At 43.5% G+C, this 121,896-nt stretch overlaps 1 long non-coding RNA gene across 10 annotated transcripts; it reads right to left on the reverse strand.

Annotated features, from left to right (window-relative positions):
* Positions 1-53,685: 53,685 nt before the first annotated feature.
* Positions 53,686-119,580, reverse strand: LOC146343815 (uncharacterized). 10 transcript variants are annotated; one of them, XR_014792034.1, is made up of 4 exons: positions 117,510-119,580; positions 65,327-67,019; positions 58,596-58,744; positions 53,686-57,466 (listed from the first exon to the last, which is right to left on the reverse strand). It is a non-coding gene; the product is annotated as an uncharacterized LOC146343815 (long non-coding RNA). The 10 variants fall into 10 exon arrangements; XR_014792035.1 differs by lacking the exons at positions 53,686-57,466; positions 58,596-58,744; positions 65,327-67,019 and adding exons at positions 78,579-87,383; positions 100,100-100,194 and having other exon boundaries at positions 117,510-117,585; positions 119,546-119,580; XR_014792033.1 differs by lacking the exons at positions 53,686-57,466; positions 58,596-58,744; positions 65,327-67,019 and adding exons at positions 78,579-87,383; positions 100,100-100,194 and having other exon boundaries at positions 117,510-117,663; positions 119,546-119,580.
* Between the last annotated feature and the right edge of the window lie 2,316 nt (positions 119,581-121,896).

Below are 121,896 nucleotides of genomic sequence, written 5' to 3' on the forward strand. Positions count from 1 at the left end.
GGAAGTAATCCTTCACACAGCACATAGTTAAGTTATGGAATTCTTTGCCACAAGATGTTGTGACAGTCACCAACTTGGCCAGCTTTCAAAGGGGGTTAGATAAATTCATGGAACCTACAAGTCATACTACTGTAATAATACTACTGTAATAATAATATTAACAGCGTTCCGTGCACCTCGGTGTTCAGTCATGCCGGCCACATGACCACGGAAGCGTCTTCGGACAGCGCTGGCTCTTCGGCTTAGAAACGGGGATGAGCACCGCACCCTAGAGTCGGACACGACTGGTTGGGGACACCTTTTTAATAATAATATAGTAGTAATACTACTGATATTACCTCCAGAATCAGAGGAAATTGCCTGGTTCACACATAACACTAATCCATGGTTTGGGTTGTTGAATTCTTGCCAATGTTTCAAGGAAGCATAATGTAGTAGTAATGGGGTACTTCAGTTTCCCTGATATCTATTGGGAGACAAATTCCACAGAACAAGCCCCCTCCAAGAAATTTGTGACTTGTGTTGCTGATAACGTTCTCCTACAGAAAATGGAGGAAGGAACTAGAGGATCACCTCTCCTTGACTTGATCCTAACCAACAGAGATGGCTTAGTGGATAAAGTAGCAGTTACAGGAACTCTGGGGGAAAGTGCCCATATTATACTTGAGTTCTTGGTTCTAAAGGAAGCAAAAGCTGAGTGTAGCCAAACGCGTACCCCAGATTTTAGGAAAGCAAATTTTAATGAACTCAGAACAATGACAAGTAAGGTCCCATGGCAAGCAACTCTAATGAGAAAAGGAGTCCAAGATGGATGGGAGTTTTTAAAAAAGGAAATTCTGAAGGTACAACTACAAACAATTCCAACAAAGAAAAAAGGCAGAAGACAACAGAAGAAGCCAATGTGGCTTCACAAAAAGCTTAGGGATGACCTGAAAACAAAAAAGGACACATATAGGAAGTCAGTGGAAGGAAGGCCAAGCTACAAAGGAAGAGTACAGGCAGGCAGCATGGATGGCATCAGGAAGGCTAAAGCTGAGAACAAGCTGAGGTTAGTGAAGGATGCTAAAAGCAACAAAAGGGCTTTCTTCAGAGACATGCATAGTAAAAGACAGAGGAAAGAAATGGTGGTTCAACTATTAAATAAGGATGGCAAAATGATAACAGATGACAAAGAAAATGCAGAAGTGCTCAATTCCTACTTCAGCTCAGTCTTACCCAAAAGAGGGTCTATGATCCCCCTGGCAAAGGCGAAGTACAGGCCGAAGGGGCAGGATTGCAGCTTGAGATTGAAAGGCATATATGGTCAAGGAACACCTAATTACTTTGAATGAGTTCAAATCTCCAGGGCCAGATGAACTACATCCTAGAGTAATAAAGGAACTGGCAGAAGAACTCTCAGAACCACTGTCTATTATTTTTGAGAAATCATGGAGGACAGATGAAGTGCCAGATGACTGGACGAGGGCTAATGTTGTCCCTATCTTCAAAAAGAGCAAAAAGGAAGAACCTGGGAACTACAGACCAGTCAGTCTAACATCAATCCCTGGGAAAATTCTGGAGCAGATTAGAAAGCAATCAGTCTGTAAGCACCTTGACAACAATGCAGTGATTACTTGAAGCCAACATGGATTTGTCAAGAACAAATCCTGCCAGATGAATCTGATCTCATTTTTTGATCAGGTAACCTCCTTTGTGGCCTCTGGGAATGCTGTGGACATAATATATCTCAACTTCAGCAAAGCTTTTGACAAAGTGCCCCATGATATCCTGATTAGCAAAGTATCCAAAAGTGGACTAGATGAAACAACTGCCAAGTGGATCCACAGTTGGCTACAGAATTGGACTCAAAGAGTGCTTATCAAGGGGATCTTCTCAAACTGGGGAGAGGTAATGAGCAGGATACCGCAGGGCTCAGTCATGGGCGCAATGCTCTTTACTTTTTTATAAATAACTTCGATGAGGAGGTGCAGGGAATGCTGATCAAATTTGCAGATGACACAAAATTGGGCGAAATAGCTAATACCCTGGAAGACAGAAACAAAATTCAAAGTGATCTTGATAGGCTGGAGCGCTGGGCAGAAAACAACAGAATGACATTTAACAGGGATAAATGCCAAGTTTTGCACCTAGGAAGAAGAAACCAAATGCACAGTTACAAGATGGGGGATACGTGGATCAACAATACTACAAGCAAGAAGGATCTTGGAATTGTGGTAGATCACAAGCTGAATATGAGCCAACAATGTGATGTGGCTGCAAAAAAAGGCAAATGCTATTTGGGGCTGGATTAATAGAAGTATAGCTTCCAAATCCCTGGAAGTACTAGTTCCCCTCTACTCAGCACTGGTTAGGCCTCATCTGGAGTACTGTGTCCAGTTCTGGGCACCACACTTTAAGAAGGATGCAGACAAACTGGAGAGGGTTCAGAGGAGGGCAATGAAGATAATCAGGGGACTGGAAACAAAGCCCTATGAGGAGAGACTGAAAGAAGTGGGCATGTTTAGCCTTGAGAAGAGAAGAGTGAGGGGAGATAGGATAGCGCTCTACAAATACTTGAAAGGTTGTCACAGAGAGGAAGGCCAGGATCTCCTCTCAGTCATCCCAGAGTGCAGGACACGGAATAATGGGCTCCAGTTACAGGAAGCCAGATTCCGGCTGAACATCAGGAAAAGCTTCCTGACTGTTAGAGCAATATGACAATGGAATCTATTACCTAGGGAGGTGGTGGGCTCTCCCACACTGAAGGCATTCAAGACAAGGCTGGACAGCCATCTGTCAGGGATGCTTTGACTTGGATTCCTGCATTGAGCAGGGGGTTGGACTCAGTGGTCTTATAGGCCCCTTCCAACACTACTATTCTATGATTGTCGTAATGTGTGAACACAGCCATGCTAACAAATCAGAAAGAGCACCCATGGTATGTTGTTGAGTTGTGAAATCTGGGTTGTTTAAACCATGGGTTGTCATTATGTGTGAACCCAGAACTGTGGTTTTTTTCGCCAGACTACAGAGGCAGTGGGCAACAACAGTAAAAAAACAACACACAAACACACAGTTGCTCTAACATGCCTGAACTACAGTGCCACAAAAGCATTTGGGATACATTGATAAGAGTGGGTAAAGAAAGAGGGAAACAAACAGCCCAGGGATTGAAAAAACAAACCACAGTTTTTTCAATCATCTACCATTATTTAACCTATGGGTATGGCAATAAAGCATGGGTTGGTGTTTAACCATATTGTTACTGTGCAAACTATGCCTTTGAATGTGAGTTGTTGGGGAACATGAGCAGGAGCAGAACTCTTGTCCTGCTTATGGGTTTCCTATAGGCATCTGGTTGGCCACTATATGAACAAACTACTGGGCAACAGATTTGGTCTGATCCAGCATGGTGGTTCTTATGTTCTTTTCTGGGCCTCTAAGTTGGTGAACATAACAAATATTAAAACAGCTTACAATAAACAAGCATTAGAAAAAAGGGGGGGGGGAACGCTATCTGCACTGTTACTTTTAGGTCTGGTCTCTTCTGTCTCATATTGACTCCCTAAAATGGGGCACAACTAGATCCACAGAATGTCTTGTCATCGTGACTGTCAGACCATAAAACCACACACACACATACACCATCCTGTCTTTGTTATGATCTGCCATGCAATGTAAACGAATGGTAGTGTGTTTACCGAATCCAGTAAATGTCAAAAATAGTATAATTCAATGTGCAGAAGGATAAAGGCATCAGGGAAATTCTGATGCCTTTAAACAGAAAAAAACCCAATTTGTGTGGTATGGGGAGATAAAATGAACAACAAAAGGAATAGGTTCCAATTCCCAGAGGGGTGGCCATTGTTGCGGCCAAAATAACAAAGAGTCTTGTGGCACCTTAAAAACTAACAACATCATTATTGTATAAGCATTCATGGACTACAGCCCACTTCACCAGATGCATGGAGTATTATCCTGAGTTACAAGTACACACAACTATAAAGCAGAGGTCAGAGGGAAATTAAATGCAAAAAATATTGATAATGGTAATTATCTTGTTAATAGTGGCTATTCACAAAATCTTTGCATTGGGGAGCTAGTAATTAACACATGTAACTTGATTACAAAAATACATCTCTGTTCAAGCCACAGGAGATAGAGTTGTCCCTCTTGATGAACTGTAGTTCAGCTGTTTCACTGATTTGTTACCAATCTCTCCTAAACACCCATAGGAAATCTTCATGATTGTTTCATAGTAATCCATAGACATACAGGTGTGATTCCAGCGTGAATGTCTCCTGCACCAGCTACACTGCAGCGAATGGAACTTGAGCAACAGAGCTAATGGCAATGCTATTTAAAACAAGGGGGAGAGAGAGGTCTCTTGAGTTCCAAGAAAACATGACAAATGTTTGTGCTGTGAAGGGGTTAAAATACTAAGCTAAAGCACATTATACGTCTTATCTATGCCAAAGGCTAAAGGAGCGTGCATCCTCTTTCTTTAACCCTCATTACATTCACTGATAGTTTCTCCCCCTCCCCGCCACCACCCCACTTGCTTGTGTGCCCTCCTCACCCCCACCGCCTTAGTCAGAAAGGACAAAGTAAATAAAGGTCAAGTAAGATGTCACCCTAAGCAATTACTAAGAGGAGAACTTGGACATGACCCTGAGATAAGAAACAGTGACCTGTCACATTGGCAAGGGGAAGAGCTGCCTTTTTATCCAATACGAACTACAGCTGCTGATCAAAATGTGGCTCTCATTTATTTGCATTTTAATCTTTCCCACCCTTCTCACCAGGTTTGCTTTCTCGTCTTCTTTTCTAGATAGGCCATAAATAGATAGTTCAGATGGGAGTGGGCACGGAATATGCTCTGAAGGTAATAGCCCGAAGACTTTACAGCTCTTACGCAAAGACTAAAAGTCTCACTTTTTCGTTACAGTGATCTATGTTGTGACAGTAATATAAATTGCAATGGAATAAGATGTATTTTTTAAAAAAGGTGGGTACATTTAATGCAGGGGTGAGGAACATTTCCTCCCTCAGACTGCATTCCCTCAGAAGTCATCTGCTGAGCGCTGTCGGCAGCTGTGGGGAGGGCCACGGCCAAATGTGGGCAGGCCCACCCCTTCTTCTCTCTTTTTCTACCATCCCCTTCTTTCTCTCTGTTTCTGCCATCCCTTCTTTCTCTCTCTTTCTGCCACCCCCTTCTCTCACTCCCTATACCTCCCCACCCTGCAGGCTGCCAGGGGAGGGACAGAACTCTCTTGCCAGAGGTCTAAACTGATTATTTGCAGAAGGGCTTGGAAATTAGGCCGAGGAGCACATGCAGCCCTAGGACTGCAGGTTACCTACCCCTGACTCAATGCATCGTACAGAGCTACCTTAAACTGTGTCCAAATATGGCATAAGCATTGATGGACTACAGCCCACTTCACCAGACGCATGGAGTATTATCCTGAGTTACAGGTACACACAATGATAAACCAGAGGTCAGAGGGAATACTGATAATGGTAATTATCTTGTTAATAGTGGCTATTCACAAAATCTTTGCAGCAAGGAACTAGTAATTAACACATGTAACGTGATAAAATAAATACATCTCTGTTCAAGCCACAGGAGATAGAGTTGTCCCTCTTGATGAATTGTAGTTCAGCTGTTTCACTAACTTGTTACCAATCACTCCTAAACACCCATTTCGACAATTTCACGAGGCAACTTGAGAAAATGTTGACTCATTTGTTGTTGTTGGCCACTGTTGGCCACTATGTTGGCACTGGGCCCAGGACTGTTGGCCACTGGCCTATAACTGTTAACATCCTCTGGGTCCAGGTTAGGCTTTTTCAGGAGTGGTCTAATTACCGCCTCTTTTAAAGCGGCAGGCACCACTCCCTCTCTCAAGGAGGAATTTACAACCTCCTGGACCCAGCCGGACAACCCCTCCTTGATTGATTTAATAAGCCATGAAGGGCAAGGGTCAAGCACACAAGTGGTCGATCGGACTTGGCCAAGCACCTTGTCCGCGTCCTCAGGCCTCAGTAACTGAAACTCATCCAATAAAACTGGACCAGACGGTGCTCTGAACGCCTCTACCAATGGAACTGCATTAATGGTGGTGTCCAATTCATGACAAATCTGAGCGACTTTATCCTCAAAGTGCCGTGCAAACTCATCACAGCGTGCTACCAAGGGTTCCACCGTCTCTCTCCCTGGCCCAGAATGTAACAGGTCGCGAACCACTCAGAAAAGCTCCGCTGGACGACACTGAGAAGATGCAATGCTGGTGGAAAAGAACTGTCTCTTTGCCACCCTCACCGCCACAGAGTAGGCTCGATAGTGGGCTCTTACCTGTGTTCGGTCAGACTCAGCACGAGTTTTCCTCCACCTGCGTTCTAGCCGTCTCCCCTCTTGCTTCATTGCCCTCAACTCAGGTGTATACCAAGGAGCTGGCCGGGCTCTGCTCAGAGGGAGAGGGCACTTGGGCGCGATCGTGTCAACCGCCCGAGTCATCTCTGCATTCCACAGAGCGACCTGCGCTTCAACAGGAGCACCAGCCATACCAGCAGGAAAATCCCCCATAGCCCTCTGGAATCCATCAGAATCCATTAATCTCTGGGGGCAGACCATTTTAATAGGTCCCCCACCCTTGCAGAGGGGAAAGGCCGCCAGGAGTCTAAACCTCAGCAGGAAGTGATCTGACCATGACAAAGGGACAGATGTTAATTCCTCCACTTTCAGATCACCATCCTCCTGCCCAGTCGAGAAAACCAGATCAAGCGTGTGTCTTTTTATATGCATTGGGCCGATGACATGTTGGGACAGCCCCATGGTTGTCATGGCGGCCATGAAGTCCTGAGCCGCCCCGGATACAGCGGCCTTGGCATGGAAGTTGAGATCCCCCAGGACCATCATCCTGGGGGTCCTCAACACCAAGTCCGAGACCACCTCCGTCAGCTCAGGCAGGGAGTCTGGTGGGCAGCAGGGTGGGCGGTACACCAACAGAATCCCTAATCTGTCCCGGGTACCCAACACAAGGTACAAACACTCAAGATCTGCACTCGAATAAGCAGGAAGCCTGGAGAGGGAGATTGAATTCCTATAGACCACGGCAACCCCCCCTCCCCGACCCTCAAGTCAGTGTTGGTGCTGCACCGAGTACCCAGGAGGGAACAGCTGGGAGAGAGTGACCCCTCCCAGTTCCCCCACCCAGGTCTCAGTAATACATGCCAGGTCAGCCCCCTCATCCACAATCAGATCATGGATGAGGGAGATTTTATTTTGGGCTGACCTGGCATTCAGCAGCAGCACCACCAGACCCGAGGGCAGACTGGTAAGGCTGCCAGGAACCATCAGGTTGGGGGAAGAACCAGAAGAGGGGACAGCTGTAAGGTGTCTAGCCCCTCTTCTCCTCAGCTGGCCTGTTAATCCCCCAACGCCATACCTCCCCCTGCTCGTGACCACAGTTATGGTGGCACCTCCCCCACCCCCTGAGTTGCCCAATAGTCCTCCCAGGCACATATTAAAATGTTAGGATATAAAATGCACAACAGTTTAAAAGAATATAAAAGATAAAAGAGATAAAAGAGAACAGCAGCTAAGAAGGAGCAGATAAAGTCCATGTTTGCCCCTTTCCCCTTGTCTTTAAAGCTGCTGCCCCCTGCTGCTGCTATTTGCTGCTGGTATTGTGGCTGCTGGTGTCTCTGGAGAGGCAGGTGGGTAGGTCTTCAGATCCTACGCAACTCCAAGTGCAACGCTAAGTGCTCCTTCCTGAGCAGCCTCTGGCAGCCCCGCCTTAAGTACCTGTGGGCGGGGGCAGAAGCAGGCTCAGGATCCACCCGGTGCAGAAGTATAGGAAGGAACGAGAGGATCGGCCATCCCCGACCTGACCCCAACCAACAGAGATGACGCAGTGGACCAAGCAGCAACCACAGGAACCCTGCCGCCCAAGGAGGTCGCAGTCTGCTGCTGAGCGCGCGAACACCTGGAAGGGCGATGGCAGGGGCTCCTTTTCACCCACAGGCTCTCCGAATAGTTCTGGATGCAAACAGGCCTCGCCGATGCTGGCCGTGGCCGCCCCTCCCTTCGCCGCGGGCGGGTCTCGCTGCCTGCCCTCGGATCCGCGCCCTCGGATCCAAGAAATGGTGGTTCAGCTATTAAATAAGGATGGCAAAACGATAACAGATGACAAAGAAAAGGCAGAGGTGCTCAATTCCTACTTTGGCTTAGTCTTCTCCAAAAAGGGGGTCTATGACCCCCCTGGCAAAGGCGAAGTACAGGCTGAAGGGGCAGGATTGCAGCTTGAGATCGACAGGCATATGGTCAAGGAACACCTAATTACTTTGAATGAGTTCAAATCTCCAGGGCCAGATGAACTGCATCCTAGAGTAATAAAGGAACTGGCAGAAGAACTCTCAGAACCGCTGTCTATTCTCTTTGAGAAATCATGGAGGACGGGAGAAGTGCCAGATGACTGGAGGAGGGCTAACATTGTCCCTATCTTCAAAAAGGGTAAAAAGGAGGAACCTGGGAACTACAGACCAGTCAGTCTGACATCAATCCCTGGGAAAATTCTGGAGCAGATCATAACGCAATCCATCTGGAAGCACCTTGACAACAATGCCGTGATTACTCGAAGCCAACATGGATTTGTCAAAAACAAGTCCTGCCAGATGAATCTGATCTCATTTTTTGATCAAGTAACCTCCCTTGTAGACCGTGGGAATGCTGTAGACATCATATACCTCAACTTCAGCAAAGCTTTCAACAAAGTGCCCCATGATATCCTGATGAGCAAACTAGCTCAAAGTGGGCTAGATGAAACAACGATCATGTGGATCCACAGTTGGCTACAGAATCGGACTCAAAGAGTGCTTATCAATGGGACCTTCTCAAACTGGGGAGAGGTAACGAGTGGGGTACCGCAGGGCTCAGTCCTGGGCCCAGTGCTCTTCAACATTTTTATGAATGACCTGGAGGAGGAGGTGCAGGGAATGCTGATCAGATTTGCAGATGACACAAAATTGGGCGGGATAGCTAATACTTTGGAAGACAGAAACAAAATTCAAAGTGATCTGGATAGGCTGGAGAGCTGGGCAGAAAACAACAGAATGACATTTAATAGGGATAAATGCCAAGTTCTGCACCTAGGAAAAAGAAACCAAATGCACAGTTACAAGATGGGGGATACGTGGCTCAACAACACTACAAGCGAGAAGGATCTTGGAATTGTTATAGACCACAAGCTGAATATGAGCCAACAATGTGATGTGGCTGCAAAAAAGGCAAATGCTCTTCTGGGCTGCATTAATAGAAGCATAGCTTCCAAATCCCGGGAAGTACTAGTTTCCCTCTACTCAGCACTGGTAAGGCCTCATCTGGAGTACTGTGTCCAGTTCTGGGCCCCACACTTTAAGAAGGATGTAGACAAGCTGGAGAGGGTTCAGAGGAGGGCAACGAAGATGATCAGGGGACTGGAAACAAAGCCCTATGAAGATAGACTGAAAGAACTGGGCATGTTTAGCCTTGAGAAGAGAAGACTGAGGGGAGATATGATAGCACTCTTCAAGTACTTGAAAGGTGGTCACAGAGAAGAAGGCCAGGATCTCTTCTTGATCATCCCAGAGTGCAGGACACGGAATAATGGGCTCAAGTTACAGGAAGCCAGATTCCAGCTGAACATCAGGAAAAACTTCCTGACTGTAAGAGCAATACAACAATGGAACCAATTACCTAGGGAGGTGGTGGGCTCTCCCACACTGGAGGCCTTCAAGACGAGGCTGGACAGCCATTTGTCAGGGATGCTCTGACTTGGATTCCTGCATTGAGCAGGGGGTTGGACTCGATGGCCTTGTAGGCCCCTTCCAACCCTACTATTCTATGATTCTATGTCAGGTGTATATCTGTTCCAGATATGTTTTCCACAAAACTGCAGAATTCAAGTTGAAACTTAACAAAATCCTGTAGCGTCCATTTGTTTTCCATTTCATCTCACCTCCAAGCGGGATCCCCAACTTGATGCCCTCCAAATGTTTTTGGTCAACATCCCCAACCATTGGCCATACTGGCTGGGGATGATAGGAGTTGTAGTCATCTGGGGTCATTGTGAATCAAGGTGTGGAAACCAGACAGGCTAATTGGGATACATCAAGGACCAGCCAGCAAACTATGGGAGATGGTAGCCCTGATGGTGTGGGAATGCCGCTAGTTCTTACAGATTTGGGCCTGATCCAACAAGGAAATTATTTTGTTCATATAGTAAACAAAATACACACAGAGCTGGAAAAATGTAATGTTGAATATTCAGAATGGATTACTCCATTTGGTTTCCTAACCACCAGCAGTACTATAAATGAGGATGATTAGATCTACCTGCCTTGGCATGACAGGTAGGTATAGCTCAGGTAAAGAAAGCATGCTCACTAAAAAGCCAATTGTCTGAAAATCAGATGTGGCCAGGGAGTAGTCCTCTGATAAGCTTAATTGTTTGTCTACCCAATATGAATCACCCACTGTTTGTGATTATGCGGTCAGTTTTCACTCATCTGCTCCATTCATGATCATTTTATTGTGTTAGGTCTGAGCAAGCTGGTGGAAAACAGAAGCGTGATAATTAAAATAACAGTCTTGTGAGAAACATATAACTTCAGTGAAGGCCTGAGAATAAAGTGTTAATGGGAAAAACAAATCACTGAATTGCCAGACGGTTTAGCCTATTCTTCTTCTACAAACGCTGAGGATGAATAAGGCCTGGCTCACAGATTACCTTGTTTCGGTGTATACCCAAGAACCGAAATGTTTTATATGTACACCTAAAAATGACATCTGTGATGACAGCCTTGTGCTTGCAAACAGATGTACCACAAATAGAATTCATACGGGTGGAAAAGGCTTCTAAAGAGCAAATCAGTCATCATGTCTTTTGACATAGCTGTGAAGCTCCATATTCATAAAAGCATGGCCAGGAGCCAAAGGGATGTGTGTGGGATGTTCAGGGGGCATCGGGGCGGGGGGGGGGGACACGACACACACACGATGAGAGGAGGTTCTTCAGATCCAAAGCCTGCATTGGTTCCTTGCAGAAGGAGACAGGACCAGAAACTCTATATAGAAAGCAGGACTGCTGCGGAAGTCAGGAATATGGGAGGAAATGAAATCAAGCGTGGAGATTGGCCTGAACTATCTCTGCAAGCATGTGCTCACATGGAGAAAAGGGGAGGGCCAAAAGAGCAGAGATCAAATCCAGAAGTGAAGGGCCACTCAGCAAAGCTACCCAGAGCATGGGATGGATTGAAACTTTTGAGGGGGCAGGCCAGGTGGAGAAACTAGTGGAACAAAAAACAGCTGAGGACAGACCATGCTCACTAGCAAAAGAAAAACAATAAACTCAGGGGATGGAATGGAGTATGCTGGAGGAGGCTGGCTGAAACTCTGAACAGGGGCAACCCACACTGCAACAGTTTGTTCCAGTACCACTCGTATTATATGTCATGATAGTTGGTGGCAGTGCTTAAAACACCCCGTCAGCGATAAGACTTAAAATGCTAGGCACTACAGGTATACAGTGCCTGGGTTCACACATAATAGCATCCATAACTCTAATCCATTGGTTGGGTTGTTGAATTCTGGGTTGTTGTGTTGTTCAAACCCAGCCACACAAACAAACCATGGCTTGTTTACCACAAACAACCCAGAAATAGAATCTGGGTTGTTTAAACCCTGGGTTGGTGTTACATGTGAACCCAGAACTTTGGGTTGTTCATGGGTTATTTTGCCAGGCTACAGAGGCAGCAAGCAAGAGCAGGCAAAAAGCCCAGACACTCTACATGCCTGCACTACAGTGCCGCAAAGGCATTTGGGATAGAGGGAGGGAGCAGGGAGCAGAGAAACAAACAATCCAGGGATTGAGAAAACAAATTGTGTGGGGGGGTTTTGGATTGTCTGCTAGACAAACCCTGGGTAGGGCAACAAACCCTGGGTTTGTTAAATTAACCATGGGTCAGCATTACGTGTGCATTCCCTCCCAACGCAATATACATCTAGGTGCAGTTCACTCCAGAACTCTAGTTGGGCGTTACTATAATATGGCTTCCCTATTTGAATACTACAGAGGTCTGGGGGGAACCCCATTTTTAGAATGACCTCACTAGTTGTGTATTCACTTGGTCTGGATCTCTTTGCGTGCTGTGCACATGGAGTTCCTGCACATACAAACATTCCTTGCATTTCAATGAAAAGGACAGCACAACATACCTATACAGAGGGTATGGAGCTGCTGCATTAAAATGAGCAGGGGAGCGTCATGCAATAATTACAGCACCTGCACCTGTAACAAACAGCTGAACAATAACGTACAAATGTTCCGTATAATTTCTCATCAATAACTCAGTGGGATACTTCTTTCTTATTCCAATTTTACAGATGGGAGGACTGGCTGATAGTGCCTGCTTGGAATCTCTAGTTGGAACTTGGATTCTCCAGTTTTAAGGCCTACACCTGTCTATAAGATCATACTTACTCTCACATTATTTCCAGTGCAAAAGTTGCAACGGTGGGTGAGGAGACAAAAATATCCAGGAAAACTGTCTGCCTTCCACTCTATTGCAAATTATTTGATCTGTTTGCAGCCATTGTTTCTCCAACCTCCTGCTGCTTTGTGGGGTAGGTGGAGGGAAAAGGAGCACATCCTCCTCACCCAGACAATGTGTCCAATGCTTGTTTCCTTGCCTAGCTGCACTGCCCAGTGTCACTGTCTGCTAGTGCTGCATGGCAGGACTTTGTCCCACCATGCAGCTTTAGTAGTTACATATGACGAATTGGGTCAGAATGTGGATAAGGATGTGCATTCAGATATGCATCTAAACATGCATCCCACTAACACAGTGCAACATGGATGGACAATGCCTCCATTCATAACTGCATCCAGTTGTGTGTCTCTATACAGGCGTCATCCATCTATACCGCATTACTTTCAATTGGACGTGCACATGGATAAGTATATGAATGTGCAACACTATCCACATTCTGCCCCCTGAGTCAATTAAGCACACCTACATCAGGATGCAGGCACATCAGCCTGTTTCCTTGGCAATGGGGAACACAGTGGCATTCCCTTTCCCTCCAGCACTGCCCTTGCAAATGGTATCATACCCTGCCACAGAGAGTTGTGAAAAATTGCCAAAAGACAGGGAGGGCCATTTCATGGGAATAAAAAAGAAAAATGTTCACAAACATGCACACAATTTTGGCTTGGCACTGCTGTCATACGCTCTGATGTCTCTCCAAATGGGTAGTATCAACACATAATTCATTGTTTCTTGTATCCTTCCTGAGAGTAAGAAATCATGCGCATTGGGGAAAAAAGACCCCCTAGAGTGTCATCACATCCTAACTTGTCTGTTAAGATTACACTGAGCTTTATCCTCTTCCTACATCTCTCCACACTTGTGTGGTGCTGCACCCTAACCAGCATTATTCTTCATAGGTTGAATCTGAAAAGCCACAGTGTTTTTAAGAGATCACTCATGATGTATTCCAGTGTAAGTCTAAGAGCTGAATAGAAGATCAGTGGATTCATTGTTCCCTTTCCTTTCTTCACAGATTGTACCAACCACTATTGTACGAAGTTGTTGTTTTTTCATTTAAGCATAGTTAAGCTTTTATCTCTAAGTCTGCAGACTGTGGGATGAGTTGGCCAGTTTTATTTTGGGCTGAGCTTCACCTTCATGGGAAGTACAGACATGCATTGCTCAACCTGTCCTGAAATTTCACAGGTAATATGTATCACTACCACAAAGTCAGCCCTAGGTTCATTATTGCAAATAGAGGTAAAAAAAAACCTCTAGACACCTGCTGAACTATCCTTGCTGATGATGGACACTCTAAAAATATGTCCTAGCAGGAGGTCAACTAGGATGGAGAGGAGTCTGGAACCAAGTCTCATAATGAACAGCTGAAAGAGCTGGGTATGTTTAACCTGGAGAAGAGAAGATTAGGGGGAGACACGGTAGTGGTCTTCAATTCTCTGAACGGTTGTCATGCAAAAGATACAGCAGACTTGTTCTCTCTTGCTCCAGAAGACTAGAACCACTGGATGGAAATCTAAAGGAAGTAGATTCCAGCTAAGCACTGGGAGAAACTTCCTAATGGTAAAAGCTGTTTGATGGTGGAACAGACTGCCTTGGGACGTGGTGGACTCTCCTTCACTGGAGGCATTTAAGCTGGGGCTGGACAGCCATCTGTTAGGGATGCTGTAACTGCATCCCATATTGCAGATCCTGCATTGAGCTGGGAGTTGTACTAGATGACCTCCAAGTCCCTTCCAATATAATTCTGATATTCTCCATTAGGACTGTGCGGGCAAGCTCAGACCATAGTACATCATTCCATGAAGGAGCATACCAACCATCTCCACCAGCACAGTTATATGGAAGAGATAAAGGCTGATCCAGACTGTCTACACCAGCTTTCCCCAATGTGGTGCCCTCCAGATGTTTTTGGACTTCAACTCCCATCAACCCCACCCAGCATGGCAAAAGGTCAGTAATGCTGGGAGTCGTAGTCCAAAACATCTCGAGGGCACCAGGTTGGGGAAGGCTGGTCTACACCACAGACTGATACAGTCACTGCTTTAGTACGTCTTTTAGTTGCTCAATTCATGTGAAGGGCCACCATGAAATGGCAGCCCTATATACTACTTCCTTCATTTGGCTATATCCACAGGCCAACTCAGTTTATTCTGTGTTGAAAGATTTACTAATGTTGGATGAATCCATATAGACTCACATATACTTGATTACTGGCATGTATACTATATATTGCCAGTGCCTCTGTGGTCTGTTTCTACAAACTTATTTCATATGTGCTGATAAAATTATCCTAGCATATGGAATTACAAACACTGACTACCTCCAGTACACAATTATAAAAATCTGTGTGTGCTGGGATCCTGCTTCACACATGCATGTACAACAGTTGGTTTCTCTAAACTTGATTACTGTACTCATGGCAGCTGAATGTGTGAACTAATTCCACTTAAAAGCATTGCATTTTGAATGATATGGAAGTTGTATCTGAGGTATTATATTTCTCATGGCCTATCGCACATCCTTGTCATCACTTGATGGTACAGTCATCAAGGGATGAATATCCATATGTAAATTAGCCTTCTGACTTTGATATACCCAGTTGATGCTATGTTAGTTTCAAAGCATGTGAGATGCAGAAAAAGAAAGGGAGCAAATGTTAGGCCAATATAACTCAATGGCTAAAACATCGATGAACAATGTACCTCATGCACATCTATGAACAGGGGGCTTTCGAACAAGACAGGAACCAAGTATGCCAGAATTTCTTCATTATGGTCTTCCAGAAGCTAGTGAAGAACTTCCCTTTTAGGAAGCCACTCAAGTTTGTAATCTGCTGTTTTTAATCTGTCTCCGTTTTTTGAATATTTTAAATAGTTTGCTGCTGTATTTTTATCCTGCTGTTTTAGTGGTTTTGTTTTAAATTGTAAAGGATATTTTAAATTGTTAATTTATTGGATAGGGGGTGTTGCTAGCTACGTTAAGCCCTACGGAGGAAAGGCAGGACATAAATGTTTAAAATAATAAATAGTTAAGTGCCCCCAAATTTATTTATATTTATTTATTTATTTATTTATTTATTTATTTATTTCAATAGCATTTCCTGGGGGATAGAATTAATATAGCAATTATGTCCCACCACACACTCAACATTCCAAATGTAGGGTATAATGTTCCAACTATACGTCAATAAAGACAGCAACATGATTATATCTGATTGGATGTAAAATGTGAAATAAACATTGACCCTCTTCCTTGTCAGTGGAAACATGATCTGATTCTCTGTGTATCTTACTAACTTTATTTAATCAAAGGATTAGAAATGTTAATCTACTCAGAGGAGCAGCCCACCCTTACGACTAAGGACAAAGGAATGCAGAACACGCAGCATACCCAAAATGGTCACAGTCCTGAAACCCTGACATGGATTAAATATTTAATTCCTATAAGTTTCGACAGGACCACTCATGAAAAGTGGTTTCAGGCTTTCAGCCAATATTGGTGTAAGTGGGTGCCCTCAATAATTGTACTATGTATAGGATTAGATCAGGGATGGAGAACCTCTTTCAGCCCAAGGGCTGAATCCAATTATGGAGAAGCTCTCAGGAGCTGTGTTCTAGGGGTGGCCAAAGGCAATGGAGGTGGGGCAAAAATACCAAAATCACCAGCATATTTAAGCTGAAAGCTCTGACTGCCAGCAGCTAAGCCTTCAGAGAGGCATTTCAACCTTTTAGACTTGGAAAAAGCATACAACATTTGGAAAACCACCAAATGATTGACAGTTTAAGAGAAAGGAGGCATGGAAAGGGAGTGGTGGCCACCTGGGGAACACTGGAGGGTGGGCTGGGAACCCAAGATGACTAGATTTGGCCTCCGAGCCTGAGAGTCCCCACCTCTGGATTAGATGTTACCTTCTGACCCAATTGAAGACCACAAGACATAGTGATGGCCACCAATTTGGATAACTTTAAAAGGGAGCTGGACAAATTCCTGTAGAAAAAGGCTATCAATGGCTACTAGGCTTGAGGGCTATGTGCTACCTCCAGTACCAGAGGCAATGAGCCTATGTACACCAGTTGCTGGGGAACATGGGTGAGAAGGTGCTGTTGCACTCATGCCCTGCTTATGTGTTCCTGGTCGACAGCTGGTGGCCACTGTGTGAACCGAGTGCTGGACTAGATGGACTCTTGATCTGATCCAGCATGGCTCTTATGTTCTTATGAAGACATCTGATTTATATTCTAAGCAGCTTTCCCCAACCAGGTAACTTCCAGATGTTTTGGACCCCAACTTCCATCAGCCCCAGGCAGGATGGCCAATAGTTGAGAATGCTGGGAGTTGTTGTCCAAAGCAACTGGAGGGCACCAGATTGGGGTAGGCTGTTCTAAAGTGTACCCAGTGAAATACTCTCTATCAGTTTACCTGTATGAGAACATGTGTGTTTTTCTTTTCTTTTCCTCATGAGACTGTCAGCATCTCTACACCAGCCAAACATTCCACATTTAAAATGGGGCTTTCTGCTTCCGTTTTAAAAGCAGGTACATGACAGACTCCCTTTATACAAGCTCCCTCCCCCCCTTATCTGAGTCTTCCATATGTTTCATTATTCAGCCGTGCTGTGGTCTAGCTCCTCTTATTGTGGGGTTTCCTCTGTTCACAAGGGAAATCAAGCGCTGTAATTTGATAGCTCATTATCTCTGATCTTAAAAAAAACACATGGAATAAAGGTCATGTAGTGCGAGAGACACCGTGGAGGTTGACATCATCTAAAGGCCCCGCTAACTTCCGTGAGTAACCAATCTCAAAAGCAGGACAAAAGCTCCTTGTGAAGAAGCCCAGTATTAGAAAAGCAAAACCAGATGTAGCAAACTAAAAGAATCACTGAGTGTCAAATGTCAGTGGAAATTTCATGTTGAAACAAGTGTTTTTGTAGTCACTGTGTTATTAACAACTGTGTCGCTCACTGACCCAACACTTCTGTGAAGTCTCATCTTTAACATATAAGAAATAATATTCAAGTATTTAGTAGTAGTAGTAGTAGTAGTAGCAGCAGCACAAAGAGTTTAAGGCCAAAGATCCTCTTCTATGGCAGCAGCAGCAGCCCTGTTTACCTCCAGTGCTTCACTAGCGTTGGCCATTTTCATGTCCCCATATTATGGAAGGGAAGAGGTTAGCATTGTTGGTGAAAACTAGCCTCAGTGATGGAGGACGTTTTTGGGGGGACCAGGGTGTAAGATGGTCTGGAACTATTGATTGATTCATTTCATTCATTGAAACATTTCTAAACCGCCCTTTATCCATCTGATTCTAGGATGGTGTACAACAGATATAAACATAATTTAAACTAAACACAAATACAATTCTTCATAACAATTGCGGACTGAGGCATTAAAATACTATATAAACAATAAACGGACTGAGTCAACATAATGCTTTAAAAAGCCAGGGCAAATAGACACATCTTAACTTGCAGCCCCCAGGAAAGCTACGACTTACTTCTGAGTAGATGTAAGATTGTGCTGCAAGTCTCCCTCGGCACACTTACTTGGGAGTAAGCCTCATTGAACTTAATGAGGTGTTGAATCAACAGAAGATGTTGATTCTGAGCTTGGTGGGCTGGGGGTCAATCTGTCTCCCTTCATTGCAGGGAGGCATTTTACCCTCTTCTCCCTCAGATCGAGAAATGTCCTCAAACATTTTCACAGCAGACACGTGGTTTGAATCAAGGAAAGTCCTTCCTTGGTATGTTCATAGCACTATCCAAGCATTTCACACTGCTGATACCCTGCATTTTAAAAAATATATATATTCCAGTTTATCTCCAATCTTTTTGAAAGTGGGATAAACAGGAAAAGGCGCAGGAGACATCCTGGAGGTTGACAACATTGTGTAAAGGACCCGCAAACTTCTGTGAGTGGCCAATCAGAAGCGTGCAATAAATTGCTCGTGTAGCGACACCCAAAGTCACTGGTTTTAATATTTCATTCTCCTGCTGGTTTTTAAGGTTTTAAGGAGGATAATTGATGTGGCATTTTTAAATGCTTGCTTTTATTAATCGTTCTTATGCTAGTGTTTTTGTATTTTATTATTACTATTGTCAGCCACCTTGAACTGTCAGGAAAGGCTAGATATGAACTGGTTAAATACAATAAAGTGCTGAATTCAAATATGTCAGGGTTAAACTACATGCTATGTTAGCATGCAGCTCCCTTACTATTTTTGTTTTGCTCAAAAGTAAGTGTGTGTGTGTGTGGGGGGGGTGCAGCATGCAGGAAGAGGAGGTTTAATCCTTCCCTCCTCAGCTCTCACCCCACCCAACTTGCCCCCAGCAGTAACCAGTAGTTAAAAAGCATCCACTGCAGTGGATAGAGGGTGACAGAACTGTTGCTAGGCAAAAGATCCCACGCTTTCCATTGGCATCAGTGGAAGATGTTTTTTCTCAGCTCAATTACAGGGAAGGGAGGGTTAACCCTTTCCTCCCAAGTGCAATCCTCCTGGAAATGCCCCCCACCCCACCCTGCGCATGATAGCTAAGATTAAGGAAAAACCTCCCATTGCTACCAATGGGAATATTTTTTTCCTAAGCTTAATTGCCTTGCAGAGGGGAAGTTTGGGGGGAGGCATTGCAGCATGTAAGGGGGAGTTAACCTTTCTCTCCCCAGTTGCAATCCCCTTTGAAAATTGCCCCCAATGCGGCAATTACACTGAGAAAAAAACTTGCAGTGGCACCAATGGCTACTTAAGGCTCTGGGAAATAAATCTGGGACACCATTGGCCCAGGCCTAGCAACATCCCTGGGGAGGGAAGAATTAAAACTCCTCTTCTCTCATGATGAGGTCCCAATTCAAATCAAGCCCCCCACACTTACTTTTGAGTAAAATAAAAAGAGAAAGGGGGAAGCACTATATATTTAGCATACCATGCAATTTGACCTTCAGATACCCATAAACAAGATCTGTAGAACATTCGTGCACCAGAGAATATTTGACATCAACATTCATTTCATGTTTGAAGATTCATTTCAAATTCATTTCATCAACATTCGCAGAGAAAATATTTGAAGAGAATTTGCAAATGGTGTGGTACATAATATGGTTTATTCCTTTGTCACTAGTTTATTCACTTTTTGCCTAATTTATGCTCTCCCTGGAAAATGTGTTTCATTAGCATTAACATTTTTGAAATTTGGGGGAACTTTGTAAAACTTTCATAATTAGTTAAGTCTCATAATTAGAGGTGGAGTTTATGATCTTTGATGTTATTTATTCAGTGCTCTTTAAAACCTAAATTAAAAAAAAAAAAGCTGACAGCTTGTTTATAACCAGAAATACTGCCAAGATTAATTCTTACTCTACCAGACCTGGAACTTGATTAAAATGTCTTAATTAAAACTGACCTATAAGGCAGAAAATTCTGTGTGCGTGGGTGGGGGGGTGAGAGAGAGAGAGAGAGAGAGAGAGAGCAAACTTTGATTTATTGAGAACTATAACCATTCAGTACACTGTAAAAGACAGTGATGGTTTATAGTTTGATGAGGTAATCCATCCAAAATAAATAGTATGCCGAATATCTTCAGGCAATACTCATGTGGTCTCTGCCCAAGGAAGAAAGGCTGAAGCCATATTGTAACCATTTAACTAAGCTCAGCTTTTTATCTCTAGAAGAACTGCCAAAAAGTCTTAGTAGTCTTTTGAAAAAGAATGTATTCTGTGATAGAATAGGGAGAGAAATACACACACATATGTACATACACACCCAGCCATATGTACAGAAAAAGAGGGTGTGATTACCCAAGCCTTTATTGGACAGTGATCATGACAAAAAACACATACAGAAAAGGGCAACCAAAATGATCAAGGGCCTGGACCAACCCACCTATGAGGAATGGTTACATCGTTGGGGGCTTTTTTAGCTTAGGGAAGAAAGACAACAAAAGGAGGACATGATAGGGGCATATAAAATTATGCATGGTGTAGAGAATAATACTAGAACCCAATGGGGTCATCTAATGAGGTTGAGTGGTGAGATATTCAGGACAGATAAATGGAAGTACTTCTTCACACAGCACATAGTTAACCTATGGAATTCACTACCTGATGGGTGCCAACTTAGAGGACTTTGCAGATTAGACAAATTCATGGAGGAGAAGGCAGTCAACAGCCCTCACATCTACACCAAAAAAAACAACTACTCTACAAGCCTGAAAGCTGCCATCTTAAATAGTCCCACTGAGATGTATGGAATTATTCCAACAGTAAATGGTTAGCCAGCAAAGGTTTTTAAATAAGACATTACAGTATTAGCAGTTCTTTAAAGTCTTTTTGAGTGGCAGTGTACTGTGCAAGCTGCCATTATATAAGTTCTGAAAGTGAGATGTGGAGCCTGTTTATTGAAAATTGCTTAAGGACAGATTAGATTTGTTTTCCTCCTAATTGTCATGATATTAATGTTAAGATGCTTTACGTTTGATCAAAGCAGTAGCACTGACAAAACTTCAATTATTCTACACTAAGACAAGATTGATAATGGTGTGGTTTCCTTGCATGAATATTAAACGGCAAGATGTCAGTTGTCAACACTTTAGAATAAATACAAACACACAGCATTTACAGAGCATTGCTTCCTGAGTGATTCACATCTGTTCTGTCTTCAGCCCTTACTTACAACAACCCTGTAAAACAGGCAAGCATAATTATTCAAATATTGCACATGGTGGGTAGAGAGGTAATGTCTTGCTTAAGGCTACTCACTGAATTTGTGACAGAGGGCCACACTAAATGTGATGCTGTTTACATTGTTAGCCCTGGCATGCTTGTTTTTTGTTTTTTTAAAACATAAATAGCCAGCATGGGATGGGGGGGGGGGATTGAGTAAGATTGGGACCTTTTTGCAGGGGGAGGTTTTTGGGGTTGTTGTTTTTTTTAACTTTGCCCTCCTTGCAGTCCAGCACAGAGCTGTGCACAAATGGCCTCTCAAAATTCTCCAGCCTATTCGTGGGCAGAGAAATTGGGGGGACAATTTCACCTAATTTCTCCTAGGGGAGGAGAAATTCTCCAGCAGTTTCTCACAAATAGGGCTCACTACTGGCAGGGGTTGTAGCACAACTACTTTCTTTTTTCCTAAGGGTTTTGGGTTTATAGCACTGCTTCTGTAGGTGGCAACAGCATCAACTGTGCTGATGCTTCCACTTTTTTGGGAAAAAAGTGGAAGCCATTTTGTGTGAGCACCCACAACACTCTCTCAAAATTCCAAATGTGCCCACCAACCCAAAAAAGTTAGGGACCCGTGGTTTACAGTGATTCTTCCTACTCTAGCTTTTTCAAGCAAGTGAAAACTGTTCCTTTTCCTCCTTCATATTTCCTTTCCCTTTTGTTTCATGATTTATTAGACTGTGAGGCTGTAGGCACAAATCTATTTACTTTTTCTCATGTTCACCCTTAGTGCAGTATAAACACTTTTATAAATGTTAAAAGATATGATGGTGATATAAAAGTTCTGATACATTTTTAGTATACAGCTCGGTTCGACTAATTTAGAAAATATTTCAATACTTAAGAGAGCTGCAACCTCCATATATGTGGAACCATTCAGAAGATTTCAACAAGGCAAAGTTCCCCCAAAAGCCAATTTGCGTATATAAAAAATAATTTTGTGAATAGTCCTGAGTCAAGGCATATTCTATACAGCCATTTTTTCACCATGTAAATTTGACTGACACACTGGAGAAAGGTACCACATATATGACCAAACTATGTGTTACATTAAACACATAATTTGGCTGTGTGTGTGTTTAAAATAACAGCCATGAAGGGACAGGATCAGAACTGTGGCACACAGAGAGGGTGTTAAGCCATTCCCATGCCAAATTTCCAGTCCTGATTGGGCCCCCTGTAGCTGCTATTTAACACACACACCCCACCACCACCAATTACAAGTTTAATGGAACTGGTAGTTTGACCCTAAACTGTCAGATTACATATACATTCAGGAGCAGTTTCCATACTTCTTGAAGCTAAAAGACACATTGCTGCTGAGCTCATCCATGTACTCATCCAGCTCATCCAACTTCATCGATGTTAAGTTATAGAAAATGTACTCTAATGGCAGTCTTTTCATCCTCATCAAAATGTTTTAATCCCCATTCATTGATTATTTGAGGGTCAGTTTGCACAGTCAATTTTATCTCCATGCAGTGTTCACCAGATATCCCAAGGGAGTCAGACACAACTATATGAAGGATGGTTTTTTGTCTAAACTACAAGAATACAACTGCTACTTCTTTTTGGCAATTCTGTTATCATTGCAGAACACAATTTTTTAGATACCACAGTCACTGGAATAGCAAGCAAGGAACACCGGCTCTATCCATGGAAAACCCAGTTCCAATGACAAATTCCTCATATGAATAGGTCCTCAAGGAGCATTGCAAGGTAGAGACAAAACTGACCTTGTGAGCTTACCTTTACTTTAGGAGACTGTGCATTCCATAGCAATACTGTTCAACTTTGCTTCTCCTTGAAAATATAATTGATGTAACTATGATATGCAATTTGTATTGCTTCCTTCTATCAAATGTGGTGCAGTTCTGTATACAGATTCACTTGTCATTATAAGAATTCCTTCGAATTCCTTGCCAACAGCCCCATCTTCAGGCCTCACTAAATAAATGCTAGTTTTATTTTTAAGTGGCTAAAAGCTTGGATTGGGAATGGTTTTGGCGGGATTGTTTTTTCTCAGATCTGCAGGCTCCTAAAAAATATTGGTGGGATCGGAAATCTAAAGAATCAAGTTTAAACTAAACTAAAAGTATATATGCATTAGATGATGGGAGCACAGATGGGGGACTGACACTCCACACATTTGAACTTTAATTTAGACTATAGATTTGTGTCCCCCTTCATGGATCACTGCCTTGTTGTGGCGAAGGGGCTTGCGTAACTCAGTGAAGCCATAAGCTATGCCGTGCAGGGCCACCCAAGACAGACAGGTCATGGCAGAGAGTTCTGACAAAATGTGGTCCACTGGAGAAGGAAATGGCAACCCACTCCAGTATTCTTGCCAAGAAAACCCCATGGAACGTATCACAAGGCTAAAAGAGATGATGCCGGAAGATGAGCCCCTCAGGTCGGAAGGTGTCCAATATGCTACTGGGGAAGAGCAGAGGGTATTTCCAAGTAGCGCCAGAAAGAGTGAAGCGGCTGGGCCAAAGCCGAAAGGACACTCAGCTGTGGATGTGTCTGGTAGTGAAAAGAAAGTCCGATGCTGTAAAGAACATTGTTTAGGAACCTGGAATGTAAGATCAATGAATCAAGGTAAGCTGGAGGTGGTCAAACATGAGATGGCAAGATTGAACATCGACATCTTGGGAATCAGCGAACTAAAATGGACAAGCATGTGTGAATTTAATTCAGGTGACCATTATATCTACTACTGTGGGCAAGAATCCCTTAGAAGAAATGGAGTAGCACTCATAGTCAACAAAAGGGTGGGAAAAGCAGTACTGGTGTACAATCTCAAAAACGACAGAATGATCTCAGTACGAATCCAAGGCAAACCATTCAACATCACAGTAATTCAAGTCTATGCCCCAACCACTGAGGCCGAAGAAGCTGAGGTTGATCGGTTCTATGAAGACCTACAACACCTTCTAGAACTAACACCAAAAAAAGATGTCCTTTTCATCATAGGGGATTGGAATGCTAAAGTAGGAAGTCAAGAAATCACTGGGATAACAGGCAAGCATGGCCTTGGTGTACAAAATGAAGCAGGACAAAGGCTAACAGAGTTTTGTCAAGAGAACACACTGATCATAGCAAACACTCTTTTCCAACAGCACAAGAGTCGACTCTACACATGGACATCACCAGATGGTCAATATCGAAATCAGATTGATTATGTCCTTTGCAGCCAAAGATGGAGAAGCTCTATACAGTCAGTAAAAACAAGACCTGGAGCTGACTGTGGCTCAGATCATGAGCTGCTTCTTGCAAAATTTTGGCTTAAATTGAAGAACGTAGGGAAAACCACTAAAACATTCAGGCATGACCTAAATCATATCCCTTATGAATATACAGTAGAGGTGAGGAATAGATTTAAGGGATTAGACCTGATAGACAGAGTGCCTGACGAACTATGGACGGAGGTCCGTAACGTTGTTCAGGAGGCAGCAACGAAATCCATCCCAAAGAAAAAGAAATGCAAGAAAGCCAAGTGGCTGTCTGATGAGACTTTACAAGTAGCTGAGGAAAGAAGGGAAGTGAAAAGCAAGGGAGAAAGGGTAAGATATACACAACTGAATGCAGAGTTCCAGAAAATAGCAAGGAGAGACCAGAAGGCCTTCTTAAATGAACAATGCAAAGAAATCGAAGAAAACAATAGAATGGGAAAGACTAGAGGTCTTTTCAAGAAAATCGGAGATCTCAAGGGAACATTTTGTGCAAAGACGGGCATGATAAAGGACAAAGAAGGCAGGGACCTAACAGAAGCAGATGAGATTAAGAAGAGGTGGAAAGAATATACAGAAGAACTATACAGGAAAGATCTGAATGTCCCTGATAGCCATGATAGTGCAGGCACTGAACTTGAGCCGGACATCCTCGAGAGTGAAGTCAAGTGGGCCTTAGGAAGCATTAGTAACATCAAAGCTAGCGGAGATGACAGTATTCCAGCTGAGCTATTTAAAATCCTAAAAGATGATGCTGTTAAAGTGCTGCACTCAATATGCCAACAAATTTGGAACACTCAGCAGTGGCCACAAGACTGGAAAAGGTCAGTTTACATTCCAATTCCAAAGAAGGGCAATGCCAAAGAGTGTTCAAACTACCGTACAATTGCACTCATTTCACATGCCAGCAAGGTGATGCTCAAAATCCTACAAGCTAGGCTTCAGCAGTATGTGAACCGAGAACTACCGGAAGTACAAGCTGGGTTCCGAAGAGGCAGAGGAACTAGAGATCAAATTGCCAACATTCGCTGGATCATGGAGAAAGCAAGAGAATTCCAGAAAAACGTCTATTTCTGCTTCATTGACTACGCTAAAGCCTTTGATTGTGTGGATGACAACAAACTCTGGCAAATTCTTAAGGGGATGGGAGTACCAGACCACCTTACCTGTCTCCTGAGAAACCTGTACGAGGGTCAAGAAGCAACAGGAAGAACCAGACATGGAACAACTGATTGGTTCAAAATTGGGAAAGGAGTACGACAAGGCTGCATATTGTCGCCCTGCTTATTTAACTTATATGCAGAGTACATCATGAGAAACGCCGGGTTGGATGAATCACAGGTCGGAATTAAGACTGCCGGGAGAATTATCAACAACCTCAGATACGCAGACGATACCACCCTAATGGCAGAAAGCGAAGAGGATCTAAAGAGCCTCTTGTTGAAGGTGAAAGAGGAGAGTGCAAAAGCTGGTTTGAAACTCAACATTAGAAAAACGAAGATCATGGCATCTGGCCCTATCACTTCCTGGCATATAGAAGGGGAAGAAATGGAAGCAGTGACAGATTTTATTTTCTTGGGCTCCAAGATCACCACAGACGGTGATTGTAGCCATGAAATTAAAAGACGCTTGCTCCTTGGGAGGAAAGTTATGGCAAACCTAGACAGCGTAGTAAGAAGCAGAGACATCACCTTGCTGACAAAGGTGCACATAATCAAAGCTATGGTTTTCCCAGTAGTAATGTATGGCTGTGAGAGCTGGACTATAAGGAAGGCTGAGCGCCGAAGAATTGATGCCTTCGAACTGTGGTGCTTGAGAAGACTCTTACGAGTCCCCTGGACTGCAAGGAGGTCAAATCAGTCCATCCTAAAGGAAATCAACCCTGAGTGCTCATTGGAAGGACAGATACTGAAGCTGAAGCTCAAATATTTTGGCCACCAAATGCAAAGAGAAAAGTCCCTGGAAAAGACCCTGATGCTGGGAAGGATTGAAGGCAAAAGGAAAAGGGGACAGCAGAGGATGAGATGGCTAGATAGCATCACCAATGCAATGAATATGAACTTGAGCACACTCCGGGAGAGAGCGGAGGACAGGAAGGCCTGGCATGCTATGGTCCATGGGGTCACGAAGAGTCAGACGCGACTTAACGACTGAACAACAACAGCAAATAGATTTGTGTCACATATCACAAAACTATATTTTCAAAGTAGAACTATTAGATTCATTTTGTTATCCTGTTGTTTTGGGATATATACACTTCAAACAAAGCACTAAGGAAAGTTGTTACAAAAGCTTAGTTTCATCCATCCATTAGAGAATACATGTCATTGGATCAGGGTGATGGTCTGAGCTCCATGGTGCCGCCTCCGTTGCAACAACAGCAACAACAAAAAGAAAATCAAAACAAAAATGTCCATTAGCACTACAAGGCACTGAATGGGCCTAATTTAGCTTGTTTTGAACCTATACAGACCAAATTTAGCTTCAAAACTAGTGAAATTTGGCCTGTTCAGTGCTCCATAGTGTTAATATGGCAATTTTTTTGTTAAAAAAAATTGCCAGGTGCCCCACAGAGTGTGGTCCACAGAGGCAAAAATAGCCCTCAGAACCACTGAAGTTGTCCACTCCTGATCTAAGCATTAGCAAGAATTCATTTTATCCCATCACTTTTTGAAAAGGTGACTAGTGGTCACATGTTTTCAGAATACCAGTAACACCCATGTCTCTCAGTCAGGAAATGCAAGATTACAACTCTGCAAGACTGCAAAATGTTTCAAAATATCCCCCATTGTCATATCTATTATCATCTATTGTCTCCCAAGCCATATTCTTCTACTGCTCATCAGTAGTCCAAATGAGGAGCTTTACCAATGGATTGTCCGCCCAGTCTTTGAAGGGTGTTGGCGGCACAAGATGCCTCTGTCTCCAGTGCAATACTTTGGAGAACTGGGCTGCCCTCTCATTACGTGCCGTTATCCTGGCATCAGCTTGATTTCTGCCCCTAGAAAAGAAATGTTTGAGCCAGGGAGACCAAAGGCACATATGGTGTTGGACTGCGCAATAATGGCAACAGACCCATCAGACAATGCTTCCAATCCCAGGGCCATTGACCATCCCATCTGCACAGTTGCAGCAAACCTCTGCTAACACAACATCTGCCCTTCAGTTATTACTTGATCAGCTTAACATATTCCAGAACCACCGTTCAGTCTGTAACGGGGGTGTGGGAGGGGAACACCAGTAAGGCCTAGGCAGACATGCCGCAGCAGCCTCTCTGGAGATTTAACTGGAGCCAGATTCACCACAGTCAGTTAAGTACACGTTCCTTTGGTACATGTGTGACTAATCTACTTTTAATTGAACTCCATTGTTTCCTTGTATTTAGTAAACAAACGTGCATAGGTGCAGAAGCTGCTGGTTGTTTACTGCACAAACAGAATGCAGCTTGCGAGAGCTTTTGAGAGGCCGTGCTGGCAGGCGCTGAAAAAACACAGAATGTTTAATGCACAGGCATATTCTTTTCTTTACACTTTCACACACACACACACACACACACACACACTTTTCCAGGATATTTTCATCCCAGCTGTTTATTTCATGCAATTTTAACAGCTGAGCACAGGCATATCGGAAGGTCTCATTCCAAAACCAGAAAAAGACCCATGCCAAAATGTCTTTTTCCTTTGCACTGAACAGCAAGCTTTTAAAGACATTTTTATTGTCATTATTCTTCCTTACCATCTGAGATTCATCCCTTTCCTCTCTTTCTTTCCTCCCTTTCCTTAAATCAAGTTGCCAACTGCACTTCATTTTATGCACTTTTTGCACCTTAATAATGTTACTCAATGCAAACCTGATTGCCAACATTCTTCTCTGTTTTATTTTGCTGCTTTTCCCATAACTTCCCCACATAGTCACAAATGAGAATTCTGTTTTCCATTCTGGTGCTGCACACAGCTCTGAGAGCAGGAGGAAATGGGCTCTGTCATGTATGGGATCAGCTACTATTTTTACTTTTATTGGACTTGTGCAACCAGCTACTCTGTATCGTTGCTCAAATGTGAGTAAAAATATACACATTTCAATAGGATTAGCCCATGGTGAGTGTGCATAGGATTGCAGCCTTCAGGTCCTTTCAGCTAACCTGCTAGTAAGCATAACTATATGCTTAACCATAAGGAGGGAGAGCAGCAGGGGTCTTGAACCACGTTCTCCCACTCAGTGCTGGCATCAGCAAACGCTCACATTCTTATAAGGGAGGGCCCGAAACCAGCCTCATTCTTGCTCACCAGCTGCTCTCTCTTCTTCATAAAGTCCCAATCCTCACAAGACAAACTTGGCGGAGGCTGCCGGTTCTGCAGTTGGGATGGCCGAGGCGGTGCTGCATTAGGGCATGTCCCCAACCACGTTCTCCTCCTCAGCTAACCTGCTAGTAAACATAACAACCCAGGGTTCCCATGCCTAGGCATTATTTCTCTGGGTCCAGTACAAACTTGTAGTATGTGGCCTGTTGTCCATTGGAGGGGGGGGGGAATGGAGGGCTGATTGGTTCCTTTATCTTCTTTAGAACCCTTTGTTGGAGCTCTGTACATTTCTGGCTGCTTGAGCTGAATTGGTAGCAAAATATCAGTGACAAATACCTTGTAGACAATGTTCTCTGTCTATGGATCGTGTCAATTCTTCTATAGCATGTGGACACCAGAGGCCTACCTCATTCATTCACAGTTTACTGTTCAGAATATTGCTCATTCTGTTCTAACGCTACTTCTGATTGTTTACAACAGATACGAACTCTTACAAGATCTGGACACCATTTGTTCTCATGGTAACGGACACCTGGACCTCTGGCCCAGGTGAAGCGTCCCCTTCCCCCCCACCACCAGCATCATGATGGGGCACTGCCTAGTATTCCAACTGGGACCAAGATCGGCTGCCATCAACAGAGTCATAACAAAAACAGTTTTTAGTCCTCTCTCACTTTTCAGCAAAACGTGTGAAAAGGTTCTTGAAGTCTTGCTGAATGACACCACACAGCATAGGCTGGATTTACAGACAGATGGCAAGACAGATATAACACAGCAAATGTTTAAGACTGGGATATGGTAGAACTGTGTATAATTATTTCACTTCCCCAAGACTCACATCATTTTCTCCTATTATTTCCACGTCAGAGAGGAAGGTCCACTAAATAGCATGGTTATGTGTCCTCTATTTGAAGGGCTGTCTAATGCAAGTCCAGTTTAAAGGTAAAGAACCATAAGAAGGGAGAGCAGAAGAGATCTTGAAGTTGCCCACAACAGCAGCTGGACACAGTCTTCTCCACTATGGTCACCTGGTCAGAGTGTTTCCCGCTATGATGAGATGTATTTCAATTATAATTTATATATTTTAATTCAATTTTTAAATTATGCATAATTATAATTTGAATTATTTCTAAAATTGCATCTGTACATATGAATTAGCAAATATTATGCAGAAGTCTGGGCTCGTTTCTCCTTTTCTTTCAGTGATGTGTGAGTGACCACCCTATCCACAAACCATTTAAGTCAATGAGGAAATTCATATTGGTTGTGATCAGCCAATAGAATCAAATGGACCAGTGCTCCTGTGTGAGGTCCAGAGGCCTTTTCATAGTAGTAGACTAGAAAGCAGCAGCAGCAGCAGCAGCCAATATGCTGGCTGAGAGATGCTGTATCTCTTTGCCTTCTCAAGGTGTTTGAATCTGAATGGTCTGAAGTCCATGTCTCAGTTCTGCTTCTTTAGCAGAACCATCACCAGACAGACGTGTACTACCTACTGTTTGTCATCTAGGCCAGAGGATGTATCATCCTATCCCTACTAACATCTGGGACTGGCCTCGTCTCCTTCTGCAGTGCTTCAAAAAGCTTCATTCTGTTGCTGCTGCTTCCACCGTCACCAAAGAGCTCAGCTACCTAGTCATCTAGGCCAGAGGGTGTTTCATCCTGTTCTGGGATTGACCACTGGACCCGCTTCCCTCTGAAACTTTTTAGAAGGCCATACTCTACTGCAGGGGTCCCAAATCTTTTTGGACGCGTGGGCACATTTCAGAATTTAATAAACTGCTGTGGGCACCACCACAAAATGCCTCCCATGGACAATGTGGCTAGTCACATAACTGCTGCTATGGGGGCCTAGCTAGTGAAGAAGTGTGTGTGTGTGTGTGTGTGTGTGTGTGTAGAAATAGTGAGGCTGGAGACTGGGAGGGAGAGGGAAATGGAAAGAGTTGCTTCCTGGCCCTCCCAGTCTTGGTCTGTCCACATAGACTTTTCCCCTTTGCTCTCTCTCTTTCTCTCCACTCCCAGCCTCTAGCTTCACTATTTCTCTCCCCCAACCCCTTTCTTCGCTATTTCTCTCCTTTCCTTGTCCCTGTCCTTCTTCTTTCTCTCCCTTCCTCGGCCCTAGCCTTGCTCTTTCTCCCCTACTCACCCCATTATCTTGCTGTTTCACTTCACTCCCAGCCTCTAGCCTCGCTATTTCTCCCCCCACACCTCTTTACCTCACTGTTCCCCCTGCCAGCCTCTAACCTCTCTCTTTCTCTACCCTTTGCCTTCCTTTCTCTTCCTGCGTACTGAAAAGCTGAGGTGGCAGATACAGGAACAGGAAGTAGAACCTGGTGCCCTAACGTTTTTCAATTTTGTATGAAATTTTTTTTTTGAAGGGGGCAGGGAATGAAAAGCTTTAGGGCACCAGTGGATACCGTGGCACCAGGGAGGGGGTGCTCTGGGGACTCCTGCTCTACTCCTAGTCTAACCAGCAAGGTCAGAGGGAGTTTCATTTTGTTTTTGTTGATAATTGAACTATTAATTATTTTACTACTAATGTCTTATTACAGACTTTTTATGAAATTGTTCTCACTTTTATTTAATATGTATCATAGTATTGTATTGTTCTTTTCATATTGCTTTGCTGTGAACCGCTTTGTGCATACTTACAGAAAAGCAGTATACAAATAAAGTGATTGGTGGGGAGAGCAATCCTACGGCCCCTAGACAGAGTCCAGGGGGCCATAGAATAGTTCAGATTCCTGGATCCGAGGTTGGAGACAGTGCTCTGACCTTGGACCCAGGAGTCCAAGCTCCCCTCCCTCTCTCAGGCCGCACGGAGAGAACCATGCGGGCTGTCTTTCCAAGGTTGCAAAGGTGACCTCAGAAGGAAGGGAAAGGGGGCATACCAGTGGGTGGGGAGGGGAGGGGAAGGGAAGGCATACACCGTATCCCCAGGTCTCTTCTGCCTCCCTCCCTCCCCCTCCCCTACGGCTCAGCTAGACAAACGAAAACAGCCGTCCAACGAAAATATGGAGTGGGAGGAGAGCAGAGGTGAAAATCACCTCCACCACATCTCCTGCTCTGCTTTCGATGGCCTTAAGCGTTCAAGTTTGGAGGCTTACAGCCATCACCATAGGGTACCCCTGATTTAGATAAGCAGGTCTGGCCCTGTCATTTGTCTTGATGGAGACCTCTTGGGAACCATATGTAAGCCACTCATATGTAATTAATAAATACAAACACAAAAATGCTTCTGGATTTTCTCCTTTTTTCCATTTCTCAATGGAGAGCTGGGCTTACTTATCCTTACTGGGTTGTGCCTTCAGTTTCATTAAGAACACCCAATATATCCTGATTGTTGCGATTCAAACTTTTTGAAACAAGTCTTCTCTCTTAACCAACCCTGCTTCTGTATCATGTCCCATTCAGGGTTCTTAGGCAACCCACATTCAGGGCATGCTTAACACAAGATGTTCTACCAGGAACATTTTAGGATATTTCCAAGTGAGTGTTGTTCTTGTGGCAGGCAAAAGTAGAACCAACTTCCAGCCAATTTAGACTTCACAGTTTGGAGGATGGGGGGAGGCTAGACTGCTGCATCCTTTAATCAGAATGCTGTCCTTCATCTTAGCAAGATCTCAAAGTGACATCGAGTGGAATACCCAGTGTCAGTGGGGAAATTTAATTAAACCACAGTCCCTTTATACCAGCACAAATATTGTGAAGGAAAACAACTCCTCTGACATTTTGCAAATAGGTTCAGTAGAATCTGCTGTGTTTACTCTGACTGACATTTGTTTTTCAGTCAATTATCCTTCAGTCCTTTTCTTTTCCCTCCATAATTTATCACTAGCAGCTTTGCCATAATAATAAATATAAAGTTGTTTCCCATTTTTGTTGTCATCTTGTGTACTTTTTGGGGAGCAAATGAGGGAGATCTGTTACCCCAAAACGTCACAGGCTCATGATTTTGTAGTGGCCTTTGATTGTTTACAAGATTTAGTGGCATGAGACTGGGCAAGGCCTAACCTTACACACAGGAGAAAATTAATTTGGTGCTTTAAAAATAGGGCGGGGGAAGGCTTGCTCATTCTATATCAATGGTCTGACTTCCTAAGTTCCTTCTCAGCCAGGTTTGAATCAAAAAAATACACAACCTCTGTGTTGATAGACCGTGGTACTCATGCTGACAACCTTAATTCCAGTTCCTGCTTTTCTTAAATGTCTAATGTTCAAACAAGACATGACATTCCGTTGTGTGTATCTTTCTCAATATATCTTGGAAGTTAAGCAAGGCTGGGCCTAGTTAGTGCTTGGATGCAAAACCACCTGGAAATATGGAGTAAGTACTGTAAGCTTCCTGTTCTCATAGCTCAGTGGGACAGCATATGTTTTACATGCGTAAAGTCCCAGGTTCAATTCTTGGCATCTCAAGGTAAAATGGGGAAAGGCTCCTGTCTGAAACCCTGGAGAACAAGAGGGGAAGGCACTTACGTGTCACAAATCAAAAGAGAAAAAGTTCTCAGATGCCTGGAAAAAAAAAATTATTTGGCCCAACACATTTTGGAAAGAAATTTCCTTCCTCGGGGGCCACTTGTCTTTCTTCAGATGTATCAAAAAGAGTCCTTGCAATACTTCGAGACAGAAGAAACATTGGAAGGATTCTTTTCGATACATCTGAAGAAAGATAAGCAGCCCCTGAGGAAGGAAATTTCTTTCAGAAACACGGGCAGAATTTTAAAAAAATTCAGGCATCTGAGAACTTTTTCTCTTTTGTTTTCTGAAACCCTGGAGAGCCATTGTCAGTTAGTGCAGTACAATAGACGAACCAATGGTCTGACCAAGGATAAGGCAGCTTCCTATGTTCCTAGAAATGGTTGGAAGGAGGAGTGTAATCGATTTCCCTCTGATCACTTTTCTGCTCAGATTCACTTCTAACCCAGATGCTTTTCATTTCACATTGGGGAAGAGGGGGTGGGGGGCTATGAGTACTTAACCCAGGCTGAAAAGAAAGACAAAAAGCCCTCACTGGTTAAGGGTGCAACCCTATGCATGTTTAAATGGAAAAAAAAGTCCTACAATTCTCACCATTCCCCAGCCAGCCATACATAGGATAGTGCCTTAAGAATGCAAACATCCCAGTAGCTGAATTGGGTAGGTGTGCAGAGTGGCCAATTATACATCACCAAAAATGCATCACACACAAAAAGGACAAAACAGCACACTGATTGCATATGCTAATTTATATTTATTTGTGGCATTTATATGTAAATACATGCCATTTTAGAAATAATTACTACAATTCCTTTGAATAGAAGAGTGTCCTCTGATAGTCCTTCAAATAGAGGACTATCCTCTATAACCTAGGGCACATGGCCACCCTATGTGGCTGGGGCTGACTGAGGGTGGTGGGCCAAGATTCCTCACTGCTGACATTTGGAGGGCTTTTTTGTGAATTTCCACAAGCGCCCATTTCAAGCCACCCTTCAAGAATTACAAATCTGTGTGAAATAACATAAGAAACATTTACCATTCCAGTATCAGTCAGCTTATCTTGTTTGTGTTGTTGTTGATATTTTTGCATGAAAGAAATAGTTTAATTATCTGACATCAAAACCTATTTCATAAGCAAATATTCATTTACCAACCAGTCTTTCCTTTTTTTCATTTTGTAGTGAACAAAAAATGGAACCTTTCATCTGGAAAACCCACCAGCAGTTATTTTAATTAGCTTTGTTTTGTACCCATTACTCAGCTGTGATATATTACCCCTCTTCTGGGTTAAATATTCAAGGGTGCTGGGGTGGGGAAGCAGGGGTCTCAAAGGGCTGCTTGTTGCCTCTCCTCAGAATTTGTGTGGGCAAGGAAATGGCTGCTTCAGTCAAATCTAGCTATATCTCTTCTGGTTGGCTGGTGGGTAAGGATGTTTCTGGGGGTTGAAACTCTTCCCATTGTCCTGTAGGATGGGATGTGACCATATAGCGTCCTGTGTCCCTGCTGGGCCAATCCAGCCATTTCCAACCCCTATATGTATGTCAGCGCTCTAAAACCTCTTCCCATTAGAGTTGTGTGATGGGATGAGTTCATAGAGGGGTCACATGACCACATTAGGCCAATCCAGGAAGGGTTGGAAATGACCCCTGTGGGGTCATTTCTGCTCCCATATATGTCAGGGGTCTAAAACCTCTTCCTATTGGTCCACGGTGGCATAACACATTCACAGAGGGGTCAAATGGCCCAGTCAGGGGATCCCTCCATCCGAAGCAGGCCTTCCAGAGGTGGGACATCCAGGATGGGGCCGGACTTTCAGCTGGGGTGGGGCCACCTGTCACAAAAAAGGGGTAAGGCTTAGAGTTTGATATGAGGTAGCCTTTCTCACTACTAGCACCTACAGGACAGCTTCCCGCTATCCTGGTTAGTCACCGTGATGCTTAACCAGAGCATAGGAACTGCACCTGAATGATAGAAACATTCTCCTTTGGGGAATGCTCACATTTACCATGGGGAGCTAGTAATGCAACTGCACAGCCAGTAATGGTTCTGCAATCACCTGTACAGCCAGAAAGGGTTTCCACACCCTGCACCTGTGGGAATCTATTTGCATTGAAACAATTTGTTTGATTGTCTCAGTAGATGCCATGCAAACATAACTGTGAAAGTTAAGCCCCACCCTGCCTCGTCTTCAGTTACATGAGCTGAGAGGAGGATTTATACAGACATATATAGGAAGGCTGACTGAGTTTTTGCTAGCTCCCGGAATCTTTCACTCTTTTTTTAAAGCCTATTGCGGTTTCCTGCACAGCTCCCTGTGAGCAGTGCTTTGCATCTGGGACTGAGATGAAAAATAGTGAAAGGGTTTCAGTGTTTACATATCTGTCCAGAAAAAGTTCTCCCACTGAATATGCAAATTTCGGCACAAAATTTGAGACTCACAAAACATCTTCTCCGTCCTATTTTACAAACATGAGAGCTCCAAAATGACTCCTGTGTGAACCAACACTGGATCAAAGCCAAGAACATTTCATACATTAGTTTATAAACTTTGGAAACCTTGGCAGCTGTTAAACATTTAGGGTACAATCCTCATCTAGTGAAATGAATCTGATCCTCTCTGATGGCTCTCAAGGTGTCGGGTGCAAACCTAAAGAGTGACATAATTCGTCAAATTTTAACCTCCAAGTCTTTAAGGAGAAACTTCTTAAGATGAGCAACAAAATAGTGAATATTGCAAAGGAAACCAACCAATTCAAACTGATCTCAAGAGAAGATGAACAGGAAAACCTTCTGAAGGAAACTAAAGTAACTTCTAATTTGCATTTCTCTCAGCTGCTTGGTTAAACAAGACTTTAATTATCTCTCATTCAATCAGTTCTGACATAAATTGGTTGTAGTCATTCTATAAACTTGTATCTGGTACTCTGGGAAAAAAAGAAAATAACAATGCCTAGAAATAGATTCTTTTAAAATGGATAACAGTGGTAGCAGGCTATTCAGACCAGTTCTGTGGTTTTTAGGTGTTATTTTACATTTTAACCTGTCTTTTAATTCAAACATTTTGAAAAGCCTCTTCCTCTTGTCAAGTGTCTTGGGCCATTCTTCCACCTGAGATGTTCAATAACACTGGACCAGGATTGATCCCTAACATGCACTTCTCTCTTTTTCACTACTTGTGTTGCATATATGTCATTTTGTAGAACTTCCAATTCCCCAGAAACCAAACATTTCTTCCTGCTAGAGTTCATTTTCCATCTGCCTCTGCTGTATTACAGTAGCAAAGAGCTACTCTAATATTGTTACGTGCGCCCCAAGCAGTGAGAGGGTTGAGGGGGTTCCAGTGCTTACCCAGGTTTGATTTCCTTTAGAATGAGGTCACTGGAGGCATATGGTATTTTGAAATACGTATGGCCTAAATCCAACCCAGAATACTCAATGGGTTTAAGGGTGTCGAATTCTGTGTTGGATTTAGCCCTATTTTTTTTTATTTTTTTTTACAGATATACAGGTTGAGCATAGGTGGAGTTTCACAGCTGAAACCACTCCAACAGATATCCCAACATTCACTGCTCCTCCATCAGATGGGGGGGGGCAGCCAGCATCTTCAAAGACCCCAAAAATCCCCAGCTCTGATCTTTCCACAGACTGATTCTGTGTCACTGCAGAAAACTACAGGCTCCTTACAGTTACATAGACCTCTCTGCTTAACACATTCCTCATGGGTGGGGAAAGAAAAACAAACAACACCTGTTCCAGGAAAGACTCTGGCCATTTCCTTGTCCATGCCAAGGCCAGCCACTCAGGATAATCAGTGGCAATGTCCCGAACGAAAGAAGATCTACCAAGCTAAAGTTGTCCAACCACTTTGACCCATTTCAACAGTTCTCCTTGTTACTCCTTGGTACAATCACAGAATAACAAGGTTAGGAGATAATCCGAGAGGTGGCCAGGTGCCCTCATTGACATAGTCCTCTGTTTTGGAGAGCTGGCCAAGGACATGTCCAGTCCAAGACCGAGAGCTGTCTAGTCTAATCTGGTTTAAAGCTAAGGAACCATAAGGAGGGAAAGCAGGAGCCTTGGAGTTGCCCATCAAAAGATAGCACCTGAGCAGCAGACTGAGCAGTCACACAGGTCACCTGGTCACAATCTTCCCCACTATGGTGAGATGTCTTGTATTTCTATTTCAGTTATAGTTATTGTTTCTAAATTTGCACCTATACATATAAGTTTTCATATGCAAATGTTATGAAAATCAGTGTCCTCTTTTGGGGTGATACATTTCCTCATTTTTGGCAATGTGTAATTTATTTATTAATTAGATTTCTATACTGCCCAATAGCCGAAGATCTCTGGGTGGTTCACAAAAATATGTAAGTGGTTACCCTAGCAATAGCCTTTCCGAGGATTATGGAGCATTGTTGCCAGGTCTAACCAGAACCTGGCTCCATTTCTTGTTGGAAACATGTAGAACTGGGCTGGTATTCCTGTGGCAAAGGGGGGGGGGTTAACTGAGGCACCTCTGCTACCCTTGCTTGCCAAACCACACATTCTAAAAAATATGCTCTGATTTGATTTGTAAGCCAACCCATCTCCAAAGGCTCAGGAGCAGTGACAATATGTTAAAAAGATAAACCAAATTAAACCTATCAGACATGATTATAGCTTTTGTTGTTGTTCAGTCGTTCAGTTGTGTCCGACTCTTCATGACCCCATGGACCATAGCACGCCAGGCCTTCCTGTCCTCCGTTCTCTCCCAGAGCGTGCTCAAGTTCATATGATTATAGCTATACACATGTAATCTAGAATGAATAAAGAACAAGTTGCTCTTGTGTATAGGCCTGGAGTGTTTTTCCTGACCCACCCTCCTGAAAGAATACCTGTCAGACATTGTAGTGAGGCTTGGGTGTATACGATCTCTAATTCAGCTTGTCCTGTTCTCTCTCTCTTGGCAGATGCATAAGAATAAGACTGTAGGCGAAATTTTCCTATGGTTATGCCTTACCAAGGGCTCACCTGATAATGAGGCTCTCCAACTTAATATGGACAATAACCTTGCTCTTCCCAGTCCTTTCAAACAAGATGTAAACTACATGCTATTGCATTTACTTTTCATGTTAGCCGAATATGAATATATAGCCTTGCCAGTTGTATTGCAACATTTCCCTCTTGGGGTTGCAGTATTCATTTCAGGCACATTGAAACAAGCTGTTTAGCATCTGAACTCATTGCCGGATGCTTAAAATAACACACTCTATGCCTTTCTCGGTCTAAATCATCTATACTGGAGGTCTCATAGGTCACCTCACAGTTAAACCATCCATTCTTGCTCCTTTGAGGGATTTCTCACAACTTACCAATCTAAGGGTTGTATCCAATGTTACTCTAACTTAAATCTCATTCATTTCAATGGGTCTACTCTAAATAGGACTAACATTGGATACAACCCTAAACACAGTCAGTACAGTGAAAGCTATTTTTTCAACTACCATCATTATATAGCACACGGGAGTCTTCAAAAAGAGCTCCACATACATTATCTTGAGGTAGTTACACCAACCCTGAAAGGTGAGTGAGCATTATTATTCCCATACTGCATATGACGGGTGGAGGGAGAAACTGAGGCTAATAGACAGCAGCTTGCCTAAGTCCAACTAGTGAGCTCATAACAGAGGTGAGATTTAAAAGGGATTTCTTGATTAATAGTTCAGTCAGTCTAATAACCACTGGGTTGGGGCACGCAATGAACTACTACTTTTGCCTGCTTCAGCTACACGGAAACTAACATCAGAAACAGAAAATCTCCTTCAGTTATATTTAGCATTTGCCTCACTTCCATCTTATTTCTTTTCCATCCCCTCATGTACTAAAACTCAAGAGTCTCAGGACCAAACTAAACAAGATGCCATCCATGCAATTGCCTTTCTTAAAGTAAATGGTAGGCACAAGGGGAGCTAATCCAGACTGGGAGGGAGGGAAGAGATTTAATGCTTCCCCCCACACACACACACACTGCAATCCTGATCCATATTGGGGGTGGGGGAGGGCTCACCTGTTATTTGCATTAGAAAAAAAGTTCCCTTTGGCAAGAATGTGAGCTTTTTCCCCAATACATGTTGCAAGTACAGGGGGGGGGCACTCCAAACCAGGACTATACCAGGGGGCAAAAGGGTTAAAGCTCCCCAACCCCCTGCCATGGTTCTGATCCAGATGGGGAGGGTGCAGACCTGGTATTTACTTTTAAAGAGCAATTCACACAATTGCTAATTGTGTGAATGACATCTCATTTAGTTTGGCCCTCCAGTGTTTGCATGTCATCCTTGAAGGGAGAGCTGCCCATCTCCAAACACCCAGTAGACGTGTGTGTCCACCATGTTTCCGAGAGTGTTTGATGTTACACATCTCTGTCATACATGATCACTCTTGCAAATGTAGGTGGAGAAAGATCACCAATTTACATGGACTTCCACATAAAGTGTAAACAACCTGAAGTACTTACCTGGTAAGTAAGACTGGACTCTCAGCAAACTGGCAGTCCTCCATTTACAGTAACAATAGGGACATAATTATTCAGATTATTTTCTACCACACAATTTCAAGTTATAGTCTAAAAACATTGTTTATTGTTTTTACTATTTCTATAGTAGTATCAGTAGTCGTAGTTACAGTTAATGTAACATTTCAATCACCTACTCATTATAAAAATTTGAAGCAAATCTCTCTGGCTGCCGAAAAGCAAGGATATGATTGATAAGCATGTTGATCTTACATTTCCACTATCCATAGGTCCACTGGATGGATTAAGGCTAATGAGGACTCAGCAATTTTGGGTGAGGCTAAATGAGAACTAATTTGTACGCTTAAATCTGATGGGATAAAGTCTTCACATCGTAACTGTATTTTCAGATAGGCAGGCATTTGAATAAAATTATTCCTCTACCTGAAAACTCCATTATCAAATAAAAGGAAGTCCTCCAAAACTATGTTTTTTCTCTGATATAGTACCTTCAATGATGTTTGCATGTCAGCAATCAATGCACTCCAATGTGAAAAATAAGCCAGTAATTACCATGAGATGCCTTTGCTCTCCTACTGTCCCTTGCCCAAGGAGCTTATCTGTTTATCTAAGTACTGATAGTGACTGTTGGCTTGGAAGCTCCTGGGGGAATGGTGGAGAGGCAAAGCAGCTTATGGGTTCATTTTTAGTTTTGGTGATGCATTTCCCTTTGGGGGGTGATACATAACTGGCCACCCTACCAGGAAGCTATTTAGATATATAACCCCATCTTAGTGACAGAAGAGACACTCTGCCTCCCTCTGCATGTGTTCATAAAATCTCACAGATTATCGTTCAGGATAAAATTATGATGCTCAGAATCCAGTACTTTTACATGGCTTAATTTGAGCAGGAAAAGGTTACTGAAAACTGCATGACTCTTCAAAACCAGCTGAAGCAGCAAAAGAAGCAAGACAAGCTTTGGATGGTGGCGAGTGGGAGATGTTTCTGTTTTGGCCTGAGAAGCACATCGTCCATCTGCATCAGCCTAGGCATTTGCAACTGTTTCTCTTGGATGTAGACTGCAGCAGAGTGATCCATGTTTGTGACCTCCAGTAGCAATTACAGCTGTAATATGCCAAGCACAGAGCTACTGCTAAAGGTCACTCGGATGCTTTGGCTAGCACAGCATGTGACCACCCACCTGCTTGATGGTACTACGCATAGGGAATAATTTGGTCCAATGCCCAGGCTTGCGGGGGGGGGGGGTTAAATGTGATGGACTACAAATGCAAGGCCTAATGCTTACATGGATACTGGACTTACACTGACACATCGAGGCATCCTGAGCTGAGCCAGCAGCTGGAGGAGCGCTCCTCCACCCACTGGCTCAGTTGCAGAGGTTTTGCTGCACACCAGCTTTGCTCACACAGTGCATCACCTGGGAACCAAACTACATCAGAGGAGCTCGGCCAGGGACTGATGATGTCATTGGGCGTGGCCCTGCCCCCTGGTGTGGGCATTAGTGGGCATGGCCCCGCCCACTGACATCACCAGGTTCTCCCTACCCCTGATCAAAACCCATTTTGATTCGCTTGCTAATGAAATGGTGTTGGATGTTCCCACAGACGTTGGGACAGAGACAATGAGAATGAAACCATGTGGATACTCCTTGATATCTCAGTGGCTTTTGATACCATCAACTATGGTATCTTACTGGGTTGGGTGTGGGAGGAATGGTGACACACTGATTTCACTCTACCTACAGGATTGGTATCAGAAAGTAGCAGTGGGGGGAAGGGTCTGCTTGGCCCCATGGCATTTGAGATGTGGGCTTCTGCAAGCGTCCATCTTATCCCCCATGCTTTTTAACATCTTTATGAAGCCACTGAGCAAGTTCATCAGGGATTTCAAGTGAGGTGTCATCAATATGCTGATGACACTCAGCTCTATTCCTCTTTCTCATCTGAGTCAGGTGAGGCTGTGCTGCTGTTGGATCGGTGTCTGGTTGAAGCCCAATAAACTGAAAGTGAATCTTGACAAGACAGAAGCCTTGCAGGTAGGTTGTTCTTATGTTTGGGAATTGGCTGTACAGCCTGTTCCAGCCTTGAAAGAGCAGAGGTGTACCTTGGGAGACCTTGGCAATCAAACTTTGTCCCTTGAGGCCCAGGTGGCCTCAGTGGCTAGGAGTAATTTGCACTAGTTTCAGCTGGTTCATCAACGATGACTGTTCCTGAACAGGGATAGACTGGCCAAACTAGTTCATGCTTTGCTAACCTTCCGAACAGATTACTGTAATGTACTGTATGTGGAGCTGCCCTTTTAGACAACCCAGAAGCTTCAGCTAGTCCAGGTTGCACTGGCCAGAGCTGTAACTGATACTGCCAGGCAAAATTATATTACAGGAATTCTGAAGGAGTTGCACTGGCTCCAGATTTGCTTCCAAGCAGCCCTACGTACACTGCATTGCACTAAACCAAATGGGTTCATTGTGTTCCTATGAGACACACCCATGATGTCAGTGCTGTAGGCATTTTTATGTCATGTGTCTTCCATTTGATCCCAGGGCTGTGGGAAGATGCATCCAATTTGCACAGCACCAAAATAGAATAATTGGTACAACCAAAGCCCTGGAAGCAATTGATGCTGACAAGTGTCTTTCTGCCAAGATCCCATCATCCTCCAAAAAAGTGTTCAATCAGATAGAGATCTCAAATATGCCCAAGCTTAACTATAATGGGGCATGTTTCAACAAATATAAGCAGTTCCAGCCTCATTTGACAGCTTATTTGCATAGCCTTCTCTGAATCTCCTGATTCTCATCTCCCAAAAGTTCCAGTATGTCTAAAACATACATAAATGCAATAAGCAAGATCACATCTCCTGTGAATTCAGTGGGAGATTATTTCTGCTTGCAAGACACACAGACTCAACCATCTATTTGATGGCAAGTACTCATTTCCTTACAGTCCAAGTTTCACTTGGATGGACCATGTCTAATGTCAAGAATTCCAAGCCCTCCTGCTGAGCAGTGAGGCAACAGAGACTCGCTGGGCAATCCACAAACTCTTTTATTCAGTTAATAGCACCTCTGCACACCTGAAGTGACTACAAAGGCTGGGAGCTGTCCTCTGGGCCTAATTAGCGCTAATAAAATATAATAAAATATAATAAAAGTGCTAATAAATAGCACTTTTGTTAAGAGAACTACTGAAAGCAGGGCAGTTGCCTTTCAACTAATGGACGGGTTTCCTGCCATGCTGGACAGCCTTTTTCTGGGCTCCTCCCTTCAAGGAAAATCCTCCTGGCCCAGCTTCTGATGGGCAGACAATCTGGCAAAACACATCCCACCTCCTCTCACCTCTACCAGCTTAGCTCAGCGGTGGGCTCTGGTATCTGTCAATCCCTGTGCTTCCCCCTCCAACAGAGGCCAGGTTCCCAAGAGGAGTGGGGAAGATGGACTCTGAGCTTGGCCCTCCTGCTTGATAAGCCCCTGGGAAAGTTCCTCGCTGATTCCCAGAAAGTCTTGGGGAATTTCCTCCCCCGCTCCCTGTCTCAGCTGGGCTTCTTCTGTCTCCATCTCTGAATCTGAATCTAAGTCAGAAACCAAACTAGAGAACTTGGGACTAATCCTGACATCTACATAACAGGCTGGTTTAATAGTCATTCTCTCTCTCCAGAATATCTTGGGAACTGTAGCTATGTGAAGGGAGCTATGGATCTGTATCAGAGGATTATCAACATCCTCATCAAACTACAATTCCCAGAATTCTTTGTGGGAAGCCATGACTGAGGTCCTTTTGTTCAGTAGGAATTCCAACCCAGCAGTGGGGATACAATCTGTTTGGGATGGGGTTAAACAACAAAGGGTCTTATGGCATCTTAGAAGAATTTAAAAAAAAATGGTATTAGCTTTCATGAACCAGAATCCACTTAGGTTTACAGCTTAGAATGGCTCTGGACCCAGCTCAGGTGGCAGCTGTGATCAGGAGTACTTTTGCCCACCTGAGATACATGTTTCTGGACAAAGCCGCTCTAGCCATGGCCATCTATATCTCAGTTACATCAAGATTAGATTACTGTAACATGCTCTACGCAAGGCAGCCTTTGACGAGTATCTAGAAATGTTAGCCGGTGCAGAAGATTTTCAGGCAGCTTCCAGGGCTGCAGTGGGGAAGAAAGAAGGAGTAAGACCCACTAGTGCAACAGATTTAACCCATACTCCCCTCATCCTGTTATAGAACTCTGAGAACATGTGCACAGAGCACAGCCCCAAGTCCTCGTGCTCTTCTGTGCCCATTCAACAGAGGTTCCCTACCCTCCATCCAAGACAGGAGAGACATGAAGCATCTTGCAGACTTTTCCCTAAGCCATAGGCTTCCTTGCAAAGCTGTCTGGCCCTAGGCCTGAAGCCCACCACTATTCCCTAGTCTTCTCCTCACTTAGAGGAAAGGCTAGGAAACCTCCTTCACTGGATCCCAGACTCCGAGAGCCTTAGAAGATGGGGAGAGAATCAGATGATGCTAACAGTCCCTATAGACATAATTCAAAACATGTTGCAACATTGTGTTGGAGGTCCACCCTTGGTTATCATTTCCTTCCAAACAACAAATGAGTAGCATATAGAACCGTTTTTACATTTTACACTCACCTACTGTCTGGAGCTGCTGGGAGCTTAATCCAAGACCCTTTAGCTTGGTGCACAGCTGCCCTGTGTGGTGAACCACCAAGGCTACAGGTTGGAGTATACCCCTAAACAATAAAGGTTTCCTAGTACTAGACCACAGGCAGGCAATGTGGTGACTGTAGGCATCAATGGACCCCCAGACACCATTCTTGGTGCTCTCCAAGGTGTCCTACCCCTCACACTTTTTTTTTCCTAATTAACACCTTTTTTTTACAGGCATCTGGGATTGTTCTGTTACTGCTGAAAACTGAGGGTTCGAATGAGTTTCATGTGCATTGTACTCAGTCTTTGGGGAGATTACTTGTCCTTTGCCATGCCTTCCATGGCAGCCATTTTGTGGTTGTGCCCAGGACAGTTTCTCAAATTGCCACATGACCACAGCCCCAAAAACTCACCTGCCCCTGTACTATTTTATTTTATTTATGATATTTATATATCACTAAATGTAATAAAAACCCTAAGCAGTTCACATATAAAGACTGACTCTCCCCTAGGGATGTGGGAGGAATTCATTCAGTTTGCATTTTAATGTGAATTTACCTAATTTCATACTTTTGAACCACTATTTGAACTGAAACTGTTATCCTTCAAAATCCGCCCTTCTCTGAATTTTGCCATGGTGTTCTCCAATCAAAAAATGAATACAAAAATTTGTATATTAGGGAAAACAATGTTTAAAAATGCTTTATACTATGAGAATTGCTAGCAAAACAAATGTATATTAGGCAAAAGGCATACAAAAATGCATGTATTGGGAGAAACGTACACAAAAAGGCTTATGAATTTTCATGCAGACTTTTTTTTTTTTAAAGATCTTAAGGTCCAGGACAAACTGAACATAAGATTGGAAAAATGAGAAATTGAGGCTGCCTAAGTCTCAGCTTTGACATCTACTAATTTAGGGAAAAGCCATGACAAACCCCAAATAACCACAGATTCATTATTCTAGGAATGCAAATAGCAGGCACACACCTTGCAAAGCTCAATTTATCTTTTATAAATTATTGTTATGGTTTTTAAAGTTGTTTCTAATGCTTTACTCCAATTTTATTTGATTATGGTTTTTTGGATCTTTTTGTAAACCACTTTGATTGATTTCAGAAAGGCGGTATAGAAACACAATACATAAATAAATATGCTGTTCTTGCACAGTTCACCCACTGGGTTTTTCCATCTGACTCTTCTCACATTACAAGCCAGTGGCCATTTTCAGTTGCTTTCCTACTTTTTAAAATAAAATTTAAAAAAACACCAAGTAACATTAGTTATTTGGGAATGGACTGTCAGAAGTGCCCTTTGTCAAAGAGGACAACTATAGTCAATATGAGTGAACACATGTTGATCAAACCCAGTGAATGCCACATTAGCTGGAGCCATTATCGGGCTCAGCTTCCTGCTAAAGATCCAGTGTTATTAATGGCAGTTCTTCTCTTGGGCTCCAAAGCCCATTTTGTCAGTATCATGTAATTTAACACAGGAGTCTATGTGTTTGTAGGCACCCAGAGATTGGGATTTCACAGTCCTGTGGTAACCAAAATGGTCTTTTTCGGGGATCTTAACCTTGAGCTAGCAATTATTGCCCTTCAAGGGACAAGACGTTTAGCTGCAGCTGTTTACTATTTACACAAAAGAACTGACATATGAGCCTCGCTGCCTCCCCCTGCCCCATTCATCATTCATTTTGTTTGACCATGTGAACAACTTTGTTTGAAGAACTAGTCTTTAGATGTCATTTCTTTTTGCTGCTTTTCACAAGGCAAGCTGCCTTCAGCTGTTGCCAGTGAACTCTCTTGAAGCCATGCTTATTTTCAGATATCATATTAATTATTCTGGGGTTTTCCTCGCAGTTTATATGGTCGACGGCGCAACCATGAAAAATGAACGCTGGGTTCATGATTAATCGTGAAGCAGAGGTCTGAAAGTGAAGGAGTGGGTTGCGTGTTTAAAAGCTCTCTTTTTACAAGGTTAATATATTGTTGGAGCATGGGTTGTTTATTAGAGCCATGTGGAAGAGAAAAAGTGATTAGTAAGGATGAATCTTAAAGCATAGCCATATGCAGGATCTGTGTGTGCATTTGTGAACTTGGCAACTCAGTGTGGGAAGAGGTAAAAACACATTTTATCACTTCCATCAGACAGATCTACAACTTGCACTTACATTGACTTTTATTCAGTGCATTTTCACGACAATGATCCAATCCTATTCTCCTCTATAGCCATCTGCCGTAATTTCCGCTGCTTTGTCACATACATTCAGGAAAAACTAGAACCAAGATTAGGAAAACGAAAAAGAGGTATCATCTACAGAAGGTAAATTAATATTTAAAATCAGGAAGACTTTACAGGTCATAGGAACAGTTCACTAAAGGAACAAATCACAAAGAGAAGTAACTTCCTTGAAAATTTCCAACAAAAGCATGAAGAGGCATGTGCCAGGAATGCTGTTTTAGGGCAAGATGTTGGACTGAATGATCTATTGGTCCCTTCCAATTATACAAGAAAACTAAAATTATACTAGTACATACAGCTCACATTCTACAAGCACAGGTGTATTCCTAGCTGCAGTTGGAAAGCCCCATTCCTCAGTTTGAGTATTGTTAAAAGTATATGATGGGGGAAGTCCAACAGTCCTCCATTCTGTCACATGTATGGCTTGTCTTATTTTCAGATTACCATTCCAGCTTCCACAAAAAATCCCCCCCTCCGGCCACCATCCCCTAATCTGAAGATGGGTCAATTGTGTGTGGAAAAGCTGCCACACATCTGATGCCATTGCTCTTTCATGGCTATTCCTGTCAGAAATACTGCAGGTATGTTTCCCCTGTTACAGCACACACATTTTAGAGTTTCTAGTAATCAGGGTGTATTGGACTATATGTGTATTAAGTTTTAGACCTTGTATGGAAATACCCTAACAATTTTGATACTGCTGTGAATGAGTCTGAAAGACCCAAGAATCTGTATTCATGTGTTGACAATCTGTAGTGTTTCATTTTTTTAAAAAAAGAATAAACTTCCTCTAAATGGAAAACATGCCAGCATAAATGTTGAACAGCACTGACAAGATGTGATCTACACATGGAACATACATCTAGTAGAAACAAACCATGACACAGATGGGCTATTGGTGTGTTCCAGTAAGATTATCTTACAGCACAATCCTATAAATGTCTTCTTAGAAGTAAGTCCCACTGAGTTCAATGGGACTTACTTTTAGGTAATTGTACAAAATTGCAGGCTTACGTTTTTAATATCGAATTAATCAGGAATCTTGCTAGGATCTAGAAATCGGTCTCTCTCAAGCCCTATCAGGTGTTAAATATGTGGGGAAAGAAAACACATGAGAGGGCTCTAGTCCCACCTCCCTGCTTGTGCATATGATCGCCCTCTACTCATCAAGGGCAACTTTCTAAAGAGGAGCCTCCTGTATCCGTATTATGCCAGAATAAATTTGTTAGTCTTTAAGATGTCACAAGAACCTTTGTTATTTTATATATTTATGTTTGTGTGTATTTTTGCATGTATTTCTCACAAAATATGGATTTCTGATGTATTTTATCTAAATATATGCATTTCTAAACATCCTAAGATAGACATTTACTTAGGGAGCAATCCTATGGCCCCTAGACAGTGTGTGTGTGGGGGCCATAGGAAACTTCAGATTCCTGGATCCAACCTCGGAGACAGCGCTCCGATCTTGATCTGGAAAGCCACGCTACCCCCCTTCCCCCTCACAGCCAGCATGGAATAAACCATGCCGGTTGCCTCTCAGAGGTTGGGAACTCAACCTCGGAGAAGGGGTAAAGTGGGCGTTCCGGTGGGCAGGGAGGGGCCTGGAGCGCCCGGGATACGAGCTATCCTGAGGTCTCTTCAGCCTCTTTTCCTCCCACTCTGGAAACCCCAGGATAGATGGGCAAAAATAACCCTTCTAGAGAAAATGCAGAGTGGGAGGAGCATCAGAGAAGGTCACCGCCTCCACCACTCCTCCCACTCTGCACTGGATGCTTGTAAGCCTCCAAGTTCGGAGGCTTATGAGCCTCAAGGGTGGAAGTCATAGGACTGTGCCCTTACCTACTTACTCCTGCCTTTCCACTAAAAATACTACTCTAAGTGTGCAGTTGCTTATTTTTAAAAACATTTTGGAACTTTTTTTGTGTGTTTTGAGCAGAGGACTGCATTGTAAAATTTGGAGAAGTGCAAAATCCGCAAATTTACTTAGTATTTGTTTATTATTACATTTATATCCCAACTTTTTTCCTCTTGTAAGGAACTCAAGGCAGCCTATATAGTGCTCCTCTCCATTTTATCCTCACAACAACCCTGTGAGGTAGGTTAGGCTGAGAGTCAGTGACTGGCACAAAGTCACCCAGTGAGCTTCATGGGCCAAGAACCCAGACCTCCTGACTCCCAGTCCAACACTCTAACTACTACACCGGTCTGGCTATTCCAATCCACACATTATTCCTGGAGGTGCTGACCAGGTCAGTTCACATCAGATTTCACAAAGATCAAAGTCATTGAGCATTTCTAGCACAGGAATCCAGCCTCTCTTAGATCCAGGCTGGTTTTTGCTGCATTCTGATGTCAATGGGGTGATAAGTCACAATCTGCTCTTATTTCTTGCTGGCAGCTAAGCTAGAGTTGGCTTAAAAGTGGAATTCCTCCCATCGTCCTTTCAATTTGGCAAAGGGTGAGATTTTCTCATTCTAAGCCGGATCTGCACCAAATTAAAGTCAGTAAGGGCAGAACTAAACAAGCTTGCCTTTTTGCTTACCTGGCATCCATTCATGGAGCATCCCAAAGAACTTGATATATCAGTTTTGCAGCATTTAAAAAACAAACAAAAAGGGTTCAGATATTCATCCGTTGATTACTTTTGTATTTTATTTTTGCCATCCAAAGTGCTTGCCATGCTGTGCCTTATTTACCCTGGGCCCATAACTTGTTTCCTGCTTATTTCATGTATATGTGTTCAATTATTTTAGTCTTGCCAATGTTTATATTTATTTATTGAATAGAGTTATATACCACTTACCATATTAAAAAAAAGAATCCCCTACCCAGTTTATTTAACCTATGCTCTATTTACTAGTTTACTTAACCTATGCTCTACTTAACCTATGCTCTCAGTTTTTTTTAAAATCGTGTGTATGTTTTAAGGAATTCTTTATCAACAAAAACATTCTTAAAAACCCATTTAAAATCAGATTTCTCCCAGCTTTTGAAAAAATATGTAGAATAAGAACAAAAAATATGTGTGGGTGACACAAGGAATGCATTGACGGCTGACACATGCCTGCCACACAGGTGGTAACAGCCTACACATACACGCACACACATACACAAAGAGTAAGCCGAGTCTCACATGCATATTATTGTCAATATCCATATCTCAGTGTCCATTTCTAATAAATTTTAATTAAAAAAAAACATGTATAAGGTGGACCTGCAAAGACATGTACTTCTGTTCAGAGTTCTAGCCACTCCATTCCATTCACCTTCCTCCTAGTTTTCCATTCTGTAACATTCAGTTAACATTCCATGCCCACTAAGCACGCTCAATCTTTCTGAGCTGTTTGGGGGTGGGGTGGGGATCTAAGGGTTGTTGCGGTTTTTCATTTCTGCTAACCTGGTTTCCCCCAGCCTGCTAATCTCTCCCTCTGGTGCGTAGATGGTGCCATTTTGGTTACAAAAGGACTAGCAGTCACTGAGATTGCTATTGGTATATAGGATTATTTTTTCCCTCCTGATCCTGTTTTAAATGCCCTACACAGTAATTTCAATGATCCAGCTTTCTTTTAAATTAATAGATACAGAATCTGTAAGCCTGTTAAGGAGACAGGATGGGATTACATTGGTTTTAAATGCAAGTAGAACCTATCTTAACCGATTTGTGGATCAGCCTATTTGGTGTCTTCCTGGAAAGACTAGTCCAGACATGATCAGGTTCATAATATATTTTGAATTCAGAGCACTTGTAAATATTGGACTGGAATTGCCAAATAGCCCACAATAACTTGGAAGCGTAATTCTGAGAGTGGAATTGTATAGGAATTCTATAGATTTTCTCATTAATAGATTGGTCTGTTTTCAAAGGCCTTTCCACCAGACAATCAGGGACTTCTAGATTTCAGAAGTCAACCTCAAGAACCTATGCTTTATCTTTAGAGCTAAAATTAAAACCATCCTTAACCTTTGTAGCACCAGTGCTATTTAAAGCAACTCAAGTTTATAGACTTTCCTATGGGAAGTGATGTTTACATCTTGGTTTTGTCTTTAGACAAAACACAGAGCTACAATAAATGAGACTGACTATGGCCCTATTAATTTTTCATCAAACCTAGAAGCCATATTCTGTGTCCAGACCGTGGTTTGTGCTACATCTCAACATGGAAACTTTATTAGAAAAACATGGAAACATTTAATTCTAGAAACATGCAATAAATGTCGTTCAAAAATTACACAGCATTCTGGATGATGGAAACTGCGTTAGCAGAAGATAACTGTTGTATTGTATGTATGTATGTATGTATGTACTTTAAAATATGTCTATACCACCACCTGTCATGTAAAACATATCCAATAAAACCATAATACAAATATACTACTATAAATATATACAATATAACTAAAACATACTAAAACATAACCAATAGCCATCAATAACAAAAAATCAAAATGACAAGCATCAAACGCCAAGGCAACTAAAAGTCTTCAACGTGCGTCTCTGAATTGCATCAGTGTTGGTGCATGTTTTAGTTTTGGAGGCAGGGTAATTCAGAAAGTGGGAGTCACCACAGAAAAGGCCTTCTTCCTGGTTGTTGCCAGAGAGACGTCTGCAGGATGTGGCACAACCAGAAGGGCCTTTGAGGAGGAGCACAGGTGCCAGGAGGTCTATTTGGGTGATGTTCTCTCAGTATCCCTGTCCCACATTGTTTAGGGCCTTACAGGTTAATAAGAAAACCTGAAACCTGGCCTGGTAGCAGGTTGGCAAGAGTGACATTCTTTCAACAAGGGTGTTATGGCAGAGGCTAGATACATCACAGAATAATCTCGCTGTTGCATTCTGCACTAGCTGCAGCTTCCAGACTATGCATAAGGGTAGTCCTACATACAGCATTGTTACAGTAGTCAAGACATGAGGTTACCAGTGCATGAGTCACTGTGGCTAAGCTATTCCTATCTAGAGACAGCCATAGCTGACACACCAGCTGAAACTGGTAGAAGGTGCTCCTTATCAATTCAGCCCCTTGGGCCTCCAGACACAATGATGGCTCTATGACCACCCTGAAATTACATATCTGCTCCTTCAGAGGGAGTGCAGTCTGTCCAAAACAAGCAAACTGCCTAATTCATGGACTCTGGAACTGCCCATACACCCACAGCACCTCCATCTTACCAGAATTCAGTCTCAATTTATTGGCCCTCATCCAGCCCATCACTGTGTCCAGACACTGGCCTACAACCTGCACAGTCTCTCGTGATTCAGATGTAACAGAGAAATAGACCTAAGTGTCTCTTAGTGACTGCTCCTGGTGGCTTCATGTAGATGTTTAATAGCATTGGTAACAAGATGGCACCTTGTGGCACTTCCTGGGACAAATGCCAAGAGGCTGAAAAATATCACCCAACGCTACGCACTGCAAAAATATCACCAGTTCTATTCGCTGCAACTGGCCTGTAAGTCAAAACCACTGTAAAATAGTGCCCGCTACCCCACAACTCATGGAAACAGTCCAATACAATATCTTGGCCATTGGTATCAAAAGCTGCTAAGAGAGTGAGCTGCTAACAGATCATCCTCTTCCGATAAAGGTCATCCATTAGGGCGACTAAGGCCAATTTAGTACTAAAACAAGGTCTGACCCCAGACTGAAACTTGTCTAGAAAATGGGTTTCTTCCAAAAGTGACTCAAGCTGGGCCATTGCCACTCTCTCAGGTACCTTCCCCAAGAAGAGGGTGTTGGGTGAGAGTTGACCAATATTTCTAGGTGAGCTTCTTCACCAGCCACTCATTCAACGTGTTCACCACACTCAACCCCAAGAACCTTGTCCTTGTCCTCAGGCCAAAAATTTAATTATTTAAATGTGTAAATAAACAGTGATACACTTGCTAACAGACTTGCACAGATGTAAACCAAATCAAAAGGAAGAAAAACAAGCCTCAAGCTTCTGACTGCTGGAAAAAACACAGAACAACCCAACTAGGGGTGTATGTGAATTTCATTTCAGTTCGCAAATCGGACTGCAAACGGGGCACTCAGAAGTGCCCCGTTTGCAGTCCCAAACCTGAATGTGGACAGGAGCACCTTGTCCAAAAATGTTGGCAAATTCCCAATCTTGCCTTCATGTTTACAAAATGTGTACTTAAAAAATGCGCTACTTTCTCAAAATGCGTATCATCCTCAAAAAGCGCACATTTTAAATCACCCACGCTTTAATCTATTGGGTGAAATTGGCACAATTTTGAAAATTTGCACAAACTTGGGAATTGCTTGCGCAACTTTCATGGTCAATAGCTGTTCATTTTTCTCATTTGTGCAATACGAACAGCAAGTCCAGATGCAAGCGCAAACTGAGGTGAGACAAGCCGTGAGATCATGTTCAGAGAATCTTAGTGAGCTCAAACATTACTTGTTTGCCTATCCCTAATACCAAATTCATTTCAAATGGATGGCTTATCCAGGGACAAAGGTATCTGATATCCTTTTCTTACAAGACATTTATATCCTTATAATAAGGCACCTCACTCTCAAGGGGTTTGTCTCAAAGGACATTGGTATCATCTCAGTAAGAAACGGATATCAAATCCCATTATCCTTGAAGAAAACTTCCATTTTTTTCCAATCATTCATCATGTTGATATATTATTTTGCCATTAATTTGGATTTCATCTGAATATTTTTATTACTAGGCTTTAGTATAAATTGTTAGTGGAGTGCTCAGTCTTAGGGTAATAACTGATATTCTTGAATGTGTGTTAATATGAGTTTTTTGAGATGCCTATTGAAATATCAATTCTGTGTTTATTTATATTCTGAGGATAAGTTCTGAATTTAATGATTAATAGCTTGTCTTAGAATACAGCTGTTGTATTTTTCTTACGCATTTCTATGTTATCACTGTACTTTATTTTGATATTACTGTGGGCTGCTTTGGACAAGGTTTACCATGGGAAAGCAGCATACAAATAAACCAATGATGATGGTGGTGATGAAAATGATCAATGTGTTCATCACATTGATCAGCAGTGAGGTTGATCGATGGTGATGATGTTTTTAATCATCTTTTCAGATTCCTAGTTGGGTTTAGGTTGGGTTTGTTTTTTGTTTTATTATTCCAGAATATTTACTTCCAGATTTGATGCTTGTCCTGCTTCTTTTGTATTCAGCGTCTGTTCCTGCCCCTGCCTTTGTTTGCTCACATATATAGTCAGGCCCATTCTAGTCAAATTTGATAGCAGGGTACAAGTTCTTCTGTTGCACCTTCCAAATGCAAACAAGGCAATGCCAACCTATATCATAACAGGAGCGCTATTCAAACATTTCTCAGGTGAATAAGGTATCAAGGGGGAAGGAGGGCCACACACTCCCGAAGTTGCACTGCTCCTCTCACCTCCATCACTGTGTTCTCCATAACATCTGAAGCAGGGGGCCCTCCTGAACTCATGGAGGTTCCTACATGATTTATACCCCCCCACACACACATAATCACAGTTCTAAATAGAGCAAAGCACCTCCACGTATACAGGACGCATCCCACTGCAGCCGTTATGCTGAACATCATGATGGCCACGGCTGAGAGGAGTGGGGAAAGTGCTAAATGCATGGCCCCCACAGCCCCTTTCACCACAAATACCCTGTTCACGCGAGTAACACACGTATAGGGCCAGTGAAATTTTATCCATGTGCTGAATAGTCATAGTCAATGTATTTGTATACCACACCTTCCACAATACCTTGTACTCAAGCAGTTCACAAAACAAATACAATAATAAATACAATTTATTATTTAATGGGTATATATACTGCTTACCATGTTTAAAAATATATCCAGGCAGTTTACAAAGAAGGATTAAAATACATTATGATACATTATGATACAAAAACATCTACATAAAGCATTTGTAAACAAGTTAAAACCAAGTACTCATTACAATATCATAAGTATAATATACAGGTATGATTTTAATACAATATGAACTCAATTACAGTTTATTTCAAATGTATCAGAACTTTAAATAAGCACAAGACATACCAATAGGTCAGTTAACAATATCCAGTAGTAATAATATCAACATTATACTTACATTAAAAAAATCACTAAAGAGGTCTAACAATAGGATATCTTACCCACATCAAACTCGCAGCAAAAAAGGAAAGAAAAATCCCCCCACAAAGCTCTTCTAACAGCCCACCCTCAAGCAGCAGAACGAGACCCTCCTCTCAACAGGGTCCCATGTCCTGAGTCAGAAAGGGACACCCTGATCTCCATAGCAACGCCCTTCCTGCCTGCCTCTTGAATAGGGGGGTTATAGCTCCTCCAGTGGTATAGGTCCTAGACATTTGCTCAATTATACGTGGGGGTGTCAGGATGCCACCTTATTGCCCCAAATGCAGGAAAGTGGTTCATTTCCTCACATAGCCTTAGCTTCAGGAAATCTACCAGCATTTGAGGCTGGAAATCAGGAACTAGAAATGGGCCTGGCAAGACCCTACAATCTGTTCATGGTTTGGAGAATCTAAAGGCAACCCCTGGAGAAAACTCATCAATTTCAGCTAAAGTCTCAAGGCAATGGCTGTACCAAACTCTCTTACATGCCTTAACAGAAGACTTCCTGGTTTCAGCAAACCAGTGTTCTGCAATCTCCAAACTGGCAAACCATGGTTTATGCAGTCCTTCCCACCAGGATTGCAAATAATGGTTTGATCCTGGTTTGCGATCCTAGTTTGGAGGAATTGCTCAGTTGCCAGTTTGGACACCATGGTAAACTGTGGTTTGAGGAAACCAGGAAGTCTTCTGTTATGACATATAAGAAAGAGAGTGCTCAAGTTTGTTGTAGCCTTTGCATGGAAAGGGGGAAAGGGAGCACTTGAGCTTGTGGCTCTGTCTTCTAAAGTACGGACTGGAAATGTCACAACTGAATGAAGCTAAAGTCTTGAGAATCACTGTGGCTGAATGTGCAGGGAATAAACTGATGAGGGGCTTTCCTGGACTTTGAGCTTAGATTGTGTGTTTTTTACTTAGCAATGATAATTTATTTATAGTCCAGCCATACACATCTAACTAAAAGAAAGGGCCACATGATTGTATGGGCACAGAAGTTGAATTGCTGATCACTAGCCACATCACACAAAATAAAACCGTATGATACTTACAAAACCTCTAATGAAATTGAGCTAATAAATGCAATCTCCGGTGAAGAATCACATTTTCCCAGTGACAAAATAATGTGGCTTGAGCCCAAGGGAAGATGTGATACTCCTACAAAAGAAGCACAACCCTGAACAATGTGCAGCTGGTGCAGAATGACAAAGAGATACTCTTCTTTGCTTAAAAATTGTAATATGGAAAGATCCAGAGTTTATGCTATATTCCAGTATCTCCTTGAACAGCAGAATCAAAAATATCTGGAAAACGTTTTAGCAGAAGACACAGTGTAAGAACTTTACTATCCCACTGCTTATTCTAATGGAAGACATAAAGATGAACACTACCAACAGATTCTGAAGGCGAATCTAGATGAATCCTGCCTCACATTCATTCTTGAGACTATTTAAATTCACCATACTTTTGTAGAACCAATCTATCAAGTTTCAACTGATATCATCATATATTTAATAGTTCAGGCCTATATAATGAACTGTAGTACACAGATCCAAGGCTATTTGTTAAAATTCAGTGCAGTTAAAATTTATTTTCTTTCACCAATATACTGAATTATTGCTGGTGAGATCCCATGTAGATCCCTTTGTCTTCCACCCATTCTTCTCCAGCATTTCTTGGCTTTCTCCCAAACTGTAGTTCAAATCATCTCATAAACAAAGTCTATGTGCTGTGCCAGAAGTCTGGTTTCACTTTGATGAAAATGGATCCCCATGTCCCCCAGTTTTCCAGAGTCTGACCTTTTAACTTGCCATACTTTAAAACATATATTGAGACCTTTCATGCTTACTGTTTAGTTTGCACATGGGTCTTCCAGAATAAATTTAATTAAATCTAATATAGAACATCCTATCTATATCTTCGTTTTGTGTTAGGGTCACATACAGAGTGATACTAAAAAAAAAATCCTATTGATTTAAGGAGGTTCACCATGGGTCAAATGTGAAATTCTTTGGGCAGTGTCCCCAGGGGAATCTGGAAAATACCACCACACGAGCTAAGGGTATTAGTGTTGCGTTAGAGGTCCCCAACATTAGCACAATGTAATTTGCGTTAGCAGAATAATACCGTAGGATACTGCCCTGATGTATTTATCCATGAGATTCTTTTAAATACCTCTCAATATAAAATTTCCAAAGAGGGGTACAATATAACACTACCACAATCAATTCATAAAATATTAAAAATTATAAAACTATTAAAAACCAATTATACAATAAAAGCAAAACTAATAAATACACCAGTTGTGGAGCAAAGAAAAGCTTGTGAGCGACTCAACCACTGAAAGCACAGGAAGGAGGAGCTACAGCAAAAAAAGGCTCTGTAGCTCAGGAAGGCCAACCTAAAGAGGTGTTTTCAGCAGGGCTCATCAACAGATTCCACAGAATACATTGTGGTGCAGTATATGGGACGAGACATTCACAGTGATAAATTACCTGGCAGTTGGGGAACAAGCTGGAGCCCAGTGGCGGAGCCCATGTTTTGCATGCAAAAGGTCCCAGTTTCAATCCTTGGCATCTCCAGTTAAAACAATCAGATAGCAGGGAGTGGGAAAGACACAATCATACAGCAGCAGGTTGGAAAGACTTGACACTCTGGAGAGCTTCTGCCTGTCAAATTAGATAATAAAAGGCCAGATGGACGAAGGCTCTGACCTGATATAAGGCAGCTTCCTATGTTCCAGAGCTGAATTCATTGCTAGATTTATATCATGACATTATAATACTTCAAACATTTGGTGCTGGTGGAAAAGAGAGGTTTATAGCTCAGAGGCAGAACTCAAATGTTGCACACAGAAGGTCCCAGGTTCAATCTCTGGCATTTCCAAGCACAGCTGGAAAAGACTCCCTTGGGCAACCGTGGAGAGCTACTGCCAGTCAATGTCGACCATTTTAATTAAGATGCACCAATGGCCTGACTCGGTATAATGCCGCTTCCTATGTTCCTAACCGTAAGTGCCTTTTGGAAGTTATATTTTGCAGAAAGGCAACTAAGAACACGGAGCCCCTCTCCTGTAAGTCTGATATGACACATCCTGAGCTGTTGAGAGTATCTAGGAATATCCATATTTATTTATTTTTTCATTGTATTCAGTGGTGTGAGTTTATTTTGCATTTTTCGTTTTGCTGACAAAATCTCTCACTGTCTGCACAAGTACTGGCAGCCTCAGGCTGGGCAGTTTAGATGTACAGAACTTTATCTCTCTAGTTATCAGCAGGAAGTTGTTCCATCCATGTTCAGTTTAGTAAAAATGAATGACGGAATACTATTAAATACTTAATAGTTTGTAAGCTACACCGTACAAACTTCCTTGCCAAATTGCTAGGGAATTAGGTAGTTTTTCATGGCAGATATTGGCCCCAAATTGACCCAAGTGAGGGCTCCCTTCCAAGACCAACAATTCTGTGGGTTTGCACACATATTATTGTCTCTATATCCTTCTTGGTAGTTGTATTAAGCAGGAGCCACTGCACTTCTCTCTATTGTATTTATTTCACACCCCTCATAGAGAACTCAAAGTGTCTACAACATGAAACGTATAAAACAATTAAACAAAATCAAAAGACAAAAAAGCAACAACATTAAACAATACAATAATGCAAACAACTATCGGGGAACGAAAGCAACAGCCAAACAAATATTTTCCCTTCTCAGCAGAAGTAAGAACTCTCCATCAGACTCAACCTGCCCCACTACCACCAGTCACACAAAAGCTTCCTTAAAGCGACATATATTTACCAGGTGCTGGAATACTGGAGTGATGGGACTGAGTGAGCGTCCCAGGGGATGGCATTCCAGAACATTGGCACCACCACTGAGAAGGTCCTGTTTCTCATATGGCCTGCTGCACCTTATTTAGCAGGGGAATATGGAGCAGGATCTCAGATCTTGAACAAAGTACACAGAAAGAAACATATGGGTAAGGACATACAGGCAATAGATAGATGTGAATCTAGATAGATATAAATCTGCTTTCTGCCAACCAAAGGCTAAAAACTGTGTCCCTACTGGAATATTACCTGCATCTTACCTTGAATGTAACATGTAAGCAGATGGCACCTATCCCAGAATAAGTGCTGCAAAATGTAACTAATGCACAAGCATGAAATGTAAGTCCATTGCCACAGTACTATCTGGTGATGGGAAGGGCGGCATAATTTTCTTCAGCATTTTCAGATTTTATGATGTTCATTCAATACTGGCAGATTTGTCTCACAAATCAACATGATTTGAAGCTAACCCCAACCAATGACGGATGTATGACACAGAGGAGTATAACTCAGACAGAGCACAGGCTTTGCATGAAGAAGGTCCCAGATGTTCAGGCATCTGTAGTGAAGAAGGATCTCAAGTAGCAGGACTGAGAAACAGAGATCTGCCTGTGCCATTGGAAAGCCACGGGCAGTCGGAATAGACCTGGGTTATGCAACGTCGTGCCTGTGGACACCTCTCTTAGCACTCTCCATACTTGCGGTGCCTCCCAATTTTTATTTTATTTTTAGAATGTTTAACTATTGCAAATAAAACCCAGGCAGCTGACATGCAGGAAAGACCTGGCTTCTAGCACCAGCTTTATTTCCAAGAATACTTCTGGTCCCCACATGGTCTCTAGAGGCATTCAGAGAACATATAAATGGCGGGGGGGGGTGGTGTCACAGCTCAGAGCGTCATTTTAAAGTGTAATATATACACAAGGTAATGTGCATCTCCCCAGAAAAAAAGATAAACATAAGCTGGGGGTTAGTAGGAAGTGCTCTGAGCAATGTGATTTGGCATTTGGGGCTCAGACCTCACTTCTGCCTTGTTTCTTGGCTACGTTAGTTGTCTCTGAGCCTCATCAGTTAGCTTTCAATGAAACAGGGTTTTTGTGAGTAGCCATGATCCCTATGGCAGCCATATGGTGAATGGACAACCCCCCCCATGGTAGCCATTTAGTAAATGGGCAAGCCCCCCATGGCAGCCATGTTGTGAGTGTGCCGACAACACACACTCAAAATTCCAAATGTGCCCACTGACCCAAAAAGGTTGAGGGCCCCTGGAATAGACAGTGCTGGGCCTAGTGGATCTGGCAACTTCGTATGAAAGTAGGAGTTGCATCCTAGGACTTTTGTCCCTTGGCCCCAAGGGGCATCTTGTGAAAAGAAGCATAGCAGAGAATTTTTTAGCCAAGGAGATAAGCTGGAAAAACAGCAGAAAACATTGGTTCATCTAGCCCATTACTATCGACGCTGACTCGCAGTGGCTCTCCAGGCCCTTCCACATTCAATGTACAGTATATGCTCTACCACTAAGCCACTGCTCCTCCTGTGGACACTTGTTTGACATGAAGCTTCAACAGTGCTATAAAACAACAGTATCTCATTTTGAAGAAAGCGTGTAAGGGCCTGCCTGGTAAACTGCAGGAAACGCACTGTTCTCACCATCTTCATATGAATGCAAATTTTCTGGATTTTATTCATGTTCTCAGCCTCACAGGCAGGACTGGCAGGGTTGGGAGCATTGCAGATGTGGCCTATTTGGCATCTAGAAGGAGTGCCTTATGTCAGAAGTCCTTCCAGCCAGTATTGGAATGATCTTTTGCAGCTTTAGCCAAACTTCCTTGGCAAGTCGCAGTGAATGGTCTTTGGAGATAAGGGGATTAGAGTAGAGAGAGAGAAAAGAAACACATCCTCTAATTTCTGTAAGGGACACATAATACAAACTAGGATGATTTTGGTAACTAATGACAAGAGATGAGTTGAGGGGGGTACCCAAATTAACAAAGTAAGCAAAATGTTTCCGATTATTTTACCCACTCCTATCCATAACACAACAGCGTATGTAAGGTCTAGAACCAGCCTCCATTCAGATGAGAAACGCTACGAACCTTATTTGGTTTTTACTCCTCAGGGAGTGTGAACATCTCTTTCAATGAAGAGACATCTACTTTTGACATGTGTTTCTGCTTCTTAAGCATCAAGAGGCTTAGGAAGTTAGGACCAGGCAGGACATCACAAAGCAGGAAAGTGAGATAGACTTTAAGAACCCAATTCAAATTTGGGATCTGAATCTCAGGGAGATATAGCACTGGAACGTACTTGTGAACTTACATGAGAAAAGTCAGCCCCCTTGATATTTGTCACTCCTTCAATTAAAATGAAGCCTATTCTAGAGGCTTTAACAGCACCCTTGATACCACTGAAAATTTGGACAGAGATATGTGTGTAATCATTGGCAAAATTAAGCTACAATAAGAGTAAGCAAGTTCAATTTGGTAAGGTATTAAAACGTAAACATTTCTGTGGTAGAGCTTAACAATAAAGACAAGCACAGGATCATTATAGATGTCATGGGCTTCCTTGGAGAAACCTGCTTTTCAAAGCACATTCCCCACTGACACTGTAGAATGCACCTTGCATCATGATAAAACGCCTGGAAAAGGCAAGAGAAATTGCGTATTTCCCCTGACATACATAGTTGCGTGTTTAGTTTAGGGATGCCTCCCACTTTCCTTTTGCTTCACAGATGTTTCAACCCACACGCAATGCACAAAAGATAAAAAAAAATAATAGTATGTCTGGCCATCTCAAGAAAGTTGACCTAAACTGCTTGGAAATGGTGGTGCCTTCCACTAAATTTGCATCAAAATGATGTCTTTGTAACTGAAGAAGTGGCCAATAAACCATCAAGATTTGCTTCCTTCAGCATTACTATGCTTGTTTGTAAAACTGGTTCTCTAGTGATGATGTCAAAAAGAAAAGGTATCTGGTGAGGTGGCTGACAGGTTAGACAATAGGCCCTGTTAAGGAGCAAAATTGTTATGCAGGTGTTCTACAGTTTGCCCTGCAGCACTTCCACAAGCCAGCTAAACTATGTTTTGGCCTGATATGCCCCAGCCCTATCTAAGAGCAGATCATTGTTACCACCGAGCTCTAGAAGAAGTCACATCTGATGTCTCCATGTCTGATTTTTTTTAAAAGCTGTAAAAAGGAGTGTTCTGAAGGGGGCAGGGGAAGACAGAAAAAAAATTCCTGCTGGAAGTGACAATCACATTTCTAAAGTATCAGCTATTTCCCCTTCTCTCCCCACCCTCTAGCAATGTACTGTGCTTGATTTCCGTCTGAGACACACTTTTCCACGTACATGTTGAGAAATTTGGCACTACCGGGTGTGGTTTTACACAGATACATGTCACAACAAATCCTGGGGTAGTACAGAGGACAACATTTGATCACTCATTGACAGAAATTGTTCTTCCCAGTCACCTCTGCCCCTACTGGAAAATTAAATCATTTTAACAGGGTTCTCCAGTGTGATCATGCTGAGATTCCTCAAGTCAAGAGCTAAACTGTCCAGGCAAGCAGTAGTAGAGCTTGTGGTTTGCATGCAGAAGGACCCACATTCAGTCCCTGGAATGTCCATATAGAGCTGACCCCCGTCTGAAATCCTGGAGAGCCATTGCTAATATCCCCAAGTACTCAGACCTGATGAGATCTCTTCCAAAGAGTAAGGGGGGCAAGATCCTGAAGCAGCCCCCTGCACAAATGGGGATCATCAAGACTCCCTTATCTCCTAAGACACACTAGAAGCTTCTTCCCCAGATGACATCCCATGCAAGGGAGTCCCAATATCAGGGACACCCACAGCCCCTTGTCAGTGCCCCAGTATCAGCCTGAGAGTAGGGACAGCAGAGAAATCCGCTGCGGATTCAGATCAGGCCAGATTCTCAAGAATCCAACCTGCGAAGTCCGCAGTGGACTGACCCCACTCACCTCCGGGTCTGTCAGATTTCCCATGGGGCAGCTCTCCGCCATTCTAAATGGCGCTGGGGCGACAGCACTGGGGTGCCACCAAGGCCCTTCTTTCCTCCACCAGCTGTCAAGGGCTTCCTTAACAGCTGGCTCAGGGAAGAAGGGTCCCGGCACAGCCAGCACCCATGGAGGAGAACCACGCTGTGAATCTGATGGACACAGTAAGGCTCCACGGAAATCCACAGGGCCCCAAATGGCCTGGATTTCCCTGCTGTGGACCCCCACACACACACCAGACCAGAAGTCACAGGGTTCATACACCCCTACCTGAGACCCACCCAACTTCATCATCCCCTGAAAATCAAGAGCAGCAGCGAAGGGCATGGACTGATGCTCAGGTCCATCAGTGCAATACCTGTTCAGCAGCTCAAGGCCTTCCATCCATCCGGTCTTCTCAGGAGGAGGAAAGCCCCATGTATGTTCTAGATCCTGGCCATCAGTTCCTGGCTGCTCAGTGCTGGTGCAACAGCAATGTGAGGTCGCTCCCCGCTTAGCCTGGTGGCTCTTTGCTCCAGCTCCTTGTTTAGCAAGTTGCAGGACAACTTCTCTGCCAGGAAGCAGGGGAGGGGACAGCCAGCCAGTGTGCAGACAAGACTGAGCTCGGTGGGACCAATGGAGTGACTTATTAGAATGTATAACCCTATGATCTATTCCACAAACATAACTAAGACAAAACTAAGGGCCAATCTACACTTATGGTTTTTTATGCTTCCAGTGAGGTTTCATCCCCCGTCTTTCACATTATGCCATCCTCGCTTCGTATTGGAACCGCAATTTCCCGCTTCCCTGCTACCGCCTTCAATACCCTGATATTCCGGTATTTCCCATCCATGTGCTCTGCTCTTCCGTGTTCATCACCGTATACGGTTGTAGTCCCCTCCCACGCCTGCCCATATATGGCGGTGTTTGTATTTCCCTCCTGTCCAATCACAGCTGTCAGAGCCCCCGTGCGGTCTTCCAGCTACAGATTGCATAGCTTCCTCAGCACTCAAAGTTTCATCACCAACAAGCAAAGGGCTGGATGTGCACGTGCTTGTCTGATCTCGGAAGCTCAGCAGGGTCACCCCTGGTCAGTACTTGGATGGGAGACCAGCTGGGAATCAGGCTTCCTGCACTGAGCAAGGGGTTGTTCTATCCCTTCAAATGACACTAAGTTTTACCTCCTTCTATCCCAGTTTGGCTTAAAAAAAAATTAGGGCATTATCTTCAAATCTTCGAAGATTCATAGCTTCTCCAGCCCGATTTCTCTGAACACTTGCCCGGGCAAGCCCAGGCAAGCATAATTTTTTTCACAGTCCCCTCCATGCTTGCAGCACGGAAAGAAACACACACACATATCCAGGCAGACAGTCATCACTATTCACGGACTAACATCAATAAAAATGTCTGTGGACAATTTTAACGTTATCTCATGAGAAGCAGACAAAAACAGGGCAGTCTTCAAAGCTTCAAAGCTTCGAAGATGCTAGCAGCCCCCCCCCCAACCCAAGCGCTGGGTGCAGCTGCCACTGCCCCTCTTCCTCACCTTGTCTGTCAAGGGCTGGCGCAGGGGGAAAAGCATCAGGAGACACCCCCCAGCCTCTCGTCCTGGCCTCCAGCAGGTGGGGGGGGAGAAGAGGATAGATGCCTCCTTCTTCCCTCCACCCCCACCTGCTACAGTGGCGGCAGCAAGGGACAAGCTGGTTGTTTTCCCTAAGGCCAGGAGAACTTATGGAAAATGACCAGCCTATCCCGCGCCACTGCCACTGTAGCAATGATGGGGGGAGGATGAGAGGCACTACCTTCTTCCCCTCTTCTTGCTGAGGGAACTGGTGTCTGGGGGGGGGAGTGGCAACTTCTCACTGGGCTTTGAGCCCCAACAGGATGCTCGCACCATCCCACACTCACACAGGGATAGAGGAAGAGAGGGACAGTGGGTGGGGAATCAGCAGAAACAGGAAGAGTTTCTGCTCCTCCAATGAGAGCCGTCATCTTTAAGAGCAGGAAAACAGCACAGTGCTTGAGTGTGAACCATGCTTCCGCATTCGATGAAGTACTAGCACAGGGAAACAGGGTGAGTGTGAATAATCACATTTTAATGCGATGGCATTTAACTTGCCAGTCTACTGAATTCAATGCGCTAGCAGACACAATGTAGATCCTCCCTAAGATAACTACCAGTGCTTGTGATTGTCCTCAGTCCAAGGACAAGCAGATTAAAGAAGAGGAGGTGCAATGCCCTATGAACCAAAAGCATGACAGATGGACTGCAGAGTCCTTTGTACCTTGGAAAGGCCTAAGAAACAACTGTTACAGATCCCTTGTTTTTAAAAGGATGGAGCAAGCGCCTGAAGAAACTTGGATATTTTTCACACATTTGTAGACACAGGCATGTGTGGGTTCCTTCTCCACCCCCCACCCCACTTTTCTTATTCCCTTTCCATGATGTCTGATTTCATATAAAAAAGGTATAAAGCTGGGGCACACCATGAAAAATAATGCTGCAGATGATTGATCATGAAAATGGAAGACACTTCATAATTGCACGCCAAAATGAGAGCACAGACGACATAGCTCAGTCTCCATTTCAAACAAATAGACAGTGGAACAATCAGGAAACTGCCAAGGTAAATTAATTCAGCATGGACAGAACACCAACAGAACGAGGCAGATTCAGAGATGGTCGCTGTGATACGTTACCGTGGCAGTGATGAAAGATACCATTCTCCTGCTTCATGTTTTCCTTGAGCCTGGCCAGATTTTGCTCTTCTAAATTTACAGCAATTCCAGCAAGTTCAGCAGAGGAAGTTTGGCGCTGTTATAACTGGAATCAGCATCTGGCCCGGTGCACATGACAAATCTAGCTATACGAAATGCTTGAACTATTCTTCCTCCTCAAGGATTTGACATTTGACTGACTGCTCCTGATCGTGTCCTTACCCCTCATTATGAAGATAAACAGAAAAGAAAAAGATTCATTCAACCAAAAAGAGAAACAGTGACAGACAGAAAACTATGCTATTGTCCATGACAATCTAACAGGTTTCAAGGTCGTGTCACGGGCAATGTCATTTAAATACTTTCATCTGCCATCTGCAGTGCTGGAATCAGATCACAGAAAATGGGTCAAATCTGTCTCACTGCATGTCTGTAAATATATAAATAAATATATATAAGTAAATAACTATATAAATAAACACCAATAATGCAGTCCTGTACCTCTTACACAGAAGTAAGGTTACCCTTACTCCCAGGTTAGTGGATAGCAACCACCCAGGTTGGTGGATAGCAACCACCCAGGTTGGTGGATAGCAACCACCCAGGTTGGCGGCAGCTTAAATGTCCATGGAAAAAAAGCAGGTAATTCTTTGGGTATGACATCGGATAGTCAATCTGAGGCTAATTTCACCATCACCATCATCGTGTTTATTTGTACGCAGCTTTTCCATGCTCAAAGCAGATTACAGCGGCTTCCAAAAACTGTATACAATAAAATGTAGTAATGGTTCCAAATCATTACCTAAGAGTTACAAGTCATTACAAAATTTAAATAACAAGACTAAATAGATCTAATTTGATGGTTAAATTTAATTTGATTTCCTAAGCTGTTTCCATAAACATGATTTTAGAATCGGGGCACAATTTTGAAAAGTTGATATATCCCTGTGGAACTCTTGAGACTCCACAGTTGTTGTTTTTATGGGATTGTCCACAGGTACAGTTTGTGGTGCTCCTTTTCATTACGTTAGTGGAGTCTGTTGATATTTACATTGTGTCAGTTGTTTATGTAAAGACTGTTTGAACAATACCTTATTGATAAGGTATGGTATTTTCATTAAATCCAACCTGAAGAACGAGATCAAAAAGTGTAGGACATCTAGTTTCTCAATAAATAGCTCACAATTATTGCAAAGTATTTGTCAGGAGAAGCTCAGGATTTCTTGGCTGCCGTAACAACCACAGGCTTGTCTCAACCCTGGGCCTGACTCAAGTAATATGGGGGCCAACACATGTGGTAGGGCACATGAATCTGGTGTTTTCTTTAAAAATGCAGGAAGATGATCAGTATGTGGGGGACCCTTTGTTAGCTCCATAGGCATGGACAAATCATTACCTTCTGGCTAGGCTGTAACCTCTTCAGGGTTGGAGGACCAAAATTGATGGTCCTTCCTCAGAGGGTGATGAATCCAGAAAGTTTTCTGAAGTCTCAGAGAGTTTCCTGCAGTCTCAGAGAGTTTCCTGCAGTCTCAGAGAGTTTCCTGCAGAGAGTTTCCTTTTGTCATCAGTCCTCCCAAAACACTGGTCTCTGTCTGGAATGGTGCTATCAATAAAATCAGTCCAAACATCCTTGACCAAATTGTAGAGCTGTACAGGTCCAGGGTATTCTGAGGAGCTGAAGACAATGAAACAATTGGGTCAATAACTTAGGCGCAGATGGTGAAAAATATAGTCAGCACAAGTTTACAACACAGGTGAGAGTCCATCTTTGGTGGACTCACTCTGTGATGGCAGCAAAAAAAACCCTTCTCCATCACCATTGCATCTGTATAATGTTGGCCAGCAAACCTGTTTCAGTTGGTTACGGCCTTCTTTATAGAGGCCCCAGAGATTTCAAAGACCCACTTTAATCAATTTCATTTGCATTTCTGGTATAAAACTGCATCTTCACCAACATGGATACCACGGTTTTAATAGAGTCAGATATGGATGGGGCTAGGATACAGTCTCACTGTGGTGTTATGAATACCTTTCAGCTTGTGCAATATAAGGAAGTGGACCTGCTGCTTGGAAATTTGAAGCCTGCCACTTGTTCTCTGAATCCATAAGGAGAAATAACCTGGAGGCTACAGCATTACTTCACTGAGAATGCTCTACCTCTCTTTTCCATCTACAAGTCCCATGAGATTACCAAAAGGGTCATCTTTTTGGATGAGGCATGGGGACTTCACTAGACAGGGGCACAAGGAACAACATGCCTACCAGAAAGGCAGTCAGCGGAAGCCAACATTTATGCAGCCCTATTCCTCCTTAGGGCCAGCTCCAGTTTTGAGAGGGTCCTGGGCTGTACCTTCCCCCTGGTGTCCCCCAGTTAGCTTGCCAAGGGGTGGCGGTACCACAGAACAAACAGACTGTATAGTGGCATGCAACTTGGCACTTCAAAGAAACAATGCTTTTGGGCCTACAACAGGGCCCAGAGGAAATCTGGGGAATTAAAATAGCTGTGGAAGTAGGCACTTCTCTTGAGAGTGCTTGTCCATTTGGTTAAAAAAAGAGGAGATTGGTGTCAGCTGTAGTAGGACTTCTAGGGCTCAGGATTTGCCCCACCATGCCTGGTACAGACACGAGCCTTATTCTCAGTTTTACACACACACACACACACACGACAACATATGGCTCTCACAGGTTACTAGGGAAATTCGCTGCACACCATGAAGCAGCTTTCCCCAGCTGAGTAATCTCCGGATGTTTTAGACCAACAGCCCCAGCCAGTATGGCCACTGGTCAGGAATGCTGGGAGTTCTGGTCCAAGACATCTAGAGGTCAACCGGGTAGGGAAGGCTGGCATACAGCCATGATGTGCCCACCACTTCCGGAATGCATGAAATCCGTCAGAAGGTCTGGTCAACATAAAACCCCCACCAGAAGACAATACAATAGTACCTGAATTGGAATTATATTGGAATACGGAATTATCATCTTTTTAGAGCAACATAAATTGATGCAACCATAAATAATAATCCCTTCTTGAGAGCCAGTGTGATACTGTGCTTAGAGCAGGAGCAGGACACCTTTCTTGGTGACTGCCAAAAAAAAAACACACACATTTACTTACCAGCACCTGCCCAACAGGTATCTGCTGGTGTTGAAAACTGTGGGTTTGAAGTTGTTTATTGTGTTGGGGTTCAGACCCCACCTCTGCGTTGTACTCAGTCTATTGGGCAGGTTACTTGTCCTTTGCCAGGTTACTTGTCTATGGCAGCCATTTTGTGGTGGTGTCTAGAACAGTTTCTCAAATTGTCAAATGTGCCTATGGACCAAATGTGCCTATCCCTTGGTTGGAGTGTTGGACTGGGACTAAGGTCACCCAGGTACAAGTCCCCATTCAGCCATGAAGTTCATGGGCTGACTTTGGGCCAGTCACTGACTCTCAGCTTAACCTACCTTACATGGTTGCTGTGAGGATAAAATGGAGAGGAGGATCATGTACATCACCTTGGGCTACTTAAAGGAAAAGGATGGATATAAATGTAAATAAATAAATGGTGTTTTCGGCAAAATATGTCTGACGAAAACATCCTGTCTTGGGTTTGAAACCTTATTAATGTATTTAAAACATTTATAACCTGCCTTTCCTCAATCAAGCTCAAAGTGGCTAACAACAGTAAATTAAAACAATAGATTAGACGACTAGGCTGCCATTGAAAAAAACTAACCAGACAGCTTCTGGCAAGTTAAAACAACTCGATGAGAAAGCAACCACTCAACCACCTAAAGCAACCACCTAAAAGCCTTCCTGAAGAGGAAGATTTCAAGCACCCAGTGGAACCCCGTTAAAGAGGTGGCCGGAAGTCCCAGAGCCGGGAAAGGCCCTATTCCCATACTTAAGCAATTTGTAATTTCTGAATTAGAATTGGCCCTATGCACCCATTTTGTGTGGCTGGTCTAATATGACCTCAGAGTATTATGCATGAAAATGTCATTGGCTAAGACCAAAACGCTTTTCAAAAATCAGTCTGAAGGGGAGGAAATTGGGACCATATCAACTGTTCCCAACCCTGACCTTTATGCATTCAGTTGATTGTACATTTTGCATGCAGGCGCTGTTCAGATAATCAGATGAATGCGCAGAGGCGAGGAGTGGGGTGAATGGGCATGTTCCCATTTCCCACCCCAGTCCACCCCACATTCACTGAACAACTGAAAAAGAACCCAGCGGTGCTCAGTTAAGGCCAAAATGACTTGCAACGCCTTGGAGAACTTTGCACTGTTCCATCAAAATAAGATTTGCACTCCTGTCAGTTCTTATGAGGAAGAGAAAGAAAGGACTTATCCTCACCCCACTTTCTTTAATAACTCAGGCATGCTTCTCTAGAAATAACAGCTAGTAAGTGATTCAAACAGCACCCTTCATAATTGTTATAGCACATAAACTTGGGGCCAGATATTTTCTTGATGTTAGCAGCTGAAAAAGTACAGTTTCACGTTGTATGGTCAAATTCCCTTTAATTCCTCGTAAATGTCTAACGCTTACACTGAGATCACTTTTGCTTAATTAATGCATAGTAAGCTGACTTCAAGATGTGGGTCTACTTTCATTTAATTGGGTCCCTTCATAAATAGCCATTTTAAAGCTTCTTTCGTGTTATTCTTCACAGTTCTGAGCTCCTATTCATCTCCCTGCAGCTACACAACAGATGGACTTGACTTTGGCATGAATGATACCGGGTATCCATCTACCAGTAGCTAAAGCCAATAGTCTCCTTCATTCTTTGGCATGCAAATATTGAGTTTCACATAGAAATGAGGAAAATGCGTTTCTACTCATTTCTGTGTGAAATACAATATATTTGCTTGATAAGCCTAGGCCTTCATATTAATCATAAATCAATTATGTTTATCCTTAACCTCAGAAGTGCTGTATTTCTTTCTTTCTTCAGTATGAAATCCAATAGGATATTCACAGTAATTATGTTGCCTTTCATACAAATCATAAGCTCATATTGTAATCATTAGTACTATAGCCAATTCATTTTCTGCTTTACAGTATTTCAGATGGCTGCACGATTTACTTGCAACAGGAGTACTCCCTCTGCCCCCACTACTGAACTAAATCCTTTTATTCACTGGATTTCCCCCTTTTTTATTCACACTATGACTTTTCTTTTATAGATTTAAACACTAACAAATTTCTCATGTTTAAGAACAGGGACCAGGTATGTGATATAGAAAGGGCCTGACCCTTTTCAGTAGCTGCTGACTACACTTGGGTCTAGGCAGCCTCTGACATACAAATCTAGCTTTCAGGGTCAAAAAGCAGGAATAAAATCATCATAAGAAATAAGCATACAACAGCAGCCCTTAAAGGAGCCCTAAGCTGCTATAGGTCTTCTATAGGCCAACTTTCTATCAAGAGTCCTTTGTAATATATGCCTGATGGCGTGACCTAAAAAAAAAAAAATTCTGTACCAAGATTATTGTCAGGAGCTGCCAAAGTTAGAAACAAGAACCTACTGATCTGGTCCCATTTGATAGTCAGTCGTGGGCATCTTCTGGCCCTCCAGATGTTTTGGCCTACAACTCCCATCAGTCCTAGCTAGCATAGCCAATGGTGAAGGATCATGGGAGTTGCAGGCCAAAACATTTGGTGGGCCACAAGTTTCCCACTCCTGAACTAGATCAGCTAAGAAACCGGATCCTCCTCTTTAGTCCAAACATAATTTCATACAATTTAATTCTAGCTGTTGGCTCCCATATAGAATCCAAAACGTTAAGAAGTGACGTTTGGTGGAGAAGAGACATTAGCAAGCCATTTGGAGTTGAGACAAGACGTCTGTGCATAATTACCCCTAAAATAAGCCAACATTTCAATTTTGGTTCATCACTCAGTCACTACCAGATTCAGAAGAACATGACACCACTCATCTTTTATCTCTTTTTTTTTTTTGGCAAAAGGTAACCAAAGTTGTTTTTCTGAAGGCTTCCAGTCCATTACTGATGCCTCAATGTCAGACCCCTGAAGTATCACTTCATGAGTACTAATGAGAGAGTATGTCTTGAACCCACCACTTCTGTCTGGCTCAAATAATTTGGAATCTTAACCATGATCTTACAGTCTTATCCCACTGCCCTTTCAACATTAAATACTGAACAGCTAAGAATGAGTGGAAACAGGTGTACACAGCCAAGAGGATGATCACATCTTAAACTGTTTGTGTAGGATCCCTGAGGCTTCCATGGAATCACATCTGGCTGCAACCCACCCACCCTGCCCCAAGCAAACATTTTGTAGCTCTACTGTCAGCCAACAATGGGGCAGAGAAAAATTAACCAAAGAGAAGCGTTAGAAAAAGGGCATTTGGGAAAGTAATGCTCCAGCCATAATTATTCCCAAACAGTTTCAGTTTTATTCCAACACCACTCACAAAATTGACTTCACATTCTTCTCAACTTCACATTTAATTAGTGCCACAATCACAAGCACTCTCAAGTTCCTCTGTGTTCCTTTGTTGAGGAGCATAATCTGAAATGTGCAAAATCATGTTTTGAAATTAAAAAACCACCACCACCACGGAGGAAGGATTGCCTCTCAGTGCCTGTACATACAAGCCTATATAGTACATACTAAGTATATTATATATATGCCTTCGGAGTACCCATAATGCAAGTCAAGTGACAGCTATAACTGGAATTCTAACAGGAAATTCAAATTCATATTTTTACTCCATTTTGCATCTTCTTATTTTACATCACTTTGTTGTTAATTTTGTAAGACTCTACAAATTGTTCACACTGTCACAAAAATTATGCGGGAGCACTAAAGACATCATATAATTCCTACAAACACCTAACAGGTATGGAATGCTGTGGTACCAACTACCACCTTTAAATTAGGCGACAAACTGACAGTGCAATCCTATACATATCTGCTCAGAAGTAAGTCCCACTGTGTTCAATGGGGCTTACTCCCAGGGACTGCATAGGAGTCCCTTAGACTGCATAGGGGTTGCAGTCTACAGGATTGCATAGGATTGCAGTCTAAGGGAGCAATCCTATGGCCACTGGACACAGAGTGAGGAGATGGGGGATACAGGGCAGTCCCAGGGGTGGGTAGGGGACTGCGGAAGCTGCATTACGCAGCTTCCTATGCACCATGCGGCCTCCCCCTCCTCCCGCTCTAAAACTCCCCAGCTAGACAAGCAAAATTGCCTGACTAGCCAAAAATGCAGAGCAACCAGAGAATGGAGGCAAGGATCGCCTGCGTGCTCCAGTCACCCTACATTGCATAGTCGTCAGCCTTCGTGTTTGGAGGCTGACTATCTCCATCTGATTGCACCCTAAATAACATAGTCCTAGAGATCATTGTGAAATGCTGACTACATTTATTTGCATGGAGAAATAGTGACATCTGGTGGCTACTTTAGTACATTTCAAAAGACTATTTAGTAATGCATAATTGCCTAGGAAATACATGTGGGGATCATTTTGTTTTCTGACTAAACAATTCCTTTCTACCAATAAGGTTGGAACGCAGCACAAGGGCCCCGGTCATTGCTGTTACTCTCTGTGTGGTGGGAAAAAGACATGCAAGGATCATGTCTCACACTAGGGGTATTCACACATTACAATGAACATGTATGCAGACTCTACTAATGCTCATTAAGATGCTTGTGAGCTTGAAGAAGGAAGTCCCAAGTGGGAATTTGCCATTTCTTTTTCCATGGACAACTGGTCAACCCATTGGAGTCTATGGAGGTAGACCTGACCTCTTGAGGGCGATTTTGCCAATTTTTTCCAACCCGTCTATCCACCCAACCCGGAATATTTTGCAAATTTGAGGGTCAGCCAGCAAGATTTCTTCCCGTCCCATGTGAAACTTTCTCAGGTCAGCCAGCACAGTTCCAACATTACATATAACTGGTGTCCTAGTTATGGAATAAGGCAGAAGAAATCTGTTCTTGGTGAAAATTCTAGGGCTGTGCAGGGACCACCTGATCTGACTCAGAAGCTGCTTTGTGGCTTCAGAGGTGGGCCTGATTCAGTTCAGGCCTGATTCGGGGGGGGCCTCGACCCGACTCAGCCCCAAACCCAAAGCGGGAGTCAGATGCCAAACCCCACTTCAGGTCCCCCCCCCGATGCCCCCACACAACCCCCCACTCCTTATTTTGCTGCTGCCTCCTCCTGTTTCCGCCAGCGCCTCCTCCTTCTCTGCCATGCCACCTTCTCCGCTGCCACCGCCGCCACCACTGCCGATTTCTCCTCACCACCACCTTCTCCGCCACCACTGCTGCCTTCTCTTTGCCGCCGCCGCCTTCCCCTTCTCCACCGCCAGTTCCTGAGGCCTGGACGCGCCGACTCTTATTGCAGGGAGTCACCATTTTTTAAATGGCAACTTCCTGGAAGTTCCTGGAAATTGCCATTTTAAAAATGGCGACTCTCCGCAATAAGAGTCAGCGCGCGTCCAGGCCTCAGGAGCTTGTGGTGGCAATGATGGTGGTGGCGGAGAGGGTGGCGGCAGAGAAGGCGGCAGTGGAGGCGGCGGCGGAGAAGACGGCGGCAGTGATGACGGCGGAGGTGATGATGGCGGCGGAGGTGGCAACGATGGCAGTGGAGGTGGTGCCAACGGAGGTGGTGGTGGAAGTGGAGGCAGCGGCTCAGGTAAGGACCTGGAGACGCCAGCACAGCTGGGCCAGGGGTGTCGAAGCTCCAAAGCACAACGAGTGCTTCGGAGGGTCCCTGACCTGGTCTGGGTTGCTTCATGCCCCCTCCACATCACCTCGGAAGGGGCTCAAAGTGACCCAAAGCAGCCCGCTTCAACTCGGGGTTTGGGCCTCGGGCTGAAGCGGTGCACAGCCCTAGAAAATTCACCTATAGGAGTACCACTCCTATTAGACAAAGAGGAATACCCAGCATTTACCCAGGAGTATGAAAGAGAGAACAGTGGGCATTCACTGGGCAGTGTGTGTGTGTGTGTGTGTGTGTGTATTTGTGTAGAATGTATGACTTTGTGTAAAGAGGAAGTTGTCTCTGAGCATATGCAGAGTCCATTTCCTTCCCAGCCTTAGTCAGCCCAGCCCTCAGCCACCTAAAACAAAAGTTCACGGTATTGAAGACCCAAGACCATCTTTGGCTGTCATCTTCGTCGGTTCTGTCTGTTTTGAGATGTTTGGATCTTATCCCTCTGTCTGCATCCATGTCTTGTGTATACTAAATATTGATGCCTTCCTGTAGTCTTCAGCTCAGCCTGTTATATTTTCGCATATTGTGTATCATCTGTGGGCTCCCTAATTCATTAACTGTATAAAAAATCAAATATTCATATCAAGTCTCTAATTTTTCTTAAGAACTGAAAGTAACCTAAGCATGAATCAGTAAAAACAACTGAGCAAAGCAGCAGTTAAGAGTGCAAAGCTAATAGCGTCACTTCTCAAACCACTGGAAAACATTATCCATCTTGTTTTCCATTGTTTATTCGTGCTTTGCTGGTTTTTGACCTTGGTATTTTGACCTTGACCTAAAACAATTTTGTAACAGCCAAATACATAAATACATAAAAATATTAACCATTGCTCAATTATTTAGAAGTGAAAAGGAGTGAAATGAATGCATTTATTTGGATAAGGTTGTTGTTGTTTTTTGTATAGTTTCCCTATATCTTTATTTCATGTTTCACATAGATCACTATGAAGAGATTTGAAAGTGATGCAAGCAGGAGTCGGCAAAAACAACTGAGTGAAGCAGCAGTTTATTGATTAATTTGATTTGTACCCCATCTTTCTACCAAGAAGAATGGCACTCAAGGTGGCTTGCAATCATAAATATAACTTGATTAAAACAGTAATAAAACACAGGCCCTCCTTCACATTACCACCACATGCGCCTCTGAAGATAGCGGTCTCAAAAGAAGGGCCTCTCTTTGAGGGCTCAACGCTAATAATGTCATTACTCAAACCACTGGAAAACATACCTCACCCAACAACCAATGCTACAGATAATGAAAACCCTGCAAGTGGAGCCGGTGAAATTTCAATGCCAAACCATGAACATGAGGACGGTAGTCAAAAAGGAGATGTGTTAACAGTAACAGATGCAGAAGATCCTATGCAGGAACAAGAAACTCCACAGCAACAGGAAGATTTTTTCTAAGTTTAATTGCCATGCAGGGGGCAATTTGGGGGGGGGGGTGTTACAGCTTGTGGGGAGGGGAGGGTTGAGCCTTCCCTCACTCGCTGCAGTCCCCTTTGAAAATGGCCTCCACGGGTTAATTACGCTGAGAGAAAAAATCTACTGGCTTCAGTTGACACTTAGGGCTCTGGGGAAATGGAACAGGGGCACAGGCCTAGTAGTGTCTCTGATGAAGGGGTCATTGCACCTGGTCGAGCAGTACCAATACGGTTAAATTAGCAAGCATCTATTGACGGAAGAGGCACTAGGTATCACAAATGGTTTATGTTTGTTTGTACAGCAGTACACAGATAGCATATCCCAAATTAACAACATCACAGTGAAATGCTAACTTGAAGGAATCAATGAATCTACGTTGGTGGAACATTGTTGCTAAAATAGTCCTGAACAACACCATCCCCCACAGACACTGCCAACTGGTTAGGATGCCTGTAGTCCTTGTCCCGCCATTCGGGCAGCACTGGCATGTGGATCTTGGGTATGGGATTCTGTGGTGCCAGGGGCTGGTATTGCATCCCTGGTAATCATATTATGCAGCATTGTGCATGCCATCACCATCCGCACTGCCTTCTCAGTTGTTTAACAAGGGCAGCCACCAGCGCAGTGCAGGATTCCGAACCCCACTGTGAGTTGACCAAACTTCCATTCTATCTAAGTGCACGTTCTCCTGTGTTCCCTGTTACATGCTGCCTGAGGCCGTGAAGTTGGACTTCTCAACTGTGTGAGAAGATATGGTAGGAGGGGCGTCCACAGTCACCTGTAATGCGAGGGAAGGATTAGTGGTTTCCATGCACTGCTCCACTGGGACCCACGCATCTTAACCAAGAATGGTACACCCCAAGCAACCATCCCTGTCCTGTGCGACACCTGTAGGGTGCCAACATCCTGAATATGTGGGAATCATGGATCCCTCCAGGAAATTGTGCACACAAACTTGTGAATATTCCTCTAGCAATACAAGCAAATTGCACATTAAGACTGTGAAACTTCTTGCAGTTCCTCTACATGGAACATTTTAAGACAGAAGACTCTTGCGACACATTTGGAGAAACGTAAGTGGCCCCTGAGGAAAATCCTTTCCAAAACACGTTGGGCATAATGAAAGTTTTTTCTCTTCTGTTTTGGGTCACATAGGTGCCTTCCCCTCTTGCTGTTTCCTTCAGCAGTGAGCCAAGAGAACCCCCTGTTTGGGTGTAGCCAGAGGCAATGAATGAGGAAAAGCAGCATCATAGGCATCCTTGATATGCTTCCTGTAGATCTTGAGCACCTGCCCAACTACATAGGATAAAATCCAAAATACAGTGCCTTGAATACGTATTCACCCCCCTTTGACGTTTCCACATTTTGTTGTGTCATAACCTGGAATTAAAATGGATTTAATTAGGATTTCTTGTCACTGATCTACACAAAATAGTCCATAATGTCGAAGTGGGGAAACATCTACGTATTTTACAAAATGATTCACAAATGTAAAATGGAGAAGTCTGGATTGCATAAGTATTCATCCTCTTTGCTGTGATACTCCTAAATAAGCTCTGGTGCAACCAACTGCCTTCAGAAGTCATATAATCAGTTGAATGGAGTCCACCTGTGTGCAATTCAAATGTCACATAATCTCAGATTAAATACACCTGTTTCTGGAAGGCCCCAGAGTTTGTTGGAGAGCATATCTAAACAAACAGCATCATGAAGACCAAGGAGCTATCAAAACAATCCAGGATAAAGTTCTGGAGAAGCACCAATCAGGGTTGGGTTATAAAAAAAATCCCAAACTATGAACATCCATGGACCACTGTTAAATCCATTATTACAAAATGGAAAGAGTATGGTACAGCCACAACTCTGCCTAGAGAAGGCTGTCCACCAAAACTCAGTGACTGGGTAAGGAGGGCATTAGTCAGAGAAACAACCAAGAGGCCAATGGTAATTCTGAAGGAGCTGGAGAGATCCACAGCTGAGATGGGAAGAAACCATCCATGAGACAACTATCATCCAGACCCTCCACAAAGTTTGGCTTTACGGAAGAGTGGCAAGAAGAAAGCCATTGCTGGTGGGGAGGGGGAACCATATCAAATCCCATTTGGATTTTGCCAAAAGGCATATGGGAGACACAGCAAACATGTGGAAAAAGGTTCTCTGGTCTGATGAGACCAAAACTGAACTTTTTGTCCTTACTGCAAAATGCTACGTGGGGCACAAAGCCAACAGGGCTCGTCACCCTGAGAATACCATCCCCACAGTGGAGCATGATGGTGGTAGCATCATATTGTGTGGATATTTTTCACTGGCAGAGAAACTGGTCAGGATTGAGGGCAAGATGGATAGAGCCAAATACAGGGCAATTCTAGAGGAAAACCTGTTTCAGTCTGCAAGGGACATGGGACTGAGGCAGAGGTTCGCCTTCCAGCAGGACAAAGACTCTAAACACACAGCTAAAGTTACACCAGAGTGGTTTAAAAACAAGAACCTGAATGTCTTAGAATAGCCCAGTCAAAGCCCAGACCACAATCCGATTTAGAATTAGGGATGGACGAAAGTCCCTTACCTGATCCCGCAGCTTGCTTCGCGGTGGGGGGGAGGCGCTCCGTTCCTCCCCCCGAAATTCTGGGCAGGGGGGGAGGCGCCCCATCCCTCCCCCCCGAAATTCTGGCCGGGGGGGAGGCGCCCCATCCCTCAGGCTGCGAAACCTCGCCTCCTGCCGGGACGCAAATGGCGGCGGCCATAGCCGCCGCCGTTTGCGTCCCTGCAGTCAGCCGTGATAGGCTACGTAAATGTTTACGTAGCCTATCACGGCTGACTTTGGGGGGAAAAAAATAGCGCGTACGCAAATGGCGCGCCCATGGCACCGCCATTTGCGTTCCTTATTTGGGCACGTGTAGTCTACGTAAACATTTACGTAGACTACGGCGAAAATAAGGGCAACACTATTTGCGTTGCCCTTATTTTTGCCGTAGTCTACGTAAATGTTTACGTAGACTACGCATGCCCAAATAAGGAACGCAAATGGCGGCGCCCATGGGCGCCGCCATTTGCGTACGTGCTTTTTTTTTTCTTTTCAAAGTCAGCCGTGATAGGCTACGTAAACATTTACGTAGCCTATCACGTTTGTTTTTTTGTTTTTTGTTTTAACTTGGAAATGGTGGTGGCGGCAGCCGGTCAGAAGACCGGCCGCCGCAGCCGCTGCCGCTGAACTGCCGCCGCCGCCAGGGACATTCGCACAAGGTAAGTCCCATCCCGGGGGGGGCGGGGGGGCGGACCGTTTCTCCACCAATTTCGGGGGGCCGAATGCGTTGGCATTCGGCCTCCCGGAGATTCGTGGAGAAATTCTCTGACATCCCTATTGAGAATCTATGGCAAGACTTGAAAACTGCTGTTCACCAATGGTCCCCAACCAACCTGACAGAGTTTGAGAAACTTTGCCAATGGGCAAAAATTTCAGGATCTAGATGCAGAAAGCTGGTAGAGACTTACCCCCAAAAACTCACAGCTGTAATTGCTGCCAAAGGTGCTTCTACCAAATATTGAGTCGGGGGTGAATACTTATGCAACCAATAAATGCCAGTTTGTTTTTAATTAACATTTGTACCACAATAAAAGTATTTTGCACCTTCAAAACTTCAAAGTGTTAAGTATGTTGTGTAAATCAAATGGTAAAAATGCCTTTAATTCGAGGTTGTAACACAACAAAATGTGGAAAAGTCAAAGGGGGGTGAATACTTATACAAGGCGCTGTACAAACAATTGCATCAATGGACAGTTCTCATAGACATATGGCCATTGATCATCCACAGAATCTCAAACAGATGCAAAATGTATTATACAAATAGAAACAGAAAAAACAAATTGGCGGTGATTAAATATTTAACCTTGCAGAACTCTCACACGATCATGAAAATTTTATCACAAAGTTTACCCTTCTGCCCGATCTCATTGTTTCATTTGCATATCCCAATATCATTGCTGAGGCATGTGCTCTCCTCTCTTTCTAGTGAAGATGCATCCTTCCCACAACTTGACACCACTTGACACCTATGACACCACTTACAAACTTGGGGATTTCCAAGTATCTGCCATAGTAATGAGAAACAACTTTTTAGAACGTGACCCAATACTCCCTTGTTGCATTTCTCATACATAGCAAAAAAAATTATGCTTCACCATCAAGACTTTTTGTGGGAAGAGACAATATGGAAAAAATACCATTTGTAACAGACCAAGAAAAAGGTATTGTTCAACTGTTGCAAAAGAAATTCCCTCAGATTCCAAAGGTATATTGCAGAAATCATATTCTTAGAGATGTGAGGATGTGGGTAATGGGCCATTGTGGGAGAAAAGATTATTTGGCAGTTTTAAAAGACACTGTGACACAATTGCTAAATTCATCATCCTAGGGGAGGGATCTCCACAGTGACAGGTTTAGTTCGCTCACCACTTCGCTGCGTTTACTGGAGTCAAATCTGCTCCGCCTGGGGACACATGGGGCTTGAAACCCCGGATTAGCCCAAAGTTAGCCTGGGGCTCTGGGCAGTTCACACGGCCTTAGCTCCAGGGTAAGATGGCTCCCAGGCACAGGGGGGCATACTAGCTGGCGCCAGAAGTCCACATGCTCCTGAGACTGATTGTCAGGGTGGACACTGAGCCCATAGAATCCCAGAGTAGTTCTGATTCTGCGGAAGAGCAGTCGCTCCTGGGAGGGGAGCGCGCTCCTCTTTCCCAGGGCCAACAGCTGACGGAGATTCCTCCCACCAACATTCCTAGCTTAGATAGCAGTCCAGGGAGTAACAGAGCGCGGATAGCAGACTTGGTGGATGCGCGACACCGACGCAGAGAGCGGCGCCAGATGGAGGGCGCGGAAAGGAGGCGGAGTGCCCGGTTGGCACGCAAACAACGGCTGCGCCCAGAGGATCCAAGGGAAAAGGGGAGGGACTCTCCCTAGTCCTTAAGTTCAGGGGTCTGCCAGTAATTCCCTTTCAAATGGGGACCAACTGTTCCAACTTAGGGCATAGGTTCGGTGCTGCTCAGACCTAGTTGCAAACGGTATAGTTGTTAAGTTGTAAAAGAAGAATAAAGCTCTGAAAAGAATCCCTTCATCTGTGTCTGGACTTGGCTACTAGATTAGACTGAGAGAGGCCTCCAAGGAGCCCTTGACACTGATCTGGGAGAGTGGAGGGGTCCACAGACTGCTGCCCAGCTCCTGTCTGCAGACCATCCACATCTACTGCCGGATCGCTCAGGAGATGTGTACTGCTGGCTACCAGCGGAATGCCCTCCAGTGCTGTTCAAAATTCAAGGTACTTAGGGGAGCCTTCTACCAGGCCCTGGAGCTCCACGGCAAGCATCAACCCCGTGCTGTCCAGCCACCCTTCTCCAGGGAGATCAGGGAGCTATGGGTGCTGGCTGGATAGTCTAGCCCGGAGCTCCACAGACCGGGTGGTAAGTAGGGACTCCCTCTCCTCATTAGGCCAGCCCATCCCTCCCATCGCTATATGGAGATGGAGTACATGTAGCATAGTCCTACTCCAGTGCGAATGGGTCTAGGAAATGGAATTGCTCTCTAGGGCACCCCAAAACCTTGCCACTTGCAGACATGCAGTCCCACAGAGTTAGACTGGTGGAACTCCCAGCACTGAGTGCATAGTGAGGGATTGCACCGCCCTCACACCTAAAAACCCCTCTCCTCATTAGGCCAGCCCATCCCTCCCATGGCTGTATGGAGATGTAGTGCACGTAGCGTACTCCTACTCCTCTCTGTAGGAATTGGTCTAGTAAATAGAATTGCTCTCTAGGGCACCCCAAAACTTCACCACTTGCAGAGTTAGACTCAAGGGCTATCAGAAGCACTTTACTTAGTTAGACCAAGGTCCACCTAGTCCAGGATCCTTTTTACAAACCCACAGAACCAGCAGGCACCACCAAGGTAGAGGACAGAATCACACAGCCTGAATCCCTGGTATGAAACTGAACGTTGCCATCAGCCATAAGTGGCATCACTCTACTATTTGGCATCTCTTAAGGTAGACACCCTACATTCCTTGCCTTGGGAATCAGAATGGAAAAGTAGTTCAGTTCACTAGAGGAAGAGCTAATAAGGGCTGTGCTGTGAGTGGACCTTGGCAGGAAATAGGTAGAAATAAGCAGAAATAAGCAAGTGGCTCTGCAGTGGAAGACTGGCTACTCTCTGTCCACCACATATCTACATGGATGACTGAAGGGAGGCCGACTTGAGTCTGGCCAATAGATGCTCTCCCCCTTCCTCCTTGTAAATTAAACCCAAGCAAAAGTATGAGGAAGATGAGGGACATGGTTTCATCATTTTGATTTAAAGTATGAGGAATTCTGGCAGTTATAGAAGCTTTTCTGCATCCTTATATACTTGGTTCACTTTTTTCCACTGGGCTTACATACAATTAAGGGAATGCTCAGCCAAAGTAATTTAGGCAAGCAAACCAAGCCAAAGGGGTGATGGGAGGAAATAAGCAGCATCTTTGACTGTCTTCTCCTTTTCTTCATCCCTCTGCTCGGCCTCCCTTCTTTGGCACTGTTCTAGTCTGCTTTCTCTCTGCCTGGATCAACATCACAACAGATTCCGGGGTACTTTCCATCATATGGAGGGGTACAGGATCAAATTTGATGCCCTCCCTCCCCTCAGTACCGTATGAGTAACTGCTCCATCACCGGTTCTTCACCAAGAGGTCAAGGCACTTCTTGAGAAGGGAGCCATCGTACCTGTCCTGAGCTCACTACTCCGCAACAGTTTCTACTAGAGGTACTTCACGGTACCGAAAAAGGATGGAGGGCTCCGTCCGATCCTGGACCTTTAGGAGCTGAATCTGTACATATCACCCAGGAAGTTCTGCATTGTTTGTCTGGCGTTTATCCTCCCTCTCCTCTCTCAAGATTGGTTTGCCTATATCAGCCTCAAGGATGCCTATTTTCACATTGCTGCAGATGTCGCACCACCACTATCTCCACTTTGCCATCGGTACTAACACCTACCAGTTCCAGGTACTGCCCTTCAGCCTCGCCACCACTCCAAGGGTACTCACCAAGTGCATGGAGGTGGTCTGTTCCCATCTTCGGGTGTAAGGTGTCAAAGTATACCCTGTACATTGATGACTGGCTGTTGGTGGCATCCACATGGGATTATCTCCTTCAGACGATAGAGGTGACCTGCAATCTCCTCCAGTGCCTGGGACTTTACATCAATGTAGAGAAGTCTCAGCTGCAACCAACTCAGAGACTTCAGCTTATTGGGGCACTACTGGACTCTCGATCAGGTCGAGCCTTCCTACCCCACGATCACATGGAGTTACTGACTTCTTTGGTGGCAGAACTAATACTCCGCAAATCCACCACAGTGCTCAAAACCCAGCACCTGCTTGGTCTGATGGCTGCAACAACCATTGTCTTCACTACACTCAATTGCATATGAGACCACTACAGAACTGGCTCATATGAAATTTCGATACCAAGCAGGGCACTCGCCAGTCCAGGCTGCAGCTTCCACCAGACATCAAAAACTCTCTTCAGTGGCGGACAGTGCCTATCAACCAAACAAAGGGCATGCCTTTCCTTCAACCCTCTCCATCCTGAGTGGTGGCTATGGATGCATCACTCTTGAGATGGAGAGTGTGGCAATTCCACATGTACAATAAGCAAATCCTACAGGTTTGTGTATATGTATGGTGGCTGGTATGTATCTGGAATGATTGACAGATGAGTGTGAGGCAGGGTTTGGCAGAGTGTGGGCAAGAATGACAGTTTGGCAAATGGAAGAAAGGGGGAATGGCTGAGTGAGAATGGAATGCAGTGTGATTGGATGAGAGCTTGTGCATAAAAAGGTGAAGTGATTGCTTCTGTGAGTGAGGTAAGTCTGGGAGTAAAATAGATTGGGAACAGCTAGATAAGTCTGGGATTACATTGGGAGATAAAAGTGAGAACATCTAGTGAGATAGTCTGTGGGTTAGAGAGAGTGTGTCAGATAGTGTGAGAGAGGGTGTGAAGGGTTTTGAATATAGAACTAAAAGCAAGAGTTATATTGTGCAGTTTATAGTGTTGCCTTATTTTAATAATCATTCCTGATATCCTTTCCTCATCCCAACCCAGTTCCTATTTCCAATCCTGTTGTACCAAATAAACCTTTGTTTTCCATTTTAAAAGACAGTTTCCTATTTATTTATTAAGAAGGGTTTCATGGAATAATCTCCCACGTGCTGGCTGCTTGGTCTGTGCTACCAAAATGGAAGAAAGCAGCTCTAAAAGGATTATTGGTGGCAGCAATTGAGAGAGTGGTGAAGCATCACAAGACACCAACAGAGGGTTGTGGGTGAGAGCCTAAAGGTGGCAATGTGAGGGGAGACATTGACCAAAGCACCTGACCTGGTGTCCAGGAAAGGCAGACCCAGTGGCAAGGAATTATGTAGTCATCCAGGGGTGTGTGGAAAAGAGGGATTTGGGGGAGAACCTTGCCAGTTCAGGAACATCGGTACTGCTTGAAAGAAGGGAGAGAGACTCCCCCCCCCTCGGGAAAAGAGAACCCCACAAGTGGTGACTAGAAGTGGGATCATGAGGTAGTCAAAAAAGGCCTCAGAACCCTAAAGGGATCTCACTGTTCAGGCCCTACGGTCTAGACCCGTGATGGCGAACCTATGACATGCGTGTCAGCACTGACACGCGTAGCCATTTTCGATGACTCGCGGCCACATGCGGTCGCATACAGAGAAGTATGGGGCCGCATGCCGAGAAGTATGGGGCCGCATGCCGAGAAGTATGGGGCCGCATGCTGAGAAGTATGGGGCCGCATGCCAAGAAGGACGTTTGATCCTCGGCTACTGCACGGCCAGGTGCAGTAGCCGAGGTTGAAACATTTGCTGTAGTGTAGTGTAGACACTCTGTGCCGGAGGTCTGTAGGCCAAAACAACAGAACTCCGGCACAGAGCGACTAGTTCTGGGACTTCCAGTTAGGCCGTTAGGGGATCTTTGACCTCACTTCCGGCCGGCGGAGCAGGGAGCAGCGGAATGCCGCGGGGGACGCATCTCTGGGGGCCCTGTGATCACCATTACCAGCAACCACATAACCACAGCAACCATTATCCAATCTACTGTTCTGGGGTGTTGTGGATTTCTAATTGACCATCATTACTGAGATAAGTGAGGGGGAGGCGAGGGCCTGTGCTATGGGTGCCGTTTCCCGCCATTAGAAATAGCGGCAGCCATCTTAATTTATATAAGGAACGCCATTTTGCAGCATAGTGCAGACTCCATTTCACCACTATTACTGTTGTGCATCCTTATTAACCCCTATTTCTGCTTATTAACCCTGCCCTTTCCTAAAAGACAGTTACATGTGCCATCTTGTGGTCAGTTAGGCTAGTTAACCCCTAATTGCCTGCAGGGCTAACAGGCTATCTATAATTCTATCTTCTGTCAATGCCCCCCTGATGGAGAACCCAAAAAATAAAAAACCAAGGTTAAGTAAAGGAAGTGGTAGTAGCAGTAGCCGACCCTTTCAAGAGACATGGACCGAGATGTATGGCATTATAGAAAAAAATGGCAGATCATTTTGCGTTCTATGTACTGAAACGGCAGTAAGCAGAACGTGGAATATAAATAGACATTTTGAAACTAATCATTCCCAGCTCTTGAAAAAAAGTGAGGATGAAAGGAAGGAATACATTTCCAGGCAGCTACACCTTTATAAGAGCCAATCTAATTCCATCCTTAAATTTATAAAAGGCTCTACAAATTTAACATCTGCAAGTTTGAGCATTGCTCACTCCATAGCTCAGCATAGAAAAGCACTCAGTGAGGGAGAATTTATTAAAGAAACTCTCCTAAGATGTGCACCAGTTCTATTTCACGATATGCAGAATAAAGATGCAATTATTAAGAGAATATCTGAGTTACCACTCAGTAGAAATATCATAAAAGACCGAATAATGAGACTGAACACAAACGTACAACATCAATTAAAGAGAGACATAAGTAATTGTAAATATTTTTCAATCTCTCTTGATGAAACTACTGATGTCACATCACATGCTCAGTTGGCCATTATTGGTCGATATTCTGATGGTCTCACAATGAGAGAAGAGTTGATAAAGTTAGTATCAGTGCCAACAAGTACATCAGGAAGCGAAATATGTAAGGTTGTTATACAAACATTCCGTGACCTAAGCATTGATATCTCTAAAGTTGTGTCAGCGATGACAGATGGGGCACCAAACATGGTGGGGAAAAAAGTCGGATTTGTCAAATTGTTTACAGAAGCTATTGGACATCCGATTGTGCCTTTTCATTGTATGAAATGAAAAGGAGGTTCATCAGGAGGTTTTATGTGCCAAGGTAGGATTCACCGACTTAAACGACTTAATGTCAGTTGTTACAAAAATAGTTAATTTAATAGCTGCTCGCCCCCTTCACAAGCGAGAATTTTCTGCACTTTTACTGGAGGTTGATTCCATCTACAGTGGACTGCTGATGTACAATAATGTAAGATGGCTGAGCCAAGGCAAAGTTCTTGAGCGCTTTGTGGAGTGCTTTGAAGAAATTAAGGTATTTCTTGAGGATAAGGATCTGGGAAACTTTTCTCAGCTCAATGATGATAAGTGGGTCAACACCCTGATATTTTTTACAGATCTCTCTGTTCATATTAATGAACTGAACTTAAAGTTACAAGGTTTTGGCAAAAGTATTGACGTTATGTTTGGATACATAAAAGCTTTTGAAAGTATACTTAAAATTTTCAAGCGAGATGTAGAAACTAAAACTTATAAGTATTTTCCTCGAGTAACAAAGTATTTTGAGAAGGCCAGTGCAGCTATACAAAATGAAATGGAACCGTTGCATATAAAGTACCAGCATGTTTTAGACTCATTACTTGACCAGTTCAGTGATAGAGTTAATCAATTTAGAAGCCTAGAACAGACCATAAAAATAATTAAGTATCCTGATGTAGTAGTCTACAGTAGTTTGGAATTAAATGGTTTCCAATGGATGCAAATTGATGATTTGGAGATGCAACTTGCAGAATTTCAAGACAGCATCTGGGCTCAGGTGTTTGTCGACTTGAGGTCAAAGCTTGAGAATCTGGAAAGGTGCCACTTGGAGAATCAAGAGGAGTGCCACTACGAACAGGAAATTTGGAGTGCCTGGAACCGATTATCAGATACTTTTAGCACCCTGAAAAATATAGCAATGGCTTTACTCACAATTTTTCCCTCTACGTACTTTTGTGAGACCTTATTCTCAGCGTTAAATAATATCAAAACCAACAAAAGAAACAGATTGACAGATGAAGTTAGTAGCGCTTGCTTGGGCTTGAAGTGTACAAAATACCAACCTTCAATTGAAGGTTTAGCCAATGAAATTCAGCAACAAAAAAGTCACTAATAGGCAGGTTAGTTAAAGAATTCCCTCTCCCCCTCACTTATCTTAGTTCACGGCACCCCACACAAGATAAATAATATCAAGACCAACAAAAGAAACCGACTGACAGATGAACAAAGAAGTCACTAAGCAGGTAAGTTAACTAATTAGTTTTTGGTTTATTAAATACAGTTATATATTACAATTATACATTTTTGTTATTTAAACTATAAATATCACGAAATTATGGTTTTTTTCTCGAAGTGACACACCACCCGAGTTATGCTCGGTTTTTTGGCGAATTTTGACACACCAAGCTCAAAAGGTTGCCCATCACTGGTCTAGATGATGGTCGACCAAGGAAGCCAAACAACATATCAACCTCCTGGAGCTCAGGGCAGTGGACAAAGCTCTTCGAGCCTTCCAGCTGGAGTTGGTGGACAGACTGGTCCAGGTTGTTTCGGAAAACACCACTGTGGTTGCATACCTGAACAAACAAAGTAATACGAGATCACTTCTGCTCCCCACCCTGACTCTAGAGATTTTTCATTGGTGTGCGCCTCATCTGATCAAAATTGTTGCAATACATGTTGCTGGGGGCAACCATGTATTGCCCAGCCAGCACAGTTGAACCAAGTTGACCTCCCACGAATGGGAGATGAACTGATTGGTCTTGAGGATGCTGTTTCAGCATTGGGGCACACTGGAGGTGGATCTCTTTGGCACACGGGATAATGCCATTTGCCATTGTCTCCCGTCATCTGCAAAAGATTGGCAAATTCCTCTGTCCTCTCCAGTAAAATATTTTATTAATTTCTTAGAATACTGCAGAGGGCTATGATGGACCTGAGACTACTTCACATAGTAGTTTGATGATAAGTTACAGTAAGGACCTGTTTGAAGCTTTTCCAAAAGTTACTGTGATGTCACACGTATGTATATTATGAATCTGTGAAATATATGCATTAATATTATAACTGTATTTTTCTCATAAGTAGATCTAGAGTGTGAGTGGTATGAGTGACAGGAGGTATACCATATTTGCATATGTGAGATGATTAGCTGAGTGGGGAGGGGTAAAGTGGTGTGTGATATATGAACAGGGAGCAGTGCTTGTGGAGTTTTGATGGTTCTCTCCATCTTTGGGTCTATTTTGGATGCTTCCATTGCTTTTGCACTTTTTTATTTCATCTTCTGGTTGATATAAAATGAGACAACTCTTACAGTTTCTCTAAGGACAATCTGGACAAGTTTCTGTTACAACCATCTATTTTTGATCATCAAGAAGTCGATAAGAAGGACTTCCAGTCGGAGCCAATGTCACCCTTGCAGCATTCCGTGGAACCTCCACGGGATGCTATCTCAAACAGCTTTTTAAAAGGTTGAAAAACCTTTTCATCTCTCCCCTGGAGTGAAAAGGGGAGTCAGGAGCAGCTCTGGGTGAAGTTTTGGAAGCATAGCTCTCACTGTGCAGTAGCAGGGGGGCTAGAATCCAGGGCTAGTGTGCCAGAGCTTAATCATCGCTCAAAGCTGTCTTGATCCTCCTATCTAATTAGGATAAATTAGGGCTGATGTGCTCCATTGTAGTTTATGGATTAAGATCCACCAACAATATCTGAGGAATGGATTAAGAAATATTAATAATATTTGAGGACCTGCAAGATCGGTTTGAAGAGAAGGATGACTACATTAAGGTGAAAAAAAGGATCTCCGCCTGCTCCCCCAACACCTCCCTTGGCAAAGGCTCCGAGAAGCGAAAATACAGAGTTACTTGCTCTGATAAAAACTTTGTTTTTGCAATTTATTGAACAGACTAAGAGGTTGGATGTAATCCAAAATTCCATCACCACCCTGCAAAGGGCTGTGGATTTAATCAATACTTTTGGCAAAAAATGGAGGCGAAAGTTAACGAGCTACAAGATCGGGTGGCAGGGAATGAGATTACGTGACAAGTTTTTTTCAACAATATTTCCGTTAGAATTTCTCAGTTGGAGGCTTCTGAGTGCAAGACAAATGTACGTATCATTGAGATTAAAGATTTATCTACTGATGTAAATTTGTCTACTTTTGTAGATACGTTCCTGCATGAGATACTCCCTGTGCCATCTGATTATGCATTTAATATTGAGCAGGCATTCCGTGTGTCAAATGCCAAAGGGACTGGTTATACGATTATAGTTCAATTTGCAAGAATCTCCACAAAGAATTATATCCTGTGTTTGGCAAGACAGGGTGGAAACCTTTTTTGGAAACAAGATAAAGTTATGCTATTTCCAGATTACACCAAAGAAGTTGCTGATAAAAGAAGGCAATTTACCAAGGCGAAAAATATGGCAAAACAAATGAACTTACCGTATTTTCCGGCGTATAAGACAACTTTTTAACCCAGGAAAATCTTCTCAAAAGTCGGGGGTCGTCTTATACACCGGGTGTCGTCTTATAGGGCGGGTGCTGAAACTTCCAAGCCGGACTGGAGAATCTGAGGTCGCCGCATATGGTGGGGGGAGCTCAAAAACGGCTGCGGCCGCATCCCCGCCGTATGCGGCGACCGTATGAAAGCAGCAAGGGCAGCGCTGTACAAGTACGGTAGAAGAAAATCCACTCACCAGGATTCGTGGAAAGAAGTGACTTAACGCGGTCCCGATGACGAGGTGAGGGGGCGCCTCAATGGGCAGGTGTAAGTGAAGGGCGGAGCAAGCTGCAGGCGTCTGGGACGCCTGGGGTATGGAAAAAAGAGGCGTGTTTGCGCTACCGCTCTGATAGTCTTGGAGACAGGGAGGGCCAGGCAGGCAGGGAGAGCTGACCAATCCAAGCAGGCTTTGTATACAACAACCAGCCAATCGCCAGTAAGGTAAATCGCTTGCCGTGATTGGCTGGTTGTTGTATACTGGGTACCACATACAGTACAGTACAGCACCAGTATCTGTACCTGTTCATACAGTATAGCACCAGTACATACAGTACAGTATACAAATGTCCAACAGTCAAAACCCCATCATGGCTCCACCAGCAAGAAGAAAGAAATATGAAGCCAATTTCAAACTTAAAGTTGTAAACTTTGCCATGGAACATAATAACTGCGCTGCTGCAAGACAATATGGAGTAACAGAAAAGATGGTTTGGGACTGGAAAGCAAATGAAAAAGCATTAAAGAGTATGCCAAGGGGTAAGTGTGCATTAAGAAGAGGCACCCCACATTGGCCAGAACTCGAAAAACATGTAGCAGACATGGTGAATGAGCATCGCCAAAACGGTTATGTAGTGACACGAAATAAAATACGTTTGTTTGCACTTCAGTGGGCCAAATCTAACCCAGATCACAGCAACAGATTTAAGGCCACTGTATCCTGGTGTACTAGATTCATGGGAAGGCATAATATGGTACTGAGGCAAAAGACAAAAATTGCCCAAAAATTACCTGCAGATCTTGATAGCAAAGTAAATAGTTTCCATCGATACGTAATACAAAAGCGCACTAAACATGGCTATGTGTTAAGTAGTATTGGAAATATGGATGAAACTCCAATGAATTTTGATATGGTTGGAAATAAAAGTGTCCATCAAAAAGGTGAAAAAATAATTTTAATTAAAACAACAGGACATGAGAAGTCCAGTTTTACAGTGGTACTAGGATGCACAGCTGATGGCGCCAAACTGAGACCAATGATTATTTTTAAAAGAAAAACAATGCCGAAACTCAAGGTCCCTGTTGGTTGTTTTGTATATGTGAATGAAAAAGGCTGGATGGATGAAGAAGAGGTAAAGCTATGGCTTGATAATGTATGCAGCAGGCGACCAGGTGGACTTATTCAAAAACGTAGTCTACTGGTGTGGGATATGTTCAGGGCTCATTTAACTCCCAGCACCAAGCAAAGGCTTGCAAGACTAAACACAGATGCGGCAGTTATTCCTGCAGGATTGACATCGTTGGTACAGCCACTGGATGTGTGCCTAAACAAGCCATTTAAAGATCGCATTCGAGAACAGTGGAATGAATGGATGGTTAGCGGCGAAAAGTCATTCACAAAAGGAGGAAACATGCGTGCTCCACAGTTGGATGTTTTGTGCAAGTTTGTCATAAAAGCCTGGAATGATATTGATGCAGAAACAGTAATCAAGTCTTTCAAGAAGTGTAGCATATCAAATTCATTAGATGGTATGGAGGACAACTACTTGTGGCAAGATGAAGAGGAAGCCGAAGCTGAGACCACACCATCTGATACGGAATTCGATCCATACGATGACTGCCTTACAAATGTATCACAAGATGTCATTGATGTACTTATGATATCAGATGACGAACAGGAGGATTTTGAAGGCTTTTAAAGGGAAACTGTCACGTCAGCAAAACCTGTAAAAATACCGTAGCTTGCAGTTATGATGAGCGTTGCTAACTCGCCAGGGACTTGCCCGGCACTTGCTCTCTCTCTATTGTTTGTTATCTTCCTCCTATCATCATCAGTTCGAGTTTGGTTGACAGCTTAGAAAACAAACAGCATGGCAGCTCCCATGGGTTTATTGTCTTATCCTTCCTTTCAGCTTTAGAGTGAATTAGGAAAAGTTTAATCTACTTGCACTGTTTTATGTTTGCATGTTTGATGACAAACAGCCTTATGTTTATAAGTGACAATTTTCCTGCTAAGTACCTGCATGTCATAAGCATCTGAATTAAAATTACCATATTGAAATCAAATCTGATGTTTTTTTAATTTTTATTTGGTGTGCGTTGGAAGAGGGGTAGTCTTATACGGCGAGTATATCCCAAACTCTATATTTTAACTGGAAAAGTTGGGGGTCGTCTTATACGCCCAGTCATCTTATACGCCGGAAAATACGGTACAATATCACTTAAAATATCCTGCTACATTTTGCATTGTTTCTGAAGGCCAGATGAAGTTTCTAAATCATGAAATGGCAGAGGTGTGGCTAAATGGAAAATCGTGTGAGATTTCTGTTCCAGCACCATGAACTGGAATCTACAAACATGTTTCGCTAACTGGTTATATTTAGTCTAGAAGATCCAGGCGAAGCCAGATATTTTTCTCTCTCTCTTTCTTTTCTTTAAACTCTTTCTTTTTAAAATGGATATGATATACTGTACTTAAATTTACTGTCTGAGGGTGTATAGAAATGTGCACACTCATTTATATATCTAGTACAAAATATATTAGGGATTGTTATGAGGTTGATTTTAAGCTTTATTATTATATATTATAAAATTGATTAGTGATTTGATACTATTATTTATCCTCCTAAATTTTCTTTCTTTTTTACTATTATTACTAATATCATTATTGGTTAGTAAGATTTTTGGCTGGTTAAATTGTTAAGTTTTACTATTATAAGTTAGCTGAAGGGCAATATATGGTTACTGGAAAGGAATTCTAGGCCTGCTTCATTGTTATAAGACTGATGATATGATATTGAAATGTAAGATTGATTTGTTGTTGTTGTTGTTCAGTCGTTAAGTCGTGTCCGACTCTTCGTGACCCCATGGACCATAGCACGCCAGGCCTTCCTGTCCTCCGCTCTCTCCTGGAGTGTGCTCAAGTTCATATTCATTGCATTGGTGATGCTATCTAGCCATCTCATCCTCTGCCGTCCCCTTCTCTTTTTGCCTTCAATCTTTCCCAGCATCAGGGTCTTTTCCAGGGACTTTTCTCTTCGCATTAGGTGGCCAAAATATTTGAGCTTCAGCTTCAGTATCTGCCCTTCCAATGAGCACTCACGGTTGATTTCCTTTAGGATTGACCGATTTGACCTCCTTGCAGTCCAGGGAACTCGTAAGAGTCTTCTCCAGCACCACAGTTCGAAAGCATCAATTCTTCAGCACTCAGCCTTCCTTATGGTCCAGCTCTCACAGCCATACATTACTACTGGGAAAATCATAGCTTTGATTATGCAGACCTTTGTCAGCAAGGTGATGTCTCTGCTTCTTACTACGCTGTCTAGGTTTGCCATAGCTTTCCTCCCAAGGAGCAAGCGTCTTTTAATTTCATGGCTACGGTCACCGTCTGCGGTGATCTTGGAGCCCAAGAAAATAAAATCTGTCACTGCTTCCATTTCTTCCCCTTACATATGCCAGGAAGTGATGGGGCCACATGCCATGATCTTTGTTTTTTTAATGTTGAGTTTCAAACCAGCTTTTGCACTCTCCACTTTCACCCTCAACAAGAGACTCTTTAGATCCTCTTCGCTTTCTGCCATTAGGGTGGTATCATCTGCATATCTGAGGTTGGTGATAATTCTCCTGGCAATCTTAATTCCAACCTGTGATTCATACAACCTGGCGTTTCTCATGATGTACTCTGCATGTAAGTTAAATAAGCAGGACGACAATATGCAGCCTTGTCGTACTCCTTTCCCAATTTTGGACCAATCGGTTGTTCCATGTCTGGTTCTTACTGTTGCTTCTTGACCCTCGTACAGGTTTCTCAGGAGACAGGTAAGGTGGTCTGGTATCCCCATCACTTTCAGAATTTGCCAGAGTTTGTTGTCATCCACACAATCAAAGGCTTTAGCATAGTCAATGAAGCAGAAATAGACGTTTTTCTGGAATTCTCTTGCTTTCTCCATGATCTAACGAATGTTGGCAATTTGATCTCTAGTTCTTCTGCCTCTTCGAAACCCAGCTTGTACTTCTGTTAGTTCTCGGTTGACATACTGCTGAAGCCCAGCTTGTAGGATTTTGAGCATAACCTTGCTGGCATGTGAAATGAGCGCAATTGTACGGTAGTTTGACACTCTTTGGCGTTGCCCTTCTTTGGAACTGGAATGTAAACTGACCTTTTCCAGTCTTGTGGCCACTGCTGAGTGTTCCAAATTTGTTGGCATATTGAGTGCAGCACTTTAACAGCATCATCTTTTAGGATCTTAAATAGCTCAGCTGGAATACTGTCATCTCCGCTAGCTTTGTTGTTACTAATGCTTCCTAAGGCCCACTTGACTTTACTCTCTAGGATGTCCGGCTCAAGTTCAGTGACCGCACTATCATGGCTATCAAGGACATTAAGATCTTCCCTGTATAGTTCTTCTGTGTATTCTTTCCACCTCTTATTTATTTATTTATTAAATTTTATTTATTTATTAAATTTATTAATTGCCCATCTGACTGGTCACCCAGCCACTCTGGGCGATGTACAACCCCCATAAAACAATTTAAAACAATAAAATTTTACCATAAAAAAAAAATTTTAAAATACCCTAACCCACCCCAAATGCCTGCCTGAACAACCACATTTTTAATGCACGACGGAAGCTCATTAAAGAGGGGGCATGACGGAGTTCCCTAGGGAGGGAGTTCCACAGAGTGGGGGCCACCAAAGAGAAGGCCCTCTCCCTCGTCCCCACCAGTCTAGCTGTCCTGGCTGATGGGACAGAGAGAAGGCCATCTGAGGCTGATCTTGTTAAGCGGCCTGTCTGGTGTTGCTGGAAGCGCTCCTTAAGATAGGCTGGGCCGGAACCATATAGGGTTTTAAAGGTCAAAACCAACACCTTGAATTTGGCCCGGAAAACAACTGGTAACCAGTGCAACTCCTTCAGCACTGGAGTGATGTGATCTCGCCGGCGGCTGCCTTTAATCAGGCGAGCCGCCGCGTTCTGTACCAGCTGCAGCTTCCGAACCGTCTTCAAGGGTAACCCCACGTAGAGCGCATTACAGTAGTCTAAACGAGAGGAGACCAGGGCATGTACTACCGATGGGAGCAGATGGTCGGGAAGGAAGGGGCGCAGCCGCCGTATCAGATGGAGTTGATACAGCGCTGTCCGGCTCACAGCTGACACCTGAGCCTCCATGGACAGCTGGGAGTCCAAAATGACCCCCAGGCTGCGGACCTGGTCTTTCAAGGGTAGCCGTACCCAATTCAACACCAGGTCAACATCCCCCAGCCTCCTCTTGTCTCCCACCAAAAGTACCTCGGTCTTGTCAGGGTTCAGCTTCAGCTTACTCCTCCCCATCCAGCCACTCACCGTCTCCAGACATTTGGACAGGGATTCTACGGCCAACCTTGGTGAAGATTTGAATGAGAGGTAGAGCTCATTCAAATCTTCTTAATCTCATCTGCTTCTGTTAGGTCCTTGCCTTCTTTGTCCTTTATCATGCCCATCTTGGCACAAAACGTTCCCTTGAGATCTCCGATTTTCTTGAAGAGATCTCTAGTCTTTCCCATTCTGTTGTTTTCCTCCATTTCTTTGCATTGCTCATTTAAGAAGGCCTTCTTGTCTCTCTTTGCTATTCTCTGGAACTCTGCATTCAGTTGGCTATATCTTCCCCTTTCTCCCTTGCTTTTCGCGTCCCTTCTTTCCTCAGCTACTTGTAAAGTCTCATCAGACAGCCACTTTGCTTTCTTGCATTTCTTTTTCTTTGGGATGGATTGAGTTGCTGCCTCCTGAACAATGTTACGGACCTCCATCCATAGTTCCTCAGGCACTCTGTCTATCAGGTCTAATCCCTTAAATCTATTCCTCACCTCCACTGTATATTCATAAGGGATATGATTTAGGTCATTTGTTGTTGTTCAGTCGTTCAGTCTTGTCCGACACTTCGTGACCCCATGGACCCCATGGCCCTTCCAGTCCTGCCCTTTCTCCCGGAGCATGCTCAAGTTCATATTCATTGCATCAGTGATGCTATCTAGCCATCTCATCCTCTGCCGTCCCATTCTCCTTTTGCCTTCAGTCTTTCCAAGCATCAGGGTCTTTTCCAGAGAGTTTTCTCTTCGCATTAGGTGGCCAAAATATTTGAGCTTCAGCTTCAGTATCTGTCTTTCCAATGAGCACTCAGGGTTGATTTCCTTTAGGATTGACTGATTTGACCTCCTTGCAGTCCAGGGGACTCGTAAGAGTCTTCTCCAGCACCACAGTTCGAAAGCATCAATTCTTCGGCACTCAGCCTTCCTTACAGTCCAGCTCTCACAGCCATACGTTACTACTGGGAAAACCATAGCTTTGATTAGACGGACTTTTGTCGGCAAGGTGATGTCTCTGCTTCTTACTATGCTGTCTAGGTTTGCCATAGCTTTCCTCCCAAGGAGCGTCTTTTAATTTCATAGAATCATAGAATCATAGAATAGTAGGGTTGGAAGGGGCCTACAAGGCCATCGAGTCCAACCCCCTGCTCAATGCAGGAATCCAAGTCAGAGCATCCCTGACAAATGGCTGTCCAGCCTCGTCTTGAAGGCCTCCAGTGTGGGAGAGCCCACCAGCTCCCCAGGTAATTGGTTCCATTCCATTTCATGGCTGCAGTCACCATCTGCGGTGATCTTGGAGCCCAAGAAAATAAAATCTGTCACAGCTTCCATTTCTTCCCCTTCTATATGCCAGGAAGTGATGGGGCCAGATGCCATGATCTTAGTTTTTTTAATGTTGAGTTTCAAATTAGCTTTTGCACTCTCCACTTTCACCTTCAGCAAGAGGGTCTTTAGATCCTCTTCACTTTCTGCCATTAGGGTGGTATTGTCTGCATATCGGAGGTTGTTGATAATTCTCCCGGCAATCTTAATTCCGAACTGTGATTCATCCAACCCGGCGTTTCTCATGATGTACTCTGCATGTAAGTTAAATAAGCAGGACGACAATATGCAGCCTTGTCGTACTCCTTTCCCAATTTGGAACCAATCGGTTGTTCCATGTCTGGTTCTTACTGTTGCTTCTTGTCCCTCATACAGGTTTCTCAGGAGACAGGTAAGGTGGTCTGGTACTCCCATCACTTTAAGAATTTGCCACAGTTTGTTGTGAGCCACACAATCAAAGGCTTTAGCGTAGTCAATGAAGCAGAAATAGACGTTTTTCTGGAATTCTCTTGCTTTCTCCATGATCCAGCGAATGTTGGCGATTTGATCTCTAGATCCTCTGCCTCTTCGAAACCCAGCTTGTACTTCTGGTAATTCTCGGTTCGCATACTGCTGAAGCCTAGCTTGTAGGATTTTGAGCATCACCTTGCTGGCATGTGAAATGAGCGCAATTGCGCGGTAGTTTGAACACTCTTTGTCATTGCCCTTCCTTGGAATTGGAATATAAACTGACCTTTTCCAGTCTTGCGGCCACTGTTGAGTGTTCCAGATTTGTTGGCATATTGAGTGCATCACTTTAACAGCATCATCTTTTAGGATTTTATATAGCTCAGCTGGAATACTGTCATCTCCGCTAGCTTTATTGTTAGTAATGCTTCCTAAGGCCCACTTGACTCCACTCTCGAGAATGTTTTAGTGGTTTTCCCTATTTCTTCAATTTAAGCTGAAATTTTGCAATAAGAAGCTCATGATCTGAGCCACAGTCAGCTCCAGGTCTTGTTTTTACTGACTGTATAGAGCTTCTCCATCTTTGGCTGCAAAGGACATAATCAATCTGAGTTCGATATTGACCATCTGGTGATGTCCATGTGTAGAGTCGCCTCTTGTGCTGTTAGAAAAGAGTGTTTGCTATGATCAGCGCATTCTCTTGGCAAAACTCTATTAGCCTTTGTCCTGCTTCATTTTGTACACCAAGGCCATGCTTGCCTGTTATCCCGGTGATTTCTTGACTTCCTACTTTAGCATTCCAATCCCCTATGATGAAGAGGACATCTGTTTTTGGTGTTAGTTCTAGAAGGTGTTGTAGGTCTTCATAGAACCGATCAACCTCATCTTCTTCGGCCTCAGTGGTTGGGGCGTAGACTTGAATTACTGTGTTGTTGAATAGTTTGCCTTGGATTATTGAATTGTAATATTGCCAATGTTATAGGTATAATTTTTAAGTAGAATAGGATTTGAAGTTTCTGTGTAATGGAGTTTAAATTTAATCCTTTTAAATAACTTCGTATATTTTTTTCATTTTTTTTCTTCTTCTTTTTCTTTCTTTTTCTCTTTTGTTATTGCTTTTTCTCTTTTGTTATTCCTCTTAAGAATACTGTACTGTTGGGAAATTGTAGTTACTGATTAGGTTGTTGGTATTGTTTATTTCATTTATAAAGTTAAAAAAATAGAATAAAAAGTTTTTTTAAAAAAAACTAAGTCGATAAGACAATGTGAAAGAACACAAAAGAATAAGGAGTGAGCTACATGCCTCTCCCTTGATAGAGTTTTGCTGTGCTCAGAAAATTCCCAGGGGCTTAAGGATTATGAAGGAACCAGGCAGGCATGTTCAAAAAATGTACAAAGAAATGGTGTGCAATTCTCAACAAGTGCTCACAGGAACTTATGATCCTCATCATAGACACTTCTTCCAAGGTAAATCCTCAATTAAAACCAGTCCTTAAAAGAAGAGATCGAGAGTTATAAAAGTGTGAACATAAGAGAGACCAGAAATTTGCTTCTTTAGAGAAAGATTTTTAAAAGTTTCATGATATAACTTTTAAGTATAAGAAATTTCTTAGAGATGAGACTATGCTTCCAACAGAGTATATCCATGGCTACACAAGAAGCCCAAAAAGTATCCTTCACCATGGCCCCGGAATAGGGGGGCAGTGGGTCTCAACCCCCCCCCCCCGCCCCAAGACTAGGCTTAGGTGGGCTAAGCCTCCCCTGAAATGACCAAGCAAAATTGACAGTGGTGCAACAGTGTTCCTAATTTCTGGCAAAAAATGAATGGCCGCTACAAATAGGTCTCCAGATACTAACAATATCTATGTGGAAAAATAAAATCTGGGACATAGCAATAAACAAAAAGTTGACACAGAAACTAAGAGTCCACAGAGGAATAAAGAAAAGAGACACTTTCAAGAAAGACTGGCAAAAAATGTATACTGTATGAAAGAGTAAAATGGAACAACCTTGGTGGAAGCCTATAGAAAAATCTATAGGACTCATGTAAAGAATACAACAATAAAGGAATTAAACAGGATTAATATATTATCCTGGAAAAGAAATAGAAAATAAAGGGAGAAGAAGAATCATGAAACTGTTTGAGCTGAGGGGGGGGGGGTGAGGATTGGGGAGGGATTTTGAATTAATATTACGTGTGTGTGTGGTTGTTCTTTTGTTTTGTTTTTTTGTAATTTGTTTTGGGGGAAAAATAAACAAAAATAAAGCAAATAGGTCTCCAGAGCATGAGCATCCCTTCTGTAATGAATGGACACCACACCACAAATGCTAATAGATAACTGTGTTTATTTTTGTTCTGTTTTCATCAAGGCCTTTGCCTGGCGGCCATCTTAGGAACACTTCCAGCCAGCAAACTGGAGCATGCTCAGTCTCCCTTTGCTACAGAAATACATCTGTTTTTGGCCACTAGGTGGCAACACACTTAAACTACTCAAAATATTACACCTTCCCCCAGTTGCCTAGAAATCTGTGCGCAGGGGCATTTGCACTTCTTCTCCCCAGATCTCTGTCCCGTTATTTTGGGTGTATTTTTTCATTAAAAAAGGTTCACACCTAGGGGACTCAAACACCTTAGAAAGGGACACTTTCTCTTTAAAAATACTTTCACTGAGCTAACAGAGGGCTACTTCTGGAGCTGGGAGAACTCAGGGAAGAGAGCTTTGCAGTAGCCATTTTTAATCTGTAAACTGGAACCCTACTAAAGAACAAAGGCCTGCAACGCAGTGATTCTGAATCGTCCTTGAGTATAAATATATTTGAGCTAAATGCTGCTCATATACTACAGTTGAAATTGTGATAAAGGATCAAATATACAGGATTCTCAAACTTTCAAAAAGTTTAACATAAAGCAGGTTCAGCAATTCTGTAAAACATTAAAAATTCATTTCTTGTTCTATAGTCATAGTGACAGCATAGCTTCTTTGCAGCATGCACTGATTTTTCAATACACACACACAAATAGCAAGAAAAAATTGTTGCTTCTTCTGATTACTTGCAGGACAATGTCCAAAAAAAGGTCATTGCTTGATGCCTGGCTGCTGCCATAAAAGAAAACAGCTTCTGTCTCAGAAGAATTGCCTCAAGGCACAAATCAATACAACAAGCTGAATGAAGATGATAAACACCTTGAGGATATTTGTCCACCAGATTTGTGCTAACAAAAACCTATAAAAAGGTAAAGGTGTCCCCAACCAGTCATGTCCGACTCTAGGGTGTGGTGCTCATCTCCATTTCTAAGCCGAAGAGCCAGCACTGTCCGAAGACGCTTCCGTGGTCATGTGGCGGGCATGACTGAACACCAAGGTGCACGGAACGCTGTTACCTTTCCCGCCGAAGCGGTACCTATTTATCTACTTGCAATTTCTTGCTTTCGAACTGCTAGGTTGGCAATTCCCTCATTCCTTACCTCAATAAGGGTAATAGGTCTTGCCAGCTGAAATGGTTTGAGAAGTTCACCTGGCTTCATTACGATGTGGATCATGATGTGGTTCTTTGCCATGACTGCAGTTAGAGCATGTAGAGAGAAGAAAGATCATTCAAATGTAGAAATGAGTTTTATTCTAAAAGGTTTCTCAGATTGGAAGCATGCTGTTGAAAAATTGCAGTCTCATGAAACTAGCATTTACCACATTGATTCTGAGGTACCATCTACCAAAAGAGAAAGGTATGAATATTGTTACGCTCCTTACAAAGCATTCAAGTAAGCAGCAGGAGGAGGCCCGATTAGCACTACATTTAATAGTTAGGTGGCAGTATTGCCACCGAAACTCTCCCCATGACCTGAGTTCAATCCCAGCAGAAGCTGAGTCCCAGGTAGCTGGCTCAGGTCGACTCAGCCTTCCATCCTCCTGAGGTCGGTAAAATGAGTACCCAGCTTGCTAGGGGAAAGGTAGTCACGACTGGGGAAGGCAATGGCAAACCACCCCACTATAGTCTGCCATGAAAACGCCAGCGTAAGCGGCGTCCCTCTAGGGGTCAGTAATGGCTTGCACAGGAGGAACCTTTCCTTTCCTTTTCTGTGCGCTACCTCTGCTGTACAGGTCAAGCATTGCAGGGTCGCACCAAAGATGGTAACTTGATTGACCTTTTGGAAGAACACTCAGAAGATGTCCCTGCTGACACAAAAAGACAAACAGCTGAGTGGTGACATCCAAAGTGAGCTGCTTGAAATTATGGCTCAAAGACTGCAATGTGACATCATTAAAAAGGTGAAATAAAGCCTTTTTTGCTGTTGATGGGATGACAGATGTGACTGGAGAAAAGCAGTGTACATTGTGTCTGCATTGGTAGAGAGTGAATCATTGAACTTACGAGAAGAATACCTTGGTGTTTTTAAACCTGACTCTACAGCTTGTACTCTCTTCACTGCTGTGCAAGACAAGATCATTTGACTGGGGCTTGATTTCCATGCTTTGATGGGGCAGCTAACATGTCTGGGCTTTTCTCTGGTGTTCAAAAAAAGATCACCGATATTCAACCCAAGTCAGTTTACATACACTGCAGCAACCACTCACTAGATTTGGCTTTGCAAGAGGTTGCCCGCAGCTATGATGTGGTTGGTGATGCACTAAGCACTGTGAAGGATGGGTCAAACATGATCTTGGTCTCAGTAAAAAGGAAGAGCATATATTCCAACACTGTTCTTCCTGAAGCCATAGAAATTGCTGAAGGGATATGTAAACCAAACAGCCTCCTTCCTTTGTGTCCAACACGTTGGGCTGTAAGAGTGAATTCCACACAGAGGTTCCTTGAAAACTATGAAAGAATTCAAGCAACACTCCATGAAATCCTGGAACATCCAGGATCCTTCCAGGATGACAGAAGGGCAACAATGAAAGGGTGCCACAATGTTTGAAACAGCATTTGGGCTAAATACATCCATCGCAATGTTTGGGCTATGCAAAGGGCTTGCAGGAACCCTACAGAGCACCAAATACAGTGAGGCAGAGGCAAAGGAAGCTGCAAAAATGTTTATTCGTACCTTATCAAACCTAAGATCAGAGGGTGCATTTGAAACAACTTGGCAAGACACAAAAATTGCTGCTGAGAAATTGGGCTTGAAAATGTCTCAAACTCCAAGAGTTAGAAAACCACCAGCACATTTTGAGCATACAAAGACACCAACACCACCAGTGGTCCTGGATGCAAAGAAAACTCTCCAGAATGTAATTGATCACATAACGTCTGACATCAACCATCGGTTCAACCAGCCTGGAATGGACCATCTAGCGAAACTGGAAAACACTTTAGTAACTCCTGCATGTAGAAGGCATTTCAGCATCACAGAAGAACTCAGAGCAGCCTTTAGTGTTCACAGCTGTGACTCTGACTTAAACAGGCTGCTGGTACAGCTATTACTCCTCCCAACAGTCATTCCAAATGCTGAAGTAAAAACTACTGAAGACATCTGACAATCACCGAGGACAGCTTCAGACAGTCCGTAATCTCTTAGACCAAGTCCTCATGCTGGTACAGCTCTTGCACACCATACCTGCATCAGCAGCATCAGAACATTCTTTCAGTGCTCTGAGTGAAGACATACCTGCATAATCGCATTACACAGAAGCGCCTGACACACCTGCTCCTTCTTCATGGGCACAAGCAAAAAAACTGGCCAAATTCCTTTGGAAAACATTATAAATGAATTCATCACAAGAAGTGCTGAACACCAAGCCACCTTTGGCTTAGGTGTGCCGCACAAACAAGGAGTCTGAGACACCTTAAGGACTAACAAATTTAGTTAAGGTGCCACAGACTCCTTGTTGGTTTTCATATATCAGACTAACATGGCTACCCCTCCTGAACCTATCTTTATGGTTTGTTATTAAGTATAATACATACCTGTTATAATATTCCTGTTATAAATAGTGGAATACAAGTAACAGAACTATACTATTTATTTTAAAATATTTTATTTATTTATTACAGATTTTAAGATCTATTTTTTATTTATTGTTCTTTAATTTTTCATTTATTCTAAGATCATTTTATTAATTTATTTTAATTTATTGGACTTTATTTTTAATTTTAAATTAATTTATTTTAAGATCTTTATATATCTTTATTTTAAAGATATTACATGAAGTTCCAATAATAAATGAAAAGCTTCTAACTTTCTACAAAGGACCTTGCTTTCTTCTCTTCCATCTCTGAAGCAAAAACAGGTTAGCTGGAACATACAAAGAATATTTCATTATCCATAAGCATTCTAATTTTTACTTTGAGTAATTGCTATTTTTATCTATTTTATTCAACTGTATTTATGAGTGTGACAGTGCTAGAATATGAGAGATTTATTATTCATTTAGGGTGCAATCCTATGCATGTTTAGACAGAAAAAAAATCCTACAACTTCCAGCATTCCCCAGCCTAGCTTGGGAATGCTGGAAGTTGTATGATTTTTTTTCTGTCTAAACATGCATAGGATTGCACCCTCAACCCATTAAATAAGCCTAAATAAATAGATTGCACCCTCAACCCAATAAATAAGCCTTTTTGTGTCTAAACATGCATAGGATTGGACCCTCAACCCAGTAAAAATGCACCTGACATCACCCTGCCAGTCGGGGGGGGGACGACACCTTAAAAACAGTTCTAGGGTCCCTGTCAGTATTTGATGTTTGCTCATATTCATTTGACGTTGCAGGAAATTATGAAAAGCAATGATGACACTGTTCGGAAACAAGTATGTTGTTGTCCTAGGAGACCTTTTGCAGCTTATTTGAAAGTTTAAGAATAGTGATACAAGAAATAGTATTGGATGTATTGGGCACGTGAATCTTTGGAGATTTTTTTCCTTATGAAGAATTAGTGACCAATATGAGGCAGTGGCTTAGTGGTTAAGATACTCAACTGCAGACTGGAAGGTCGGCAGGACAGCAGTTCGAGACCCGAGTGCTGCATGACGGAGTGAGCTCCCGTCTTCATTCCCAGCTTCTGCCAACCTAACAGTTCGAAAGCAAGAAATTGCAAGTAGATAAATAGGTACCGCCTCGGCAGGAAAGGTAACAGCATTCCGTGCACCTCGGTGTTCAGCCATGCCAGCCACATGACCACGGAAGCGTCTTCGGACAGCTCTGGCTCTTCGGCTTAGAAACGGGGATGAGCACCGCACCCTAGAGTCGGACACGACTGGTTGGGGACACCTTTACCTTTTTAAATGAGTAGTAGTATGGTTTTCTACTAAATCACTTAAGGGTTGGGAGACTTACAGAAGCTGACAGGTCTAAGCTAGATGAGAGGATTATTGCAAGTGAGGACTCTGCACCTGAACATGTCACAGAGTTATTTACTTCACTCATGTGTGGAAGTACAATTCCTGTGTGTATAATGCCAGCTGTACAACAGCGTACATTGCTGAAAGACACAGAAAGCATCTTCTCAATTCCTGCAGTTAGATGTAGTAGATAGTAGATTAATTACATAAGCTATGCAGAATGAGAGTAACAGAAAAATAACATCTTTAGAAACAGGTATTTTAAGAACTGCAGGTCTTGAAACACTGTTGAGAGTTGGAAAAAAATGCATTATGCTGCTGCATAACTTAGATATTCAGACAGGGCTAGTCAACGGGGCTATAGGACATACACAATGCATCCTTTATAAGAGTGTCATACTTAGCCCTGGCTGTCTTTGCCATTTTCTTGCCTCCCCCTGCACTCCCTTTGTTCACTGTTTGCCTTTCAGGACTGAATTTGTTTTGCTAACCACCAGATTGACTGGGATGACTAATTTTTTTCACCTACTTTGCATTGAAGTTAGAATGGAATTATACTGTTACGGTTACGTTAATTGGTCACATTTCCCTTGACAGGTAAATGCATGAAAGCCACGTAAGTGATAGGCAAGGTGACTACCCTGAGGCACCTTTACGGTGATTAATGTTTTCTGAGACTTGCCACTCAGGGTAAAATACATTTCCCCTTTGGAGGTTGACTTGACTCACCCACTTGGACTTGTGCGACCCCACGTGAGGTGACACAGGAAAGCCTCCCTTCTCACCTAAGAAGGTGTGGCACTGGGGAAGGAGGGTAATCACATCCTCCCTCCCTCCCTGTGGCTCACCCAGTACCCATCAGACTAGTTGTCTAAAAAAGTAGTTTTAGTTCCTGCACGGACATGCTCTTGCAGATGCTGTTGTTTAATAAAATGTGCCCCTAATTTAATCCAGTGTGTTTGTTATGCCTCTTTCCTGTCACCTGTGTCCACAAAAGAAAATTTAAAACAAGGAAATATTGGTTGGTTTGGAATTCAAATAAGATATCTCAAAGGACAATTCAGTGGCCCTTGGACCTGTGAAAGGTCCATTGGATTATACTGTTAAGGTTTTCGTGGTAAAGAAAGTATTGCAGGAATAGCTTAAATGAAGCATTTTTAAGGCCTGTACAGTTAAAATAACAATTTGTGTTACAGCAAAGAAGTCTGCACATGCAGTACAGCAATCCTAAGTAACTGGGGAAATATGGCAGTGTTAATATTTGTCTGATTTATAGAACAGACTACATTGATTGCCACTTTCAGGGATGTTCTGCAATTATTTAAGTATGTATATACTTGTCTATTTAAGCATTGCTCATTTATGTCTATTAACAATGTTTCAGTAAACACTACTTAGTATATAGTTCATATATTAACTATTCACTAATATTGAAGAATATATTTAAAGATTGTTACAAGTGAATTTCTTTTGTCCAGCTTAAAAAAACTATTTAGGTGATCACTGATAGATGTCCGAGCCCATGAAAATGAAGATGTGGGACACGCTGCGCCAGGAGCAGCCTACTTGCATCAGTTGGGCGGCCTAATTTTCTTCTCACTAACTTCGTTCAACTCCTTCACTAACTGGATTCACAATTCCTTCTCAACATGCCTCCCAAGAAAGGACAGGGTAGAAAGAAGGGGAATGGGAGGGCTCACCACCCCTCACAAAGAGGCCTTATAATAGGCAGGGTTCTTCTTCTTCTGAGGATGAGGGCCCTGATGTGTCTTTGGTTCTGGTTCACTTAGAGGCAGTTGAGAACAACAAAGGGATCATTCTCTCCCACCCACCACCACCAGTCACACAAACAGGGACTTATGCTACACCCAGAGAGACCAGGTGGCAGGCCCAGCGTAACCTATGGCTTTCAGTTTCAGCACATCTGGATGCTGTTTGAGGCCTCCTCCAGTTCCAACCCACCACAGGGTATTGGCCCAACTACTGCACCGCCATCTGCAGGAACAGACGCCCACACTACATCTGTGACTCTGCCTTCTTCTGGGAATCAAGAGTAGGTGTCTTGTAGTTCAGTTCTGATAACCCAAGGGCAAGGTGAGTTGGGTCAGGGACCCACGACTCCTGCACAGAACTGGGGACCCTTTGGGCCACTGTGGTGGCTTCCACTACGGTCCACCTTGGAATATCTATTTTCTTCTCCACAAATGGGGGGGGGGGGTGATGGGTCAAACACTTAGATCGGGAAGCTTGCCTGGAGTGCCTCTTGCTGGTGCTAGTGAGGATCCAGTGCAGAGCAAGAAGTCTACACCTGCTCCGGCTACACAAGCTCCAGAGCCACAATCAGGCCCACAGCCATGGGTGTTTTGCACCTTCATCTGGGGTTACAGAAGGGGTAGCGCCTTCTGTGGTGCCTCCTGCAGTGCCTCTACCACAGCTAGTGAGACTACTGCCCAGAAGGTGTCTGCCACAACAGTGGCCCCTGCTTCTGTGTGGCAAGGACACATCAGGCATTACTGCAGAGTGCAAGCACACACATTAACCAGAGGGTAGGATCTGTATGCTAATATGTCACTGGATGCCATACCAACTGGTGCCACATCCCCCCGTCTGGGATATCATTTACTGCCTGCCACCAAGAAAAATTTTGAGAGGGGAATTTGTAGACGTCTTCTATTTTGTTTCGGGAACCTGAACCAAAGGATATAGATCCAGTGATAAGGACACAAACAGGATCTGGCACAAGAAATTTGAGCGCACTTGGGCAAATTGGTTGCCAGGATTCCTCATATATATGGGGTTGTATGACCAAAAGTTCCCAGATTGTGGTTGGCTCCTAACCAAGTACTTAGATGTGATTTACAGGGCATGTAGAGTATGAGGGTGGGGCTGGCTGGCCTACGATGACGTCTTCCATATAAGAGCAGCCTTTGATCTTTCCTTGCGTTGGGATGTTAAAGAGCAGGGCCTTTGGCTGTAATTTATGACCCCAGCCAGACCTGGCTTTGGTGACAGGTCTGATAGTGGCCACATCCTTGCCAAGCAATTCCCTGCCTCTACTCCTAGGGTGAGTGTGGGGCAGGTGGTTCAACACCGTCTGCTCTGCTGGGAATTCAGTTCACGTGGCTCCTGTTCCCATAACCTATGCAGATTCCATCATGAATGTTCAATTTGTGAGGTCAACATGTGTGTACCAGCTGTCCCAAGATTAGGGGATGGAAAGGAGGTAGTAGAGACGGTATACAGAGGTGGCAGGAAGCCCAGAGGACCACATAAGGCCCAATTCTCTCACAACCAGAAGTCTATTCAAGACTTTGAGCAATTGGTCAAAGAAAAGATCAACAAGGAGGCTGCTTCAAGAAAGGTGCTGGGACCTTTTCCTTCCCTGCCTCTGCCTAACTTGAGGGTCTCGCCACTGTGGATAGTGCCTAAGAAGGCTTCCGGGGAATACAGGTCAACTCACAACCTGTCTTTCCCGAAAGGCAAGTCTGTGATGAAATCCTGGAACACCTTTGTTCTGTGAGATACACGTCCTTCGATTCCACTGTGGCAATGGTTCATCTCCATGAAAAGTGTGATATCAAAGCCGCCTTCCGCATTTTGCCAGTTCATCCCTCAGTTTTTGAATTATTTGGGTTTCATTCCAGGGCCAGTATGTTCTTAACAGGGCCTTACCTATGGGATGCTCCATCTCCTGCGCCATATTCGAAAGGTTCAGCACCTTTCTGGAATGGGCGATTAAGGATCGAAGTGGGGTGTCAAGTGTTATACAATAGATGATTTTTTGTTTGCGGGCCCGCAGGACCCATCTCTGTGTGCCCCATTAATGGATGCCTTCACCGGCTTGGTGGAGGAGTTGGGAGTTCCCTTGCCCCATGAGAAGATGGAGGGCCCTGCCCCTGTTCTCATGTTCCTGGGCATAGTTAATCAGTGCAGCAGTCTTCCTAGTAATAAGGTTTCAGTTCTGAAGGATAAAATCTTGTTGATGCTACGCTCACACAAAGTCACGCTATGTGCCCTACAAGAGGTGGTGGGACATCTGAATTTTGCTTGCAGGGTAGTGGCCCCAGGACATGCCTTTCTAATGTGACTCTGTTTTGCTATGTAAGGGTTGAGGTGGCCACCTCACAGGGTGAGAGTAACATCTGCCATGTGGGAGGACCTAGCTATTTGGCTTCAATTTTTACAAGAATTTAATGGAGTGTCTCTGGTATCAAGTTAATCCTGAAGGCCGAAGGGCAGATCCACTCGGATGCATCTGGGGAATGGGGCTTTGGTGTGATAGGTGGTGTGTTGCAGTGGAAATAGTGAAGAACCTCACCCTTTTTGGAGTTTTCCACGATCTTTGTGGCAGTCAGTTTATGGGCCAATCAATTTGCAAATTCAGTTGTGCACTTTTGGTGCGACAACCAGGCCACGGTTTAAGTCATCAACACACTGTGCTCACGTAAACCGAGGGTGATGGTGCTCATGTGAGCATTTACCTTACATTGCCTACAGCATAACATTTGGTTTAGAGCAAGACATACAGTATACCAGGACTAGACAACACTGTCAGAGACAGATTTGGGGTCAGAGTCCTCAAAGTCAGAGACAGACTTGGGGTCAGAGTCCTCAAAGTCAGAGAAAATTAGATTCTGGCCAGAATCAGGTTTTGGGGTTGAAGTCCCAAAGTTCTAAAATTAGTTGCGAGTTGAAGTCTCAAAACTAAAATGGGAAACACGTGTTCTGCCCCTTTGGGTAGTCCTTTAGATGTGATGAAGTCCTTCAAGAATATGTCCAGTATTGGTTTGTCAAAGAAACATATGTGTATTTTGAGTGTTGAAGAGTGGCCAGTCGCATCTCATTCGTGGCCAAACATAGGATCCTTTAACCGCCAAACATTGAGAGATTTATGACTAGTTTTAGAAGATAAATTCCCTGGCCAGATGGATTATTGGTATATTTGGGCAAATGAGGTATATAACCAAGGGCAAAAAGGAGAGATTTTAAACCCACCTTCCCCGAAGACTCTGGTCCCAGAAACAATGCCTCAGGCTCCTCCAGCATATTGCCCGCCCCAACCATCTGGTCAGTTCCTACTGAAAACTACCAGAACTCCAGTGGTTACCCCAGGAGTCCCAGTCCAAGGCGATTAAGCTGCCCAAGCCACAGCCACCACCTTGGTCAGAACACTCCACAATATGCCCTTTAGTCCACAAGACATTCTATTATGGCAACAAAATACTCCAAGTCTGTGGGAAAGCCCTGAAAAAGTTTTATCCCGGGTCCGTACAATCTTCTAGACCCATCATCCTACAGTAGTGGATGTTATTCAACTGATGGAAGCCCTTTTAGCCACTGATGAGATGTTCACTTTAAAACAAAAATTAACAGAAAGATTACAGTTAAATCCTATTGCAAATTTAACTACTTGGCCAGTGCAAGAGCCAAATTGGGCTATAATGGCCAAGGCAGTCATAACTTAAGCGAGTTCCATCGCCTAGTCCTTGACACATTAGAAACAACTGGACAAAGGACAGCAAATTGGTCTAAAGTTAAAAACTTACAACTGGCAACAGAAACACCAGGACAGTTTTTCTCATGACTCTCACAGACCATTCAATCGTACGGCGGTATGGACCTGGAAGCCAAACAGAGTAAACCTCTAGTAGTCGGTATGTTTGTAGATCAAAGTGCCCCAGACATTAAAGAGTATTTTACCCGCCATGTTCCTGGGAAGAAAAGTCCATGTCAGAGATTGTGAGCCTAGTAACTCGCGTGTTTAATGGCGGAGAAGAGAGGAAGAGAAAGTTAAGGCAGAGAAGAAGAGTTAAGGCAGAGAAGAAGAAAGAGTCTCAGGAAAATGCTAAAATGCTCGCCGCCACCCTGAGTGATTGGCACCCTCGAGGTCGTGGGAGGGGGCGCGGGAAGGGAAGAGGGGGAAGGGCTCTGCAGAGAGGCTTCCACCAGCAGCCTGCCAGCGTGCCACTTGCCACTATTGAAAGGAAACTGGACAGCCCTCTCCTGCCAAAAGGGAAAGAAGTTGAAGGTTTAGCAAGTGCAGAAGGTTTAGCAAGTGCCGAAAGAGGGCAGCAATGACAGTTTCCAGGAGATTCACACACAGCCACGCACACACCAAACAGTTGGAAAATGAAACTAAATGCCCTGTTTTTAAAACTTAAAATTGGAGAAAATGAGAATTCTTGTTTAGTTGACACTGGTGCAAGTTATTCCATGTTAAACACCAAAGAACTTCTCCTCTCGGGACGCTGACAGCAGGTGATGGGTATTGATGGGATTCAAAATTATGTACCCCTTAGTAGAGAAGTCATGGTGTCTGCAGGGCCCTTTAAAAAAGACCATGCTTTCATACTAATGGAACACAGTCCTGTAAATTTATTAAGAAGAGATTTGTTAAGTAAATTTCGAGCTGAAATTTTGTGTGCGATCCTGATGATTTGTGGGTTTCGCTGCCATCATTTGATGGCTCTTACTGAAAGAGTGGAGCCAAAATGTTCCTCTCAAAAGCCCTTCGGGACATTCCTTTAACATATTGAGCTTAACTTGGGTGTTTACCAGAAAAGATGATATTTCTGAACAAAAGAATAGTATATGTGCTGAAATTGTTATGATTAAAATGGGATTTTTATATGGTTAAAGTGTAACTTTTGCTGGTAGTCACCGGTGAGAAGCAAGTGGACAGGAAGTGTAGAGGGCACGAAGTTGGAGAAAAATAGAGGCTTGTAGAAAACCAGAGCGTAATAGAAATGTTGCAAAGCATAGTGAACTAATGAAGGTCAAGCGAGAGTTGCACAGGGAGTGAGAGGAGTTGCTTTGTGTGTAGAACTGATACCCATAAATCATTTATGGGTCAGGATGTACCCAAAACTGGAAAGTTCAAATTAGTGAGTTGCTTAAGAATGTGTGCTTTGTTCCATTGATACAAGAAGTATGTACTGAATTGCTCCTTTTGTTTATGCTGTTGCTGTATAAATTTAATCTGAGCATGCGCACATGTCTTTCTGACTATGCTGTTGCAACTCCTTATGAGTGCTGTGAATCAGCTAGTCTCTCCGCTTAAGTAGCTGAGCTCATTGCTCTAAAATCAAAAACTGTTCACTGATTCACGATATGCTTTTAAAGTAGTTCATGATTTTGGTCAATTATAAGAAAGGAGAGAGTTCATGACTTCTGCAGGAAGCCCCACTGAAAATAGAAATATATTTCAGATTTGTTAAAAAAGCAGTTCTGCTGCCATCTTCCATTGCTGTTATTTAATGTGCAGCTCATACATATGAGCAAGATGTTGTGTCCCACTCAAATCCCCATGCTGATGCAGGTGCAAAGGCTGCTGCACAAATATCTTGTTAATCTTTGGGACCTCAGCATAGCCCAAGATTTTGCCCCAAAACATACTGAATCCAAGTGGAGTTGCACAGGTCTTTTTTTTTTTTTTACGCCCCGACTCTGGTGCTCCCCAGGCGGCCGCTTGGTAGCGCCTAGGTCACTCCATTTCCTCTTGGCTGACATGCTTCATTCCTTTTTGCATGCCGGCCAGAAGGGACAGGTCTCTGTTGCGTCACCTGTCAGTCCCACAGTGCAGGACATCTTGTGAAGGTTGCACAGGGATATAGAGGTCTCTCAGAAAGTCCATTTTACATCTGCAAATAGATTTTATTCAAATGCCCAGGTGTCGTAGGTTTGAATATGTGTTAGAAATTGTGTGCCTGTTTTCTGGATGAGGGTAAAGGCATCCCCTTGCGGGAAGGCAGATGCTACCACAGTCACTAAGAAACTTTTGAACTTTGTAACTCCTACTGGAAACAGGTGTGCAAAATGATGAACATTTCCCAACACTTTCGCTGCCCATATCACCCCCCCCCCCAAAGAATTGCCTAGAGCCTAGGTAGAAGGGCCCTCTCCAAGTACTGCTCACCACCCATGCAGCGAAACGCAAAAAGGAATACCTGCCTAAATACACACTTCCCGGTGTAAATGTGCACCCACACCAAGACCTTCCCCAGTTTACTCAGTCAAACACTCCACGACTGCTGATTTAGTGCTTGGAGAAACAGAACTGACTTTTTTTGTCTTACAGCTCCAGAAACAGACTAATTCTCTCCATAGATACACTCTTATCCTTTAGGACTGCCTTTAGATGTTAAAGCATTAAAAAGTTCCACTTCAGCCATTGTGAGAAGGTCCTTACCAAGTGCTACTGGTCACTCCAACTGCTGTCAAAGTAGTAGAAAAGGACGCCTGGATCCATCACACCCAATGCAAGCGTGCCACTCCACCAGATGGCAACAAGGTAGCCAAAACTTCCTTCTTCAGACCAGAGGAGCTGTGACAGACAGCCCTGTAGAGTCAGGGCCAGAAGAAGCTGACATCACAGGATCAAGCTGCACTTCCCCTGACCAGGAAACAGGAGGACTTGAAGCAGATGGCAATGGACTTCGTGGGAACAGCGCTACACCACCCAACCGCGACAAGGGTGTGCCAGAAGCAGATGAAAAGTGTGACGCGTCATGGCAGGCAACGCACCTAGATAGACTCAAGCTGAAATTACAGTGCTTGTCCTAGGCATGTTTCTATAATGTACCCCAACAATTTTAGTTAGAGATCAACCACATGCAGTTACTAACCATAAGGTACAGTGCCCTACTCTTGTGGCCAAACCTGTTCCTCTATGCATACTGCAAAGTTATGAGTATATTTTCTGTAGAGGAGAGAAGACTGCGTTATTAATTACAAAGAAAAAGGGCTATTTGCACCAAACCAGTGAGCCCCTGGGTGCAAGATGTCATAAACAAATTGAATAAGAAATGGGCTCCCCCACCTGTCGATGAAGGCATCCCAGGTGAGCTCAAAAAACTGGCAGTCACTACAACAACTGAGCCGATTCCTGGGAGTTGGGGTCCAAACACATATTTACATTTATTGAGAGTTGTAGCTGCCAAAATCAATCACCCTTGTTATGTCTGTGCTCACACACCTACTCATAGCCATGGTGGAGTCCCTCTAATTGGTGTCCCAATGAACATTTTACAGTTGGCACAAGCACAACAGTTAAACTTGACATCTCCTGACATGAATGGCCAGACCAGACTGTCCTTAAGTGGTGAGGTTGTTGCCCCGTTTTTGTGTTACCTACCTCCCTGCTAACCAGTCCAACATACACCACCACAGTTGCAACATATCACTACAATTTGATGGGAAAAACTGGACTGTAGAACCCGATTTTTCTACAGAAGTTGTGGCAGATGTGGTTAGCAGTTAGGCAACTGTTTCTCATAACCTGTTTTATCCCTTTACACAGAATGGCACCATTTCCACTCTAAAATTGCCAGCGGGTGTTTGGTGGTTATGCGGGCACACAGCAACACTTGCGCTTCCATCTTTGAGTCCTCCATGGCAGTTTGCCCCAGGGCTTGTTGTGCCAGGTATGCGAATTGCCATAGACCTGCCCCAGGGCCGCCAATGCAATAAACACAGTAGGGCTCGGTTTGGTCGTGGCCTCATAGGGAGTTGCAAAGAATTATGCTGACATCTCTGCTCTGAATCCCTCACTCAGTTCATTAATGAAGGTGTTGCAATCACCAAATTCCTCTCCACTGAGCTAGCCGAGGTACGTACAGTAGCCTTACAAAATAGGCTAGCTCTAGACGACCTCTTAGCCTCGCTAGGTGTGTGTGCTTTGAGAATAAGTGTTGTACTCGAACAACAGATAACCAACCTGACATCCTGCACCACCTCAATAATATAAACAGAATCTCTAAAGATATTTCACACATAGGTAAAGATACCTTTAGAGATTGGCTGAATTCTTGGCTTCCCTCTACTGCTTGGGTAAGAAAACTAGTTATTGCAATTGGTATTATTCTTGTGTTAGTAACTGCTATTCCATGCTTTGTGCAATGTTGTATAAACCTTGTTCCTCCTTTATATAAGGGCTGTCAACTTCCTACAGGCCAGTATGCAGCCATGCCTATAAATAATCCCCCCCCCAATTGAAATGTCCAGTTCTCCCGTCCATCGCCTTAAACTTAAAGAATTATATTCATGATCCAAAAATGTACAAAGAGTACTATTTGGATCAAAGGGAGGATTGTGGAAAGAATCCTTTAACTCACCCGTGTTGTGTGTACACAACAGCAACACAGTTATAAGAGTGCCATTGACATCTGCATAAGATGTTCAACACAGCAGATACTTATGTTTAGTGTGAACCAGAGTTGCTCCATGTTTGTATGCTAGCCCACCTTGTTTCGGCAGCACAGTCGGTGAGAAGCAAATTACAACCTGTCAGCCACTTCTCTGAGAATTCCTAGAGAGGACGGGTTCCTCCCCAGGCTGCGGGCTCATAACATTGTACTTCATGCAGTAACTGAGTGTCAGTAGCTGACAAGCGTCCATCCTGTCCAGGGAAGGAACATTCAGCCCCTTTCCAGATAACAGACTGTGTGAATGCCACCAAGTAATGCAGCTACCAGAGCATGGCTAGAGTTCTTCCCTATATGTAACGTATTTCTCTGTATAAAAGTTAACCCGCTGAATGGTCACAGCTCTCTGCCCCTTTGCTGACAGAGTGCCTTGCTGGTGGTGCAATAAAGCGCTTTTAGATCCAGAAGTCTTACCGTGTCTAGTGTGATCCACTGTCTGGCTAGACAACGAACAAGGAGCATATTCCGTTCGTACCATAATATTAAAGAGAAGTGGTGTTGATAAAATAATGACACGGTGGGAATGGAGATACATCATTTGCAGTCCTTAGCTCCCAGCACCACAGCCTCTTACTCCAAAACAGGTAGGGAGTTCTTTGCCTTCAGGGAAGGCGGGCATTTAGTGCAGTTTTGGCCTATCCCCATAGACCACCTTCTCCAATTTTGTGTTCTGTCTCATAGGAAAGGCCTGTCCGCCAGAACTATTGCTGTTAAGATGGCAGCCCTGACCTTTTGGTCTAAGAGCAAGGGCATATTTGATAGTACAGTATCTGATTTCAAACTTCACAAGTCCTGCAAGGCTGAGATAGGGAGTCGCCGGTCAAGGCTGATTCCCAGCAGCCACTGTCCCCAGATATTCTGCTGTGATTGAGACGTGGCCAGGGGTGTGCAACTATTTGATTGAATTAACCATGTTTCATGCCGCAGCATTAACGGCTTTCTTTGGTGCATTCAGTGTATCTGAGCTGGTGGTGGCAACCAAGGATGACACTTCTGATATTCCGAGACATGGAAGTTGTGAGGGTCGCTGTGTATATTCGGCTTAGGCGATCCAAGACCAATCAACAGGGCTTGAGCACACAAGTGTCTTTAGTCCGCGCTCAGGTGGCTGAATTATGTTCAGTAAGGCACTGGGGTCTTACCTTGCAATTAGAGTCGGCCGATGGACTCCTTTTTTGTCATTCAGATGTGCCAACATCCAGTGGTTGGCCAAACACAGCATGCAATGGCAGAGCCTCCTTCCTACCCACGTTGTTCCAGTAAAGGTTGGTTCGTTGCCCCCCACAAGTTTTGGTTTTGCACTACAGGGGAACAATTTAGGGTTACTAAAAAGCCTTGGTGTTGCAGGCTTTTGCCGATTTTCAGTATATTCGCCAGCAGTGGCCCAGGATTTTAATTGTATGGTTATGCCTCACTCCCAGAGTGAGCTGGAGGTATAGCATGGACCCACGGGCACTGCATCATGCCGTTAAGGTAAATCAGGAAATCACCAATCACTTGCATATGGGTGGTGATGGGATCACATTTCATCCTGGGATCTATATATAGACTTGGAGGGAGCTACACAGGCAAGACGGAGTACATTTGTCCAACTTGGGCAATGACTTATTGTTATCTGATCAGCAAAGGGGAATGCTAGAAGAAATTCAGTGCAGGTGGGGGTTTGCTGCCCTCCTGTGGCTGGTTTGGCAGGTCTATGTTTGTCTGTATAGGGATGGTGATCCTTCTGAGGCAACGTTGGTGGTGACAGGAGATGCTTAAGGCCTCCCTCTGAAGGTTTGGCAGCCCCAGTAGGGGGATAAAGATTACCAGTGGGGCCATCTCCCCTCACACACCCTGTGCTTCATCACCCAGGGGGATGTGACAGGGGATGACCCTCCTTTCCCCAAAGGGAAAAAGACCAGAGAGTTGCCAGTTCTATTATCGACATCCAGCAGGCAAAGAATGTTTCACCCGATTACACTGCCTGGCTAGCGCCAGTATAATGGAGTAGCCACCGAGGGATCCCCCTCTGCAGATCAATCTCAATAAATGTGGCCTGATTTTCAATCCATACAGTTGTATCGTCTCTTTATTTCTCGCCTCCTTCACTCACAACTACGCAGCCAAAGCAAATAGGATGGGTAGGCTCAAGGACTAGACCCCGACACTTTGTACAAGCTTCAGTTCTAATGTTAAATAAAATCCTGGCCTTAGCTCTCCCAATATCTGTGTGTCGTGTCTTTTTTTCCCCTAAGGTGAGAAGTCCGATAATATCTATTTTGTGAACATTAGAGTGAGGTTAATTGACACCACTTGACTTTCACAGTATTATTTCAAGCAACATTTCTTTAACTTTGTCTTAAATTGTTGTGGGAGGGAGTTTTTATGGATTGACCATAGAACTTACGAGATTTCCCAGTAGCCCACCCCTCTGGTGGGCTGCTTCATAATTCTGTGTCTGGCCTACACTGGAATGGGAATGAAGAAAGCAACAAACAGAAAACACAGCACAAATCTACTGTTAACAAAAATCCATATAGGAAATGGAGAGAAGGTGGCAGCGAGAAATGTGTGTGCATGTGTTTAAAAAGAGAGGCGGGGGGGAGGAATGACAGCAAATGAAGCAATGACTCTGAGCCCATCTTCTGGCCCCTTCCTCAGTAACAATCCTATGAGCCTTCTGAGCTACCAGAATCATCACTAGGTATTAGAATGTCTATATTGATAGGGTGACCCATTACTATACTGAATTAATTGGTCACTTAAGGCATAAATCTGCCTATGGGGCTGTCAATCAGCCTCTCTCTTTTGGAGTATAGTAGAAAGGTTTGCAAAAGGCCGAGAAACATCTCTTCCTGATGCACTTGCATTGCGTATTTTCCCTGACTGTTTTAAGTTCCAAATCTGCCCCTGGGTTCTATATGCATAGGATAGTGTACAACTTAAATTTGTCAGATTTGTTAAGGAAATTGTGACATTACAGTTTGATATTGCACACAAAAAGGAACATCACACTGGGCACAATCTGGTGCAGTTAATTTTGTCTAGCCAATAGACTTCAATGGCATTGTTACAACTAAAGGTGAAATCCTATGCATGTTTATACAGAAAAACATCCTACAACTCCCAGTATTCCTCAGCCAGCCATGCTGTCTAAACAAAAAAAATCTGTCTGAACATGCATAGGATTGTGCCCTAAATCTGTTTAGTCACAACTAACTCTGCATTGGATAGAGTTCACTGACTTCATTGGGTCTTTTAAGTAAATATCCCAGGGTGGAAATGCAGTCTCTGCATGCTCAAAACTTGACTACAGTCTGTTACTTTAAGATCCAAAAGAAAAAAACATGTAGCATAAAATAAGCTATAATAATTAACACAGTGAACTGTAACTTATTCTAATATAGAACTTTTACCTGTATCATCTTGTGTACTTCCAGTACTCTTAGAATTATTCAGGGGTTTTTAATTCCAGTACCACGATTTTTCAAGCTGTCTCCAAATACAGACACAAAAGGTGAAATGGTTCCTTTTCATGAGGCAGTCATTAAAAGCTTTTATCTCTTGACACTGGTTATTGAAAAGTTCAAATGAGTATCATCAGGTTGCAAGTCAGAGAGCATAACTTCTGGGGCTTGTTTATAAATTTTAAAATGGGGTTCAACTCATAACACTGGCTTGATTTTATGTTAGATGTCAACATCCTGGCTGACACTGGCTTGGTCGTCAACTATAGAATATCCAGTCATCCGTTACACAAAGCCATGAAATTCATTAAGCAAAAAACCTATGGTTTACAAAATAAGCAGGGAAATTGTGAGTTCAGGCTCACAAGTCTTAACACCACATTCTCCCTAAAGAGGCAGAAAGTGCAAGTGAAATTCTCATTCTCCCAAAGCAGATAACCCATGTGGACAGGATGAAGAATATGATGTTCTTCATCCTGTCCACAGAGGTGACTGTAGGGTTGTGGAAACTGATGACAAACAACTTAAAGCCACCTACTTCTCTCTTTAAGAGTATCTCCTAATGCTGAGAGTTGCAATCCAGCACATCTAGAGGGCACCAGGTTGGGAAAGGCTGTTCTAGAATAAGGGCAGGCAGAATGTAGATCTCCAGACGTTTTGGAGTTTAACTTATTGGAGACCCAGCCAGAATGGCCTGTGATCAGGAATGCTGAAAGCTGACGTCCAAAACATCAGTATAGATCTATTTTCTGCCCACACCTGTTCTAAAGCATGCTGGTTTCCAAAATTAAGATATGTGATCCACCAAGGAACTCAAAAATAGGTGCATCACTTTGTCTTAAACCAAATGAGGAGACAAGTAACAAATCTTGATTCCTAATCCAGACAGTTCTTCAGACTCCAAAATTAGTTTTCAGCACATGGCAAAGGTTTTCTGTTTATGGAATGTCAAATATATAGTGTTGGGGGACTAACATGGAGGTTTTTTCCTATGTGTTCAGCACTGTGAGATCAAACATGAAGCTAGCAGCTAATACACTTTGGAGGAAGGGCAGGACACACACTTATTGCATAGTCTGAAATTTCTTTGAACACACTGCCACCCATCAGTGCCTAGTTCTTCTTTGCTTCCCCATTTTACATTCACAACAACCCTGTGAAGTAGGTCACACAGTGGTCCAAGATCACACAGTGAACATAATAGCTGAGGCAGTATTTGAACCCAAATTTCCCCAGTCCTAATTCAACACTTGAACCATTACACCACGCTGGACTAGAAAATGACTACAGTTTGAACTTGTGTGCATGTCTACATGTGTGCATGCATATTTTGCCAAGTAGAAGAATGCTCAGAGACTATTTTATTCATTTAAGAAATGCATGTCCTGCTCTTCCTCCAAGGAGCTTAACACATAGTTCTTCTTTGCTTCTCCATGTTACATCCACAACAACCCTGTGAAGTAGGTCAGGCTAGATATATTAGTCCAAGGTCACATAATGGCCGACTAGAGATTTGAACCCAGGTTCCCCCTTTAATTGGGAATTCAGTTGCAGCACCAACACCGACTTGATGGTCGGGGGTGGGTTGCTGTGGTCTAGTGTTTCTATTTCCCTCCTTAGGCTTCCTGTCCATTCAAGTGCCAATCTTGAGTGTTTGTATATTACTTTGGGCACCTGGGGCAGATCACGGATTCTGCTGGTGTACTGCCCACCCTACTACCCATCATATGAGTGACAGAGGTAGCACATCTGCTTGAGCACATAGACCCCTATCACGCAAAGGCTTAAAAAAAATTCGTCGGCCAAATTGGTGGATTAAAGTCCCCTAATAAATAATAAATAAATAAATAAATTTGCGCGTCTTTAAAGTATGTAAGACTCCTTGTTTTCCTTTAAGAGGAAAAGAGAATGCACTGCTACCTCAAAACTAACGCATAACACTACCGCCCCAACCACTACTAACGGAAACCCACGGCACTCCTTACCGAACACCCTGCCCCAAACTGTCGCGAGAGGGAACAAGCCTACCGCCTTCGCGCCTGCGCATTTATATGCGGTAGGTAGCGACAGCGAACGCTCAGCGAGCTACACGCATTGGGAAAACCCGCCTCCACGGCTTTTTCCCGGTGCGCCTGCGCAATGGGGAACGAAGTCGCACGTCGTATCTTTCACTCCCGCGTGACGTGAGGGAGGCGGAGCTAGATTTTTAATCGGCCACCGAAAGCCTCCGCCACAGTGTCGTGGCTTCCTCGAGCAGTGATGCTCCCCTCTGCTGCTTCGCTCTTGGGGATGGAGAACGGAAGCGCCGAGATTGTCGCGGAGGGGTTTTGTGTGTTTGAGTAGACGGAAAGCGGGCCTAACATGTTTGCTCAGAAGTAAGCCCCCTCGTGCTCAGTGGGACTCGTTCCCGGGTAAGTCATTTACCCGGAAGTAAATCCCATTGTATTTAGAGAGCTTACTTTCGAGTAGAGATGCTGATGGATCGGGCGGTGAAGGCTGTCCTCGCGTTACGAGAGGTGAGGGGGAAGTGGCATCCAAGCTGAGGGCTGTTGAACTGAAGGAGTTGAAGCAAGGAAGATGCTCTCCCCCCCCTCCCCGTAATATTTGTTTATAGCACCATCAATGTAGGAACAGTGCGCTTTCCAATGTGCATGTACAGAGTAAAAACAAGGCAGCAGGAAACTCCCGCTGCCCTGTGCCGGTTACGCTATAAGAGAAATGGTCTCTGTGGCATACTAAGAGTTGTTGTTGTTGTTGCTCAGTCGTTCAGTCGTGTCCGACTCTTCGTGACCCCATGGACCATAGCACGCCAGGCCTTCCTGTCCTGCGCTCTCTCCCGGAGCGTGCTCAAGTCCATATTTATTGCATCGGTGATGCTATCCAGCCATCTCATCCTCTGCCGTCCCCTTCTCCTTTTGCCTTCAGTCTTTCCCAGCATCAGGGTCTTTTCCAGAGAGTTTTTGCCATCTCATATTTGAGCACCTCCAGCTTACCTTGATTCATTGATCTTACATTCCAGGTTCCTAAACAATATTGTTCTTTACAGCATCGGATTTTCTTTTCACCTAAGAGTATTACTCTTAATACTAAGAGTAGCTTTGTACAATGAAGTGTTTAAGGCCGCAGTCCTATTCCCACTTACCTTTGAGTAAGACTCACTGAAATCAGTGGGGCTTACTTCTGAGTAGGCATGTATAACATTACACAGACTCCCTTGTTAGTTGTGGACGGAACCAATCGTGGATCCTCATAAAATGAGTGTTCGATTTGTAGCTCCTGGGTATGCTGGGTAAGAATGGACCTCCACCTTGAGAGGCAGTATATCTTTGATTATTAGATGCCAGTAATTGCACACATTATGGGGCCACGTGCACCTCAGTGTTCAGTCATGCCGGCCACATGACCACGGAAGCGTCTTCGGACAGCGCTGGCTCTTCGGCTTAGAAATGGAGATGAGCACCACACCCTAGAGTCGGACACGACTGGTTGGGGACACCTTTTTAACTGCATACATGGGGGTGGGGGGGTGGAGTCAGGAGGGAAGCTCCATAACTTTGACATTGGTTGCAATTTTACATCTCTACAACCCAGGGAATAGCAGGTCCATAACATGAAAATACAAAGGGGGGGGGGGGACAAGAATCTGAAAATGTCAACAGAAATGTAATTCAGTGTTTACATACAATCTCAGAAAATAAAATATATCCTTTTATAATAATCCCATAATATAAACCTATGAAGTTGCAGGTTACAATTCTTTTAAAGCATGTGATTCAAGAAATATTTTAGGTAGTTCTCTGCTATCCTCCTGTTTCAAATAAACTTTTTCAAATGGTTTTTCAAATCACACTAACAGCAGCAGGAGCAATGTCCACCTCTCAGAGGATTATTCCAGGTTTATTTATTTATTTAAAATATTTCTTGGCCACCTTTCAAGGCAGAAGCTCTCCCAAAGCGGCATACAGCAATAAAACTGACACATGGCTAAATAATAACAGGAACAATACCCCACTCTCAGAAGACTGTTCAGTTTTCTTCAAAATACAAATGCAAATTTCCTGTCTAAATGTTTTCTATATTGGTGAGAAGTCTAATGCTCAAGCACACATTTATCTGTATAGAGTATAAGCAAACTGCATAAGTTGCAACAGGTAATTGCTGCTTATACTCTACAGAGAAATATGGGTGATATAGAGGGTTAGAAGACTTTGGGAGGGTGTTAAAGCCTGCCCCCCCCCCCAATCTCTGCATCAAGATTACTGGGAGGGTCAAGGTTAAAGTCTCTGCTTCCCTTCCTCATGATCCAGAGCTAGATCATTGCTGCTAATAGAAGCAG

The sequence above is a fragment of the Heloderma suspectum genome, chromosome 5, assembly GCF_057233095.1.
Source record: "Heloderma suspectum isolate Gila_16-S chromosome 5, 16-S_ref, whole genome shotgun sequence".
In the NCBI taxonomy this organism is placed as follows: domain Eukaryota; kingdom Metazoa; phylum Chordata; class Lepidosauria; order Squamata; family Helodermatidae; genus Heloderma; species Heloderma suspectum.